This window comes from Anser anser, assembly GCF_964211835.1.
Source record: "Anser anser genome assembly, chromosome: 3".
NCBI lineage: Eukaryota > Metazoa > Chordata > Aves > Anseriformes > Anatidae > Anser > Anser anser.
In genome coordinates, this window is record NC_139722.1 from 61,353,887 (window position 1) to 61,462,777 (window position 108,891).

Consider the following 108,891-nt stretch of genomic DNA (forward strand, 5'->3'; position numbering starts at 1 on the left):
AGTGGTTAGAGTGATAGGACTATATCTGTGTCCCAAATGTGAGAGTACAGTTTTTACTGCTCTCTTCACTTGGATGAGGTTTAGACCTTTTCACCTAGCTGCCTGCTGAGTTATACCGGTGGGTTGGCCCCAGTGTAGCTGGTTTATCTTCATGGAAGTGTCAGCATGAACCACCTACAGGCCAGGTTCTCCCCCTCTCTGTCTGGGCTGATCTTAAATAGCTACTGAGAATTCATCACCTGCAAAGGAAAACTCCTAGTTGGCATCAACCCAGCTTTGCTCGTTCATAGGCAGGCTATTCTCCCTTGCTCTGTGTGGGAGAGGGCACATGGCAAAGGGATTTTCTAATACCTTGCCATATCTTCACTGGTCTGTGATATAATCCACTGGGGAAAACTTAACTGATCCAACACACAGTCTGTCCTGGCTTCCTGATCTAGCAGAACTAAGCAATGCATGAGAGCAATGTGGAAAGCATACCTTAGCACATGCAGGAGGATGAAGATGTCTAAATGCTACTGCTGCATATGTTATGAACCTTCCTATCCACCCTGCTCACTGGGTCCCCCGAGGTCTACCAGCCAAGGTAATCTCTGATGGCATTTGTGTCCATGCTGTGGCCCTCACAAGGTCATGACTTTCATAAATTAGGAAAACAGATCAGGAGAAGAGGTATGCCGTAAACAGTTATGGAGTTTTATTTCACTGTTTATGTGATCTTCTCGTTATCGCTGGTCTTCCACTAAGTCTTTTGAATACTCGTCTTGGATTTCCAGATCTTCTCCCTGTAGAAGATGCACCAGTGCCAATAGCAGAAACTGGTTCAGAAATCAAGCACACATGATTTGAAACTGTGGTTCTGTTATCCTCTCTCCTGGTCTTTGAACTTTTATTTCCTCTTTCTTCTCATTCATCAAGATCTTCCCATCCAAAACCTCCTAAAGAAATAAATCTCAAGAAATATTCAGGAAACTGATTCCAGTGCACATTCAGCTTCTGCTATAAGAATGACACATGCCAGGCTCAAAACCTTCTGGTCTTCCCTTCACCTGAGCTGAGGACAGAATGAAAGAAGCCAAAGAGGACATTCGCCAATTTAGTCATCAGGCAATGGAGGGCTAGATTGCCCACATTACAGGAAAAAAAAAAAAAAAAGTGTATTTAAGGTCAAAGGAAACAAGGCTCGGGATAGAGCGTCGAATAGGTGCTGACAGTAGCCAAACCCATAGCTGAGGAGCAGATGCCATGGAGCATAACAGTAACTAGGTAATGAAAATACTGTATGTGATCAGATGAAACAGAAAGCATTATCTGAAGTTAATGTGGTTCAATACTGGTGGATGTTCCCCTAGAAAGGGTCAAGTTACATAATACTGTCAGAGAGAGCAAGAAAAAAGGTAGACTACAGATACTTGTCTGTGCTTATCACTCCAATTCAGTGCTGCCATCTTTTCATGCTTCCCTGAACCTGGACAGAGTGTTTGATAGAGCATCCTCAGGAAAGTAGTCATCACGTCAAAGAGACATCTTGTAATATCATAAAAACCTTCTCAAGCCCCTTTATCTACTGCAATTTGTAAATTAGTAACACCTCAAATGATACCTCAAAACATCTTTCACCTCTCATACTTGCTGAATTCTCTTTACAAATAAAGTATTTTGGTTTAATTCAGATGGCATCAATGGTAAATATGGGCCCTTTGCACTTCTGGGTAACAAGACATTTCTTATATATATATCTTCAGTGATCCTTAAAACCAGGAGTTATATTTCAACAGGTGTTGGAAAATCATATGCCTGCAATTCAAATGATAGCAAATGTAAACAGTTGTGTTTGGAATGATAGCATGCTATCATTTCTCAAAAACAAACAAACAAAAACATTTCTGCTCAGGAGGCAAGCTGACTGAAAACATCTCTAAGTGATATATATGTGCCTAATTACAGCCACATTCTCTGATGTGAATCTTGATGGAAATCTAGGGTTACAAAGGTGCAACAAAGACAAGAGTCAATGTCTGGGAACTGAAACTCAGCAAATCTATACTAAAGGATGATGGAATTTTTTTAACTGATGGGGTAACTGACCATAAGAACAGTTCATAGAGAGTTGTGATGAATTCTCTTCATGACTCGCAATTCTTAAATCAAGACTGGATGTTTTTCCAGTAGACAGACCAAACAAGAATTAAGTCAGAGAAAGCTAATGGCCTGGGTTGTAGCAGAGGTCAGACAAAATGATACCAAAGGCCTCTCTCAGCCTTATAGTCTTTGAGTCTCCTAAATAAAAAGTTCAGGGCTTGCAGATTGTAGCATAAATCCTATTCTATTTCAGGCTGCTTTCAAACTTGGGCAATTGAAGAAGAGGGAAAATAAACAGATGCTGCAAGACAAAATCATCTGAGTGATGAACAAAAAGCCCCATCCATGCATCAAGTGTGTCAGAAAGTCTTCCCAGGGGTCTGTCTTATCAGCGATCTGGTTTACTTTGGCCTATTTGTCAGTGGCAGAAAAAGAAAACAGCCCCAAATCCTGATAACTATATAGGGCTGATTGTATCATGCAGTGATAATGAATTTGAATAGGTCTATTAGAATAGCAGTGTGGCCTGAAATATCCCTCCCCTTTTCGTGGATGGTGGCTTTTCTCTGCTGCCCCTTATCTAACAGGAGGGTGTTTTTCCAGGGAATGAATTCTTTAAAAGCAGAGAAGTGTTAAGGGATTCCTTCCTTGCTTGACAGGTCTTACCTCCCGTCAGACATGCCAATTCAATGGTTTGGATGGCTGAACTCCAAACCAGATCTGGGGAACGATCTGACTTAAAGAAAAAAAAAAAAAAAAAAAAAAAGGCATGAAAAGAGAAATCTTTCCTCATTGTTTTGAAAGCAGTCACTATGACAAATCTGGTTCGGAGCACAGCCACCCAAACAGTTGAATCATCGAGCAGACAGTGAACTCTGGCACTGCAGGGAGGAGCGGGGGAAGGAGATGGGAAGGCAAAGAGGGTGGTGATGATCTCTTCAAGTGGGTCCACCACCACAGGGCTTGTCACATGGAACCACATCCGGGGTTGCAAAATGCGGTCCTTTATAAAAGTTCCCTCAGAGAAGGACTCAGTTTGGATTTTTGCAGAACCTTTAAAGCTGATTGCTCATGGCCTGTATAATTTGTTGATATTTTCCTGTCATAAATTCCCTAACATGCATTTTTGAATGAGAAGGACTTGCTCACAAACATTAGAAAAGCTGGGAGAAGATGTGAATGTTTCATTTAGCTCCCAGACAACCCCTGTTATTCTGTCCTTCACGTCTCCATCTCCAGACCACCAGCATGCACAGTGAGGAACTTGCAGAAAGAAGTGTTTTTTAACCACCTTTCCACCCCTCCCAGCCTGAAGCAGGGGCATGCCCTGCACCTCTCGGGGGGGGGGGGGGGGGGGGGGGGGGCTGGTGTGAGAAGTGCTAGCACCTCTGGAGATGAAGTCCTGCCTCAGACCTCCACCCAGCTTTCTGCTTTTCATTCAAGGCCTGGTGGGACAATTATGGGGGTGTTTGGGAGGAAAACCCTTGGAAGACCCTTTGATTTCTGAATGTCTCTTAAGTACCTGCTAGAAGATAAGAGGGAGAAGGAAGAAAGATAGAATTTTACACCCCTCAGAACCACAGCTTCAGGATCATTTTCACTATTTTGACCTCCAAGTGGAGCATCTTCCCTGATCAGTGGAGACATTTGGTAGATTGGTGCCAAAATCTAACTGGCTGGTCCTACATTTCAAAGTCTTGTACAGATCAAAATTAAATCTGTGATTGCAACAGTTTTGCATGAGCAAACCCCAAAGAAATTCAGGATGTAAGCTATGTCTTTTTGTCAGAAATAAAAATATTATGACAGTCTTCACCTAGACAAGCTAAGATGGAATAGACAGGACAGAAAGACACCAGATCAAAGAAAACATACTTTTATACTCATTTTGCAATGAGAAGCTTATGTGTAGTGCAGCTGTGCATGATTTACTCCTGATCACATTGCAAATGTCTAGGTATTAGGATTTTAACCTATATTCCTTCAGTGCCAAGCCATTGCCAGAACCATATCACATACTCAGAAAATTTTCCTGGAATAGTAGATTGACTTCATTACATTTTTATTACAAAAATAACAAATTATGGTCCACTATTGACACCAAACCTTCAAACATCTCCTCATGAAGTTCCAGTTCACATCAAACCCTTGAAATATTGCCACAGTCTTTGGTGGGAGTAGATACAAGCAAATAGTCTGGTACCCTGTGTCTAATGGTGCCCTGTCTCTCAGGTGTCAGAAGAAGGATTAAAAACACCCATCAGATAACTAGTCAATTATCCAGTGCACAAAGTCTTTCCTGTGTCCCAAAGAGGCTTTATCCTATGCTGCAAAATATGAGGTTGGATTACCATTATCATGGTCTTCCTTTGCATAGTTACAGATGTTGCTGATGGTCATAAAATTATGTAGCTCTTTTAAGAGTCCAGCCACAATATATTATCTTGATGACTGTTCATAGCAGTGAACTCCACAGATTAGCTAAATGCTGGGAAAAGTGGGGATTTCCTTTTATACGGACAAAATTTACTACCTTTTAATTTTATTGGGCAGGGGTATACCTGTCACGGTTTAGATTACATGACAAGGTATGTCTCAGTTCTCTGCTAGATCAAAAATAGTTTCAGAAACCATAAATGCAGTTTGATATTTATCAGACCAAAAACTGCACTCATTTGCCAGAGTACAAACCAGAACGAGACTTACAGCTCCTCACGTGCCGGTGGCCTTCTGGAATGGATTTTCATCTCCAACACTGCAACCCCCCTTCCCTCTCGCCTTCACTGCTGTTCTCCCCACCCCCAACCTTTTGCTTGTCAGCACTAAGCTCTGTCCAATTATTCACCTTTTCAAAAGTGATTTATTTTCAGGATAACCTAATAATGTCAAAACCAACACTGTTATGCTCTATCACCACCAGGATGGGCCAGAGAAGATAGGGGTCGATTGTATTGATTCCCTTTGCCTTGCACATTTTACCTGATGAGCTGATTAACTGTATGAACAACAACTTAAGAATCATTTGGTCATGTTATCATAAACAACTCCCTTCTACTCCTTCACACTTCCTAATAACATTGCTATACAGCTGTTGCAGCAGTGTTCCCTACCTCCTGTTTCAGAGGTAATTATTTTTTTCATGCAACTCCATGTCTGCTGGTAAGACATTCTACAAGCTAGCTAACATTTTGTGCCACTGAAGCAATTAGGTGGAGTTTATCACATTGTTTGTTTGTCATCCAAAAGTTTTGTTAACAAAAACGAGAACTCTCTTGGCACATTCTTTTTTTCATCTCACAACGGGTTGGTTGAATCTGAGGTCTGAAACGTGGCAAACTGGGAGCCGTACTTCCCTAAAATATATTTTGGGAAAATCAAGGAGTTGCCAAGACATGGTGTTTTTTCTTCTCCTGCTTAATTCCTTGAAAGGAATAATTTCCACCACTGTCACAATCTATGTCTGTCTACATGTGTTACTTGGCTGGTGATGGTGGAATCTAGCTCAAGGGTGCTAATCTCTTTTATGTTGTTTGTTTGTTTGTTTGTTTGTCCAGGGCCAAGCCACTTGTTGATTTTCTAGTTCATATATGGCTATGAGACATGGAGGAAAACCTTCTTCTCCCACCAGTTCATGGCTAATACACCTCTTGCTTGGTTCACAAAACCAGGCAAGACTGCCCCAAGGTACTTGTTGTATTGCTTTTTTTTTTTTAATTGTAATTGGAGCTGAAAGAAGGGTGAAGGAACTTACTAACATTACATTAATTCTCATATTCAAGCAAAATCTCATGATCTCTTGATCTATGAGTGTGTTAATTCCTCTTTTGTGTAACAGCCAGTTCACACAGTGGCAAAAGTGTCCTCAAGTCTGCATGGATTTACGGGCTTGCAGCTCCTGAAGAACATGGAGAGATCCCCATGGTCTGTTTTAAGTAGGAGTCAGCAGATGACTTGGGATAATCTGATTTGTGCAAAGAAAATATTTCATTTACATTTTGCTCTCAGAAAAAGCGAGAGCACAGTAAACAACATCTTATCTATACCCATATATTCAGCTCAATTCCATGGAGTTTTGCCATTGACTCAACTGGAACAAGATCAGTCCCTAATCATTAAAAAAACACATTTTTACTCTTGTTCTCCTGCACTTTATGCAATATATTATGTCAGAATGGAAGAGACTTTTTTAAGAAGTGAACAATCATTCTGGCATATTCTGCAGGATTTTGGATAACAAATTTCTACTGCAATAAATTTCAAGCTCCATAACAAAGTCTTACTTGCAGCCATTTTGTAAAAATTTCTTTCATGGGTTCCTTTTTTTTTAGTCCTTGACAAGAGAATATTTGCTTCTTGACATTCTCAGTACATTATTTTTTATTTAAGGGTATAAATGGAGAAAAAAGTCAGTAATTCTATTTGTTTCCTTCATGAGGAAGATTTAAAAAGACAAAGTTTCTTAAATATAATTTGGTTGTAATCTAATTACAGGCCCCTGAAATGAGTTCTTATTATGCTATTCTTGCACTTAGCTTTGTTAAATTTAAATAAATGGCAGGATTTTATACTGTTTTATGTAAGTGAAATATATTTACTGTTTTATATAAGTGAATAATCTTAACTTTTCAATTATCATGCTGAACATTTGGCCCATGTTATGCATTTTAAGGCAACATGAAGAAATAAACACCTAAAAATAACACTTACATAAAAAAAATGATTATTTGCAGTCTGTTCTTAAGAATTCCTTTTAACGTATCCCATACAACCATTAACAAAGTTAATTGTATTGCAGTACAATATTACAAAACAATTGGTGTATTATTATGGCAAGCGTATGAACAGCCAGAGAGCCCAAATCAAAATAAAAGGTAATAAGGGGTAAAGCATTTAATCAAGAAGTTCGTGGCCAAATTTCAAGCACTGATTCACTTCTTATTGTGAACATGATTCCCTAAACAAGCAACGAGACACCAACACAAATGAAATGTTTCTGCCTTTCTGTCTGCACATGCTTTTTAAGTAATCGTTTTACCTGGGAATGGATCCTGTCCCACTGAGTCACACCTTACTACTGAAAGAGGGTTCATAACTTTATATTACACACTAGCCTTTCTGAAGAGGTATCACCAACCTGATCATCACAAGCACTTTGGGTCTGGTTATATGGCTGTCATTCTCTCTCTTTACTGAACTATGAGTAGAGGTATCTGCCCAGCAGCCTGTTAACCTGACATAAATTATTGGATGAGGCTACCACAAAGGGAGGAGGAAGCTGAGGAAATGTGTGGGTTAGCAATCACCAAGCCTATTAAACTGTTCTGAAATCTCACCCTTCAGATTCACAATTTCTCATGTTTTGGCTTGACCAAGAGGCAGGTTGGTGAAGCAAGAGGATCTGTGGGGGTGTGAAAGGGATGACCCTGGAAACAAAATATTGGTTTTACATCGCAGGGTATCCATTACAGGAGAATTTCCTCTGGCGCCAGCAGGTATTTGAGTAGGCATCTGGATGGATCCCAAAGGGGGGAAGGAAATGGAGAGGGAAGTTTTTAGAGGGGATCAAGATGTTAAGCCTTAAAACTGTTTGAATGACCCACAATGACTACCCTGCAAGGTTTTATCTGTGGGATGACTCTTGGTGCTGGTGGATTTTAGGGTTGTTTTCTCTCTCTGTCTCTTCCTCTCGCGTGCACGTGTCTCTGTGTGTGTGAGTGTGTGTGTGTTGGCAAGGAGTTCCAGCCAAAAGTGCAGAAGGGCACTAATAAAGGAATGTAAACTCCATCCCCAATCACTGATGAGGAAAATTATCTGATCCATAGCAGCCTCCTTTCATCTGTACTGGGCACACAGATCATACTGCTGATCCTGAGAGCTGTTTGCTGCATTCCCAGTGCTCTTGAAAATACTGTTAGTGGTAACTGCAATCACAAAATATCACAGGCTGGATTGATAGTTTTACTCTGAAAGAAAATTTTGACATGTATTTGTTCCCCTTAGGCTTGGGAAAGAAAATCTTCCTTGGGGGTCTGAAGGCTGATTCATTAAATCTGAGCTGTCTGCTGAAGTGCTCAGTAAAAGTGACTCTGATTTATTTGGATTTGTCACTATAAAGGTCTCTGGAGACAGCTATTTATCCTACGGGGTTCTTGACAAATTGGCCGACTGGTCTGGTCAGTCCAGAGGGAGGATGGTCTTCTTTGACCCTTCACATGGCCAGAGAACAGGTAATCACTCCCCCTGATCAAAAACATGCACAGAAATCACATTGTTGCCAAGACTTCTCTACCCACCCAGAAGCTCATCTAGTCACCCGTGGCTTAGACGAGGACTTAAATCTACTCTTGATCTGAAAGTATAGTCAATAGCTATAGGAATAAGCAGGTAATGGAGAACTCATGGGATAGATTTATGCTGCTGAGGGTACGTCCCGCTGAACTGGAGCCTGACAAAGTTTTTTGTTCCACTGCTGTCAGAATGTGTAAAATACTTGAATACAATGCTGTAGGATCATTTGGACCCTAATATTATCAGTATATTCTAACTCACTTCCAGCAATGCAGAGCAGACAGGCATCCCTGTAATTGCAAATGAGAAGAGACTGAGCATGGCAAAACGAGGAGGAGGGAATCTGCTGCTTTTTTCTTACTGTACCCCTCATGTGACTTTCCCCATGCTACAGTGTATAAGGTGGAGCAGTGTCTAGTGTCAGTTCTTCCCTTTAATTATCCGCTAGCCGGACTGAGAGCTGTATAAACACATTACGGTCACTTGTAAGTAACAGATACTGCAAGTACATCCATCTTTCCCTTTTAACTCTTTATGTCTATCACGCCTTTTGTGCTTCTCTGAATTTTATCAAACTGTTCAATAATGTGCACTTTGGCCCAGTTTCATTGCCGCTGACTTCAGCTTCTGGTCCATTCATAGCTGTCACGGAGAAACACGCACTTTCAGAGTGTGATTAAGGCCAGTTAAGATCTATGTTGCCTCACAGATTTAGATGGAATAAATTCAGGATGCTATGTCCAGAAGAATTGCCCCAAATGACTGGATGGAGGTGATGAGAAAAATACTACGGAAGGTAAATGCAGGAAAAACCTGGGATGATGACAGCCTACCTTGGACTTAGCTTGCAGTTACTCGGGATTTTTATCCTCTTGGCACATTATTCTCTTCCCTGCTTACATCCGTGCAGCAAATGATGCTAGCAGCTCAGGCCGGAAATTTTCAAAGTAGGCAAAACCAAGTTCAAAGACAGATGAAAGAAAGTACAAGGGGGGGTAAAACAAAGAGCATGGGGACTTCCTTGCCAGTGACTTTGCAAGGGATCCATGGGGATGGGCTGCTCTCAGCTTGTCTAGCGGCAGAGGATTCAGGCCCCAAATGAATTATTCCAGGTTGTGTTCAGCATAAAAACGGTGTGAAAGAGCTAAAGTTCATGTTGCAACCTCAGAAAGGAACACCATAGACTTCTGAAATGCATTGAGGGTGGGGGTGAGTCCCGGCAGGGTAACAACACTGGTCTCTCTGCCCTACTTGGTGGTTGGATGACTTCAACCTGGGGGTTTCGCCTGCCAATCTGTCTTGCTAAAAGTCAGGGTAAGATAAACTGTACTCTGTCTCTGATTTCTGCAAGAAAGAAAACAATTGAACGACTGGTCATTCATCACTGAACCACCCTCCCCCTCTCTAACACCTTGTATAGGGCTGTATATCCTGGAGCTGTTTGGCTTTCCTCAACCATTTCTTAAAAGGAAAGCAAAGTTTCAAGTAGCCAGATATGTATTTTACAATTTTTCTGTAAAAAGAGATTGTTCAGAATTGGAAGGGACAGATCTACAGAGAATCTACTTGGCTGTTGTTAGAATTGATATATTCAGCACATAAATCATCGCATGCCACTTATGTTAAAGGAAGTTTAATAACAAAGGACCTCCTTTTTTTAGCCTCATCTCAACAATTGTGCTCATACATACATTTACCTACTCACAAAAATTTGCATTCATTTTTGTGTACTGAGGAGCTCAAGCTCAGATAAGATGCTGCTTATGGATTTACAAATGTGTGTTTTTACCATTTGGTTGGGGAAAAAGGAGAATATTATTGAGAAACTTCTTTGACAACTTGAGTTAAATCCAGTATTTAAATCACTGAGAAAAAAAATCCACACGGAACAAACTGCAAAAATTGCAAATCTGCTAAGAGACAAGCAGACTCAAAGGGGGAAGGGTGGCATGCAAAGGTGGAAAGCAAAAGTAGTTGGGATATATTTCTGTAGGAAAAAGAAGCACCTTGGGTAAAAAGAAGAAGCTAGGCTTCTCTGATGGGTCAAGGGTAGTAACCATGTATATTCTGCTACTGGAAAGTATGGAGGGAGCCTTCAGAAAATGATGAAGTGGGGCAGAACCCAAAAAGAGGATGCTGGAAGAAGATGGGCCCAAAAGCTGACTTCTTTGGAGCCCCCTTTCACCGTGAGAGCTGTGTTAGCTATTTGTTCAAGGAAGTAAGACCTTTCATAGAGGAGACAATTAGAGTTACAAAAAGGCATAAAGAAACCTTGTAATGGATTTTAACTCTCCTAAGGGAATCCTGTGTTTTTACTGAGGAAGGATTACAGGAAACTGAAGTAACACTTTATTTTTCTTCACAGAGAGCTTGGGGACTTCAGAATAATTTAGTCAATGGTGATTTGCTACTTGTGCTATAGTGTTACCAATGATGGTACTCTTGGTCTGTTTATTAAACTTTCAGCTTGTCACTCATCACTAGCACAATTGAAATTCACTGTTTTTGTTCCTATAAAAGCAACTTTTCTATCTTTCAAAATTAATACAAGATTGAGGAACGAGTGCTTTCATCTAAAATCAAAGTCAGGCGAGTATCCATTTTGTAAGACACGTGAGCATAAAAATGCGCCAATGTAAACATCAGGTATCTGAGTGAAAAATGTTAATTGGCATTTCAAGAAATGGGGAGACATCACAAAGATATTTTAGGCTTTCAACATATTTGTAGTATTCTAACATCAATCATTTTCTTGCAACTAACTATCAGGTTATTTATCTTAGCTACCCTCAGTATCCATTACCATAGTGTCTAAGCCCCTCATAATGTTTCTGTAGGGTGGGGAAGTGTTCTCATCCCTTTTTACCACTGAGGAACTGGAGCACAAAGGATTCCCCTTTTGGGGTCACCTAGGAAGCCTGTAATATAGCAGATAATCAACCTACATACCCCAGGACTCTGGCTAGAACCTTAATCAAAGAAAAGTCTATAAATTAGCCCAATTTGCACTTCACCTCATTAATTTGCACCAAAAACTGTAGCAGGGTGGCCATGTTACAACTATTGCTGAGCCGCTAGCTACCTGACTAATTCCACTGACACCTGCAAACAGGAATTCCCTAGGGCTTGCCTCCCTAAAAGAGTTCTGGCTACAGGTTGGTGAGAAGAGGTGGAAGAATACGGTGAGTCAGGACATGGGGAGAAGAGAAAAAGAAAGGTGATGTTGTACATTGCTATGGATGCTGCACCAGGGAGTCCACAGAAGCTTCATCTGGAAGTGCTTGTTCTTCAGGATAGAGCGTGGCTTTGGTACCGGGAAGACCAAACAGGACCCAGACACCCAGTGTACATCGGCAGCCTCTGGAAATTTGTATCGTGACTCCCCCTGGAGTCCTCGGGCTCAAACAGATCAGCTGAGAAGTTCTGCAGGGAGAGTTTTGCCTATGTGCAAAGCCTTTCTGAGGAGTTCATCCACAATGTTGAGAGAAAACTTGTGGGTGCTATGTCAGGTATTTACGTCATCTTTTACACTTTGTGGAAATTTCAGTCAACACGGCTCAGAGGGATCACAACTACACCTTTGTTCAGTCCTTGCAGAGAACAGACCACAATATTTTTGCCACCTAATTTAGGCGTATGGTAAATGGTATGGTATATGGTGTTTGGGAAATTTGCTGTGCAACCCAAATAGCCTGCATGACAAAGAAAGATCTTTTTTTGGTGCAACATGCAAAGGTTGGCTAGTAACAATCTACTGTACAGAGTAGAACAAGCTGAAATGATATGGAGATTAAAATTAGGCATCAAAAATGAAACTCCTTCAACAGTTTTAAATCAGGAAGCTCTGGAAAACAACCCTCTTCTCTCACTACCCTCAGACATCGTATCATCTGATCTTAAAACGTAAGCAGGTACATACCTGGGTCCCATACCATACTTTCTAAAAAGAGGCCACTTTAATGGCTGGTCACTTGGAGCAGAGATCTTATCTTGCCAGCAGTTTTGAAAAACTTGGCTTTTCTGCTTGTGTCATCTTTGGATGGACTCAGGGCAGCTACTATATGATGTTTTCTATTTTCCCTCACTGAACTGCATAAGCATGCAGGGCCTGCTGGCACTGGCTAGCAGAAGATCTGATGACCATCTCTCTGTTCAGTTTTCCTCTGGGCTAGCCATAACCCCTGGCTAGGAACCAAACACCAAGCAGTCTGATCATCACACCAGATCTACTCGTACAGGGATAAAGAGAGAAGGGAGGGAAAAAGAGAGCCAGACTGCATTCACCATCTGTGCTTAGGCCCTTTTTCTCCCCTCACTTCTGCAATTTCAGTTCTTTGGTCCTTTCTCATGAAACTCTACTGCAACCCACATTTATGGTCTTCTTTTTATGCTCTTCCTGTGGTTCATTTTTAAAGCTATTTATTTCCTCCAAATTACTTAAATAGACTTTTATTATGTGCTTTTGCAATACCACTTTCTAAAACAACACCATTTCTATATGTGTTATATAGCTCTTCGTCTACAATACGCACCATAAAACCAAAGGACTGCACTGTGGCAAAATGCCATGACCCCACTTTGGGGATGTTCCAGGAGCTTTGAGAGTCACAGTGCGTGAGGCATGTATAAGGCCTGTCAGAGTCAAAAGAAATGCACAGTGACTGTGGTCTTTCTGTGTCACTTGACTAGGATGTATAATCTGCTTTCTTGTTTGCCTTGCCAGCTAATGTTCCCATTTAAGACTCAGCCACAACACGTTGTCTTCATCTAACTACTGTGTTGGGTGAAGCCATAGATGCAATCATACATGTGGGCAATTACATATTACTAGGTTGCTGTTTTATTATATCAGTATTTTTGGCCCAAATATTTTTCCAGCTATGTATGGCCACTCCTTTTGATGTTACTGCAGTCAGGCATGTGTATTTGAAGGTTAATGTGGCCCCCTATCAGAGGTGGTAAAAAAACAAACTCCCCATGACAGATGGAGTGCAGGGAGTCCAACAGCACAAATTGCGGCCAACTGCAGTAGCGTAAAGCAGCCCACAAAGAGCCAGGGTCCCAGCATGTGATGTTTCATTTGGATGGAAATGGAGGGCATAGGCTGACCTACTGCATTTAATGATGGATTCTGTGGGTACCTGACTTCCAGGAGCTGCGAGCACTTTAAGTGGACAGGAATTTCAGAAACTCTGTGTCCACATGCAAGCCTAATTGTGCCACAAACCATATGAGTAATAAAAGCTCACCAGAATAGTTGACATTCTTCCTGCCACTCCCCTACAAAGTGTTCTTCTTTTCCAAATTTTCTTCTGAAGAAAAAAATCTTTTATTTTCCAAAACTTGCTCTAATGTGCTAATAATTGGAGGGCAAAAGGGAACTCATTTCCTATCGACAAATTTCATCATGTTTTAAAACCACAAAAATGCAAAGGATTAGCCAATAAAGAAACAGCATAGAAAGAAATATTCAAAATAAAACAGTTATGTCTGCACTTTAATCCTACAACGATAATTTTGCATAAGATATATTGGCTTTTTTGCATATTTCTCTTTTGACCACTTCATAAAAGAGTCTGCAGTTTACAATGTCAACTATCTAGTAATATTTCAGAGATGCATCCTGGAAGCAGTGAATACTGATAGTCCCTGCAGGAGAGATGGAAGAGTCTGTGATTTTCCTTTTGTATATGAATAAACGTGCATCATAAAACAAATATGACAGCCTTTTAGGTTTACTTTCTACAAGCATGCACAAAAAGGAGGTTCACTTACATGTCTGTGAAAAGTTAATTGAAAGTTTGGGCTCAGTGCTCATCTTGGGGATTTGCTGTCTTGTTTCTGCTTTGGTAACTTGTACATGTTACATGCTTCTGATTTCTGTGATTCTCAGCTTTGAACTGATAGGTGGTTGGCAGGACATTGGTAACACAGCTACAGTACCAGAAACACTCACCAGAGAGCTGGCATAGAAGCGGGAAGTGAGTCCCACGGGGATTCGATGCATCCTTCATAGTTAGGACAACGGCCTTTCTGTCATCATCTCTCTTAGGCATTAGAACATCTAAACATGACTTGGTTTCTATGATGGCAGCTGCCATTCTTTCCATACAGTCTGCTTTGCTCTGTGAGTATGCCCTGCTGATTTTAACAAAGCTACTCAAAGGAAGAGGTACTATGTGGCGTAAGTCAGGGTGGTAGAAATCATGCATTTGCTACGTGTACAGGTATTCCCTGCTGTAGACAAGAGTACTTGTTAAATACATCAGAGATTTTGTCATCAATCTGCCAGAAAGGATTGCAACGTAAAATATAGGATTATGTATTTTGAGTTTCATAACGTATGTTTTGAATATTCACAAAAACAAACAAAACAAACAAACAAAAGCTCAACTTCCCAGAGCTTCAATCTTTTTGTTTTTGTGACATTTCAAGATTTAAGAAAACACATGAAATGGAAATATGTTTCCTGCATACCTTTCTACATAAATCTTCTTGATACTGAAGTTATTTCCTTTTAAATTTTATAACGTGTAATCAGTCAGACTGAGATTTTCTATTGTAGGTATCAGCAAAATCTTCAGATATTTCTAATTGGAAATAGAAGGAAATACTTGGCTTTGATTTGGAGTTTGGGTTGTCTTTCTTGGTTTGGTTTGGTTTGGTTTGGTTTGGTTTGGTTTGGTTTGGTTTTTCCCCCCATGGTAAACCTTTCTAGGAAAGAGTTTCTCAAAGAGCTCTGACTTCTCTGAGCTTTGGAGCAAGAAACTGGAATTTCTTAGGGAGGCGTAGTCACACTGGTATCAGATACATGCCTCTTGGGACAGTTCTCCAGGACAGCCTTTTCACCGTCTTGAAAGTGGCATTATTTATTCTCTTTGTGTATTGCTTTATGTTATTTATCACAACGTATTTTACCTGTCAAACCAAAACTGTGACCAGAAACAGATACAGAACACTAAGAAGGAACTGTGGGAGGATTTCATTGCCCTGAGCCTTCTGATAAAGCCACCCCATTTCTACAAACAACCTTTATTCATTTTCCCAGCATTGTCTATCCTCTACAGTGGGGAAGACAGAATCCTATAGAAAAAATACCACATGCTTGTGTCTTAGGATAATTAAAGTAGCTTTAAATCTGTTCCTTTATGACTTTCAGTCATAAAGTGTTCCAGCTTCAGTGTTTTGTTTTGTTTTGTTATTGTTTCTTTAATCTCATACACACATATTGTTTCACTTAAGGTATGTAAAAGTGTGTTTCTGATTGCTCTCCACCTTTTTACCTAGTTTCCAGGTGAGACCAAGAGAGGGTGGGAGAAATCTGAGTGCAACTGCATTTTTGTAAAAATTTAAACGTTACATCTGTTTCCATGTAGCTTCCTGACTATTCTCAAACCTAACTGAACAAGATTCATAGAATGATAGAATCATGGAATCATGGAATCATTTGGGTTGGAAGGGACCTTAAAGACCATCTAATTCCAACACCCAGGCCATGGGCAGGGACACCCTCCAAGAGATCAGGTTGCCCAAAGCCCCATCCAACCTGGCCTTGAACACTTCCAGCTTCATACCAAGCATCCTAAATCTCTGCCCCCAGCCAGCCTGATCCTAATGGCTTTGTTGGTCTCAATTACAAGTAAACAAGAGATGTAATTTTCAGCATATCTAGAGAAATGCAGATGATAGTAATTTACAAGGGAAAATCACAGATTTGTACTGATGTTCCCTGTGACAGTATTTCAACTTTTTTCTTAAAACATGACTGAAGAAGTGAATGTATCGGAAGGGCCAAAAGGCCTTCAGCTGCTCCCAGCTTTCACAGCCAGTCCCCTTAATGCCGTGGCAGGTCTGTGGTCCCAGTCACATAACTGGAGATGTGGCCACACCATTGTTAGGGTGGTTGCAGCCATCACAACTTTATCCTCTGCATAGTATTCAGTTGGTCTCTCCTCCAAACTCGGCCTACAATTCAGAGCAAGAGCCAGGAAGACTAGGTAGGGCATGTAAAGTGAGGGGAAAGAGATAAAAGCGAGGAGCCAGATTTGGGGTACAAGCCCTGGGTTGGCCAAGAGAGACATAAGGAGGAGGAAGGTTGAAAAAGGAAAGGTATAATTCATGTAATGAGTTAGGAAAGAAGAGTTACCTGGAGATTAGAGGATACAGTTCTGTCTTTGAGGTCTGCCCATAGCTATCTCCATTGGAGGGGGAAAAGGGGACAACCATGTTGTTAAAAGAACTGTAATAGCCTGCATGCGTAAAGGAATCAAAGTACAATATACTGTTTGCATGTGCGTATATATCCCAGGCACATTATAATCTCCAGAAAAAAAAAAAAAAGAAAAAAAAGAAAAAAAGAAAAAAAAGAAAAACAAAAGAAAAAAAACCATTGTTTTGTGTCTTCACAAAAATGTGTGGTCTGTATCAGATTAATTTTACCAGCACGAATGACTCAAAATGTATGTAAATCAGTAAAAGCTACAAATGTGTGCCACCTATAGAGGCTTGTAACAGACATGTATGCATACATTTTTTTTCAGAATGTATATGAAGCTGCATACTAAAGACATTTTAAAAAGACAGGTAATCCCTTCTGCTTTCCATAGCAAATAAATAAATAAATAAAATCAGAAATTACTAAATTAAAGTTAAAAATAAATTATAGAAATTATATGCATATATACATTTTTTTGTTTTCTTTTGTTGTTCTGCAAGCTTCTGATGCTGAAATTTTAAGGGGGTTTTGTGCTCCCTGATTATTTGTGTTCTGGTCATTCATGCTTAAAGACACAGGCAACTTCAACTTGGTTTTCAGTCATCCTTGTTCCAATAAGAGTTCTCTAGCTCATTTCTAACATCAGTCACTTGGACTATAAATCTCTGCAGTGGATGCAGCCATTTAAATCTCCACCTGCACAAACAACAATCAGGCATAGAAAATAAGGAGACTCATAAATCTCCACACTGGTGATTAGTAATATATTGGATCTGAAACAAGGACATTGTAAAGGAAAAAGAAACAAAAAAAAGGAAAAAAAAAAAAAACTAATTCATTAATTAGGACTGATATGCTGACAATCTGTTTAGGTTATACACAGAGAAAACACAAACAGGGCACAGTTAGCATAACATGATGTTAGAGGTTAGTGAATTCCCAAAGGCCCAGGACTCAGAGATATGGTATCTTAATGTACTTATCCTATCGCGAGTGGGAAGGTGTTATCTTCCAGCCAAATGGTAAAGAACTGGTTCAAAGTTTAGATCCGTTCTTTTCCTTCTGGCTTACTTGAGCCAAAGAACCAAGATGGAAAAATAGATAGAAAAGACTTGCTTTCTAGTTACCAAACACAACTCTCCGCCTCCTAACGAAACTTTAATCTGAGGAGAACATAGCACTTAACAGCCAGACTACTTTGGCCCTCAACAATTTTTGTTGGCTTGGTTGTTTTTTTTTAGTGCCTGCAGAAAAACCAACCCAATGTTCCCACAGATTAGTAAGGAACCTTCCTGCGGCCTTGGTGACCTTGGATTAACTCCAGAGCCACTGTGTGCCACCGTGACATCACGGGCTGTACATTTTTGTCCAGACCTTTGTGAATCCTCAGGTCAGCAGCTGAATAATTGGGGTTCTCCCTGCAGTGAGATTGGTCATGGTGGACATTTGTCCAGAAAGGTCCCATGTGCGGGTCCAGACCAGCTCTGCAGCCCCCTGCATTGAAAGTCCCGGCTGCTGCAGGATCTGGGAGTCCTTGGGAGGTACATGAAGAAGGGAGGAGAGATAGGAGAAGGTTCACAAATCACTGGCCCCTTTGGGCTCCATGGGCGGGTTGGGGAAAATTTTACCAAGGTGCACATGGAGTGGAAGAAGAGTTAGGCCATGCCTAAATGCTTTAGAAAGCTTGCTCTGCAGTGGCTGCACATGCATGTACATAGTGAACATGACTGCAGCATACAGCTGGCTATTCATTCAAGCTGCACAGTGACGTGCTCATTCACACTCGTGGTAAAACTCCTCTTCAACTTCCGTGGACGCAGAAGAAGGCCTAACGCACTCACTGGCGCAGTCCCCACAGCCAGGGCCTTATCTCGCCTGTTTACTCAGGCAAAACTCCCTGATGTTTAAGGATGCACTGAGCAGCAGATAAAACCCTCCCCGCACATAACAGAGAGAGATTCCGGCATCTGCTCTGCAACAAAACTCTGAGGAAAAGTGGGTGTTGGACACAACCGCTACCCTCCAGGAGCCCTCCTCCACCTCCTCCCTCCCCTACAGTGCCTATGGCCCTGCTGGCCTCGGCACCCTCACAGTGCTCATCCCATCTTGGAGGGATTTGGGGTCTCCAGCAACTGGCTCACCCGAGGAGCTCAGGTGGCAAGGGGGGACCAGGGTGCCCCAGAGACCATGCAGGAATCCTGGAAGGAAGCAGCTCCTCCTGCCTCCAGAGCCCGGGCTGCGATGGCGAGGTCCGAGCGCTCCTTTCCTGGAATACACTAGTAGCTGGACAGGATGCACTCTCCAATGTAATCATCCACAAATCTCCCTCAGATTAGGTTACAGGACAGCGTTTAGACAGCACGCATTGCAAAGCTCCCTGGAAGGCTTTCGCTGGTGGATCTGCTGCTCTCTCAGCTCATGACCCATTTTGGCTTTCGTCAAGAACCGTGACACCAGCCGCCTGGGTCATCAAGGAGGCAGGGAGGGGGAGAGCAGCCCTGGCTGGAGAGGGAAGTGGGGAAGGAGAAGAGGAGGAGGAAGGGGGAGGATAGAAAGACAGGGAGGGGAGAGAGAGAGAGTTGCTTTGCTCCAGTGGTGAAGCTTTGAATCCCAGTCCCGAGCTCTCAGCAAGCGCTTGCTGGGATACCTCACTCCCTGTCCTGTGCTAAGGTCTGTGATTGGGGATGTGGTGTGCTCAGCGGGCAGGGCCCCTCCCCTGGGCTGGATCCGCCTCTCCTATCCCCCAGATAAATTACTAGTGTCCTCACTAAATTCCTCGGCTTTCTCTCTCTCTCTCTCTCTCTCTCTGCCTCTCACACACGCTCCCTCCCTCCCTCAAACACGGGCGAAGCGGGGTTGGGGGGTGGGAGGGCGGGGATCCTCTCTGGACCGATATTGCGCCTCGGTGCTGGGGGGGAGAGAAGGGGAGGAAAGCACGGGCGCCCCTTCTCTCCTCCACCGCCTCCAAGTAGCTTTGAGGAGCTGCCCTTCCTGCTTCCCACCCCCTTTCCCACCGGTCCTTTGGCACCTTCCAGACCATGTCCACTGGGTCCCTCAGTGATGTGGAAGATCTTCAGGAGGTGGAGATGCTGGAGTGCGATGGCCTGAAAATGGATACTAACAAAGAGTTCGGGGCGTCCAACGAGAGCAACGAGGAAGGATCCAATGGCGAGAATGGCTCCCCTCAGAAGGGGAGAGGGGCCTCGGGCAAGAGGAAAAAAGCTCCCCCCAAGAAGAGCCCTTTAAATGGAGTGAGCCAGGAGGGAAAGCAGGTCCAGAGAAATGCTGCCAACGCCAGGGAGAGGGCGAGGATGAGGGTCCTTAGCAAAGCCTTCTCCAGGCTTAAGACCACCCTGCCCTGGGTGCCCCCAGACACCAAGCTTTCCAAACTGGACACCTTGAGGTTGGCCTCCAGCTACATCGCTCACCTGAGACAGATCCTGGCCAATGACAAGTACGAAAATGGCTACATCCACCCGGTCAACCTGGTAAGTCACGGCCCGCCGAGGCCAGCCACTTGTGTGTGTGTGTGTGTGGATGGGGAGAGGCGGGCGAGGAGCTGGGATGGGGCACGTGCGGGGAGAAAACTCCACATACTCCTTCCTCACAGAGGGTCTGGTGCCAGCCCGCGGGGTGACAAAGGCTTCCGGAGCGAGGAGACAGGCTCCCAGCTGCCCCCCCTCCCGGCGCCCCGGGAGCTGAGCCTCCTGGGCCCCAGCCGCTGCTCCGTGCAGTCCCCTCCAGGGGCGGCCACAGATATTGGGGGCAGCTTTGCTGCGCCAGGAATGCCCAAGAGAACTCAGTAGGTTGACAGAAGCTCCCTACCTTCAGGTGGGAGGGTGTGAGAATTTGGGTAGAGAAAGGTACGTGTTCGGAAGGGCCCAAGCCAAGGAAGAACCCCGGATTTATTCTCAACCTCTCCTCTCTATTACGATATTTCCTGCCATAGTAATCCTCAAGCCCTGTTTTTTTAAAGACAGAACTCTTGGGGCTTTGTACCCGACCGCTCAGATTCGCTGGGTCCAGGACATTGTTCCTATTCATGTAAACTCACAGAGGAGAAATCAGAAACAGCGCAGACCCCCGGCGTTGGGGGCTGTGTGTCCATCCTTCCTGTGGCTCCCACCAGCAGCAGAAAGCCTTCCCGAGCAGCCCAGGGTCTCCCCACCAGAAACACCCAGTTTCCAGCTGTAAAAATATGTGCATCGGGTGCAAACCAGGGGTGGGTTTGATCCCGTACAGCGTTTGCATTGCCTGTGCCTAATGATAAGAGGATCACGTAGGGGATCTGGGGACGTTTCCCCGAGATCTGGCTCTGCCTTTTGAGCTCTGGTCTCGGGGCAGGGGAAGCAAATTACCGGCGGTGTCATCTTGATAAGGGCTCGGGAGATTATTTTGTAGCTAAAAGCAAAAATCGCAGAACAACAGGAGCACAACATAAACCAGACACCCAACCCAGATATTCGCCCCCTCCACACGCAGGCACACAAAACCTTGCCTCTGCGGCCGTGGGAGGACAGAGAGGGCCGGCGGGATAGGAGGGGGGCTGCTCGGGGTGCCGGCTTTTCCCACGGGAGAAAAGTGCACGGGGCGTCTCTCGTGGGAAAAGGCGGCACCCCGAGGGCCCTCCCCCGCCGGCCCCGACCGGAGCACGGCGCTGCCCTTCCCCAGGCCGGCCAGGGGGCCGCGGGCGGGCGTTTGCAGCCCCCCGCAGCGGCTGCGATCCCGCGGGGAGAGCCGGCCGGGCAGCTGCGGGAGGAGGAGGAAGGGGTCGCGGCTGAAGCCGTCGGGAAGGGCGCCCTGCAGAGCCGCCCGCGAGGCGAACGGAGCGCGGCGACGTGCGTGTAACCCCCTTGCCACCCGTGTCTTTTCCTGGCTACAGACCTGGCCTTTTATGGTAGCCGGCAAACCCGAGAGTGACCTGAAAGAAGTGGTGAACACAAACCGCTTGTGCGGCCCGACGGCATCCTGAGCCCCGGCAGCACCGGCCCGGCGCGGGCAGGGCCCCGCCGCCGCCCCCGGCCCCGGGCAGAGCCCCGGGGAGAGCCGCTCGCCCCCCCCGGCGCGGCGCCGGCCACCACGGGCGCCCTAGCAGAGACTCCGTCCGCCCCGAGAGAGAGATCCCGACTCTATTTAACTTTATTGAATGCGTGTACAGTCGAGTGTCCCGCACCGAGAGCCTTGCTGGTTCAAGCGCTACTAGAGAAAAGACAGAGATCAAACAAAACCTACCACGCGCGTATCTTTTGTCTGAGACCTGTGAAATATGTAGATGCCTAGGAAAAAAAAAAAAAGAAAAAAAGAAAAAAAAAACTGACTTTGACAGTCATCTCTATGGAGTAATTCACCCTAAAGATATATAGATATATTTTCTCCAAGCAGGTTTTTGCTCTGTTTCCGTGAATAAACCTTCCTTTCCATTGAACGCGGAGCGCTGTAATTTTCGTTTCCGACTCCGGTCGCAGCGGGGCGAGCGGCGCTGGCTGGGGGCGACGCGGGGGGAGCCACCCCCGGGCTTGGGGGGGGGTGGGGGGGAGAGGGGGGCAAGGAGCGGATTGGGGGGGGGGGGGCGTTTTCTTACTGCGAGAGACTTGGACCCAATCCCCCGGGGAGGGGGCGGCTCCGGGCTCAGCGGAAGAGGGAGAGCAGCGACGGGAGCGGGGGGCACGGAGGGGTCCCCCCCTTCCCCAGCTTTGTGGCCGCGGAGCCGCCCGTTTCAGCCGGCCCGGGGCGATGTCGCTATCGCGGGGCGTTATCGCTATCGCGGGGCGTTATCGCGGGGCGGGAGCGGCAGCGGCGGCCGGGGCCCGGCTGTGCCGCGGTGGCCCGGCGGGGACGGAGCTGCCGGAGCCCCGCGGGGCGGAGGTTTGGGCCCCGGCCGAGGGCTCCGGGAATTTGTACTTTAAACATCTCCCCCCGATCGATCGGGGCGCCTGCGGGAGATTAGGCTGAGATAAACAGGAGCGCCCGGCGCTCCCCCTGCACCGGCAGCGGCCGTCGGCAGCTGATGCGCCAGATCCCACCGAGCTGTTTAATGTTTCAGGGTTATGACCGCACTGTTTACAAGATGTCTTCGGTTATTTATACTGTTATTATTAGCAGAGGGGCTTTAAATTTCCGCTTCACTTGCTCTTTCAGCGGCGGCCCTCGGTTCCGTTTGATACCCGGCTGCTCGCGGGCGGAGGGACCGCGGGGTTCGGGCGGCCCTGTCGCGACATCGCTCACCCCCCGCGATAGTGGGGCCGGGCAGAGCATCCTTCGGGCGCCCCGAAATCAGCGGCGGGGTCCCCCGGTGGGCTGGGTGCGAGCGGGGCCGGGAGCGGGTGAGCATCGCGGCCCTGGCCTCCGGCCGGGGGGCAGGAGGGTGGGCAGCGTCTTTTCCCTTTCTCCCAGCTCCTCGCACGGCCACGGCTCTTGCTGAAGGGACCAGCAACGGCAAGCAGAGCTGAAAGGGCCCGTCTCTTTGCCACAAACATGGGCAGATTCCGGGGGAACTGCTGTTCTCCTGCAGGGAGATAGAGCGGAGCCCTCTGACCTTAAGCTAAGGGCAAATGAGTGATGCAGCAAATGCCCGAATGCTGTTTTCACCACCGAGGTTAACCACTGAATTGAAATTACCATTACATGTAACCATTCAAAATCTCGACTTAAATCCGTACTAACTATAGCCTGCTCCAGACTCATAGCAAGGTGCTGTTTACCTCGTAGAAAGTGGCAGTTGAGAGGGATCTGGGACATGCATAAAATTAGGAGTTAAACTGTAAATTTTCTCGCACACTGCTTTGCCACCCTGCTTTGCTATGCACTAACCACTAACTGCACTCGGCATCCTCCCCACCCCTTTGATCTAGCCACGTTCACTTCGCATTTGCCACCTAAAACGCAGCATGGAGAGAGAGAAGGGAGAAATGCAATAGTCCCCGGTGCAATGTGAGGAACACAGCTGTAACCACGTACCAAAAGCTGCAGTGCAAGTGGAACGGTAAGAGAAGGTTGCAGACACAGTTATTTCTCTTGCCACTATTCACTTTATCTAGCATTCTGGGTTTAGTCCCTGTTGGGGACTAAAATATTCCTCAAGCATCCTCCACCTTCCTCAGTCCTTGCCTCTGAACAGCAGTGCAGCAACAACCAAAAAGGCAGCAAACAACAAACAAAAGCGACCGACAACACGCAGAAAGGTAAATAATGTTTTTACTCCAACTGTAAAACACTTAATGGCTTTACATCCATTTTCAGGACAACAAGCATATTTTTCAGAGGCATGCATGTGGATGGTAGCCTTTGGTTCACTGACCTTCTCTAGCATTTGTGTTAGGACACAGCCGTGTATATCGGTAGTTGGCTTCATTCAGCCTCCATTTCTTAGCTGAGTTAAGAGTCCTACCCTGCAGCTCAGGAGAGCGATGAGTGATACCATTCTTCCCTGCTGCTGAGTGCGATTTTACAGAAAAAAAATATTTGCAAACAAAAAGAAAAGAAAAAAAAAGAAAAAAATACACATTTAGTTTGACTGAAGCACTTGATGATTTTGAAGGGAACCCACAAACGTGTTACAGGAAGAAAGAGAATGGGTTTAAATATTGATGTTAACGATTTAAAAAATATGTATTTTGTTTGCTTACTTTTCTGTACAATGTGATGCATTTTATTATTTACTGAAATATTATTTATGCCCTTTTTCCATGTGGAAACAAAGCTGACTTGATTTATCTTTCCGTATCGACATGGATGTACACGCAGCTGCGTGAGTGTCTGTATACATTCCCTCCTAATAATGTTTGAACTCATTGCCTGAATTCAACTGAATTTGACAGAGGTCTCAAAGATAACTGAATTGCTACTTTTTTTTTTTTTTGGGAAAATGGGCAGCCAAGTAGAGAAGAGAAAAAATCTTTAAATTCTGCAACTAAAGGAAAAGTTTTAACATGAACTCAACTGCTGTCAGGTAGCAGAGCACCCACAACACAGAGGCAACTGTAAGAGTTGAGTCCTGCTTCCATCACCCAATAGAAGTGCACAGATGATCAGACTGTACTGCTTATGCACCCATGTGTTTTAAGATAAGAATTGTTTAAAAATAGTTTAGTCCTGTCTGATTTTTAATACTATTATTCTTTTCTCTTTTTTCTTTTTTTTTCTTTTTTTTTTCTTTTTTAAGGAAAACCAGTTCCACCCAACATCTTCACACCAATTTTTCAGTTCAGTGAGAAATTAGAAAAATCATTTATTCATGCAGCTGCACCCAGTGCTCAGAATCCTGGGCTGGGTGCTCACGTTGTACTGCCTACCAGAAGTTTCCACAATCTACACGGTCTTTAAGAACAAGTATTTTTCCATCCCTTGCAGAAAATAGTTTTTTTTTTCCCATCCCTTGCAGAAATATACATTTTAGGCTTATCTGATCCTCTCACTGTGATGGAAATCTGACAGTCTAAAACACTAGCATGGTGAGAAAGCCACTCTTCATCCCCTTGTGCCACACCTTGTTGTCCAGGGCAGGTGAGCAAGACCACGGTGATGGTCATGCCCCGAGCTGCAAGGTCCACAAAGAGCATATGCTAGAGAGCCTACTCCTCGTGGTGCCTCCTAGGAAGCAGGTCCAAATTCCAAGCACACCTCAGAAGCTAAAAGACATAGAAAATCTGTGTGGTTTCTTCAAGAGGAAAGTTGTTTTTAATCCTGGATATAACATTGTATTGGTAATTCCACATCTGTGTCTTCTGTGTCTGCCTGGAAAAATATGCTTCCCTGTAAATTAATCTTTTTTTTTTTTTTCTTTCCGAAAAGGCAATCTTTCCTGAAATACCATTGTCATTGTTATTCATTACTATATGTATTAAAAATATGCAACAGACATTAGTTAATTGCAGGTAATAAGCAGGGTACAGAACAAAACTCACATTTTTTCTCGTGTACAAGAGGAAGGTATAATGTGATAAAAAGGAAGGGTATTTCTAATTTCTGTCTGGATATCTGAATGTAGATCATCATGCATAGCCTCCCAAAAGGGACAGGTTTTCAAAAGACATTTCAGAGAATCTGAAATTTGTGCCAGCAAAGAGCAGAGCATTCTGTAGTTTCTACATATATACACTCACAGAAAGGTCCACATGCAGTATTTCTCCAAACAACCAGTGATCCAGTGTCCCTGTCCACTGCTGGCATGGGTGGCATTGACTATTCTTGTCTTGCGGCTGTGCTGCCCAGTCAAGACCCTTGATAAACACGACTTGATGCTCACTATTTGGCCATGGATTGCTTTGCACTGTACACCCAGCCTGCCTTACGGATGGGAAGTGGCACGACCAGTGATATTGGCTTTTATGTACCTCCTGCGGCAAAGCTACTGCTGTGCTATAGCTTGGTGACTTCCTGTAACTGTAAGATGTCATAGGTCTGACTCGAAAGTATGTTTCAGAACGGATGGAGGAAAAAAAAATACATTGGTGAGGACTGCTGTCAGCAGATGTACTGGGTCTTGCTGGGATGAAGTTAACTCTCCACCACATCAAGGTTCCAGGACAGAAGTTCCCCTGCGGCCTGTGGAGAGGCCCCTGGTGGAGCAGGCTGTCCCCCTGCAGCCCATGGGTCCCACACGGAGCAGATCTCCACGCTGCAGCCCGTGGAGGAGCCCCCGGTGGAGCAGGTGGATGTGGCCTGGAGGAGGCTGCGGCCCATGGAGAGCCCCCGCAGGAGCAGGCCCCGGGCCGGAGCTGCAGCCCGTGGAGAGGAGCCCACGCAGGAGCAGGGGGCCTGGGGGGAGCTGCCGCCCGTGGGGGACCCGTGCTGGAGCAGTTTGCTCCTGGGGGATGGATGGACCCCGTGGTACGGAGCCGTGTGGGAGCAGTTCTTGAAGAGCTGCTGCCTGTGGGCAGCCCCCGCGGGCTCAGTTCGGGAAGGACGGCATCCCGTGGGAGGGACCCCGCGGGGAGCAGGGGCAGGGAGTGACCGAGAAGAAGCGGCGGAGACGAAGCGTCAGGGACTGACCGCAGCCCCCATTCCCTTTTCCCCTGCGTCGCTCAAGGGGGGGAACATAGAAGAGGGTGGTCGGGGGGGGGGAAGGTGTTTTTAGTTTGCTTTTAGTTTCTCACTGCTCTAGTCTGTTAGTAATAGGCAATAAATTATATTAATCTTCCTATGCTGAGTCTGTTTCGTCCGTGACAGTAATTGGTGAGCGATCTCCCTGTTCTTATCTCAACCCGTGAGCCCTTTTCCATCGTATTTTCTCCCCCTCTTCCATAGAGGAGGGGGAGTAAGAGACCGGTTGTGGTGGAGTTCAGTTGCCTAGCAGGTTAAACCACCACAGCAGACTCCCAAACCAGCAAAGTTCTGTAAGGAACTGATTTTTCTTCAGTTCACTTTGGACACTGGTGTATCTGATCTAGATATATAAAAACGACTTTGAGTAGGCCTAGGCATGCAGTCATCGCATTTCCCAACTGTGGCGTGGACATACCCTAGGGTCACAAGAGTCCTGAAATGACGCATTTTCTTGCCTCAGGGTTTTGCCCTTAAACTAAAACTTGTAAACAGACAAAATGCGTTTCCAAGCCTATGCACATGTGTGTACAAAGCTGCACAGTCCTCACACAGGGAGTGGAGAGATCTGAACCTCCTTGCAAGGAAAACAAATATCGTAACAAAAGTAGGCGAATAAAAAACAATGCAAACCATTCCTTCCCTTTATAGTCTAAGAGGCCATTTTCCTTAAGCACTGAGAAAAAAAAACAACCCTTATTTACATCCCCGGCTGCTATGTAAACAGAAAGACCATATCTGACTGTAAATATGGATTATCTGCACACTCAAGTTTTCTCTCAGTTGTTTACACACTGTTTGAGAAACAGGGATAAGAAACACTAGGGAAAGAAAGGGAAGGGCACGGATTGCTGCAGGAGAAACCTCTAATAACTGTGCGGCCAGGAGATGGGGCGGAAAAGGCACAGAATAACCCCTCTTCCTCTGACTGCTGCTCAGTCCTTGGAAGAGGAAGGGCCTGGGAGGGGAGGAACTATCAGCAGCTCCATCACGGCCGGGTGGGGCCAGACCACCGGGGAGATGGAAACAGGGAGTCTGAGAACTGCAGCTGCCTGCCCTGGGAGGAACATCTGCGAAATCCCGTGCTGCAGCAGGCGGGGAGGAGGAGTGGGCACAGGACACGAGCGTTCCCAGGGATGCATGCACAGATAGCTGTCCCACTGGATGGCTTCCCGGACTGCTGCTGCGGCACAGCCCTCCCCCGCCAGAGATGAGGCAAAGACCATCGTGTGTGACAAGCAACCCAAGTGAGAGAGTGGCCTCTTGCTTCAGCATCCTGTTTCACGTGACGCTTTTTGATGGCCAAGCTGACCAGAAAGGGAATAGTTTTTCCTCACTGATAACATGTTCTTTTCTTCTTACGCAGGGACTTTTATACCTCTGGCATATCAGAGTCAATGCAGAAATTAAATAGTAAACGACAGCTACCTTGGAGTATTTGCCACCACCTCATGACCATGCTTGTTGTTTTTGTTTGTTTGTTTGTTTGTTTGTTCTGTAGAAGGTCAACATTGTTTTACAGATGGGGGAAAAACAAGAGGCATGGAGGAGACGAGGCTGGCTGAAGGTGACACGTAAGCTTGGTATAGGCTTAGGACCAGCTCTTTTGGTGTACAAACTTATGAGCTATTCTCTTAGGCACTCTGAAGTCACCAGGTATCTTTGTTCTTTGAAATCAACATAAAGATAGGATTGGGAAAGGCTTATGGAAGGAGCCTCTCTCTTAAGTTATACTATCCATGCATACTGGGGATCTATACTAGCAAGTAAAACAGACTATGAGCCATTCTCCAACTCTGAAAACCAGTGGTGTAGCAGCGGTCACATCCACACATACCAAAGTTTTATTCCACTCTCAGCAAAAGGTGAGAACAGCCCCTGTTGGACTAGCACATGCTATTCCCAAACGATATTTGGACACTTTCTGGGAGAAAGTTAGAAGGCCAAAAGCATGCCGAGGACCATGCTAACAATGAAGCACTATTAAAAAAAAAAAAAGAAAAAGCCACATGCCTTGACCCTTATTAATCCATGTCGTTGTACCCTTAAAAGCTAGAGCAATAAAGGTCCTTGATGCCTTTGTCTCACCCCAGCCCCATACTCTTCTCATTTGTTTTCTAGATCAACCTTCTACCTTCTTCTATGGGCCAGAAATTCTTAGTGAGGACCCTCCTTGCTATTTATGTCTGGTACCTGATATATTAAGACTGCAGGTTACCAGAAGAAAGAGGCCAAGTTCAAGAAAGGACGAAGCATAAGCTTTAAGCAAAATTATATCCAAAATTATGACATTGAAACCCCTTGTTCATTTGTTATTCAACTCTACTAAGCTCTCCAGTATCCTTTCCACCTGAGTCATATGTTACCTGGTGCCAAAATATGACATATGCCCTCAGAACACCTCTTCTTGCCATTGCCAAGCAGCTCCATTTTTACCTCATGCCAGTGTCTAAAACTGTGACATTCCCCAATTTTCAAGCCAAAAGGCTTGAAACAGTCAGCAGGTGTGCTTTGAGATTGCTTAACATCCTTCCGCTGGGGTAGGAAGCAAGCGGCAGGGCTTGTGGAGACCAATACTCCCAGATTGCTTGGCTCTAGATACACATGTTGGGGCAGTGAGGCTGCTGAGGAGCCAACCTTCCCATCTTCCTGTAAACTTTGCTCCATGCTCTCCCTCACACCCACCAAGAGCTATAGTACCTTGTTCATCCCCAAGTTCTGCATCTGGAGCTTAAGAACATTTTGGTAAACAACACAGAGAAGGATGCTTTAAGCACTGTCAATACAAATTAATGCTCCAGGTTGAGTGGAAAATGCGTGACAGTCCTTTGCATTTGGTCTCCGAGCATTGCCAGCCCTCACAAAGGAGAAATCACATTCTCGGTGAAGTATCTGTGTTTTCTGTGAGCCTGACTCCTGGGGGCTGCACGTTGCCATCTGCTTGCAAAGAAAATTCATCGTCATTCCTGATAATCCCAATTAACCAACAGTAGAAACAGATGCTGAGGAATACAAAAAGAAACTTTGTGTAACGGCTCAGAGGAGCGTTCACACTCATACAACAGCAGGAAGGAGCACATGCTCTTGCTCCTAAGAGGCGTTCACAGTCTCACAGGACCTAAATATGGGCAACACTGAGCTGTTCTTCTAATCCTACTACTTTCACCGTGTCTCTCTATTATTGCCAACATGGGTTGGTAAGCATACACTGTAAATACCCTTCAGCTGTAGAGGCTGAAAGGATATGTATTTTATTATTGTGAAGTTTACTAAAGAAAAGCTTCATTGCGATCACTTCACTTTTATTTTGGACTACTTCACTGCCATTTTCTTCATATTCTTGTATTATATAGTATAACTATGTTACGCTATATATACAAACATTATATATTTTTCATATAAAATAAATATGAACATGAAATAAACATGAAATAAATATGAACATGAAAATATTTTATGTGTTTGTACATATATATGTAAGCATATGTATTATAAAATTAAAGAGAACATTTGAATATTGTGAAGTTGGTTTCAGTGCCACTTATGCCAGGGAAGTAACAGTTTAACAAAGTACACTACTAGCATGAGTTGTGTTATTGTGCATGGGCCACATCACCAGAGAAGTGTGAGAAAGCACACTTGAGTTTATAATTTCATCTGATAAATTAGGCCCTGGAGCAAAGGATTCCCTCTCTGACTGATCTCTTGCCACAGGTTTAAGCCTGTTCCCTGCTGGCCGCCAACTTGGCAGATTTCTCATAATTAACCAGTAATATCACATGCGTGTAGATGATGGTCTTTCCACAAAATGTCATTACTGTGTATGCAAGATACCTATTGCTCCTAGATTTCTCCTCTTCAAACACAAGCGCTTGAATACAGTCTTCTGCACAGAGCTCACAGTCCTGAATGCTCAGCTGTATAACACTCTCAGTTCACCGTGGGATGCCTCCAGGGGCCATCCAGCTTTCTTTTTCCACCCTACACTTTCCCACAGTCTGCCTTGCACTCCACCTTACCTGACTGCAAACGGATCCTGCAAAATACAAAAATCCAGATAACCAAGCATTTGCTTCAGTTTTCTGAGTTATTTTTTTTTCTGACAGAAACCTGTAGTTAGATCTAACAACAATATGAAATTGCATCTTTGTTCACTTCCAGTGCTGTAATTACAGAAGAAAAGTATGTGCAGTATTCTAAAGTTTGGTTATCTTTACTTTAACTGTGTCAGTATCAATACTCCAAACAGCTCACAATTCCACACCACAGAACGTTCAAGCAGAATAAACAGCCTCCTTACACCTCCGTTTCCTCTCTGCTTTCCAGATAATGGATTGAGAGACCAAAGACACAGAAAAATGAAAAATCACATAGTAAGGAGGAGGCAGAAATGGCCTCTGTGCCTTCCCTGTGCAATGTCAGTGAAGTTAGAGTATGCAGTAGAAAGATAAGGACACAGATTCTGTTGGAAGGAAGTTCTTATCATCTCATTCACACTTGGGGAGAATGCTAAAAGTTAGAGAGCTACATCGAGCGACAGAGACCAGGAGGGGGACAACTTACATGCACAAGGTAACGGTGAAATGGACTGGGATAACACTTACTGCGAGTGGGACAGCTAAAGACAACCAGCTTCATAACTGCATAGGTGTGGAATAAAATTGCAACACAACTGATGAACTGACATGCAAAATTAGGTGGGTGGCTAACCACCTTATTTGCATTCCATGTTAATACGGTCACAACTATTTGCATAAGTTTGCGTATTTTCCAAATAAATATTTGGAGATGCAATCTTAAGCATGTCCTTGTGCAAACTGGGAAAGCTCAGGCTGAAAAAGCAACTGAAAGTGTGACACGGCAAGGGTTCGTTTCTTCATCAGTAAAAAAATTTCCCAATGTCCAGTGGTGACTATATTTCTGCAGAACGCGTGCTAGAAATGTTACATCCTGAAAAGGGCAGCTTTGCAGAGGTATATAATGGATGTGTGTTTGCTAGAATACATCTTGCGTTGAACTTATGTGGACAGTTATGCTAAAAAAAAAAACAGCTGTCCAGTGAGGATTCAAGAAAAATGCTGAAGTGTCGCTCCAAAGCGAGAACTCCTCGTTTTCCCTTCAGCCAGCTGAAACCGTGACCAGCCACAGGGTGGCAGCGCTGCCGCACGGCGGCTCGGCCCAGCCTGCTAGCTGGAACGCGAAAGCTGGGTCAGCAGCGAAATCTGCCTCTAATGTGCTCTGAGCCGATCCGGGGTGAAAATGTGGAGTAATTACTCGTGACGGGCGAACTAACTAAGGCGTTACAAGGCTTAAATGTAGGGTGGCAGAGGAGAACACACGTTCCATAAAGACTGCAAAATTCAAGTTTGTTGCTGTTCCCTCTATCCTAATTCAGGTTAGTTCCTCTATCCTCATTAAGGTTATTCTGCCATCACTCTGCACACGGGAAGTAAATAATGACGGACCGTGTGTCGGGACAGCGCCAACCCTTACACCCACACCCCCAACCTCTCACACACAGAGACCGACGCCTTTATAAAACCACACGACTTTATTTCGTTATTCACCCCCGCTGCGCCACAGGACCTCGTAGCCCCCCCCCAGGCCCCGCCACACGGCTGCTATCGCGACAGCCCCGACAGGCGCCAAGGCGACGCCCCCCCCCCCCCCCAGCGCGTAAAGCGGAAGTGCGGCGCGGCGCGGCCCCCTTCCTCCCCTCCCCTCCCGCCACTTCCGGCGGCCGCTCTAGCCGGCGGCGCGTCTATGCCCGCGGCGCCGGGGGATGGTGGTCGCGGCGGGGGCTCGGCCCAGCACCCGGAACGCCGCCGGGCGCCAGCGGCGGGTCGCCTAGCAACCGCGCCTCCGCACCGCCGCCCGCCCGCCGCGCGCACGGTAACGGCCGCTCCGGTACAGCCCCCCCGCCCCGCCCCGCCGCTGGGGGGGGGGGCTGCGGCCTTCCTCCTCCTCCTCCTCGGGGGAGAGGGGGGGCCCGAGCGCCCCCCGAGAGGCCCAGGGTCCCCCCCCCTGCCGCCGCCGGGCCGCGGGGCCTGCGCGGGGGCCGGGTCGCGGCGGGGCCTTGTGGCCGCGCTTTGTCTCCGCCGGCCCGGCCCGGTTGGGGTGGGATGGGGTCGGGTCGTGAGGCACCGGGCTGCCGCCCCTAGGGCTCCGGGGAGAGGGGGGCGCTCGGCTCGGGGTGGGGGGGGGGGTCCCGATGGAGGCAGGCGTGGGGCACACCTGCTGCTGAACAGCACGCTGTGTAACGGCCGGGTTTTAATTTTTCTTGCCTTTTGTTTTTTTTTTTAGCGAGTTGGCCGCCTGGCCTCTTGGTTCGGGCTTCCAGCCGACCTAACGGCGATTTTCCGCTTATCGTGGGTAGCTAAAGGATTGTTTTCAGTGGTTGGCTTCAGGTTGTGGCTTGGTATTACAAGGGAGGGATGGTGCTAAACTGCGTGCTGCTGATTCTCGCTTTGGTCATGAACAGATATTTTTGATGAGAGCAGTCTGGGGGAAACGGCCTGTTTTGAATTGCCATCTGAAAACGGGCTTCCTGCGCTTGTTCTGTTAGCTCTTTGGCTTTATTCCTGCAGCTGGGTTTGTGCTGGAAGAGTCCAAGTCTATGGGGACACTTTAGCCTTAGCCAAGAGGCTGGACAGCAGCGTTGGGCATTTGTGCCCAATTTAGTACAGGAGGAGCCGATACAATCGTTCTTTTCATTGTTCTACTTGGATAAGTGTCCTCTCTAACCGTTTTTACACATATTTGAAAATTTTCTCCAAACTGTATTTGTCACAGTTCTGTCGGATGCAGTCATATGACCTCAGAAGGTGAGCACGTTGACTTCCAGCTAGCCTCTTGCTTTTGATACTGTTTATCTTGCCACTGGAAACAATAAGAATGAAAGCGTACGCCTCTAGTCCAGTGTCTAAAACTTAGAAAGCTGTTCGAGTCGGAGGATATCCTAGACAGGCAACAGTAGCAATGTTACCCTTACTTCTCAGGAGTCATCAGCCTACCACTGTGACTGTGTCCTGTCCAGGAATTCAAGCAGAATACACCTCCAGGGACCTGTTTGCAATGACCTGAACACTTTTTTTTTTTTTTAACGCATTCAGTAGGAGGATGGAATTAACCCTCTCCTGGTTCCCAGTGGGATTTATTTTTTTTTTGTCTCAGTTCTCATCTGCAGGTTTCTGTTAACCTCACCAGAAATGCTTTGTGGGCGCATAGTTTGGTGAATGCCAACCGTTGCAGTAGTACAGTTCTCCCGACAGTTGGGCTGTTGGAACAGTTTGTGGAGTCAGTTGGCAAACTGCTTGGGAGCAGGGTTAAAAATATCCAGTACAAGTTGCTTATACTTGTGCTGATGGCGAAAAAGGTGTTTATTAAGCTGTTCTGACATTAGCATAACCATTATTAGATACCCGCCATCTACCTTCATAGCTCTGGGTTTCTCAGCTCAAAAGTAGCCAAAAGCTTAAAATAATTCTTTGTTTATATACCCCATCCTAGGTGACTTTCCTCTCTCCTTGATGATGATGGTGTTCATGGGTTGGTTTGCATTTTTTTTAGGACAGAGCAAGCTGGCTTTTTTTTTTAGATTGTAAGATTTCAGCGCGGGGTGTGTTTCTTTATTTGTTTATGTAGTTTTGAAAATAGTATGGCCTTGGTCCTAACTGGGGATGTATGGGTAATGCTTTGTTTAAGAACTGCAGTGCACACTCCTTCGCCTACTCCTTCCGTGGGTATACTTCTTACTCTGAAGTGGGAAGTCTCTCTTGTTTCGGTGTAGAATGCGCTACTTTTCAAATATCCTTGAGGTTGGCTTTAGGTTTTGTTCTTATTTTTATGTTCATTACCATGCTTTACCTATTTGCTTCTTTTCTTCCTCTTTTGTTTCTTAGTGGCAATATGCCACGGGTATCCCTGGCATCTACATATAAAAGAGAGAACAAGCGTTTTAATTTTCTTTGGTGAAATAGAATATTAAAAACTTCTACAAAGATGCCTTTTCCTTTTTTTTCTCTCTTGGGATAGATTGTGTTATATTGGTTCAAGAGAACTTGAAATCAAAATTAGCTAGTTTCTTGCTCTGGAGAAAGTTGAATGAAATGCACAATATAAAAGAAGAGCTGCAAGTGTAGAAAAATAAATGATTTTATTATTTGTTTTAGCTTGTTACTAAATTATCAGTAACTGGCAAAACATACTTTCAGAAATGAGGTTTAGGCTGCCAAAATTCTAAGGTTCAAATGAGAGAACTTTGGGCAAAATTAATCAACACAACATAAGTTGGGCTCAGTAAAATCAGCTTAGGAATTTGCAAATCCGGAACGGGAATGAACCAGATGTTTGGTTTCTGCTCAGTCCCCCGGTTCTGCAAGTGTAACTGCATAAATATGGAACAGTAACAGGCACGTATGTCATGCTGTTCCTTGGTATCAAAGCGTCTGTGTAAAAGCATGGGAATGTTATTTTCCCCGTTTTGCAGATAAGGAAACAGAGGTGTAGGAATTCAGATTTTGGGAAATAACAGAATGGGTCAGGGCTACCCATGAGGGATACAGTAGGGAAGGATGGGAGGGAGGAGCATCAGGGCGTCACGTAGGGCTGCCCTGTTCCACCGGGGCATGCTACTGGAGGGAAATAAAGAACAAAGCTGCTGTTTGCAATGAACGTTGCTACACTATTATTTTTTTTATAAACACGTTCCTTGGATGTTTTTATATGGTACAAGTATTTCTATTTTTCAATCAACTAATTTTTGTTGAAGTGGCTTCTATGAATTTTGGTTTCTTTGAGACTTCCTGAAGAGAAGTAGCAGCGCATCTCTTCCGTAGAATTTCTTCTTTGTTGTCAGTACAGCGTGAGACATCAAAATGAACACCAAAGGCAGAGCTCATAGCAGGTTATACTCAGTGTTGGGCAGAAGCATCCAAGTCTAGAACCATTTTGTTTTGCACAACAGTTCCAAACCATGCCTTGGAAGAAGTTAGCATTGTATTTTTGTGCTAAATGAGAATGGGCATATTGGATCCAAAACTTTGGGTGCTCGAGTTCTCAAAGAACATGGGTCGTATTTAGCAGCAGTAAATAAGGAGTCTTCTCAATACAAATGAGAAAAACTTAATAATGAATACTTGAAATGTTCAGTATTTGAAATGTGTAACAGAAAAATGCTCTCGTTAGATCAAATGACATTGCAGTAGAATAAAGGCAGAATTCTTAATTTTTACACTGTACTCAGATACTGCTTCTATGACAAATTATGTCACTTTTTAGCTGAATGTTGTGAACCACAGTCTAGGATATTAGGTACGGCTCAAGTTAAATATGAAGAGCTCCTCCTTATGTATCTGCTGTTTAGAACTTTCAGAACATGGCTGATGAAAATGGGGGGTCATTACTGTAGTACTGTGTAACTTTTCTCCCATTAAAATCCACACGTGTAAATTGTACTGCTAACCGAGATACGCTGTAATTGCTGAAAACATCCTTCCAGACAGCTCCGTAGCATTTTAACGTTCTGGGATTTTCTTCTATAAATTCCCTTTGATGTTTGATCTTTTCCTTTTAAATTGTAATTTTCATCTCAATGGCTTTTCCTTTTGTCCTGAATGAGCAAGTGAGTTTTCTCCCTGGATCTATTTAAGGTGAGCTATTGATAGTTTATGGGGATATTCTCAGACAGTATTAGAGTTTCCTTAGCAGCTGGGAACCTTTCAAGGGTCTTACGCATGATGGCATTACTCTTTCACAATGTCGAGACTGCGTGTGGCAGCAGAAGCTTGGTGCAGTGAGGGAGAGGCAGCCCACTGGAGGTGTCCTCTTCTCTTGCACGCCGCTAGTTCCCGGGTTCCAGTAAGTGAACTCGGCGAGAGCCAGGGTGGAAGACAAATGCCTCGCTCAGGATGCCGTGGGTTCCAGCTCCGTGCTCCACGCTGGCCCTGCCTGCGTGCCATTCAAAATCTGCAAATGTGCTATCTTTGGAGCCGGTGCCGTAAATTGCTAACCCAATCTGGAGTAGTCCATCAAAACCAGATGGAACGAGTCATTTGTAGCTTCATAGGATTCATATAATTTTGAATTAAAAAGAGAGATCTGGGAATGCTAATTAGTTACTGTTTGTTCTCTTCTCTGCCTGCTCTCCCCCGACACCTCCCCACATTGCCTTTGGCTTTCCAGTTTTCTCTTGATATTTCTTCGTCTCTTTTCTGTGTTGTCACCTGCTTTTCCTTTTCTTATATTGGACAAGCCAGCAATTACAGAATAATTCTTTTAGCCGGGAGCCAGCTGCGCGGTAGAATAGGCAGCCGTCACAGCAGTTGATCAAGTACAATATGTACATCTGCACTGTAGTTTATTACTTCCCTAGTGACAGTCAGTTGTAGTCAAAGACGCACCTTGAGTGCGTTCTTGATGAGAAACTATGGCGTGATGTTTAGGAAGTCGTAGTCAGATGTAAATATTGATAATAACATTGTTAATTTTGTGTCTTGCAGATTTCTGATACGTAAGACCAAAATATTTATAACACTGTAAATATGTCATGTGTTCTTGATGCTTAGTCTCCTGCATCTGCCATGGCAATGACCATGTAGAGCATTTCATATATCTGACTCTTTTTCTTCAGTTTTGGTCTTTGCTTTCTGTTGGGATTCATTTGGGAGGAAATATTGCTAAAATTTTAGATGAATGGATCAAAAGCAGTCTGAGATATTATTGCCTCTGTCTCTTAGGCTATTCTCTGCTTAAATTAATTCTCCTGGAAGAGAGCTACGATTTTTATGTCCTTGTAGAAAGAAAAACTCCCCAATAAATTGCAGTATTTTGATTCAAGTTGTTTTCTCTCTATACCAATGTTTTTGTTCTTTTTTTTTTTTTCCCCTCCTTTCCACAAATACCTCATCTGGGATTCATTTGCAGTGTCAGGTGTCTTGGCTTTGGTGTGCGTGCAGAACGGCTACCAGCCAGTCAGGGGGTGGGCTGCGGGCAGTAGCCCAGCTCCCTGGCTCACTGCCCTGCTCCCCCGGGCGCGGTGTTGGTGGGGACGTCACCCTTAGCGTGCACAGGCAGGCAGAACGGCTCCTTAGCTTTGCTGGGTGCACATGGGGTGGCCGTCCTGTGCCTTTGTAGGAACTCAAGCTGTTCCTCGGGAAGGTGTGATTTTATTTTGTATGTGAAGTACACGCGTTCTGCATGGTTCCTAGGCGCAGGGCGGAAGGGGGTGAGCTGCTGGGGGTCGGCGCAGGCTGCTGCTGCCCACAGGACATTTTGTATCGTTCGCATTGCGGTGCTCTGGTCGGAGAGATAGGCCACGAATGCTGGGGGAAGATGGGTACGCTGTGGTGGCAGGCTGTCTACAGGCTGCAGTTTATGTAGCCTCCTGGTTTCTGAGTTATTCAGCAGGCTCATCCGCTTCAACACAAATTACTGTATTTCAGAATTATCGATTTAAGCAGTGAGAGAAATGCATTTTCCTGAGGTGTCTGATGACATCCTCAAACGAGCTGAGGAAAGGTTAGCCTTTGGAGCTATGGAAAAAGTCTTAGTAAACTTCACAGCGTCCTAATATAGTTGGTAAGAGCTGTAACATATTTAACCAGCAGGCTTAAAAATAATATATACATATACACTTTATGTCTGTTAAGTCTGGCAACATGGCTTCAAACAAGTAGCCTCCTATTTTATAGCATACAGGATGTAGACACCGCCCCCCCTCCACGCACGCAGTTAACTTAAATGAGTCAGAGTATAGTCACTTCTGCTTCTTGTCTCATTTAAGGGACGGATGTATACAAGAGCAGTGTTAATAGGCAGTTTTCTACTGGAATGTTTAACTTTATCATTTTTGTTCTCAGGATGTGATCTTCATGGTGAGCTGGTGGGAGAATTGAGTTGTAAATCACCCCAATGGATGCGGACAGTGATGTTGCATTGGACATTTTAATCACAAACGTAGTGTGTGTTTTTAGAACAAGATGTCATTTAAACTTGAGGAAGATTGCATTAGAGGGAGCAAATGTGATATACAAGCGTGATGTTGGGGTAAGAGATTTAACATACCTCAATTACCTGTTTTTACGTCTTGATATCCATGTGTGGTGGATAGCAAAGTTTTATTTCTGTCTTGATAGGCATTGAGTCTGTCATATACTAAGCCTACAGTAAGGGGAGGAGGACTAAATACTGTCTCAAAAGACTTCAGGGAGCCATTAGACTAGGGTCTGTTCAACTAGTGAGGTGAATATTAAGTGTAAGGTATGCAATGAGACCTCTTACACCTCAGGGTCTGTTTTGCCCCGCTAAAATTTCATGGTTTTTTTTTTTTTTCAGAAAAATATATCAATTGAGGAGTCAACAGGGGAGAGTTATAATAAATACAAAAAAAAAATCAGCATGATGCTGTGACTTTCAGCTTTTTATTCAAGGGAAAATATCTTCATTTAATTTGTTATGTGAACACTGAATCACTGGCTAAGATAGTCCACTTTTGTTTAGCTCTTCTCAGGAGCTGATTTTATAGTTGCTGAAAGAGGTGAAGAAACATTTCAAGACTTATCAAAAGTAAAGAAATATTATTTGTGTAATACTTAATTTTTTTTTCAATTTTGAAATTGAACTAACACCAATTCCCAATTCTTCCACTTTCATTTTCCTTTGTAGAAAGTATTAATGAAGCTTAGGAAACCTAGGATTACGGCCACAATTTGGTCCTCAGGAAAAGTTATTTGCACAGGAGCCACAAGGTAAGTCCATAAAGATCTTTTCTCTGGACGAAATTCATGTTTATATTAAAATATAATGTTATAAATGAGGAAGGTAGCAAGAGGCAGTGCTTGCCACTCTTAAGATTCCTTCATGTTATATCACACTTAGATCCTTGCCAAGCTAAGTATTTGAGTGGAATTTTTCCCTGCAAAGTGTCTGCCTTTGACTGAATTGAAATCTTGAGCAACATCGTTTCAGCATTCTGGGAGAACAGCAGGAAAAACTAATTTATGAAGAAAATCCAAGAGATTTCATTTCTGAAATACACGAGTACAGGCTGGGGGCTGACCTGCTGGAAAGCAGCTCTGCAGAGAAGGACCTGGGAGTCCTGGTGGACAGCAGGTTAACCATGAACCACCAATGTGCCCTTGTGGCCAAGAAGGCCAACAGTATCCTGGGGTGTGGTAGAAATATCATTGCCAGAATTTTGAGGGAGGTGATCCTCCGCCTCTACTGAGCCCTGGTAAGGCCTCACCTGGAGTACTGTGTCCAGTTCTGGGCTCCCCAGTACAAGAGGGTCATGGAGCTATCGGTGCGAGTCCAGAGGGGGGCTACTGAGGTGATGGGGATACTGGAGCACCTGTCATACGAGGACAGGCTGAGAGAGCTGGGCTGCAGAAGAGAAGGCTGAGAGGGGAATCTCATCAATGTCTATAAATATCTGAAGGGAGGGTGTCAAGAGGACGGGCCCCGATTCTTCAGTGATGCCCAGTGACAGGACAAGAGGCAACAGGTACAAACTGAGATACAGGAAGCTCAGCTGAATATGAGGAAACTTTTCTTTACTGGGAGGGTGACAGAGCACTGGCATAGGTTGCCCAGAGAGGCTGTGGAGTTTCCTTCTCTGGAGATATTCAAAACCCACCTGGATGTCATCCTGTGCAACGTGCGCTAGGTGACCCTGCTTGGCAGGGGGGTTGGACTAGATGGTCTCCAGACGTCCCTTCCAACCACAACCACCCTTGTGATTTGAAAACTCTGTAAGAATTACACTTTTTTTTTTTTTTAGCCAGAACTTAAAACTTGGGAAGGGATGACCTTTTTTGAGGGATGTCTCTCTTATTACTACATGAAAACTCACCTAAATTTAATCAAGTTATACACTGTTGAGGGAATGGAAAGAGCAAATTCTTAGTTCAGATACACATGAATTTGCTAAACTGCTAATGGCTGAATTCCTGTAAGTTATGTCCACATTGTGGAGTAAGGGTAAGGCACAGTGGTAAATTTGCATGCTTTCTGTATGTGATATCTGTCTCAAAATAGAAGGTGATTTGTCAGTGCTGACATTTAAATGATAGATTTTTTTTTTTTCCTGAGGCCCTGCGCATAATTTAACTGTACACTGAGCTTTTTCCCTAAACTTTATTTGGTGCTTCATACTAGTATGAATGTTCATAAACATATCTTTCTTCTCTAAACCTTCAGGGAAGCTAACAAGCCCATTGCAAAGGAGAACAGGATGAAAAGTAATCACCAGTTCAGGATGGCCAACTTCAGACTACCATATTTGTCTCTTAAGAGTATTTAATATCATATATGATCAAAATATGGCTCCCACTGCAGCTCCTACTGTCTTAAGCTAGAGCTGAGTGCCAAAATATTCTTCAAATAGGGTATAAAAGACTCTATTTGAATATCTAGACAGTGAAGATAGAATGTAATATGTACAGCTGGGTAAAATTAAGGCTGTCTATGTGGTCACAGTTCATGTGTTACATAGTGCTCAGGCTACAAAATGAACCATTTACTATAGTATGTGTGCACACAAGCATATGCTGTATTTTTGTTAATGCTAGATTCTTGTCTTTACAGTGAAGAAGAAGCTAAATTTGGTGCCAGACGATTAGCTCGTAGTCTACAGAAACTAGGTTTTCAGGTAATTCTAATGAAAAAGGACTTGTGTTGCTTAAGCAATGATGGTACTCAATTTTTTAGAAAGAATAAAAAATGAGGAAGTGTAACTATTTAGCAATCATCATGTTTTCATTCAGATGCCCGTTTTGTAGCAGCATACGTTTTCCAGATGCTGGTCAAAGAAATGTCTTATTTTGTGGATTTGAGTTTCATTTGGTGGCTCAGAGTTGTGCTTTTTCCCTCCCTAATAAACAACAAAACTTACTAAATGAGCCACCCACAAATGTTTCTTGGGTAGAAAAATACCTTGAAAGATTTATTTGGAAGAAGTGCTGAAGGGTGTAAACCAAACTGTCATTTAAACACAATTTTCCCTCATTTATGGCGGAATAACAAACACATGTCCCTCTCGTTTAGGGCAAGTTTGAACCTTGTTAATTGAGGGGGGGAAGTGCTGCTGTGCTGTGAGGTTGCACAGCTGGAAATAAGTTTTAAAAAGAAATAGGGTATGAAACGCCTCTTTTTGTGGGTTTGGGTCAACATTACCAGTCAGAAACACCACTTGAACTTTATAGTAACAGTTTTGAATGGGAGTGCTAAAGTGTGTAATTTTAAAACTTTCTGACAGTCAGTTGTGCTGTTTACCCACAATTTAAATTTACCAGCAGACAATTACCAACAGGCACAGTTGCTGTCCTTTGGCAGGAAGAATCTAAATTTGATTATACTGCATAAAGGCAGCTGTGACAGGCTATCCCAGTAATGTTGCGTTAGACCCAAACAAAAGTTAGGGAATTTTATTGCTAAGAATGTATACATTAGACCCAGGCTCTTAAAGCTGGATTGAAGCATTGAATCACTGGGAGATGAACAGTGCCTCCAGGGTAGATGCGCCAAGTTTTATTATGAAGTGAGCAATTTAAGTGGAATATGTTTTGAGGATTAAAATAATAGTTGACCTCTTATAAGGATTTGTTGCTTCCACTTGTATACTTTCCCAAAATGTTTTGGCTGAGAAATTTTCAGTTCTGGCTGTTTCAGAAAATGAACAAAATTTTCTTCAGTGACTTTGCACTTCTTAACAGTGCACTTGTTTGTTTTGGAGTTGCCTGTTGGCTCTTTTAATGTCATGTAAAATGGCTGTGGTCTGAGAATAACTGAAAGCCAATATTTTGAGGTAAGATTCAGAAAGTAAAAGACTGGAAAAATAGCTTGCCGTACTGGACATTTGAAACAAAACAGTTTTTGACTTTTATCTTATTCTTAGCTTTGATAAAAATGGTGTATAGCAGCAAGGCATTAAAGACACTTTTCCAAATTGCATAGGATTCATGTAAGAATTAAATTTTTTCTTTGTTAATTTTGATGTCCCATGAGCTACTTAATTTATTTTGTTTTCAATTTGGTTGTGTTTTAGTATAACAATGAGTTATTCCTGTGTCTCATTCTCAAAGAAAATTGTACGATAACCACATAGTACAAATGTGAAATAATCTAGTTCAACGGCTACTGTACCATGGAAGGATAAAATAAGTGATTTGAGTCTATTAAGTACCTTTAGACTATTACAAATGCATCAATCACAAGGTTTTAGTTGTGAAATAACATTAAAATACTCAACTAGTATTCTTCTAATTTTTTTTTCAACACATACATCTCTGCTTCTCTGAGCTGAATTTCTAATGACATTCTTTTCTTCTCTTTTGAAAAGGTAATTTTCACAGATTTTAAAGTTGTGAATGTTTTAGCAGTGTGCAACATGCCCTTTGAGATAAGATTGCCAGAATTTACGAAGAACAACAGACCTCATGCGAGGTATGGTAGAATTTTAAAGAATTGTAGTCTTGGTATATTTCTTAAGCTTTTCTGTTTCAGTTCCAGACCTCTAACCTGTTATTTTGTCTTCTAGTTATGAACCAGAACTTCATCCTGCCGTGTGCTACAGAATAAAAACTCTCAGAGCTACCTTACAAATTTTTTCAACAGGCAGTATCACAGTTACAGGTATTTTGATGTCATAAATAAATATTTAACTTGCTGGGAATATTTAACTTTAGGGCTAGTCAGTTTAGGAAAAGAAGATATTCAAAACAGTCAAAAGATATGCCAAAGGGATCTTGTATCCCAGTGCTTGTACCTAGTTTACTTTTGAGTGAAATGGCCAGACAAGTTAGAGGAAGAGTTATTACTGGTAGACTTAAAAATTACTTTTAGTGGACATGGTCAGTTTTTTGTTGTTTGTTTTTTTTTTTAATAAAACAGAAGTGAGATAGAATTTGAGAATGCAGGTATTGTTATTTAAATGTTTTACTTTTTCCCCTTTTTTTAATCTTCATAATGGTGTAGACTGCACTGCATGTAGCATCAACAGCACTTTCATAAATGCATATTTCCAAGCTTGAGATCTATGGAAACATGTGAGATGGCATAGTATTTTGTCATAACTGAAATTGACCAATATTTGCAATTCTTCAGACTTATGCTCGCTTCTGTTAAAGCTCATCTGGGGGGAGAACCACTACTTGGGTTATAGGAATTAGTGACCTTTCTCAAGTAATCAGAGGCATGATTGTTTTGGGTCTTAGAGATGCTACTGCCATTTTTTCTTCCTTCTCTCTCTAATTTTCATTTTCCATTCTTTGCTGTATTTACTTGTGCAGTGTACACCACAGATGTGAAAAGGCAGATGTGAGGAATACCTATTATATTTCCTGGTTCTGTACTATTATCATTTGTTATCACGTCAGCTGGTCTTGTGGTTGGTAGAGCTCAACTACTGGTATTATATATCCCTACACTGCTCACGTGTAGGGGTATTTATTTTTACATCTTATTTTTTTTTAACAAATACCTAAGCTTTATGGGGAATACTTACGTCAGGATTTTCCATTTTTAAGAAGACAAACTGTATTAGACTTAGTAATCTGAAAACGTGGGGCTAGACATCAAGGTGCTGGAGTGTCTCCAGGGAAGGGCAGCAAAGCTGTTGCAGGGTCTAGAAAACAAGTTTTATGAGGAGTGGTTGAGGGAATTTGCGTTGTTTAGCCTAGAGAAAAGGAGGTTCAGGGGAGACCTTATTGCACCCTATGATTACCTTAAAGGAAGCTATAGCGAGATGGGGATCGGGCTCTTCTCCCAAGCACTAAGTGATAAGACAAGGGGAAATAGCCTGAAATTGTGCTAGGGGAGGTTTAGGTTGCATATTAGGAGAAATTTATTTACTGAAAGAGTTGTGAGGCATTAAAATAGGCTGCCCAGGGAAGTGGTTGAAGCCCTCCAGGGATGGTGACTCAAGAAATGTGTAGGTGTAGAACTTAGCAGCATGGTTTAGTGGTGGATTTTAGTACTAGGTTAAAGGTTGGACTAGATGATCTTAGAGGTTTTTTCCAAACTGGATGATTCTATGATTCTATGACTGATAAAATAAAAGAACTGATAGTTAATAGGGAAAAAAAGTTCTATTAATTTTTCTTCCTCCAAAATGAGCAGTGAGGAGGATTATTATTATTACTTCTTATTTTATATTCCCTGTAATGATATTCCAGTCTTTACATATCTTCAACACTACTCTTCAACATTACTTTTACAAGCTTTGTCTACTCATACTCCTGCTTTCTGAAGGCTTCCTCTTGAACTTGCATTTCTACAATAGTAGACAAATTGAAGGAAGGCAAAGAAATTGCCTAGAAAGCAAAGAACGTTCTAGGCAGAGTATCTTCCACTAGGCTTGTTTGAGTGAGTGATTAACTCAGCTCGCTAAGTTGGAAAATGCAAGAATAATCCTATTCCATTTTCATTCTGACTAAGCTTGTAAATTAATATGTGTAGAATTACATGCATAGATAAGACATAGGTTATTTATAAGTAGGTTATTTATGATTTTGGGGAGCCATTTTGAACAGTTCTCTGTACTTGAAAGGAATTTTTGAAGTCCAAAGTGAGTTTAAAAAAAATGAGTTTGTAGGCAGTTGTAGCATGTGAGAAATTACCGGCTTCGTTTTATCTACATCACCACACTTGTATCCAGGATAGTTTCTTCTGGCATAGTATTGCTTATTCATTTGAAAGCTCAGTTGTTCATTGCAGAAAATGGTCTAGTACCATTAGAAAGCATTGCTAGGTCATTCTTCCTTTTCCCAAATGTTCATAAATTACGTTAGATAACCTTCAGCTGCCTCATTCTGAGACAATAACCATTCCCTGGCTTGCAGGTGCTGTCCTGAGATCAATGGCTGGAGCTATTTGCAAAATCCAGACTGAAAAGTAACAGTCTATAATTTTCAAATATAAAATTTGCTTGAAACATACTTAGGCTAAATCCAGCATTATTTAGCAATAGTTTTTGTGGTGGCTATTTAAAAGAAGAGATAAATGTTGCCAGGTAGTACAAATTCCTAGAAGAGAATCATAAGTAAAAATACTTCTTCTATCTCTGCCTCTTAGCTTCTGTGATCTTCTCTGGGCTGACTGTTTAAACCAGTAAATTGCAAAGTATGCAAATTGTTAGGAAATGATAGTATTTATTTGTAGTTTAGCCATTAACCAGTGTAGAATATCTTGCAGATTCCATGCTAGAGTCGTCTTTTTGTAAGTTATAGTGGTAAGAGGAACACTTTCTTCAGTTGGGAGAAATGGGGAGAAGTTATTCTTGTCTACAGAATAAAGTTACAGTAGCCATAAATATTAAGGTTGTTTTGAAGATACTGTTGTTTTAATTTCTGATGGCCTGATTTTTCTCTTCCTATTGTTTTTTCCTGTTTTTTTCCTCTTTTTAATATTTCGCAGGGCCAAACGTAAAGGCAGTTGCCAGCGCTGTGGAGCAGATTTACCCATTCGTGTTTGAAAGCAGGAAATAAATTTTATAATTCGCCACTTGATGGTTAGGTTTCCTAACCAAGCACCTTTAAAGACTGCTGCACATTGGACTAAAAGCAAAAAGGAAAACTGGACCAACTATAGCAGAGGAATACAGACTCTTTTACTTGTTCATGGCCACAGTATAAACTCCAGTCCTTTTGGATTTTACTCTTAACAGTGCTGTATTGTAAAAACAGAAGTTTACAAGATATGAAATTGCTGCTTTTAAAAAGACATTCTATTTATTTTTGCAGTAATTTCTGTGTATTCATAAGCAAAGCTGTCACGATGTGCACTACCTTTAAAACATTTTTTTTTTTAGTATGAGCTTGTGTTTTATTTGTGAATAGTCTTTTACATTTTTGTATGCTGAATATTGGGCACCAAAGAAGCTGTAAAAGTTATCTTTTTCACCTGATGAATGTGCACAAATAAAAGTTTGGAAAATATTTCTCTTCATACCTGTTCTGTTATATTCCTTTCCCTTTTTCTATTACATTAAAATTGTATAGTTGCAAATTAATTTGAAACAATGTAGGAATAGTCTTTTGCTGATTACCTTCTGTTTCTATTTGTAGTATGTGTAAAATTTTGTGCGTGGGTTAGATTGAAATCTATAGTAGTTACGTATGTTTATCCAAGAATGAAATTTGGTTTGTTCCCAGTTCTCTTAACTACATGCCAGATTTCAAGTATTTTCTTGCTGTTTAAAGAAGACATTTCTAAATATAAAGGTATACAACGACTGTTTTCGTGTAGATGATGAGAAAATCCTACCAACTAAAGAAGCTACTGTAGAAAAATTAACTGCCTTGTCCACCTGCTGGATGCAAAAGGAAACAAATTACTATGTGAGCTTCGGTATTCGGGAAGGTGTTGTTACGCTTCAACTCCGGAAAATGGTATGGTCACGCTAATCCAGTCCCAGCCTATTGCTGAATGATTAACACAGGCCTTTTCTACACTCTTGTTACTGTATAATGTTTTCATGACAGGAGCTGCCGACAAGCAATGAAGCTTGATTCTGGCATGTATGATTATTGGTATTAATCTTGGACTTGAAAGCCAGTAGATGTTTCTCTCAGTAAGTGCACATTTGAAGCAGAAGAGAGGTGAATGCTTAAAAGTAACTGCAAATGCTACTTTTAAAAAGTTACAATAAATATATGTATAAATGTATGTATGTCTTTTTTCCCTGACTGAAGACAAATGTGACGCTATTGTGTGCTGTAGGTAACATACAGTCTTGGTGGGTCCTAAAACTGAACCGTGAGCTGTTTCTATACGAGAAGTCACCGGTTGTGGAAGAGAAGTGGAGGAATATCCTGCAAATACCTAGCATAATGTATATGAGCCATCTGAGGGATGGTGTAGAAGTTGGGGCCATCTGCAGTGTCTCCATGCAGAAATTATGGAAAGGAAGGAATAGTATGGGAAATGCTCAATCAAACCCTTCAGAACAAAAGGAAAGAAAAACCTGCTGCAAGCAGTGATACATTAATAAAACCCTTTCTTAGATGTGTGAAGGTAGGAAAAGAATATTTGTAACTATGAAATAAGTAGAATTTGACAGTCATGAAACTTATGATAAAGAGCACATAAAGGCACCACAGCACTCCTGACAGTAATGAAGGTTTTGTGAAACATCATACCAGTGGACCAATTCCCATTAAATGGACAAATCCCCATTAGGGAGTGCTAATATTGTATTATTACAGTTTGAGAAAGAAGAAGGTATTTGAAAAATGAACAAAATTGTAATGGGTTTTCCAGTGATGAAGTATGTTCCTAAAGTGATATATGAGAATTTGGCCATTATAACTGCAGTAGGTATAGTAGGTAAGGCTTTGCTCCTTTTCTTTTGGATCAAATCACAAAATGCTTGAGTGCTACCAGTGAGATTTTATGAAGCATGTGTGTCTCCTAAATTTATATGAAGAAAGAAGAACATTTTGTTCTCTTATTAGCACAATCATGTGGTGTGAAATCTGTCTCATTTAAAAAAGAAAAAGTAATAAACCAATGTATTAACAGTCAAAAAGGCTGGTTAGCTCAGTTGGTTAGAGCATGGTGCTAATACTGCCAAGGTTATAGTTCAAACCCTCTGTGGCCCGTGTATGATGTTCTACACCTGGACCAGAACAATACTAGACACATGCACAGACTGGGAGTGGCTGGGCAGCAGCTCAGCAGAAAGGGACCTGGGGGTGTTGGTTGATAGAGGGCTCAACATGAGCCAGCAGCATGCCCTGGCAGCCAAATGGCATTTTGGGGTGCGTTACGCACAGCACAGCCAGACAGTCAAAAGAGGTGATTCAACCACTATATTCAGCAGTGGTGCAGCCTCACCTGCAATATAGTGAGCAGTTCTGGGCTCCACAATATAAAAAAAGGCTGTCAAGGTCCTTGAAAGCATCCAGGGGAGGGCAACAAAGCTGGTTACAGGGCTGGAAGGCATGTCCTGTGAGGAGAGGCTGAGGGCACTGGGTTTGCCTGCTCTGGAGAAGAGGAGGCCAAGAGGTGACTTTGCAGCTCTCTGCAGCTTCCCAAGGAGGGGAGGCACAGGGGGAGGTGCTGGTCTCTGCTCCCTGGTCACCGATGTCAGGATATGTGGGGATGGCACAGTACTGCACTGGGGGTCAGACTGGGCATTAGGGAAAATGTCTTTACCGTGAGGTGGTCGCACACTGGAACAGGCTTCCTGGGGAGGTGGTTGATGCCCCGTGCCTGTCAATGTTCAAGAGGCATTTGGAATTACGGCCTTGATAATATGCTTTAGCTTCTGGTTAGCCCAGAAGTGGTCAGGCAGTTGGACGTGAAAGTCTTTTTAGGTGGTCTTCCAGCTGAACTATTCTATTCTGAGCTGTTTCTTTTGAAGTGTTTTCTTAGATCAATGCTAACTTTAGTTCTGTTTGAGACCTTCATAACAATTAATAAGGGAGCGAAAAAGCATGCTACTGAACTTGCAGACAGGTACTATTGAGAAAAATAATAATATCATATAAAAGATTTCTCAAAATGTATGTTCCTATCTCCAAGGGATCCTCAAACTATTTTTGACAAATAAGCTTTAAAACCTCTGATGATGAGCTTGGTGGTGTACGCTTTACACTTATACTCAGGGATATCGCCGTATTCCCATCGCTGCTGTAAAACAGTAGGTCCCAGGCTCGAGCTGCAACAAGCCCTGCTGCTGCTGATTTCTGTACACACGCACCCCCAGTGCCTCTCCTCACACTCAAACATACCTGTCAATCAACCAGCTCTTCCTCAATGGTGTTGTTTTCCAGAGCTCTGCCCCATTTGCTCCTGGGTTCTCCACTTGGATCACATGCAGATCTCGGCACGGTGCTCAGCTGTGGCACTAGCAGTGCCATAAGAAGTCGATTTCACATTCCTTCGAGAGAACAGCCCGTTCTATTTATACAACCTACTGAGGACTCGTTTTTGCAGTAGAATGAGAACTGACTCATTGCTGGCTTGTGAGTTGTCATAGCCACTAGATCTTTTTTTTTTTCCGCAGTTTCTAGGTCCCTTTTATCATCCTCTGACTTACAATTAGGCAGCATAACCGGAGAAATTTGCATTTACCCTTCCAGAATTATATTCTGCTTTTTTCAGACCCTTCTCAGTAATTTACTAAGCTCTGAATTCTAAGTCAGTCTCTCTCCCTTTAATATTGCCTGCAAATTGAAGAAGTATGTTCTGTTCTCCAATCCAGTCCATTATTGAAGATAGAGATTAATTTTAGATCTGGGACAATTTTGGGAGGAATGCTTCAGAGATCCAGGGGTGTGATTTGTAAGACATCTCTTTTTTCCCTTGTATTTTAACAGTCAATGGGATTGTGACTGCTAGCTCTGCGCCATCAGATGGGCAGGCTCTGTTATAAAAGACCAGTACAATTAGGGCCACGTTGTCTATAGGACTATAATTAAGACTAAAGCCATAACAAATAAAAAAGCCCTTGACTTCAGCATCATTGCCTTTTGGAGGTACCTGAAGCTGTTAGGGTCTCTGCAGTTAAACCAGTCTTGGAACTACGCCTTCTTCAGAAAGACGAGTTTTACTTATTTATTTCTGGACTAAGTAGTTGTGCATGGGGAAAGTCCAGAAAAGCTCACTATGAGCCCAAAGAGACAATTTCTGAGTTATTTTTGTGAGAACACTTACAGAATTTATTACAGCAGAGATTTATTTTGGGTGCTGTGGTGCTGAGCAAGATTTTACAGACGCCCATTTCCCTCGGTGTGATGTAGTAGAAAATATAAACCAGCATGGGCTTGGATTACATATGCAAAAGTATGCTATCTAGAGACAGCTGTCAGAAAACAGCACCAACCAGAGCAAATGAGGTGCTGTTGGAAATGCTGGCAATCAGGGTAAATCTACAGACCAGGAAATGAATGAATTTCCTGCAATATGCTGTCACTAAAAATACATTTTATTTCTTGATTTGATCTCGGGCACTTGTTAGTATGGGAATGATGTTGATAAATGACCAGCTTATTTGAAAGACCCGCAGTAACCTGAAGATTTCTTGTGAAGCTGATTTAGTGTGTGATACTGAAAAGCATCTACCAGCAGATAGAGAGGTTTCGGTAGACAGCAGTGCTAAAGAACTGAGAAAGGTGCTAACACACAGAACTCAGAAAATGGTGGGTTCATACTTCGTTTTTTTTGACAATATAACTTGCTAAGTGTTTAGGGCTTATAGTGGAACTTGTAGAATTTATAAAAAGAAAATGTCGGTGTTGATCTAAGAAAAAAGTTTTACGACATTAGCAGGTCCAACCTGCAGCTGCCCTTTGCCGGTGCTTGAGAACATCTTTTAGATCTTTTGCTTTTTGCTAGTGCTTACTAGGCTTGACACATTCATTTGGCATTGCATAGCACCAACAGCGTATCCCATATTTTATTATTCTTTCTATTTCAGTAATAGAATGTATTGGCTTTGGTTTTATTTTGTAGCAATAAGGCATTGATATTTTTCAAAACTATTCTTCACTTAGTCCTGAAAAAGAAATTCAGGTTGAGTATCACATTGTGAGCTGATCCCCAAAGTGTGAGCATTCCAAAAACAATGACAAAAAAAAACTGTGTATGTTTTGGCCACTTTCTGATTCTTGAATTTGTCATGCCTCCAAGACGTGTGAAATTTTCATGTTAAAAATAATAATCAGCCTTCGGTGCATAACACATCTACACGTAAAATCTTCTGCTGCCCCATTCCCTCCACTGCCAGAGTCCATTTTTGACTTCACCTCTCCTGCATTTCCAAAGCCCTCCCATCTTCTGGGAGCCATGCCTTCCTCACCCATGGCTCCAAACCCAGCTCTCCCTGCACTGCTATGAGATTCTTCCATGGGGTCTGGAAAGAAGGTCTTCTTACGGGGTCTTCAGTCTGAGTCACCTGCAGCTCAGGTGCACAGCCCCACTGTCCGAGTGGCCTGGGTGTGCTTGGGCTCTTGTTGCTTCTTACAGACTGTGTCAACAGGACCTACAGATCCCCTTATCAGAAGATTTTACTTAATTTTTGATATGTTGTATATGCCCTGATCTATATCTTGCTGAGCCTTATGTATTATTGTACGCATTCCCGAAAGCAGCCTGGTCTTGTGGCACCCATGATGATATTGTGAGGACTGGTGGCTCTTGGATCGTGACAGAAAAAATAATGCATCCATAATCCAACCAGCTAGCCAGTCACCTAGCAATATGGCGGAAGAACTTCTTCAAGAGTTTTGCTTGCTTTAGATGGCATGGGATCTGCTTAGTTAAAAATCCTGCCTTGTGATGACCATTTGCCTGACCTTTACACTGAAACTACCAGAAGGTTGATACTGGTTCCCTAAAAGCTTATGATGCAGGAAATTTGTGGCACAGGTTCAGCCAGGAGGTAGCTAAAGGTGCCTACCAAGGCACTTTTAGTACATTTAGCACCAAGGTAGCTACATTTCCCATGATTTCTAGTAAATCTTGTCCTTGACTTCAATAATTTCTTTCCAGATTTTGAACACATGCTCATTGTACGAATAGATGTGCTCCCCTAAATTTACGAAGTCAGTGTCTAGAAGGGTGACAATGTTAGGAGATAATCCAGTCTGTTCAGTAGTAAAACTTTACCTAGATCAGTAAGTTCCTTTGGTGCAGGACACAGTCAGGTGGTTTTAATGCTATGAGACAGCAAATAAAGTGGGATCATGTGCTCAGTCCAAAGTAGTATCTGCGCTCCAGCTGACTGTGTCAGTCTTGATTCCTCTATTAAACGCTGGAAGAAATGCTGCTGTGTGGCTACAGAGACAGTCAGCATGCTTTCAAAGTTTCTGCAGGTTCTTGGGCCATTTATTTATCCGCTAATAAATATTTATATACTGGTCATTCTGCCACAATTTATTAACCTTTTAGGAAAAAACATACAAGTTGTTGATGGTTGTGTAATTCAGGGTACATTTGCTGAGCAATAACCAAGAAATAAAGTGATGTAAGTTATGATTCGCAGCAATGACAGTTTCAGAAATCCCTTTGTGCTGCTCTGAACCACGCAATTCTCGCTTTATGAACCGAAAAGTCAAAGTCTAGTGTACCCTGTGTTGATAAATAAAAAACTTTTGGCATCAACTCTGGTGTCTCCAGCTTCCAGTTTTCCTGGGGCTGGAAGCCAAAGAAATCCCATCTCAGCTTCTGTAGGGCCACCCTCAATCTAGAATAACTGATGATGCAAGTTCCCCCACATTTAAACAGTTTGACTGTTTGATTTCTGAGGAGTATTCCTGAGGTCACTAAATCCTGGCCGTAAACATCCCAAGAAACTCTGTAAAATTCCTCTTCTATGCTGTATTGTCACTGGTTTCTGATGAATAAGATTCTTTTTCAAGTACTGCTAAACTCAAGCCTAAATTCATTCATAAACAGTCCATACCCAGTTGTTTTGCACTGCTATCACCCTTTACACTTCACAGCTGTCCATTTTTGCTCCACGGTGTTAACTTCCTTCATGTATGGACAGAGAGTTGTTAACCTTTTTCAGCCCCTTTTTCACTAGGCTAAACTGACCAGTCTTTGGAAGCCTCCTCCTCAAAGACAGACAGGCTCTTCCTTCTCCGTGGCACCCCAGCAGCTCTTTGCACCTCTGAGCTTTTGCTGAGTACGGACAACAAGAACTGTGCACAACACTCTGGTTTCTGTTCACCTGCCATGTGCTGGGGCAGAGGAACCTCGGGGAGGGAAGGGATTCTGGTTCGAAACAGACAGAGCCTGACATTCTGGTGTGTTATTAAACTACAACAATCTTTAATGTTGGCCGTAAATTGCCACCGACAGAAGCTTTATTAAGAAATGAAAGAGATTATCCCGCGTATAGAGAAGATACCATGTACCCCATCGTAGTGTCAGCATTTATTATTATTTTTTTGTCTGGGATCAGTCTTTTGGTGAAGGCCACCCTGGCTGCCCCAGTCTAGTAGAACTGCTCTTTCTCTCCCTTAGGAAGTTCCACCGGCACCAGCTTCTCCCTGCGCTGGCCCACCCAGCACAGCGGGGTCTTTGCGTATTTCCTGGAGAAGAAAAGGAAAAATCGAGACAAATTAAAAATTTCCACTTAGTGCAGGGGGCAGAGCGCTCGCCCACCACCTCGGGCTCGGCTGTCGGTCAGGACAGCTGCCCACAGAAGCCTACAACCGCCCACCACAGCCCACAACAGCCGCGGCCCCCAGGCCTTTGCTCCGGGCCGCCCGCCCACCAGGCGGCGCTGCCGACCTCGCTCCGGCCCCGGGGCGCCGCCGCCGGGAGGCCCGGCCAGGAAAGGCCCCGGCTTCGGGCCTGCGCCGGGGGGGCGGCCCGGGAGTGGGGGGGGGGCCACTTCTCGCCAATGTTGATTCCCTTGTGGTTTCTTTAGCCTTTTATGCTGGAGACTTCTGAGGCTAGTCCAAAAAAAGCAGGGCACATAGGAGAATGCTGCGTTTTAAACAACAGGGCTGCGTCGTCTTGTCTTTATATATTTTTAATGGCTAAAAACAACTGAAAAGGATGGGCGCAGCATCACGCTGATAATAAAAATCCCTGGTTAATTTAGGGTTGATGACACCTGCATTTGGAGGTGGTGAGTGCACAGCACGTGATTCAGCAGCGGACCATTTAATTCTGTTCTCCAAGTGGCTGTGCTGCTGCTGTTGAACAGAAACGAGTGGAGTCAAGTCACACAAAAATAGCCAGAGTGGGTCATGTGGAGTGGCACTTGGCACCCATCGCCACCACCCTCTCACTGCTGGTACCCTTTTCATTTGGAGAGGTGGGGACACAAAACACGCTGGAAGGACCTTTGGGGAGGTTCAAGCTGTTACTGTCCACAGAGCCACAGGACTCAGTAAACACACAAAAAATCCCCCATCTAAAACAGCTATCAAAACTCACATAGAGTCTTGAAGTGCTGGAGGTAGGGTCTCTCTCCTTCCCTTTTCCTGCCCACAAGCTGAGACACACAGCCCAAAAGGACACCGTTCCCTCCCATCTAGGAACACCAGCAAACATGCTGTGCAGTCATGCATGCAGTAGCAATGCTGGAAACCACCATCACTTTTGGGCTGGTCCTTCAGTAACAGTAAAATGTTTGGCCACGGAGATGAGTGTGTGCAAGCTCGAGCCTTGAGAGAACCTGATTTCCCCCAAAATACCAACTTGGTTTCCTTTAATGTCAGTGCACAGCACTGAAAGGCTTTGTCTCTCTGGCACAGCAGGGACACAGACATGCTTGGTACTTACTCTTTAGCCAGTTCCATGGATATTTGCTCCAAAGAGCATCCTTTCGTCTCTGGTATAAACACAATAACAAAAGCCAGGGATGCGAGGCTCATTACTGTGTAAATGAAGCACACCCAGGACAAGCCAATAAGCTCTATAAAGGAAAAAAACATTTTTATTTAATTTTCAATTTTTTTTTCCTGCTGCCATATTTTTATAGGATACAGCCACTAACACACAGGGGAAGTTAGAAAGAAGTTAGGCCCTCTCTTGGCCCTTTTATTTTTGCCTGTGTATAATTTGAAAAAGAATAATGCTTTTGCTTTTTCTAATAGTCCTTATGAAAGAAAACTGAGGAGCCCACACTGACCCATTTAGCATAAAACCATTGATTTATTTTGTTTGCTGCCACTGGATGAAAACTGAGCAGCCATTGTTGCTGTTTCATGTGAGGGCACCAGGGGTCACAAGCGCCTTGAAATTCCACCCATGTCTGGTTTTGTTGCAAATTCTTTCATGGAGCAAAAAGAGCATTTTTTCACACTGCGGCAGTTGTCTCCAGTTAATCCTCCCAGCCTGTCAGTTCCCAGGATTTCCACTGCAAGCTGTGGGTTCTGCATCAGAAAGTGTCCAAAGACTTAACTCCTAATGGGGCCAGCCAAGGACCCGTGGGTTTTTGAGTCTATGCGGGCAGACAGGTCCTCAGCCCCAAGGGATGGACTCTGCTGCCACTGTCATGTACTTGGACAGTCCAACATGCATACGCTGCTGCAGCTCCCTTAGTTTTCTCCCCTGCTAAAACTAAGCCAGAAAGTTGAGACATTCGTCAGTTGTGCCATGAGCTAAAAAATGCAGCTGAAGCTGCTGTTCTAGTCAGTGTCTTCCACATCTGGTCCCTGCTGGCCACAATAACTACCACATAAATTTGCCTGAAGACAGAATTTCCAATTCTGCCTTTCTGCTATAGGCTAGGTACTTATATTAGCTTGAAGTTACACTTTCATAAACCCAGATTAGATCCAGCTAAGCCAGTGGAGTTACTGGGGATTTGCATTCATTGTAACTGAGACCAGAACAACAGCTAGGCGTACATTAACAAGCAATGCTGCATGACAGGAGGGGACCTTCAGGTCAAACAGCTGATGCTGAGGACACCAGGTATGCACTGTCTTTTTCTGAGGACGTTTCCTTAGCTCTGGTCTGTCCCAAGGACTGAACAAGTGCTGGCAACTGGAGAGCATTCACGGTTCATTTTCCATCTTGGTTTTGTCCAAAAGCAGTTCAGGGCTGCTCTGCGGTGCAAACCAAAGTGTGGTGAGTGGGGACAGCTGGAAGATTTGCTTCTGAGGGGGACCCTGGATCTAGCTAAAGTGCTAGAGTAGACACAGTGAGCTTGGCCTGGCATATTTTGTCCTAATTTTTATCAAGAAAGAACTGATCTTTCTCTATCTCTCAAAAAAAAAATGCCAATATGAAACCTATTTTAGTCATAGATCACAGTATTAAATAATCCTACTTCAAAATATACATATCAGGGCGAAATCACCTGAACTCTTTGTGGGTCTGATAACAATTGGTTGTCTGCCTCTGCCTCTGTTGCTGAGTAACACAGAGCTAAAGAAAACCTGGAAATTCAGTGCCGTTATATATTTTGACTTTCATCACATATTTTCTTCAGAATTACATTGAAAACCAAAATTTGCAAAACTAGAAAACATTATTTGCCAGTCAATGAATTTCAAAGCTGGCGTTTAACCTTTTCCCCTGTTTATCTTTAGATTATAAATTATTCCATGGTAGTCTGCTTTCTCAAATTAAAACACAAAACATTTTTACTTTCCAAAAACACATTTTTCTAAATAAAAATCTTTCAAAGACAGGACAATCCTCCAAAATGGATTGATCGCTATGGGATAGTTCATCTTTCTGAGGAAAAAAAAAGTCTGATCTGGAAGAGCTGTGATCTGATCTAAAGCAGAACTTCAGAAGGAGCAGAACTAAATCCTAAATACTGTGTATTTTCAACTTAGTAAGGAAATGTTGTTTTTAAAACTTGGGGTTCCCAGCCCACAGGGCTGATCCTCCAGGTGCTCTGATAGCATGAGTCCCTGCCACGATCCCTTCCTCTCCCTGCACCCTTAGGAGCCCTGGCACAGATGCACGGGAAGGACACAGGGTATAAAGAAGCCGTGGACAGAGCAGTTTTTCTCCAGAGCTGGTTGCCAGTCTGGACACGCAAAACACACTCAGGTGAAGAGGAGAAGGAGCTCCCACTAGTTACGGGTGCATTGCTGTAGGGTCCATGGGAATAGCAGAATTGGTTGCACAGACTCGGTAAGGTGTGGAGGAGGCAGTGAAGTGACACCAACAAATGGCACCTGAGTGGGTCTCTGAATTTAGCCCCTGGGACACTGGCTGCAATTTTAGCAGTGATGTTTGCATAGGAGAGGTTTGTCATGGACATGAAGGGAATATCAGCTCAGGAGGACACAGAGAAATCTTACCGGTGACAGTCAAAAACGTCAAGGAGATGAGGAGGTTTATTCCCCAGTTCATGCTGGATGTCAAAGCCATGGCCCGTCCTCTGATCCCGCCAGGGAAAATTTCACTCAGGACCAGCCAAGACACTGAAGTGGAAGAAAAAATATAAAATATCTTTGAAAGGATGGCTTTCCTTGCTGTGCATTCAGGTGGGTTCAGATGGATCCACCTGGCAGGATAAGGCAGTTTTGGGGAGGTATGTGTGGGCCCAGCCCCCCGAGGCCCACCCCGAGCAGTGCCAGCACCAGGACATCGATTGTCCCCTTCTAGCACGGACCTAACCCAGGAAATGTGAAAGGCCTGGGGGAGGTGAGCCTTGACAGCACGTCTGCAGATGAAAGGGAGTGCCAGCTGAATAACTCTCCAGTGACATAATGCTGATGGGGCCGGGGCAGCAAACCAAAGTACTCCTGGGCCTCAGAGCAGTGCTGGGTGTTTTTGCCACCTTATAAATCAACCCGCCATGCTGAGGCACGTCTGCTGTACCAGCTCCCTGCTACATATTAATGGGATCACTGAGGGATAAATGAAGACAGAGGTCCTGAGTTTTGGCTCCTTCGTGTCACACCACACCGCAGGTGATTTCAGTGCTGGTGTTCCTAGTCCACAAAAGCGAATTTGGTCATGTAGATCTGGCTGGGTAGCCACCTTGATAACGAGCAAGAAAAAGAAAAAAAAAAAGACTCCACATTTCTACACCATTCCTGGTTATTAGGACAAAGAAACCAACCAACACGTCTCCTCTAATTCATAAACACAATTAATTAGCAAGAAGTTGCTCTGTGGAGAGGTCGTGGGCTAGCAGACAACCAGCACAATAGCAAAGGGCATGTGGATGAACTGCATCTTCAGGCCCTTGGACATTATAGATCAGTCCTGTGTGATATTGTTTCAGCAAGATAAGTGTTTCTGCAAGATAACAGATGGGTGTTTCCTCAGGACATGTGCACTGGGCAGTCAAGTTACATTGTAAAACTGGACCCTGTATGGCCTCTGTCACCTTGCATTACCCGTTTCGGGGGCTTTTAGGGTTCCTGTGTGACTGTACTGGTGAGAGTAAGAAAGAAAAAGTCCTGTGGAAGGAGACTATAAAGGACTAACTGAAAGAGAAAAAATAATAACAACCTGAGCCTTGAGTCAACAGAGCAGATTCAAGCAATCTCAGCTCTAGATCTCTTTGTACCACAGATTCAAATTCAACAATAGTTTTTGGAGTTGACCCAGGGTTTTTGTTTATTTGTTTGTTTCTTTGCTGTTTGTTTGTTTGTTTTTTAAAGAATTATAATGAGTTTCCCTCCCACACTGGGAGACCTGGCAATGTGGTGATGTTAGTCCATAAGCAGGAGTGAGAATCAAGACTGCAGTGTGTACCAGCCTGATGCTGTTGCACATAGCCCAGTGGCACGCAGTCAACACATAGCAATAGTTGTAGAGAGGTCTTTTTTTATCTGGCTTGGATCGCAGCAAATTTAAAGCACTCACTGCTAATAAGGCAGACTTTCCACTAAATAAATGCTTTAGGCATGTTCTATGTTGTCTCTACACAGGATGGAGGGAAAAGAAGAAAGTAAAGCTGGCTTCAGAAGGAGGTATTCCTCAGTGTCAGGCCAGCTAGTCCTGCTCCTGGGGACAGCATGTGGCTGAAATGTATGACGCTGCAGCAGCTACAATACCACGCACTTTTGCAAGGACAGACTGGCCCTTTCAGGATAAATCTGATTTGTCTAGGTTTGAAACACAGTGTTTTCCTGTTAATAAACCCAAATACTTGAGCATCTGCATCAGCCAGAGTAGTGTTTAGCTGCTATTATTTCAACCAGCTTACGCAGTCCAGACAGACCTCGCCAACGTACCAGGTCTGTTCTTCATGTCTGCTAATGGTATCTGCTTCCTCTGGCATGCCCCTGACCTCTGCTTGGCTAGCTAGGAGTGGAAAGGATTTTTCCCCCAAAGAAATAGCAGTTGTAGAAATCTGACACTTATTACATTCTGTTTATCCCTTTTCCCAAGCTGAGGCAGCGATTACGATCGATTCTTTGCTTTTAGCACCTCTCTGGGATTGTTTTTATTATCTGGACCATGGCCAAAAAGGAGCAGCTGCTGTAGGTACAGAGGGTATGTGGCTTTCTCTTGGGGAGCCAGGAACTAGGCTCAGGCTCCCATTCACAATGACTGCTGCTACCCTGTGCACGCGGTCCTGTGGAAATTTAACCTGCACGCTCCCAAAGTCACTGCAAAGAAAACTAGGTGCTGCACCTCCACCAACCTAAGCAGCTACATTTTACAGGGGAAATCAACCCAACCTTGAAAACAGTGTCCAAATAATGCCCTGCAACCACTGCAATCGCCTCTGTCTGCTACGTAATCTAATAGTATTGCAAAAGGACGCTGCAGGAGCAACCGCACTGCACACACACGATACTTTACGGGGTCTGCTTTGGCAGCCCTTGGCTGCTGTTCATGGAATGGGTAGGGAAGAGCTGGTGCCTTCCAGTTTAGGTGGGGGTAAGAAATGAGGCTAAGGGCTCAGCATGAGACTCTGTGCTAATTTCAACAGCCACGGGATTTGTTCAGGCAGTGGCTGCAGGTAGCACTCACCCTTACTGACATGTAGGGAATTGTATGTTGACAGTAGTCAAGAGAAATTGTACAGTTGAACTGTCTTTTATTATGGCAAAATCTGGAGAAGAAAAACAACCCATTGCATATGCAGATGTAGTTAATTCAAAGAAAATATTGCTCTGGATCAGGAAGCTGTCAACCGTTTGAGTAAGTATTACAGAAACTCGATGCACTGAAATACCTTGCCCAGATAAGGAAGAGCAGAAGATTCAGGTATACCAACAAACACTTGACCAGGAGGGTGACATTCACCTCTAAACAAAGTCAGAGAGACTCTAAAGGAATAATAATGATGATGATGGTGGAAGATTTCAACTACACCCATTCAGGCTGAAAAAATTGCATGACAGAGCACAGTGTTGGGACTACATAGATGATGCTTGTTTGTTTTAGCAATTAGCCTGATAAATAATGAGAGAATAAAAGCAAATCATGCTATAATGCTGAGCAGAAGTAGTTCAAGATGTAACCGTCATAAAGATACTCTGTAATATTGCTATTCAATACTTAAAGGGGGCCTACAGGAAAACTGGGGAGGGATTCTTTTTAAGGAGTGTGGTGATAGGACAAGGAGTAATGGCTTTAAATTAAAAGAGGGTAGGTTTAGATTAAATATAAGGCAGAAATTCTTAACTCTGAGGGTGGTGAGTCACAGGAACAGGTTGCCCGGAGAAGCTGTGGATGCCCCATCCCTGGAGGTGCTCAAGGCCAGGCTGGATGGGGCTTTGGGCAACCTGGGCTGGTGGGAGGTGTCCCTGGAACTGGATGGTCTTTAAGGTCCCTTACAGCCCAAACCATTCTGTGATTCTATGATTCTATGAATATTGACTATAGCATTTCAAATCCAGTATTGTTGTAGGAATTGAAGATCAAAGACCCTACCATATTTTGTTTCAAAAAGGGAACGGTATTAGACTCAGCATGATTTCTATAAGTAAATTAACAGGACAGTCAGGGTAAGTACTTTAGTGGCAGTATGGAGAATGCTTAAATTACCTGATTAGAAGCTTAATCTATATATACAACCAAATAAAAGAAATAGCTCAGCACAATTAAAAAAATGAGTGAAGAAAGCTGTTAGAAATAGAAGAGTGCCTTCCATAAATGTGTATGTTGTTAGAAATAGAAATGTACCTTCTATAAATGTGTACTCTGTGCACGAATAAAGCAAATACAGGATAAATGCTGAAAAGTTACTTTCAATGCCACAACAGGCAGACAAGTATTTTAAAAATCTGCTGGCTAAGAGGACAACAGGCCAGAAACAGGAGCATCTACCAGCTTGTGTGGGGGGCAGAGCTTCAGTATCTTACTAGATCTTTCAGGAAAGGGAGGTGAATGGGCATGCAAATCTTACTGGTGGTACAAAATTAGGGTAATTCGGGGTAATAAAAATGAAGGACTGTAAAGAATTGCAAAAGGATATGGATATTTTGATGAAGCAAGACATAAAATTCCCCACATCTATCAACACATACTCCCACAAAATATCACCACAAGCAAGGTAAGAGCTATGGAGAGGAGCAGGCACCAGCAGCACACCAGCACAACACCAGCCCTGCCCGGGGGAGACGTGCTGGAGCCCTGGGGCTGGCTCAGGGACATTAGCTCCTGTGAGGGAGATGTCATGGGTGCAAAGAGGGGCTTAGCAATTACCGGGGAGGGAACACAGAATACTACAGAAAGTATTACCGTGCTGCTGTGCGTGCGTGTCGTACCCCTGTGTTTGACACACTGCAGGCAGGTTTGGTCAGCTCAGAGGTAGATGAGCCACAAAGAAGGGTGTGAAATGGGCCCTGCAAAGGGCAATTAGACAGCTGAGGCCTTCAGCTTAGAAAACATACAGTGAAGGGAAACAGAGTTGGCATTTATAATGTTGTGAATGTGAACAGAAGAGAGGTTTTCGCTGCATTTAACAACACACAAACCAAGAGAAGCTAAGTGGTTTGAGCAGGGACAGCTGTTAGAAGAGACAGGAGGATGTTCTTCAGACAATGCATATTTCAACTCTAGAGCTCACCTTCACAGGATGCTTCAGATGTGAAAAGCAGTAATGAGATAAAAGGATGAAAAGTTGGATGTTAAAACCTTACTTCTCTGTATGTGTGGAAAAGGATCCATCAAGGACTATTAAACAACAGTAGAAAAAAATCTCCAACATTTTTCTTGGAGTCCCTTAACTAGCCAGAAGGACACACTGTGCATGCTACATGTGCCTTCCCTCATGTGTTTTCTCTCAACATCTGCTACTGGCTGCTGTTGGAGACAGGGTAACAGATTGGGTGGCCTTTTCCTTTGAGCCAAAATGGGCAATTTAATGAGCTTTATATTTGGGTCTTAAGTGAAGAGGTACCTCAAACCCTCATGTGATCTCTTCTTTATTCTACCTATGCAGTAAATAAAATAATAATAATAATAATAATAATAATAATAATAATAATAATAGTAATAATAATAATAATAATAAATCACAGACATATCAGAGAAGCAGAAACATCTGAGAACATCTGAGAAATACTATGAGCTTGAGGGTACCCAACATTCAAGTAAGGTACATGAATGAAAAATGTCCTTGTTTTGACCTCATTCCTGCCAGGAGACAGAAGCAAATTGGAAGCTGCTCAGCAGCTCTCATTAATGAAATATTAGATTCCCTTGCTATTCATTTGCTGCTTAGCATTTTTTTCCTTTCCTGTACCTGTATTGTGCGAGAGCAAGTTCCTTGTGGTGAGATTTAGAAGCAGCTGTTGGAATAGTTGAAAGAATTCACGTTGCTGAGGTACAAACTCTGGAAAGAGATTAAGTGGGTTTATGGTTTAGGAAAGAAGTAGGTAAAAGTACGTAAGTCTTTGAAAGGAGGAATGGGTTGTTAGCAACAAGAGGTCCAAGGGAAGACAAGGAAGGGATTATCCCACCAGCAATGCAGGCAGACCCTCTAAGAACACATAACAAATTAATAAACTTGAGAAAGGATGCAAACAAGCAACTGCAAAGCTGCCACAAGAAGAAGGAATGCAAAGGACATGGCTTCACTGAGGCCACATTTTTTTTCAGTCTTATCACACACACACACACCCCGGATTTTTCAAGTACCTGGTTTCTGGACTGAAATTCTGCCCACAGTTTTTTGCCAGAGGCCAAAGCAAACAATCCTGACCAGCCTTAAAAATGCCTCCACTTAATAAAAGCCATTTCTCTCTCTGGCACTGCCCCATGACATGAGCGTGAAGTGGCTGCTCAAAGTTAATAACTGGTGAATATGGAGCAAATGCAAGCCTGCATTACTTCGGAGAGCAGGTGAGTGGCCAGCGGAGTGCTTGCCTGCCAAGGGTTAAGTCAGATCTCAGGTCGTGTGTGTGCACATGAAAAGGAGCTGAATACTTCTACTGCTAAGAGATAGGGGAGTCAGGAGAAGCCTCAGTTGACCTCATGCCTCTGGCTCTATCTGACAACAAGTACCTCATCCTATGGCTTTTGAGGTGCTTGAAAGTTTGATTATTGCTTCTCTCTGAGCAGCTTTACGACTCTGGTTGCAAGATGCCTGACACCACAGATGATCCAAAAGGAGCTGGTGTGCTGTGGCAAAGTTTAAGTTTATTTTCTTCAGGTATATTACATTTCTATTTCTAATGGTTAACCCTTTGGGCTGACTCCCTGAAGTAACACATGTTAAGACAAGTGGGATTTCATCCTTTTATCTCCAAGGATGTAGTAAAGTACATAAAAACAGTTATTCACAGTTCAGACTATTTGCATCACTAACAGACAGGCCGAACACTTGCATGTGCCTTTTTTAAGAAGCCTCACGGCAGAACAGGGAATTCACCCTTCACTTACGACTCCTCCAGTTCATGTTCAAGCCACAGGAAGGTTTTGGGGGAAGGGACCTCATTTGTGAGACCAACACACTGCCTCCTTCCCCTCTTGTCTGGGTCATTTGAGGAGGAGGGCAATGAGATGTGCATTATTTCTGATTTTCCCCAGGCATCCTTCCCCCAAAACCTCTTTTTCAATAGTTCAATATATTCTTAAGTCTATTTTCAGCAACCTTCAATTACTGTCCACCTACTTTCATTTTGAAAGAATGGACACAAACAACAAGTTTTCTTGTATCGGTGATTCCCACCTGAATGATTGCTGGGCAAGAACTGAGAGAAGTATAAAGATGTAGAGTAATAGAATTGTCTCAGTTAAGGTGATTTGGGGTCCATCTTGCCCAACAACAGCACTCAGCAGCAAATATATCAGAAGCATGCATCATCAGTGTAGATAGATAATAATATATTAATCTTCACCTCTTTTCAGGTCCCCTAACAGAAGCTGATTTAAACTGATACACAAATGGTAATTCTGTTTGCAAATGGATTTCACACCCACTGTCTCTGTCTCTCATCTGCTGTTGTGTAAGCACTCATACTTACCCATCAAGACAGAACAACTTTCAGGGCAAGCAGAAGGGAAAGAAGAGAGAGAAAAAGGAAAAACGAAAACAGGTCCTCAAGGGAGAACATGCTTGACTACATAAATCAAATACTGTCATTCAAAATGGCCTTTTAATTAAAACCCGCAATGTGTATTGCTGTTTGTAGGTGTTTATTTGTTCAGAATATTGAATCCAGGATAATCCTCTCAGGCATTTGCAGAGGAATGACTGCGGAAGCCAGAGGCTCTAATCCACAAGGAAACTGTGCATGAATTAGTTCTGATTATCACATATTTCACTTCTAAAAAGTATGGAGATGAGAAACTACTCATTTGGGGTGGGGTAAATGAACCTGTTTTTCCAGTATCCAAGGGCCTATGTTGGGCCTTGAGGGGGTGCACCAGAGAAAAGAGCTGTTGGGACACTGCAACTAGGGGCAATTTAAGCCTTTGCTCTTGCAAAATAGAGATTTGTGCACATACTTCAGAAAGTTGCAACTGGAAAGGGTAAATAGCCTTCTAAAACAGTGATTTGTTTAGTGAGAGGACTGCCGTGATCCATTTTTTAAGTCCCTCACTTCACTGCTGCTCAGGCTTTGCTTTGGTTTGTGCTGGAGGGAGGCAGCAAGGAGGATGTTTCACCCACCACAAGGTGTCTTTCAGTTCAACTTCATTCATAAGAGTACAATTTTCTATGCTTGGAGTTGATTTTCAAAGGCAACAGAAACTGGGTACCTCCTTGCGTCCCCCTTCCCTTTGAGAAAATCTTCCCGGTTTTCCTCCCAGAGCTCAGTGTGACACAAGACTCAAATGCCTAAGCAAAAAAACGTCACCTAACTCCATGCAATGACTTTCTTACCCAGCCATCCCCTCTGCACTTTGGCTGCCAATCTCCACCTTCCCCAGCAGTGCCAGTAAGCTACATGATTGCATATTTTTACCATTCCGATAAAATTTTTTCATACTTTAGAAAGCTTGTTTTAGTTTGATGATCTCTGCAAGTGAAATGAAATGCTGTCTTTGCACTTGAAGTCCTCTAACAGCTCTAGTTTTTGCGTGAAGCTGGCCCAAGATCGGGTTGCCTCTAAAAATTTCCTCCAAGCCCTCTCTCCAAAAGGAAACTGGTATTATGAAACTTGACATATGCCCTATAAACTTTTTCACGGATTGTCACAGTACTCTTCCCTGCAAGAACATGCTCAAGGAAAAATACTGTAAAATCCTTCATTATCTGTGATATGATTATCAGAGGCCACTATTATTTACTGAATGCTTAAATGTAACACTTGACCTACAACATGAGAAGGGCAAATTTTGCTCATGATAGGCAGCCTTGATTAGCATATGAAAGCTCATACAAGATGCTATGTGAGATCCACTTGACAGTGAACCACTTTGCTGAAGATAATGCCCCTGTGGAACAAACAGGGATTGTTAGGTTCAATTACTGGTTAGCATCACAACAATACTCATTATGTGATTTTTTAAAGTGGGTCTTCTGGAGGCAAAGCACGTCATTTTAGCCAGCAGCTACTAACAAATCTGAATAGAAAAGGTATTTCATAAGTATAGCTAATTTTAAGCACTGAAGCCATTCCTCTTAAGTCAAGTAGTTCCTTTGTGTGAATAGATTTATTAACATACAGCCACTAGCAGAGATATATCTATATCATCAGAGCACCGAGATCAGAGTATTGACTCCAATCACTGTTTAAATGCAGCAGAGTATGCTGAAAACCAGGGAGCCATCCACCCTTCCACATAGTTCTCCCAGGGCCAGATTTTGTGCTCAGCAAGGGCAGGTTGAAGCCCTGTCATTAAGGAGGCACAGGAATATAGGCTGGGTTGTGGTGTTGTCACCTTCTCTTTTCACAGTGCTAAGGGCTCTGTTGTTCAGAAGGCAACGTCCTTGGCCTGATCTGCTAAGACATTCCTCATTTGTAGACTTGAAAGTACAGTTATGAACAGGAACATGGAAGTCGGTGAGAATGAATTCCAAGATTTTAGTTGTGTACCACAATGTGCAGCTGAAATTCGGTCTCGGCGTTGAACACGGCTACTCTGCTCCTTGCAAAACGGAGCTCTGAAATAATTAAGGAGAAAACTCTTGCTGGCATTTCCATGTCTCACCACTGCAAAAACATCCTTGCCTTATTATGACATTTTTTACACTTAAAAAAGTCTCCCAAACCTGTAGATCCTGTGAAGTTAGATAAGATTAACCTATCTGGCTGATACTTTAGAGGACATTTCCTACAAGTTGAAATCCTACAACTCAGCATCCAACTATCCAAAAATATCTTACACATATTTCACATTTCACTTCTACTAATCATACCATAAAAACACAAACTGTTTCCTGAGTGACTTGCTATCAAGGGGCTACAGATAAACCTGGTGCAGGACAAGGCAACAGGACTAGTGGGCAATTCACAATGCTTTCTTTATTTTTCATTTTGTCATGCCTTTTCTTTCTGCTGCAGCTTAGTGCAGACACAGTGTGAAATAAAGGCCACACAAGGCACCATTTGAATAGCTTGGGAATAATGAGCCAGATGAATGCTAGAAGTGTCATATTGAAACCACACGTATGCATGCATTCAGTGATGATTCAGCACAAATGCAGAGTGCTAGGACTCTTGTCTTAAAATAAAGAATCCAAGATCATTTTTAATTAACAAAAAAAAGACTTTCTGTAGTGATTTGCAGTGAAACATGCCCATTTCCCAGGCTTGTTTTTCTGGTTCAGATCCAAGAAAGCATTTAAGTACTTGTGTATTTTGAGCACTTGATTTAATCCCCGCCACTATCTCCTTTTCCAGAGTAAACCACAAAACAGTGTAAAATTGATGCTGCTCATTTATGTGAAATTTAAGGCCAGGCCAGAGCTGCTCTGCAAAATGTAGAAGCTCGAAAATAAAGCATTGCAAACAAATGTCATGCAAGGCAATGCCAAGCATGAATGCCTGTTAACATTAAATTTATGTGCACTATAAACTAATACAATAACCACATGTCTTGTAGAAGTCTGAAATATTGTTCTAACACCAGAAATATTGATGTGAATTCTAGTCGCCCCTACCTTTTACCAGTGTTTTCCAAGTTAGTGTAAGGCCATACGGCTTAGAAAGCAGAGGGACAAACAACTAAATCCCCTGACAGTTAGAATTTCCATACTGACAGTTCTTTCCCGTAAAGTTTTCCAGTTTCTGGTAGGGCATTTGATGACCAAGAGTAGGTCCAGGAGCATTTTGTTGCAGAGAAAAAACAGTCCTATGCGGTCTGGCTCAAATGGGTGACAGGAGATACAACCTCTGTGATCAAGTCCCTGGCCTGCTCAGTGTCATATGTGAAACCAGCTTTTTCTGGGTTTCTTACAGATGCATTTAGTGACTGAAGAGAAAGACACAGAAAAGGTTCTGCGTTTAACCATGCTAATGAATCTTTCTTTACCTCAGGTAGCCAATTAATCTATGAATCACAGTGACAAAGTCCAGCGGACTACATTTGCTTCCAGTATGATTCTCTGGGCTTTCAGAAAATGTTCCAGGTCTGCGTTTTGGCTTGCTTAATCCGATAAAATGCATAAAGAAAGACTGACACATAAGATTGCATAAGGAGTGATAGGTTGAAAGAGGGACTTGGTTTCTTCATCACCTCCACAGATTTCACTTTTCTTGTGAACCCCTGAATTTTCATCATTCTTCCACCTTCCCTACTGTCCCCAACACAGGTATAAAACTGCATTTGGATGATGTCAACAACTCACAACAAAATGTAGACACAACAGGTGGGTTTCACATGGGAAAGCCATCACAAATTCTAATTTAGCTTCCTGATCACCCTAAACCCCCTCAGTAGCCACTGAGGAAAGAAGGCCTGCTCCAAATGGCAGGTCAGAGAGCAGGGCTCTGAAAGGCCCCCATAGGTGGGGAGAATATTTCCTTCTGTTGATTTTCTGAGGAATCTGGCTCTCACATCAGTTAAATGGCTAAGCGTGCTGAAACATATGTTCCATTTTAGGTAAAAATTAGCTCAGTTTTAAAGCATCCATTCAGGCTGATATAAATTTAACTCTGACATACTCAGTATGGCAAATCTGCCCAGATTTAAACTAGGAACAGGCATCTGTCAATCCGAATTAGGATTTCATCAGTAAATATTTGCTCCTACGATTTGTCCTCAACAGAGATCTGTCTTCGCTAATGTCCCCATGTGGGGTTTGTTCCTCACGGGGCTGACAGCCCCACACAGAGAGCTGCCACTGCAATGAGATGGTGCATCTCAGCAGGGCTTGCCAGAAAGCGTGGTCATAGCTCCCTCTTAGTGAGGGGCACACGCCAGGAGACATGAAATCACAGTCCCTCCTATGGGAGGAATTTCATCAGTGTGAAACTAGGAACCCAAGGGCATCTTGGTGGCTTGCCATCTTTCCCCGCCCTAGGATCAGATGGGTGCTCAAACTTAGGTCCCACACATCTCAGATTTAACTTATTCCACTCTTTAACAAGTCTTACCACTCTTTAACAGGTCTTAATCAATACCAAATATTGCTAGTCTTACAAGCACCTACTTACAGGAGCTGTGCTTTGATGGGACTACGAGAGCTATGCAGAAAAGCAAGGTTTGCCATAAGTTCTAAATCCTCCCCTATGGCCCCATTATGCATTTTATTTGTCCATCATTAAACTGAAATTTTATTATTTATTTATTTATTTATTAGATTTTATATCTATCTGGATGGATATATGTGGTTTTTTTTCATGCGAAGCCCCGAGATCCATTCCTCCAGATGCCGGCACTGATCCCTGCTGGGAGTGTGGCATCCACAGCTGCCTGTGTGCTGGGTGGACTTTGAGTGCTCAGGGTCAGGGCATCCCAGCAGCTCTGAGAAGTCTCCCAGAAGAGGGTCCTGTGATGACCTCCAAGAGAACTGCTCTGAGAGGTCAATCTTTGGCTCTGGAGAGCCACTCAAAGCTGCCTGCAGCTCAGGGACATGCAGTAACAGAACATTTTCTGCCCTGGGTCCACAAAGAGATAAATACCTATGGAGTTTATGCATCTAAATGGTTTTGAGGATGGCTTCTGTCAAAAAAAAAAAAGCCCCTCAGTCCTACGTGTAAAGTACTTTCACTGATTTCCACACTCTCAGCATGAACTTCAGGGATGTCAGTGGAGCTGATGCAATTTGCACCAGCAGATTATCCTGATGTTCGTTGGCCAACTGCCTAAATAACTTTGCAGTTGTACAGAAATCTGTTCGAAGGACTGGTAGAGGAGGAAGAAAAAGCTCTTTTGAACAAGGCACCAATGCTGTAGACTCAATGCAAATGCATGCATTCAGCATCCCTCTCAATAAAAGTGTTCCCCATTCCATGGCAAAAAAAAATCCCTGTGATCTGCATGGATCTCCTCTCTTGAACTGCATGCAGGACTCCCGTGTTAAATGTGAAGAGATACCTGAGATGTGTAAAGAGACCACTGGCAGGTCCTATTTTGCTCTTATATTTTTTCTGCTAGAACAAATTCAAGCCTGAGAAACAGATGCCCTTTGGGCCCAGACTGTGTTAGTGTTGAGTGAGTTGCTTCTGGGCCCTGGACTTGTTGGAGCCCCTCTGATTTTTGTTGGATGGAGAGGATTAATTCCAGAGCACACTGCACTCCTGTATTAATGCGCTACATCTCTCTTTCACCAGCTTATTGGTGAGGTCAGCCAGTGCCAAAAACCTGGGCTTATGCTTGCAAAGACCTCGGTGGATATATAGGAAAACATGGAAGCAAGTTGTCCATGCATGAGTGATATTTAGCTTTTGATCCTAAATGATGCAAAAGGAGCAGATCATCTGACACACAAATCTGAATTTTCATTGAGTTAGTGAGGGAAGCATCAGGGTTCTGGCCACCTGCTCCATTTCAGGAAGGCTGAAGGTGCCCTACAGTTCTTAAGCAAGAAAACTCTCCTGCATATGTTCCATCTGACTCCAAGAATCCCACGTTTACAGCCTTATTTTGGAAAATAAGTCTGATACTCCAGGAGTTTGGCTTTCCTGGCTTCTGCATCTTGGTATGTACCACCATACAGTGGTGACCAGTGAAGGAGGTGACACTTCTTTATGAGAAAGGATCACTATTTTTGCCCTCCCCCCAAGTGTTTTGAACAGAGCACCTGCAAATGAGATGCTCTGCAACTATTTCAGTTAACTCTGTGCCATTTAGTGAGTGGTCATATGTGGGCCTGGCCCTGACTAGAAGAATTTCTCTGTGTTTTCTTTATGTTAAACTCTTTTTCAGGGCCACACCTAGCTTCGGTGACTAATTGGTGATCTACCTCCACACTGCACTCATCTCGTTCGCCTGCACTCACAGTTTCTGTGAGGCTGAGACTTCTTGTGGCCCCAGCAGCCTGCCCCCTTTGCAAACACTGACTGGATGCAGTGCAGAGCCCCCATCGTGTTCCTCGCCCTTCACGTAGCAGCCAGATTGAGATTTCTCGTGGGCTCCACAGATATCTTTCCCTGCTGGGAACAATTCATTCTCATGTCACTTTTCTGATATAAAGCAAAGGTAACTCAAGACAAAGATGTGTGTCAAGTAAGTCCCCTTTGTAGTAGCTGCCTGGAGGTGCTTCTGCAAACAACGCTGGAGAAACAGCATGTGCTGTTCTGCGGCATGATGCAATACTCATTTGTTGCACCTACAAAACGTCCTTACGATGGTGTGAAATTGAGTGTGAACAAGCAGTTGGATCACATTTCATCAAACATAATTAATCCAAAACAGAGCAACAGAAATGCCCCTTTTATCTTGCCTAGGGGTTGATGATATAAACACACAGCACCCCTGAATCAAAAAAGTGACTAAGCAGATGCTCACCTGTCTGTGAATTCTTTTGTAATGCAAAAATGGCTTTTATCTTCACTGTGTGTTTATGAGCACTCATCAGCATGCTGCCTGAGGGCTTCGATAAATGGCAATAAATATATTTAGCGTGTGTTTGGTTCATTAAAAAATCTATCTACTTCATGGAATTCGGAGACAAAGGAGGAATCATGGAAAAATGCAATATTTACAAATGCCTGCTGTGCAAATATGGGTTGTAACTAGCTCTTTGACTAGAATCCCCCAAAAAAGGAAAGAAAAGAACAGGAAAAAATAATTTATAAAAAGATGATAGAGCTCAGATTGCAAGCTCTGCCCTATGAAGAGTGTTCTTTTTACCTAATGGTGCTACATAGGCTCTCCTTTATCTCTGCAAAACATCAGGCAGGAAGGACTCAAAATAAAGTGGCTGAATTTGTTCCAGAAGTGGCCCAGTGGAGAGGAGGGGAAGAACAAGAACCTCTCTGTAGTTTGTCCAGAAGACCCTGATGGGATCTTTAGATCACAAACAGACACATCCCCAGCACCGCCGCCACCTCAGCCAGCAGAACGGGCAGATGTAGCACAGAGCAGGAGACATGAGCACTGAAAATACAGTGGTGTGGGGTGTCAGTGCTTCTGTCCCCAGGCATCACCTGGCCGTGGCGGGCGGTAAGCACTGGAAGCAGCGCTGTAACCCTGATGCCTCCTCTCTCTACAGAGCAGACAATGGCGGCTGGTCTGGTCCAGACCACAGACCAGATTTAGAGATGAATAACATAAACATGTTAAAACTGTTTACTTTATATAGGCGAAGGGGCCCACTTATCCTTTACTCTAAGAAAGGCACACTGAGGATAAGAAATCTAGGCTTTTAAAACACATTCAAGGATTCGGACTCCAAGCAGCAGATGTTGAAGGCTGAATATGAGAAACAAACCAAAACCTCCTTCCCAACCCCGACTATCCAACCACAAGAGATCCTTTGCAGATTCCAACAACTTCTTGATTTTCTTACCCTTGCATTTTCTTTTGCATTGCCAGTTTTAAATGAATGCTGTATTTTTAAATTCAGGGAATTGTCTTGCAAGTGTGTGTTTGTGTTTTGAAATACCCGTATTTCTCCTGGACCCAGCCTTCACTTGCTATGCAGATGCACCATGACTTAATTGCACATGATTTTAACAAGCTGCAGCTGAGATGGTGCCTGTTTTTCCCCATGTGCTGTTTGAGACTTTCTTGACTTGTGTTCTCAGTCAAGAAAGAGGTCAGAAAACAAACACGGGCCTCAAAGACTTCTCAGATTAGCCTGGCACACACCTTGGTTTCCACAGCCCCGAAGGAAGCAGGCATTGTTATCACCAGCGTCACATCGGGCCAGCCCAAATGACCAAGAGCACATTTACAGCCAGGTCAACAGGAAAGCAGCTTTCAGCAAGAGTCCAAAACTTCAGTCCAAATCTGAAGCTGTGCCCCTGCCCTGAGGGTCATTAACTGTGCCTTTGAAACACCCAAGGAAAAGCTCAAGTAACATATTCTTTTCAGGGCTGCACCTGTGGTTTTGGACTTGTGTCACTGAAAGCAGAATCTAGCCTCAAGATGGTCTGCAAGGGAGGGAACAATGCTGCAATAACACAGCCAAGCTTGCTGCCCTGGCAATGAATGTTTATCTCATGCAGCTCTCCCAGTGAGCAATATTTAAAATAAATAAATACTGCAGGGGAGTTGCTGTTAGTGCAATTGTTGGGCTTTATTCTTGTGGAAGCTTTTTATCATAATAGTGCAGCAGGCGTACAGTGTGTTTGCAAGTCAAGTTTGAGCCAGGGCACAAGAACACATAAAGTCAGTTAATAAATAATGGACTCTGTGCATGTGCTTTTTGCAATGTGGCTTAAAAAATCAACCCCTTCAAAGTACAGTAATATGCAAGTGCTATTAAAACAAAACAAAACAAAACAAAAATATGAAGGGATTTAGTTCCTAGTGCCTGGGAATGGCAGAAATGTTCTCCTCAGGAGAAGTGTTTCCTCAGCACGTATGACAGCAGCTGCAACAGTGCCTCCGTTGCACAGCGACTCTCCTTCATGTTCTTCCATTTCATAGAACCATGGGTAGTGATGATGATGACGCTTAAGTTTGCTCATGAACTATGATGCCTTATATTTCTTATCTGTATCTAAAGGCTGTTATACAGTCAGGGGTCCAGGTCCTCAACTGGACTCAGGCATGCTGACATTTCGTGGATTTAATGTTGTCTTACCGTGCAGAGGTCGAGAGCTCATCCTTATCTTGGGTTTATGGGATAACAGCAGCAAATGCATACATCTTCACCTTCCCCGTGTAACAACACAACAGAACACGAAGAGGAAAAATAGGCAGGAGCCCTGTAACTTTGCTGTACAAAGCTCATACCAGTTTCTAACTTTACTGTAGGTGAACAGTTAATTTCACTGAACTTAAGGGAGATAAGACCATTGACCTTAAGTGGGCAGGACTTCTTCCCAAAAAGTACACATCAGGCCCACCAGGACGGTCTGTGATAATACCAATGTGTATTAGCAGAAAACACTGTCATCCCAGCACTTAATTCACTTATAAGTAAATCATTACATAGAATTAGAAAAAAATGAAATACTTACTTGGTCCAAGACCTATGGAAAAGGCAGCAACATAAACAAGCAGGCTGGCCAGCGAGAGCCATTTCAGGACAACGGGAACCTCCCCACTTTCTGTGTGAGACCCCATCATGCTTTTGCCTTCTGCCAGGGTAGTCCTGTTCAGTTCTCCTGTCCTGGCGACATAAGGGTTTCTGTGTGTGTCGAAGGAGAGTCTTTCTGGTGAAGCCATACCAGCAAAGAGGTCCTTGAGACTCCCATTGGTGACACCAGTGAGGTTTCCTGGTCTCTGGAGATAGGAATCCTCCAGAGACTGGCTTCTACAGACATTCGTGAAGTTCACGTGTATGTTATGGTTCACTAAGCCCATAGTGACCAGTGATACTGCCATAACAGAAGAGCCAATACACAGAAAAGTTTTACTTCCCACTTGATCCACAAAAAACGTAGCTGGGACTGTGCTGACCACTTTAACCACTCCAACTCCAGTAGAAGCCAAACTGGCAGCTTCATTGCTCTGGAACCCAACTGACTTCAAAACAGTTGATGCATAAAATAAAATGTTGGGTTGCCCAGTTGTTTGCACAAAAAAGACTAATGTGAGCCCCACCAACATTCGGGCCCTCATGTTGTTCTTTGAACGAAACAGGTCCAAGAAACTATACTGATGTTCGTCTTTCAGGGAAGACTTGATCAAAGTGAGTTCTTTAGTAGCATCTGAAGTTTCTCGTAGTCTCTCCAGTATTTTCCTTGCAGCTTCATCATTATTTTTCATGACAAGAAACCGAGGACTTGGTGGAAGAAAATACATGGCAATAGCCTGCAAGGCACCTAGTGGAATCACAAGGCCAAACATATACTTCCAGCCGTGAGATACGCTGGCAAATGCGTAGTTTGAAATATAGGCAAAGAGAATGCCTATCACAATCATGAGTTCATTCAATGATACGAGAAGGCCTCTTCTGTGCTGTGGGGCAATCTCAGCAATATATACACATGTCGCGATTGATGATAATGATATGGAAATACCTATGGCAATCCGTCCCACAATAAGTATCCCATATGATTCATAGGGCAGTAAAATCAGACTTCCCAACACAAGTAAAGAAGATGCAATAATTATTGCAAACCTCCTTCCAAATCGGTCAATCAGGAATCCACCAGTAAGGGATGCAAATAAGGCACCAAAAAGAAGGGAACTTACAACAATTTCCTGCTCTTTGCAAGAGAGTGCTAATATGCTGCTCATCTGAAGAAGTGCTCCAGAGATAAGGCCTAACTCATAACCCATCAGAAGTCCACTTACAGCAGCAATGGCAGAAGATAGAAATGTAAATGTTCCACAGCCTGAAATAAGAGAGAAAAAGAAATTAATAGTGTGATTTCTGCAACATTCTGACAACCAGTAAGAAGTTTTTTTGGTATACCAGTCCTAAAAATGTTTCATTACTTTTAGGCAGAAGTTAGGTACGTACAAACCCAGCAGCAGTGGCTATATACAATGCTGTTTTTGAAAAGAATATATATATATATATAATTAGTAGTATTAGTATTATTAATAACTATTATAATTATTAGTATGTATATATGTAAATTATATATATATATAATATTTAGTTCATGTAATTACATGTCATAATAATTAATGCTTTTAGGTTCCTCATCTTCCTAAACAAAAGTCAATAAGATTTTGGTTGGGCCCTAAATGATCAAATCTTCTGCTTCAGAACATTATTGCAAAAGGCAACATTGACAGTGTAACCTTCTGGTAAGAAAGCAATTTTTGCCTTGAGGCATTCTCAGGGTTTTTCATGTAATGAGTTGAGGGACTCTTGTCCACCCAACCAGTCTACTATGGGCAATGAAAGCAATAATTTTCCAGCCAAATTTCTTCTACCTTGATTTCAATCAGTAGTATGATAACCCCTCACCACTTACTAATTCCTTTGCTTCATCTGAAGATGCCATGATGGCTGCTGTTACCAGTGATTTATTTTTCTTTGCCATATGAAAACCTATGCACTGACAAACAGGCTGATCCAGACAGCCAAGATATTTGAGGGAAACAAATCTTTGAGGTACAAATTTCTGAACTATCTGGGCTTTGCTCATCACTAATCTCAGATTTTTTGGAATATCAGGATCAGATATTTTGCATAGTTTAGGTCAGCCACAATGTCAGGAATAAAAAACAGATGGTGAAAACCTAAACCAAATGGAGATTATATGTCTTTGAACGTCCACTTTAAAATAAACTCATTTTATGCAACTATGATTCATTGTTTATTGTTACAAGATAGATTTAACTGATCCTGCTCTACTAACTGTGAAGCCTTTTGCACCCTAAACTTTGAGGAATATTTTAGTTTGTTATTGTTGGTCTTGTTCATTCTCCCAGTGTGATTTTCCTCTCACCATGATGTTGGCTGCGGCACAGCTAGGAAAAGAGTAAACTGACTTCTGATTTCCTGCTTAGCTGGAGAGATAGCATGTGTCTGAGGAGAGGTAGCTTTTGCAGCATAACAGAGTCCATATTTCAGTCAATTCTCCTGCAGCAAGTACTTTCCAGCTTGGCTGGAAAGTGGTATACGGCCCAATAGAAAATTAGGCAGAGACTGTTTATTTTTAGCTTATTTTTCTAAGGCATTAAGGCTCTCTGATCACGCTGACTGCCTGAAAGTACCTTGTCAGTAACTTTTGAGCACATTGGCGAGGATCGGTCCCATTTAAGAGAGGATATTACATTTCTGAAGAAAATCAGGCGAGGGGAGGCGGAGAGCGGCCTAGCAGGATATCTGTAGTACTACAACAAACAATGCCAGAGCCCAGGCCCCGACCCTGGAAGGGGGCCATGTATCCAGCTGCATTGTTGGCATGGTCTCTGGCATGATTTTGCCCCATGCCACCTCAAGCTCTGCTGACAATTCCCGGACACAGCCTGGCTGGTGGCACGAGGCCACCATCGCACCCCGCAGCCAGCCCACAGGAGGCCAGGTTATTTCAGAGGGTAGCAGAGCTTAGCTGTGTGGGCATAAGCCGTGCCTCCAGGGCCAGGGGATATATGTAAGCCCATTAAAGATGGGTATTGCCTATCAGCTCTCCTGCTTGGTCCTCGGTTTGCTCTCTTTTAGTCAGGCAGCAGCCCTGTGTTATTGAGCACCCTCAGTATGCCTCAGCCCTCACTGCCCCTGCGCTAGGCTGGTGGGCAAGCCGCAGATGGCAAGAAAGCTGTGAAAGACACAGGGTTGTGTATGTGCATGAACATGGTACTTGTTTTAAACAGAGGTTAGTACGTGGGTTATGGCAAGGTACGCATGCAATATTTGTTTTATCATTGCAAAAACTAATTCTCCCTCCCCTTTCTATTTTTGACATGCCTGCTTGCTGTGTATCACTAGCTCTGGAAAATGTACCCTTCCAATAAACCCTGACCAAAAATCAAGGCTGATGATACAACACTGTCATATTACTTTTATTACAGTTCTCTGCCCAGACTACTGTTCTGTGTTGATACCAGTGCTTGCTTAGATAGCCCCGTACTTTCATCATTGACCCATTTAACCTAAGATTTTGGATTAATCTGTATATTATGAAGCCAAAAGAGACCATTGTAGTCATCTGGTCTGATACTCATGAACAGCACAACATAACCCTTTGGACACATTTAAATGTCTTTTTATTTGAAATAGGTCATTAAAAATATTAAGCTCTGATTTAGAAAATGCTAGTGGTTGAAAACCAATGACTTTAAATCGTACATTGTCCCAATGGCTAATTGCTTTTATTTCAAATTATCTATAATTTATTTCTAGACCTAATTTCTGCATCTTTGACTTCCAGCCATCAGATCTCACTCTCCATTTTCCTGCATGTAGCTTTGTTCACTGAGTACAAAATTATAGCCTGTCATCAAGTCATCGCACAGATGTCTCCTGGTTAAGCTACTTAGCCTGTGAGTCTTTACAAGTTTACCAGTCCCTTAAGTATTCAAAGCTCTGTTCTCTGAACTCTCTCCAGATTATCAATTTTAATAAATTGGGAACTGGACTCAGTGCTGCTGTAGTGGTTGCACAGTGCCAAATGGGAGTTTCCAATTCTTGTCCTGCTCCTGGTGGAGATTTTGCTCTGTACCGATCAAATGATTGTCAGAGCAGTGTACAGGAGCTACAAGTTACTCTCCAGGACAACCCATTTCTTCTATGACCAAGTTCTTTCCAAGGCACTCAGTGTGTTTTCTTTGGGTATGGCCTAACCTTTTACATCCTAACCAGGAATGAAAATTACTTTTCATTTGGCTGTGTTAAAACACATAGGCGTGTTCAAGTTCCCTAACTGAGAGAAAGGCAGCATCTCTAGATTTTTTCTGTAACCATTTGCAAAAAAAAGGCACTTCTAGGTATTTGAAATGGGTCAGATGCCTATTTCTCTCCATTGACTATAAAAGGAGTCTGTGTTGCTTGCTCAGATGCAGATGTCTAAAGTTAGCTGAGAGGAACCCCAGACATGACATTCGCTTGCAGTCAACAGGCCAAGCCATCCTAAGTTCATTCAACCAGTAATATATCTCATTTATTAATCACATTTATTAATCACCCTTACCACCCACAAATCTTTTAGGTAACTGAGAAAAATGTTAAGTAACAGAGGGACGAAAACTGAGTTTAAGGATCTCCAGCAGAAACACAGCAGCCTGGGCAGTGTCTCCTATTTATACTCTGAGCTCTGTGTCCTGCACAGCTTTTAATTCTTTAAATGTGCAACCGCCAGTTTGGTATGGTTCCAGTTTCTTACTCAAAATGACAGTGCCAATTCAAATATCTTAAAGTAGTCTGCCACCAGCACTGTTCTTTACAACCCAGACTCTCCTCTCTCCAACCCATGGTCCTCAGAGCAATGCAACGGAGGTGATTATTTATTTGTAATCAGAGAGGCTGTGCAAGCTGGAGATGGAGTTGGATACCTGGAATTTGCTAGGGAAGCACTCAAGGACATATACACTTTTTGCATCTCCAAGTGCAGCAGCTTGACAAATGTCTTCATGTTTTTTACTGGATCAGCTGATACCCATGTTGATCTGCTGGTGGCACATGCCCACAGTGGTATAGAAGTAGCTGCGGGCTGTATCTAAAGTGGACCCCTGAGTGGAAAGCAGGTTCTGATGTAATACAGAGGGAGACAGATTTTCTTCCTGCAATGGTGGCAACAGACTCAGCAGCTAACTTGTCATTCCCAGGCATTATTCTGCTGAGAAACACTCTTATATCATTAGGAGGTTTTGCTGTAACTGATGTACCTGGGACCTGCCAGCTCAAAACTGCCTGCTAAGATAAGCCTTGAGAACTCTGCTCAGTTTTACTTTGTGGTCTTCCTCCAGACAAAGTTCTCTTTGACTTCAGCATATGTTTTGCTTTACAATTCAAGATAAAGCATGCTGCAGTAGTTGTACTCAGAGTCCTTTTAAGTGTCATTTTTAATGATGTTGCTGGCAGTTCTTATGCATTAAAAAAAAAAAAAGAAAGTTTCCTAAAATGTATATTCCTCTTATTTTTATGAGATGCCTGCAAAATACATGGCAGTGTGCAGCCCAGGGGAACAAACTATTTTAATGATGGCTTCCAGAGAAATTTCTCCTTCTGCCTGCAACAAACCCCATGGCTAACGAGTGCATGGCTGGTATGTGACAAGTGATTGGAAAGTCTATTATTTAGTTTCTCCATGTAAACAAAATGGTTTTTCATAACTGTTACTCAGGTCAAAAGCAGCACGACTTGGCAAACAAACTTATCTTCAAGAACATTTGCTGGAAATGTTTATTCTTTGTTCCTGAAAAGGAGAGCAAGAGCAGTTGCAGTATAGCAGTGTACTGCTGATGGGACTGGATGGGGCCAAGCTAGTAAGGGTATGCTCCTTTCTACTTATTTTCAAGAATGTATTTGGGAAAATGCAGCCTTTCTGAAGGTGAAATACTTGGTCTGCACATAAGCTTCATGGGCATTACGGATAAATGATCTGCGCCAGGAAAATTTGCAAGCAGTTCAAGCTGGGAAACAATGCTCTTTCCCCCTTTCATGGGCAGAAGAGCTGTGAGAGGTGTCTGCTCTTTTCAAATCCTCATGACAGCACGGTGCTCCACATCAGTCCAGATACTAGGGTTTCTTTGGTGCAGTTTTCCCTTCCCTTCTTTCAAGAGAACGTGAAATATGTATATAGAAAAACGTACTGGATTGGAGCAGGGGGATATTACTTCTTTATGTAATCTGTGCAAATGCATCTATTTTACTAGGAGGGGAATTCACAATCTCTTCCTACATGGTGCCTTCTTCTGTTGACTTCAATGTAATTTGAGGTGAGAAATTTCTCAAGTTAGGATGGAAGGACATTGTCTTTCAGGAAGAGAGATTATGATTTTTTAGTCCTTGGAGATTCTTTGATATATTTAGATATTTGGAAGGTGAAATCAAGCTCTGTCAATCCTTGGTTAATAAGCACAGGTGAGAAAATAATGATGAGTTGGGTTCATTGCATAGATTTGAATCTACAACATAGATGATTATCCCATTTTCAAAATAGCTCTTTGACAAACATGACTCCTGCCATCCAAGTATGAAAGGCCAACTCAAAGCAAATATTTTGTAAATTGAGTTAAAAAAAGGCAGAAAGAAACTAATGCATCACACATTCTCATGCATCTAAATTCCTGCAATGTGGGAGGTATTGTGTACTTTATGTACCATAAGTCTGATTAATGTATTGTGTAATATTGAGATTTCATGAATAAAAATGTCCTGGAATTGATGGAAAGATAGGGCAATGCAGAGCCTGGGCAGACCCAGCCAGGCCATCTCTCCACCTCTCAGCGCTCTGCCGTGCATTTTCATTATGTCAACAGGCAGCCTGGCCCGTCATTATATTAAATGGTTTCTAGGCTTTGTTTTGTTATTTTGCAGTAAGAATCAACAACTTCTTTTAATTCCTAGCAATGTGATTATGAATTTCTCAGGTTACGCTTATTTCTGAGGGTAAGGCCAAGTGTGTAACTTGCACATACTCTTCTAATCTTAGCTCTCGCACTGCAGTCGCTTTGCTGCCTATTTATTGTAACTGCCGTGCTTCCCTTTGATAACGCCATCCTGTAGCAATCTGCATTGCTCCCCCATACCCTTAGGTAACGTTAAATGCGTCTGCACACCAACTGCTTTTCTGTTCTTCATTAACCTCTGCTTCCTCTGCTCCCAGGTGTCAGCAGATGTTTCTGGACTGATCATTACTGCACTCGGACAAAGGATTTGTGCCTGTGCTATCTGAGCATGCACTGGTTAGTCAGTTCATTCATTTTTACGTGAACAAAACTTGCTCAGGACATCATAGTCATTTCTGGCTTGCAACAGTGCTTTCCTGTTTGGGCACAGCTATCTTGTGGGTGAGAAACGTCACATTTGTGTGTCATTTTCATTTCATCTTATTGCCAGTAGAAAGGACGCGAGATGCAAAACCACACTGTAAATTAAAAATGCTGGCTGGGGGTGACAGCAAAGGTGAAGAGATATGAAATCTAGCTTCAGCACTCAAAAATCATTTCAGAAGAAATTCAGCAGTTGATTTCTCTGTGTGTCAGCACAGAAACCCTGCTCCCTCATGAAATGCTAGAGTAGAAGAGACAGCAGGGAGTCCCTGTCCCCCCACCCCAAAAATTGCCCCAGCATGAGCAGGTGTCCTGCTCACGTGGCTTCCTTGGATTTCAGTCCCTAGGGCTGAATCGAGCACACAAGGGTTGGAGGACCTCTCTTATCCCAGGTGTGGTGGGTTCTCTGTTCAGGTGACTGATCCGCATGAAGGAAAGGATTTACACCGCGGACAACCCGTGTACGAAAGGTGGGCCTTGAGGGAAGGGTATCACATCTGCCTTGACGCAAGACTAAAGCTGACGTTCCCCTCCTCGCTCACGCTTTCCCCTCTCGCTCTGTGGGAAACCGAGGCAGTGCATATGCCCGGAGTCCCCGGGTAGCGCTGCGTGGTTTTCCCACATCCCCGCCAGCTGCTCCCTGCTGTTCGGCAGCAGCCAGCCCCTGGCCCCACCACCTTACCTGCTGCAGCTGGCAGCTGGCGGAGGTGCCCGCTACCTCTGCCACCCTCCTCATCCTCCCCTGCTCCCATCTTCTGGCACTGCTGGCCCAGGTCCTCCACGCTCTGCCCGGGTACCATCGCCGCTCCCGTGCCCTGCTTCGCACCTTGGCCACGGGTCCCTCAGAGCGCAGCCCTCTTGCCCCGGCCGGCCAGGGCAGCCCGGCTTATATTCCTCATGGCAACAAGTTGCTGAAGCTGGCTGAAACCAAATGCGAACCGCAAAGTGGTTTGTGAACAACTTTGTTGCTATTTCAGAAGGCTTTGCCCTTTCCAGTGACACAGGCTGTTGCTATTCTTGGGAGCCTATTGCAGGCGAGGGGAGGGCCGTCTGTCGGAAGTATTGCCCTTGCCTTTAACAAATAGTTGGAGACATCAGACGTTCAGGCACAGCTCGGTGCACATTCCTTACCCACGAGCTTCAGGGATCTCCCTCTAGCTCCTCTCCCTAATGCTCACGCACACGTTTTTTTAATAGGGAAGGCACACGGGGTGGGGGGCTTTGGAGCGTTTGCTGTGACAGCTAAAGTTCGGGCACTGAACGCACACACGCGGTGTCACTTCATTCTCGTGAGTCACGAGCAAGTTGTGCTGAGACTTAGCAGTGAGGAATGAAAGCCGTGTCGGTCCTCTGCACTCTGGGAAGGTAGGAGTCAGGACGTTTTCATGGCATAGATGTGCATGCTATTTTATAAGCAAACAAAAAGGCAAGCCACCCTCTCTCCTGTAACAATCATCTGCGGAAAAACTGAGATGGTCTCAGTTATATAGAGTCGAAGGCTTGGTTTTGAGAGCTGCTGGAGGCTGCTCCGTCCCTAACAGCTTAAGTGGAAGCAGTGGCCAGGGGTGGACCACACCAGCAGAGAAGGCAACAGCACGGGCCAGAGAGCTGCCTACGGGGCTGCCTGCCCCATCCTGCTCCTGCCCCTGCTCCCACTCCTGCTCCTGCAGCCGGTGCAGGAGCCTCTGGGTGCTCTCAGCAGACTCACTGGCCTCAGTGAGGCGAGTTGTCCAAGTCAACGCAGGTGGGAATCACTGTTGTATAATTTGGCAGCACTGCAGGCTCCTTATTTGTTCTCTTTCTTTCACGTTTTGCTGTTTGGTTTGGTTGTTTTGTTTTAATACACTAATGCCTGCTGATAGCATGGGAGGTGGGAAGTTGGTAGCTTTCGCAATATTTCCAGGAAGTCCTAAACATTTTTTCCTGAAGTAGAGCAGACATGATATGCAATTTATCAGTGTTTGCTTAACAAGAAAATGTGACAAAAGATGCTGTTACTTCCCCATCTGACAGCTACGTTCCTGTCAGCTTCAGACACTGGAGCAGTGGGGACGCTGCAGGAATACCAGTCCCAGCGGGTTTGGTTTTGGCAGCACCTTTGGTTTAGGGATAAGTGAGTCAGGCTAGCTCTGCTCTCATGTGTGACATATTTTCCATGTAGAATACCTACCCGTCAGATGGTACGGGATGCTTTCCAGGCTAGTAACAATTTCTTGCCGCTTCCGGAGAGATGTTGCTTCATCATCTGCTACATGCAAACAATCATTGTCAACTTTAAAGAAAGCATTATGATGTCTGGGAGTAAATGAGGGGCTGTCTAGGCTGGGGAAGGAGAGGAAGTATTTCCAAAGATTAAACCCACCTGTGACAAGAGTCCTCTGTTACAAAGCGACGTGTAACCAACCTCCTCATATAACCCACAGTTCTGCTTAAGCACCCCCTCTCTGGAAACTCAGTTAACTCCAGATCTACACAGTTGTTCCCACTTCCCAAATATCTTTATGTGCAATGGTCCTGGAGAGGTCAGAGAACTGCCATGTCCAGGCACTTGCCCTCGGAGAATGCTCTCCAAGGAGGATGCCTACTGGTCCCGTGCGTGATTCCCACTGCCTACTGAGGACTCAGGAGAAGAGAGGTCAGCTGAGTGTTGAGTTTAACGGCAGGTTCAGCTTCACAGAGCAGGGATGAGAGGCTCGCTGGCTCTCAGGGAGGTCTGGCAGAACGAAGGGAGGAATGCCTGGTGGGATGTGAGGCATCCTGAACAGCCTGAACTGATGACAGACTTTCCCCACCTCATGCTGTCTTAACGCAGGGGTTACTCAGGTATTCTCAAATGTTAAGTTTGTGCTTGTGAACTTACACAAGCTTCCATGTAAACAATATGTTCCATCCTTAGGTAATCAGATATCTGAGAATTGACTCCTTAGTTTTGCTATTATTTTTTGCCATCTACTTAACGGTGGGCTGCTTTGCTGGAAATTGGGACTGCTGTGTGAAATTATTAAGACGAGCTTGCAGCACGGCATCTGTAGGACTAGAAGTATCTATCACTCCTTCTCACATCTGTGAAGGACTACAGCCTCTCTGTCCTCTCACTCCCCCCTCATTCCACCCAGAAATGGTCCTGCAAACCCGTATCAAGACTGCCTGTGCGTGTGTCTCCACTCCCTTCACAGTTGTAGAGTGTCCTTCAGCTGTGAGCTGAATCAGTTTCAACAGCTAGAAGCTATTACTAATTTTGACAGAAGTGAGAGGTGTAATGTGACTGCAGCCTTCTAAATGTTCAAAACCTCCCCTCTAAATGTAGTCCTCCAGCTAAATATACTGGTTATGTACGGCTGCTAGCACCTATATACTTTGGAAGAACTTAAAAGCTTGTCAAGAGCTTTTAAGAGCATCAAGAGCTGCATCTTTCCTGTCACCAAGAAGCATACTTGTCATCCTGAGCTGAGGAAACTTTAAGTAGTGAACATTAACTAAATACACCAGTGAATTCCAATATATTTTTTTTAATGCCATGGGGAAAATAAAAACTAAAAACATGTTTTAGACAAACAGTGAGATTCCTTTCAACTCTGTTTCAGCCTGGAGTTCGGTGCTATTTACATCCCCCTCAGAAGCTAGAGCCTTGCCCATTTCCCCTGCCTAGCTTTCCCTTTATTTCACGGTGCTTGTGCCAGCTGCTGCACAGCAATGGTAGAGCTTCGCCCCAGTGGTAACTTCAGGAGGCAGCCAGCTCCCACGCGTGGTCAAGAAGACAGTACAGGGCATGGGCCATAATGGCCAGACAAAAAAGAAGGAAGGCACTGAGGGGGTTGGCAGCACTGAAAGGGTGGAGGACTCTGCAGGCAGCTTGAGCCTGGCTGCCCAAGGCAGTGCTGAGCTGCCCCTACACCAAGGAGCCTCCTGGGCTTTGACCTGCTCCCTCAGCTGCACCTGGTGCCAAACACACTGTGTTAGGAACATAAATGCTTCCCCACATAAGGGAAAAACTTACCCAGTGAGAGGAAATGTGAAGTATTTTATGCTAAGATCTGCTGGTTGGCGTGGAATTGACAGGAGGGATTTTTTTGCGGTGTTATTGGTAGCCAGCTGATAGTGGAGAGCCACAGCTCAGCAGGTGCCGGCATCTGGTTTCACGGTTGTGGCTGGAAAGCTGAGGCGTTAATGTTTTTGATGTTTACTGGCGTCCAAGAAAAGGGACTGTAAAAAGGCTGGTTGAGGCCAGTGAAAGCAGACGGAGGGAAAGCAAATAGCTTGTGCTAGTCCTGAAGCCAAGGCAATTGCACAGGGATTTCATTGGACACAGCAAAGGTGAAACACTCACAGGTAGTCCCCAGTGTCCTCGACCCAAAGCCCTGTGCTCCTCTGTTTTCTAGCAGAAATGAACAAGCTAACAACCAAACAGAAGTCCAGTACAACAGCCACAGAAACAGAGTAAGGCAGCAGGGGTGCTGCCAGAGGATTTGCAAAGTGGGAAAGCGTTGACACCACTCTCCCTCTCCCTGCTGCGTGGGCAAGGAGACCTGCTGACATCAGGAGCGGGGAACGCTCCAGAAAAAAATGCCAGACACCAGGAGAGGCGGACAACAACACTCCAAGCAGTATAAGCAGCTGTTCCACAACTGTGCAATTTGAGGCTAGGCAGAGGGTCATGCCGTTCAGGAGAAAGAAGAGTGGAAAAGATAAAACAGCCAAAAACAGGAGAGGGTCAGGAGAGGAGCCAGTATTGTAACAGTGACATGAGATTCCTCTGTTTTGTCCAAGTGCAGTTGGCAAGAAATCATCTTTTCTGACATTTTCCCAATTCCTTGCTTTCAAAACTGACTGAAGAGTTTATAAGTAGAAGCATGATAAGGCTGGGAAAAAAAAGATAACATTCCCATTTAAATTGCTGAATAATCTGCCTGGAAAATCTGTGAGGCTGGGGTGTGCATTTTTTTCTAAATTCTTTGGTACTGATTTGTATTTGTCTGTGTTTCCAGTGATTTAATACCTCAAATTTGGGATGGTGGAGAGACGGGAAAGTCAGCATTATGCCAATAGGAATGCATCAGGATCTGAAGGGCTTTCTGAATCAGTTTTCTCGGGCCATTTTTATGCAAGGTTGAAGAAGATAATGAAATTCTCCCAATTCATTTCTTCTAAAATGTGGAAATAAAGATTTGGAGTGAAACTATGGACGGCATTGCTTGATACATCAGCTGAAGTTAAGTTTCCTGAATCTGTTTGCAAATGAGGTTCATAAGGTAGCCAGCATGCGACAACATGAGGGAGGCTGAGAGGAAGACAGGAGGAAAAAGGCATGGACAGAAAAGCAGGAAACAGAGAAAAAAAAAATATATATATATATATAATTTATTCCAGAATAATAGTACCAAACTAAAAAAGCACTAGTGGCCTTTCCCATTAGCGTTGACGCATTGACACCCACACGCAAGGGGGAAAAAGTGCCAAAATTCCAGTCACAGAGAAACAGAAAATAGATTAAAAAGACAGAGAAAGCTATCTTCAGAAAATGAAATTAACCAATCCTTAAGGAGCTGTGAATATAGAAACTGTTGTTACTGTTACATGGTAAATGAATTGCAATTCAGAGTTGGCTGTGCAAAAACCTTTTGATAAATATAAGATGAATTTCATAAATGCAGTACTTAGGTTATGTAATTTGCCTCATTTTGCAAATGAATAACTCTAAATATATCAATAAATAGATAGTGCCAAGTAAATAAATGAATTAAATAGTCTGATGATGTACAACAAATTCATGTCAGAACTGAGAACGCAAGTTTTCTTCATTTCGAGTCCTGTTTTACTTACCAAGTCATTCTCTTTGTGTTTAGTTCTTACTCTTTGAGAGGCAGTGATTTATACCAATGTATTTTTATCTGACTTTAGAAAAGTCTTTCAGAAAAGTTCTTGACCCTTTTTGATAGCACAAATAATAGACAGAGTCCAGAGCTTACTTCACTTCACAGCTCCCTCCAGTGCCTGAAGAACACCTGACTCACTGCACAACTATTTATTCCTGCTGCTCTTCTGTTAGCATTGTCTTTAAAAAGGCTCTTTAAAAGTGCAACATGGCCAGGGCCAGCAACTTTTAGAATTATGTTTTGGCAAAAAATTAGACTGAAATTATGAGTGGGAGGTTGGAAAGTACAATACAAAATGAAATGAGCTGAGAAAATGAAATAAAAATTGTATTTTACTTCATATTTTTACTTTCATGTCAGTGTAGCCTTTCCACCAGACAAAAGGAAAGGTCTGGTAACTTCTGGGTAACCTGAAGAGCCACATGTAGTAGTTGCTGAATAACATCTGCGGTTTGCAATCACACCCTGTTCTTTCCTATATGCTTCAAATATTTCACATGTACCAATTTTTTAATAAAGCATAGAAACATCAGCTCCACACATTTGAAAGAAAGTGGCCCATCTGAAATAACCTCAAGATAAATGAATGTCAGAAAGTTTTGAAAAAAATGCCCCTACAAATGTGATCCAGTTCATTACCTTGTGGGAAATGGCAAAGCAGTTTCTCTACCTGAACTGAAAATTTTAACGTCTTGATTCCTTTCTTGCCTGCTTTTGATATAATCTTCTGGAATCAGCATAGGAAAAAAAAATAGGCAGTATGAAACAGCAAGAGATGTATCAGAGTTACCTTTCAAATGTCTTTATGAACACCCAGCACAATGCTTCGTGTGCTCAGGGTGCTTTCAGCCAGCTACCTCTTTGGCAGAGGCTGAACTCCAGATTGGCCTCAGGGGACGCATTTCAGAAATAGTACAGGGGAAGGTCAGAGCCAGGGCCAGGACCAGGGCCAGGACCAGGACCAGGACCAGGACCAGGACCAGGACTAGGGCCAGGACCAGGGCCAGGACCAGGACCAGGACTAGGGCCAGGACCAGGGAGAGGGCCAGGACCAGGGCCGGGACCCACCTGGTGCAGCGCCTGCCTGTCTGCAGCCCCATGGCAAGGATTGGGCCTGTGTGGGAAAGATAACATCTCCTGACTGAAGTCAGGCGGCTTTTAGGAATTTCAAAGCAAGGTACCCCAGAATGGAAGCCCTTTACATCACTGCTCTGTGGGAAAAGGGTGTTGCTGCTTCCTCATGTGATGAATTGTTAAAAATGTGTAACATGTTGTTCCCTTTGCCTGTTGTTCTGGTTAAGGAAAGGGATGCGGAGTGCTAAGAAAAATGTGAGCCACTACAAGGTATTTTTGGTTGCTGGGAAACATTTTCTCCCGCATGGAATATGTCAGTCACACAGGAAATGCAGTCATTTTCATGGTTTTAATTATTTCCACTGAGAAAGTGTTGTATTTTCTCCTGAAAATCTTGTTGTTGCAAAAATAAACAACTAAATGTCATTAACGCTGTGCTTCAACGTCTTGCTGTTTTTTAACCACAATTGGCAACCTGGAAGGAGCTTTACAGGCGCTCATTAATACCAAATGTCAGGGTAAAGCTTTCCAAAGCCCATTGAAATGCTCAGACCATCGTAGGCAGATGGGGAATAAGACCAGCCTCCAACACGCTTTGCCAGGAGGTGTCAGTGCTTTGGAGGAGGCAAGTTATCTCCCTACCCTCCAGGGTATCTCCCTTACCACACAAAAAGAAAAAATAGCTTTGCCAGCTCTTATGGACACGTCGCTGCTGAAGGAGGTTGCTGTGGGGTTTGCTCTCAGCATCCCCACCCACAGCAGGAGAAATTGAGAGCTCCACAGATGGGGCAACAGCTCTGGTATCTGCCCAGACGACAAACCAGGGGCCGCTGAGAAGGACCTGAAGGTTTCTGCCTCAGGATCCACCTCTGCATTTGCACCCACCAAAATCCAGTATTTCAGTGCCGGTGGGAGAAACAACCGCCTGGCAGGGCTTTGGCAGGGTGGCACCAGGGAGGTTTCCTGCCCCGGCTGTCCAGCCCCTCTGCCTGGTACGCACTTGGCTGGCGGAGGGGTCAGGGAGGAGCGGAGATACTGTGTGCTCGCTTCTCACTTGGAAGAAGAAAAAGAAGATTTATCTCAGTCACTGTGAGGAGGATCAAGGGCCAGCTGCCCAGCTCCGTGACCCTCTCGGACACCCGCAGGCCCAGTGAGCAGGTGCCTGCCGCCCACCTTCCCGCAGCACCGGGCTGGTTGCGGCCTGCTGCGGCTGGGAGCCAGCGGCAACTGCTCAGGAGCTCGTGCTTTATTTGCTTTTCTAAAAGCCACAGATAGGTATTGCCTCTGGGGCAGCTGATTTAGTGTTCTCCAGAGTAGGTGCAAGATCTCTCCAGAGAATATCACAGTAATTGTCCCTTTGCTTTACCAGCGTGACTTTTACAAATGTCCCTTCATCCCAGGCACTGGGGCTGGCTCCCTCCCCGCCACGAGCCTGGCAGCAGGCACCATAGCCGCTGGGCCAAAGGGCCTGTGTGAAACGAGACGTCAGCACCACAACCTCTCCACAGGCTGAAGAAGTCCTGTTGCAACCATTTGGCTTCTCCTTGGCTTGGGCTGCTGGCCTGTGAGCAACCTCATCCAAAAGGCACCCCTCTCCCTTCCTTCTCATTCAGATTCAGACTCCGTGCTGCTAAATTTGGCTTAAAGCTCCCTGTTTCAGATCAGTCACTGGGATTCATTGTTTAAAATCCCATGGAAAAAATACACATTGGCAAAGACCAGCATGCTGTCAGCAGTACAGCATGTGCCCTGCACAAAATGCATGGTGCCTTCAGGAGCCACGCGAGGCACAAGAAAGCTTTTGTGCGTGCAGAGTCAATAGGTGGGGTTACCTGACTCAGCTGAAGGTTATTTTCTCATCACAAAAAGCAATCAGAAAACAGCACAGCACCAGGGTGGCTGCTAACTTGCAGCTGCCTCTATAAAAGCAAGGGAATCTGCAAGGGTATTCCTGACTTTTTTTTTTTATTATTATTTTTATTTTTAGGAAAGCCAAGGGTTCCATTTCCTTCTCCAGCCTCATCACAGAGCAATCACACCAATCTCACTGACATTTGTGGAAGCTGGTGAGAAGTTTTGGCATTCTTCTCTTCACATTTTCCCCTGCCAGGCAAGTAGCTTTGAGCATTTCCCTCATGCTCTACTTCATTCTCTAAAACCTTTCCTTTCCTAGGTAAATGCACTGCCCAAAATAAAAGTTTCTTCTTCCACATCTGTGACTCTCCTGAATTGCACCTGGTCTTTCTGCATGAGGTGTCTGTTCTCTCCTGATGAACAGCTCTGAAATTTCAGTTGTGCTTCAGTGAACACCCCTTCACACCCCCCACATACGCACACTCAAGCTTTCTGCCTCTCAGTTCTCTCTGCCTTCTCTCTCAGCCCACTCAAGAGGCAAAGCAGCTACAGAAGGGAGGAGGGAAACTTAGACCTTCATTTTACTCCTGAAGAAAGTCCCTACTCAGCTGCAGGACATCTGACTTTTAAACATCACTCTCTGTGGTTTAGGGTTTTTGGTGACTAACAACATATTGAGAGGTGTATATCTATAGTTATAATTGTTGTTTTGGACTCCTTGCAAGCTCTAAAAGGGGCCTGGTCTAAAACTGTTGGACACATGCCACTGAAATCAGAAGCAACATGTTAAAGCACCTAATTCCTCAAGTCTTATAATTATCACATCTATGCAACCCACCCTTTCAGTGGTAAAATCTTGAGAGCCTGAGTTTGTTCAGCTTCATTCATAGAAACTCAAAAATTAAGAATATGAACATAAAGAACTCAGCATTTTTTTTATTTTTTATAAGCCATGTTCTCTAGGTCAGCCTTTTGATTTTAACTTTCAAAAAGGTGTAAGAAGTGTTTAACATTTTATCTTCAGTTTGACTATACATGACACTAAAATTGAGGATAAGCAAACTTATAGCTAGAAGAGATTTAATCCTTCAGGATTATGGTTGCAGGGTACTCAGAACTGTTCAGACCTTGCACCACTGATGTGGCCGGGACAGAGTTGGGCATGTGCCCCAGAGACAGTGCTCAGGCATCACACCTTTGTAACACTCTCATGACAGTCCACTTATCAATTTGCCAGTAAGAAAGGAGGGCCTGAGCATGGCCTGAAACCACTTCACTCAGTCAAAATCCTCCCTGCCAAGTGACATGCATGCTAGTGTTACAGCTGCAGCAGTGCACAGAGCTGCAGCAGTGTCACCCTGAGCTGATCTCCAACATGTATCTCTTAAGCTGCTAAGAGGCATTGGGAGCTCAGGACAAGAGCTACCTTCACCATCAAAGTCTTTGTCAGATCTGGCTTTGTCTCAGATAGCTGGTGAGAAAAAGCGAGTGGTATTTGGAGGCAGTTTCCTGGAGAAAAAGCAGTTGAGCTACACTGTACTGTTTTGCACTGCATGGTAACTGCAGCTGGCCAGGTGCAATGCATGAGCTTGCAGGTGGTATTAACCGGGCTCTACTTTAGCTGAAGAGACTGCACAGGCTCTCAGATTTGCCATGGCTGCTTTCAGAGACCTCCTGCATCATTCCATCCCTCCGCTTCATCCCTGAGTGACTATGGGTCAAACAGAGGTTTGATAGCTGTAGGCTGCTGTGAGGTTCTGAAAGGAGACATCTCTGGGTGGCCCCAGACACAGATGTGGCTCCTGCCCAGGCTGCACAGCCCTGTGCACCCTGTCTCCTGCCCTGGGAGATGGGGAACATGGAAAGCAATCTTACGGCCGCCTCAGCAACAGTTGTGTTGTGCCCCTCTTTGACCCCCTTCAACTGTGCAGGAGAAGGAAGCAAATATCTGTTGAGGCTGAGTCTCCTGATGTCAAGACAGGTCCCTCTCAATGAATCTTATATTTGTGTTCTTTACATTTAAGTACTGCGTAGGTTTATTTCATGCACAAGGACACCTAGAAAGACTGTTATAAAAGGCGGTTATGCAGAAGTGGGGAAAACCCAAGGACAGAGACTATTCATGCCTCTGTAACTCAGCTCTTTTGTGTATATGTACAATACATTGTTTAATACCATTATTGCATACAGTTTCTTTCACACGCCCTCACCTTTTTCAGTACATAGAGCAGATAACATTTAGCTAATAATCATTTGGTGGTCTGTGTTACATCAGAGCTCAGACTGCAAAACCACTGAGCTTGCTGCTGCCCTTATAACGTACAGTGTTATTCAGTATTTTGATTTTGTTTTGTTCCAGTCTGTGGTTCAAAGCTTGTAAATGGAGATAAGCCATCACGATGATATGGTTAACTTCTTCCCTATAAAATCCTAGATGGTACTGTAATATATGTAAAAAATTCAAAAGCCTGAATTAACCTATCTTCAAAGCATGCTAATAAGATGAGTAGATAGCATTATCTCTGTGTTGGGGAACTGAGATATATTATTCAGAGTTCAAAAATATCTCTTAAATTCAAGTGCCCAGTCTGAGAAACCTAAGATCTACCCTTGTCATTTAGCATTAAACAAGTCTTAATACACACAAAGGCAGTTTCCACTGACTTTGTTTGCACCTGGGAGTCTTGAACAAAGCTGAAAATAAAGTTTCAGGATCCCAGCTCATGAAAAGTGAAAAGATAAGTCTGACAGCATCCTCTGTAGGCCATCTAGTCCATCTTCCTGCCTTAAGAAAAGGTCAGCTATATCAGTCTTCCCTGGATATCTCTCTAGTTAAATTGTTCCTGTCTAACCTGTTCTTAAAAATCCCTAAAAACAGAGATTTCACGGTCTACTCAGGCAGGTCATTTCCAGTGCCTAATTATGCTCCTTGTTAGGCTGATGTTTAGATTGTGCTATAGCTAGTCCATCTTTTATCTTTATGTCCACAGGGGACACGAAGAACTGCATGTTCCTCTGCTCTTCGAAGACACTATCTGCTGCTGGCCCCTGGAGTCCTTGCTGGCTCACACTTCTCTTTGGGGAACGCTGCCCAGAGCTGGACACAAAACGCCAGCTGGGGCCTCAGGGGTGCTGAGTAAGGCAGAAAGATTTCTTCACGCCTCTTATGTGTTGCTTTTCTGTTTATATGTCCCAGATGTGATCCTCACATTTCTTTCAACAGTGCCAGTGTTACTGCTCATGAATAACTTGGGGTACACTACTACCCCTCATTCCTTATCTGCAGAACTATTATCCAGCCCATCAAGTCCCATTTTGTAAATTTGTAATCAGTTATTCTTACTTAAATGTAAACTTTTGCAGTCCTCCTAACTGAATTATTTCCCACTTTCTTTTCAACTCACTACACTAACTTTACTCCTGCCCTTCCACATGCCTGCAGCTACTCTCCCAGCCGTGTTGTTTGTCGTCTCCCACACAAATTTAATATGCACATCCCTAATGACATAAGTGGTGGAACAGAAAGCAGAAAAGAGAAGCAGATTCAGGAAAGACCATTTTGGAAGCAACAGCAGATTTTTGTCCATTCTGACAATGTTTTGTTGGTATTTCTTCAAATAGAGTTCCTACTGTAATTATTATCTGTGCATTTAAGAAAGAGACATCTACAAACATGCAAACTCCCTCAGAAAGCCTGGCATAAATGACTTCGCCAGCATCGCATTGCAACTCCGTGCTGCAGGCTGGGGCTGGAGGTTGCCTTTTATCTACCTCCAGGCTGCGACATTTCTTTGGCCCTGTCTGTGGGGCAGCAGGACGGGGGCAGCTCTCCCCTCCTAACAGGGACAAGGGCAAGGTCCAGCCTCCAAACACCAGGAGCTGAGAAGGGAGGATGCATGCATTTGCTGAGGACAGCACCTTGAAAGACTTCAGCTTTTAAGCTCTAGCATGCCTGTACACGTCTGAAGTCCTTATTTAAACAAACCTAGGCAGGTTTTTGCAGGAACAGGAAAACATACATTCTTGATACAAAGGTTACCCTTGCTAATTTTCAAGCCATTGGTAGGAGGCAGAATGGGGGAGGAGGACGTGCCAGTAATGCTTTTGCAAGTAAATATATTTTCTATCATTGGCAAAATCAGATTATTTTTTTCCTAGCATTGTTTGTGGAGAGAACACTGTTTACACTGAGATTTGCCGCAAGCAGATCTTAAATGCAGTGGACCTACTGCTCACAAGGCTGTGGCTGAGCAGGGTTTTCAAAGCCACGACAAAGAGAGGCCAGGGGCTGCAGAGGTCGGGTGCTGCACCAGGCTGCCGCTCTGTCCGGGAAACATCAAAAAGACCCGGGCAGGCTACCAGGGAGCCTAGGACAGGATGCTCAGCCAGAGAAGGAAAGAGCAGGAACTGACAGTCAGTGCTCAAAAGGCCTCAAAAAAACAAGGCATAGCTGTAGAGTTACAGCCCAATTACATTTGTTATAGCCATGGGCAGCTACTGAGATTGCCTCGTGTACTTATGAATGGAGGGAAAAAGGCAGTCCCTAATCCCTGTCTCTCCTGCTAAGTATGTTAACCAGGTTGTCATGTATTTAGTCATCAGAAACCCTGCCCACAGCCAGCTGCAGAGTGGGTACTTGCAGCAGCTGTCCCCACAGGACATTTTTTTTTTTTCTCCAACCAAATCTGTTTAAATTTAGTAAACTGGCAAGATCCAGGAAGCAAAGCACCTAGCACCAAAAATTGGGCAGCTGTATTAATACAAAGTGCCACTTGATGTGCCTCAGCTGAAGGTCTGTCTGAGAGAAACCCCGAGTTCTCCACCCTCTGGCCATAGGGAAGAACAACAACGGCAAACACGGGGATTCAGATGTTTTGAAGGAATCATCCACTACGGGTTCCTTTCTTTTATCCACACTTCACGGTTAGATGTGCTATATAAATGTCGCGTACCTCCGTTGTCTTAATAATGAGATTATAATTTTCATGCTAACATGCATCCACAGGGACCGTGAGCTCCCAGAAGCAGGTTTCACAGTGTTGGTTTGTGTTTCTTGAGTACAGTCAAGCAAAATAAGTTTCCATTTTATGGGATTCAGATTAATACAGCTTGAAAGAAAAAAAAAATCCATTGCTTTTAATGGGGATTTTTTGGATCTGTCTTAAAAGAACAAAAGATGTCCATTTTTATTCCACTAGATGTCACCAGCACAATATTTTTATAAAGACGACTGTGGGAAAGCAGAACTATTCCAGTTCAAGAAGTTCACTTAAGACTTACCGGAATGATGACTTTGGTCAACTAATCATTCTGGAATAACTGGTCATACCAAACCGCTTTGGAAAAAAAAATTCACACTGATTTCTATTTTGGAAGATGAGTATTTTTTCTGGGGGAAAGAATAAAAGTCAAAAACAAAACCTTTAAAGTCATCACTTTAAGGCTGAGAAAGTTGGAGTTATTTAGCCTGGAGAAGAGAAGGCTCCTGGGAGACCTTATAGCAGCCTTCTAGTACCTAAAGGGGGCCTAGAGGAAAGCTGGTGAGAGACTGTCAGGGAGTGTTGTGATAAGGCAAGGGGTAACTAAAAGAGAGGAGATCTAGATTAGATACTGTAGGGTGGTGAGGCCCTGGCACAGGTTGCCCAGAAAAGCCGTGGATGCCCCATCCCTGGAGGTGTTCAAGGCCAGGCTGGATGGGGCTTTTGGCAACCTGGTCTGGTGGGAGGTGTCCCTGCCCGTGGCATGGGGGTTGGAACTGAATGGTCTTTAAGGTCCCTTCCAACCCAAACCATTCTGTGGTTCTAATTCTGTAACAGTGTTCATATCATAAAGGATAACTTAGAAAGCTGGATCACACCAAAAAAAAAAAAAAAAGTACACACTGAGCATTTATTTTGAAGTAGCTAGGCCACAATTAAAAAGTGAAATATCCACTAATAAGAAAGCAAATCAAAATAAGGATTTGAATTTAGATTCTTCATCCCTTTTTCCCTGCTGTCAGCTTAGTAAATGAGGACCAGAGAGGATGTTTTGTGGCAAGATCCATTAACACAGATTTGGGATTAGCTCTATAGCCACTTTGAAGTCTGTAACAGTTTTTGGTAGGCTGGCAGATGCCCCTGCCTGCAGTGCCTCTGCTATATCCTAAGGGCAGCAGTGTGGGGATGCAGGCTGTGACTGCAGCAACAGCTTAAACCCTTAGGGACACGCTCAGTCAGGCACCGCTTTCCCTGTAGTGCCCTTTCACTGGGGCTTGGAGGCTGTGCTCAGCTAGTCACATCCTAATTGCTGGTGGCATTGCAGGTGGCTAACATCAAATTTACTGTGGTACGCTATGCAACACACAGGCAATCAGAGCCAGGGGTGGCAGCAGCGGTTGCTAAATCAGCTCCATGTCCCCAGCACATCTAGTGACAGGAGCATCCCAAAGGGAGCACCGAAACTGCCTTTCCCCTACAGCAGTCTGAGGCCTCCCCCAGCTCCCTTCCTGCAGCACCACAGCGATGTTACAGCCCACTTTTCTTCCCCTGGGGCTGCACTGTGCAGTTATCTCTCTCTGTGTCGCAACAGTGTCAGGTTCAAGCCTTATTAAACCCTTTATCTCAAGGTCTTAGCACGGCCTTGCCTTGACATCTCATCCTATAATAGGACTAGGCCATTACTCAGAGCCAAAGGCTATGTATATTGGTTCAGTTGCTCGAAGGCTGTATTTTTCCATGAATAATGAAATTTCAGGCCTCTGCGTGCTTTTCCAGAGGGGAGCAAGGCCACCGCACATCCTGCTGCTCCAGGAGATAAGGGCACACAATAGCCCGCAGCCCTGCTGCATGGCCCCGGGCACACCACGGGGAGCTCCACCTTTGCTGCCGGACCAGGTCAGGGGCCAGGCAACAGGAAACAAAACGAGTCTCTTCCCAGAAAGTCATCCATTGCTCGTGAATCACCTGATATCAATGGTAAATGCAGCTGCCAAACTTTGTACAGCTCCAAGCTTTGCACATGAGGAGTGGCTTGCATAAACCGTTTAATTTCACACGCATCTTTGCAGATATTTCCCTCCTCCGTGTTCTGCCCCCAACTCTTTGAAAACCCTAACCCCATTTTTCTTTCTATTCTTTAGTCCGTTTTGGGGTCTACCCACTTTCCCAACTTCATCTACCCTATGGCTGTGCTCCACCAAGGAGGTCAGGAGACAAGGGGCCATCTGCTTGCCTGAATCTAGGGCCCACTACAGCCCCTGTAGCTACTGAGCAATTCAGTTTCTGCCTGGAAGAGAGCAGCGAGAGGTGTCAGGTAGCAAGTGAGTCATGATGCCACACCAAATGTGCTGACTACATTGCCTCTGAGTAAGCTGTTTGCCAAAAAGTAACAAATCTCACTCCTTGCAATGTCCAACTGTGAGGAGAACGTGGCAGCGAGCTAGAGAAGGTGGCTACAAGACTTCCAAACATTTCTGGTAGCAAGCAATGGGTTCAGTCATCAGGGACAGCAAAATCCCCCACATGCTTAGCTGGGCCAGTCACATTTGGGATGGCTCAAACAGAAATTGAAGCAGACTCTTCCCAGTGCTCCGCTATGCACCACATTTTCAGAAGGAACAGCTAAGCCACTGTATATGTGAATAATTTTATTCTTCACAGCAGTTGACAGGTATCAGTTACCTTCGCTCTGTGGCAGCTAGCACCTCTCAGCAGCGGTATCACTGCAATGAAGTCTATGTAGTTTAGGAAGAACCTGATAACGAGCACGATGCTCCTCCAGTTCTCCTCTCAGTCCTTGCCAGCATCATTTTTGCTCTTGTTCAGAGGCCAAAAAAACAGTGTATGTGGCTTAAGTAAGACTCTGGGATGGAGAAAAATTGGCCTTTCCCTAAACTGTGTATGTTCACCCTCTTGGTAATTGTTTTTGCTCACCTTTAGCTGCTTGCCTATAAATCACAAGTGGCATGGAGAGGGTGAGCAGGGAGCAATCACTCACTGTTGCCTTGATACAGTAATTTTAAGGTCATCAACAGGAGAGACAGAAGGGAGATCCGGGCACAGACAGAGTCTGTGGCCGTAGCCAAGCACCCATGCCATCCTCCCATGGCAAGAAGACATAGCCTGTGGTGTGTGACCTGACACCCATTTTCCTTGTGAATCGGCAAAGAAGGTGAGAAGTCTGTTGCAGGCAGAAGGTATGATGACAGGCCAGGGAAATGTACTTGGTCAATACTTCATCTAGTGAGCCGGAATATAAACAGTAGTGAAGAACACTGTTCACGCGTGTTGTTTCTGCATAGGCTCACTACTGAAGTGAGCACCCCATGTCCCCTGTGGGTTTGCTGAGCCTAGACTGAAAGCCAGGCTGTCACGCCTTGCTTGCTGCTGCAGTCAGAGTTAACTAGGATAAGCACTGATCAAGCTAGTGATGATCCTGCAGCGAAATTTAATGTAGATTGCCAAACCCAGCTCAGAAACAGAACACGTATTTGACCAGCCATGCAGCCTGGCAGCAGCCCCCTGCGAAGAGCTGGGGATGTTCCCATCAGCTTTTTCAGGGAGAGCAGCCTGCAGGTACCTTAAATCTAGCTCAAGGATGCCTGTGCACTCATGCAGTCACGTCAGCTGCAGAGCACACATCCTCCCAGGGTCAGGCTCAAATTAGGGGTTAGGAAATAGGATTTTTTACTTCTAAAACGTAACACCACGCCTCCTCCTAAATTAATAGCTGGTAGTTTTGTCACGTGGCTTTGCATGAATCCACAAGGTAAGAGCTTCTTATATCAATTACCTGGAGTGGAGAAAAGCTGTCCAGTTTTGCAGCTCTGAGCATGGTTGAGGTAAAAAGGCTGAAGACAAAAGTACTATGCTCAGAGTGAGAAAATATCAGAGTACACCTCTGCTAATTTCAAAATGCACCTGCAATCAGTGTTTGGTGTTCATTTGATGTTTTTTTTTTTTGTTTACTTGTTGGGTGTTTTTGTTTGGTTTGGTTTGGTTTGGTTTTGTGTCTACAAAATCTCTTTTATTCTACTATGAGCATAAATTAATTTATCACATAAATCATTACGGAGATGTCATTAATGGGCTTAGATTTGGGAAAATCAGTATTTATTTAATATAATTCAATAGTTTATATAATCTATTTAATAATTTAATAATTTATTTAATCATAAAATGTGTGTTTAAAAGAAATGGATTTAAAATTATTTTCTGATGAAGAATTTATAGTGTGAAAAAAACTATAATCCTCACTCTGAAATATATTTGCAAGCTGAAACTATACGCAAAGCAAGGATGGAGCAAGCTTTGCATTTGATGTAATCAGGTAGCTTCTGAAGTGACTCTTCAGTTTAGGAACTGTCCTTTTCCAGCTGCCTTTTCAGAGTGCAGTTTACAGTAATAAATCAAAAACAAGGCACACTGTACACAGCTAAGCTTCTTGGAAATACCACTTTTGCACTCACAAGATTCTTAACGTCCTTTTTATATCCTGATCATGTAATCCATGTATTTTTGTCTTTAGCCACTGAGTAATTTAGCATTAGCGCCTCACTGTATTTAGGGCTGTTGCAAAAGACTCCCGATCTATGGCAAACGTAAGAGGAGACTCTGAACCTGTAAAGACAGATATTCTAAATTTAGGAAGGATAATGGAAAGCATTGTGCTTAAAGCTAAAAACAAAAACAGACAGCATCGTGGGAAGAGATTACTGTCAATCTAGTTTGCTCTTTAGCGGGGCTTGCCTATTAAGTAGTAATAAACATGATGACCAAATTTTGCTTTCAGTTTTAACTATGTGAACCCAGGTAAGCTCTGATGACTCATTGGAGTCACTGTAATTTATGTGAGTGTAAATAACTGAAGATTTTTTCCCTTTTTTTTTTTTTGGCCAATCTTACCCTTTTTGAAAAATGGCTATTTTAACAATGACTGAAAAAAAGTTTGCAGTCTTTCAAATAGGAATAAATTCCTGTTTTGATTTAGAGTCTCCAGGACAAATGTGGAACATAATGATTCTGCAGTGTGTATCTTCTGAGTCTGTAAAATCCAAATTTCAGATAGGATAAAAGCTTTCCTATAAATAAAAAGTAGAAGACGGATGTAGGAAAGCTAATGTGGGATGTATGGGTCCCCACTTTTTACATCTGATAGCGTATTGTTAGAGATGTTGTCTGCAATTTAAAAAAAAAAAATGGGGCAGGCTGTTAGGGCTTGCTACGCCATGATCAGTGCAGGACCTGAATCAAAAGATCCAGAAATAAAGCTGCCTACAATACACTTCAGTGCCTTGTATAATACACTAAGGCACTGTACATGGTAGGAAAAGAGAAGACATGAGATTTCCCGGCACCACAGAAAATACTCTTGTCTGAATCTGAGAGGGACACAGGGACAGGGATGTGACAAACAGCAGATTCTATAGAGAGGGTCACGGGCAACTGGGACAATGGGTTTGTAGTTGTAATCTTTGTGAAACCAAATTGCAGTTGCAATCTCATAGAATCATAGAATTGTATGCTGCTCAGTGATGGATAAATAGAGAGGTAAAACAGGTCCTATTTTTATTATGTGATTACATAGATTGCTGTTGGATTTTAAACTATATGCAACGTGTATTTTATCTCCACGTGTAATGGCTATGGGTACTGCATGTGCCCGGGTGACTAATATAGTATATATAAGTGTCATCCATCAGCAATGAGCACTGTGCCAGCAGTACAAGAGCATGGAAAATTGAGTTCTTGAAGTCTCATCCAGGGTAAGGTATTGATCTCTATTTTTAAATGGCCTCTTCAGAAAGGCAATTCTGGGACCTATGCAGACTTTTTTTTTTTTTTTTTAACCTGAAGAGAACTTACAAGATGACATGATAATATAAAGGTGTATTTGCTGCAAGAGATGAAAGAGCTTAAGTGAAATGAAGAAATGGATAGAGAATATATACTTGGCTACACGTGAGAAAAATATCTACTGCTTGGTTCATATGCACTCATAAAATATCAGGGGATAGACACAAATACTTCGTTTGCAATTCCTCACAATTTGTAGATGTTCAGGTTTTGTCTCGTTTAAAACTATCATTAGTCACATAAAACTATCCCCAGCAGAAAAAGGTAAGCATATATTGTCAAAAATTATTCTCACTGTAACAACTGGCATGTAATTTTAAAAGAGTTGCAGGCCTAATTTTTTTTTTTTAATTGCACAGCAGAATCTCAGATTAGTTTCAGTACAGTCAACCTTGCTGTGCCAGAATCAAACTGTCAGAGAGGGGAGAATCAAGCTCACTCTCTTTTTTTTTTTTTTTTTTTTTTCCCTTGCTTCAAAATCAATGATATTCACAAAATAATCTTAGCAAATTAAATTTATCAAATTAAAATGCACGAGGTGCATTCAAACACTTATTTTGAGCATTCCTAGATTTCTGAAGTGACTTCAGACTCGACTACGTAATGGGAAGAAGAAAAACCCTTATGCATGAACATACTTCAGATTATCTAGATTCAATTTCTGCTTATTTGGAAGATCACACTGTTTCCCTCAAAACCTTCATGTGAGCACTATACCTCAAACACTGGAACCCTTTAGAAATGTAGCAGAGTTTGTGAACATCACAAGAATGTTCTGCAACACTGCTATTCTGGTCCACAACCCTCGGCCCCAGTACGTGGGGTTATACACAGGCAAATCAAGGATGGGCCAGTTGTCCACAGCTAACAGCCACCTGCAGCCTCTGGTCACCAGTTATAATCTTCAGTTACAGTCATTTAGCTCAAAGGGATCAATTTTCTATAGCACAACTGAGTGACCATCAGTGGCTCTGGCACGTACATGAGAATGGTGACCCTCCCATTTTAGTTAAATGAACTGCTAACGAACCCTGTAAGTTTTACCGTGCAACTTCTGGCAAGGATAGAGGGTAGTCACCACTACTGAGCTGATGGGCAATGGCTTATTAAGGCAAAGTAATTGCAAGCTCTGTCACCAGTTTCTTATTAGGCAGCTCCAGCCAAGGTGACATATGAAAACCAACAGTTGTCTGGCCTATCCATTGCCACGCATCTTGCATAGCTGAAGCAGAACGAAGGAGAACAGTGAATCATTAAAAAAAATGCTCATCTGAATGCATCAGCAAGAGCTATCACAATTATTGTATCGGAGTGACTACTGTGTGTGTGTGGTATATTGGAAGCCTCTATAGTCTGGCTCACAGTGATTAACCAAAACATTCTATTATGAACAGTTGGTGAATTATTTTTTACCCAGATGGTAACACGCCGTCATCAAATGTTTGGTTTGATTTGTGTTAGCTGTATGGCTTTACTAACAGTGCTCTCACATTGTATGAAAAAAATGCCAGAATCATTGAATCATTCAACCATACAGTCATTAAGGTTGGAAAAGACCTCCAAGATCATCTGGTCCAACTATCCCCCTACCACCAATATTACCCACTAAATCATGTCCTTGAGTACCATGTCCAACCTTTTCTTAAACACCCGCAGCAGCGGTGACTCCACCACCTCCCTGGGCAACCCACTCCAATGTCTGACTGCTCTTTCTGAGAAGAAGTTTCTCCTATCTCCAACCTAGACCTCTCCCGGCACAACTTGAGGCCATTCCCTCTAGTCCTGCCACTAGTTACCTGTGAGAAGAGGCCAACCCCCAGCTCCCCACACCTTCCTTTCAGGCAGTTGTAGAGAGCAATGAGGTCTCCCCTGAGCCCCCTCTTCTCCAGACTAAACAACCCCAGTTCCCTCAGCTGCTCCTCACAGGACTTGTGTTCCAGGCCCTTCACCAGCTTCGTAGCCCTTCTCTGGACACGCTCCAGGGCCTCGATGTCTTTCTTGTAGTGAGGGGCCCAAAACTGAACACAGCACTCAAGGTGTGGCCTCACCGGAGCTGAGTAAAGAGGGAAGATCACCTCCCTGGTCCTGCAGACTATACTATTCCTGATACAAGCCAGGATGCCATTGGCCTTCTTGGTCACCTGGGGCATACTGCCGGCTCATGTTCAGGTGAGCATCGATCAACACTCCCAGATCCTTTTCCTCTGCACAGCTTTCCAGCCACTCTGCCCCAAGCCTGTAGCCCTGCGTGGGCTTGTTGTGACCAAAGTGCAGGACCTGGCACTTAGCCATGTTGAACCTCATCCCATTGACCTCTGCCCAACGACCCAACCTGTCCAGGTCCCTCTGCAGGGCCTTCCTACCCTCTGGCAGATCGACACTTCCCCCCAACTTGGTGTCATCTGCAGACTTACTGAGGGTGCACTCAATTCCCTCATCCCAATCATCAATGAAGATATTAAAGAGGATGGGCCCCAACACTGACCCCTGGTGAACACCACTGGTGACCGGTCGCCAGCTGGATTTCACTCTTTTCACCACCACTCTCTGGACCCGGCCATCCAGCCAGTTTTTAACCCAGCAAAGAGTGTGCCTGTCCAAGCCATGGGCTGCCAGCTTCTCCAGGAGAATACTGTGGGAGACAGTGTCAAAGGCCTTGCTGAAATCTAGGTAGACTATATCAACAGCCTTTCCCTCATCCACCAGGCAGGTCACCCAGTCATAGAAGGAGATAAGGTTGGTCAGGCAGGACTTGCCTTTCATGAACCCATGCTGGCTGGGCCTGATCCCCTGGTTGTCTTGCACACGCTGTGTGATTGCACATGAGATGATCTGTTCCATAATCTCCCCCAGCACCGAGGTCAGGCTGACAGGCCTGTAGTTCCCCGGATCCTCCTTATGACCCTTCTTATAGTTGGGCATCTATAAGATAGCGTATCTATAGATTGGTGCCAGGAAGAGGTTTAAAAATTTACATGATTTAGTACAACTCTATGCAGATTTTGACATTATTTCATACAAGAATTACTCCTCTGTGGAAAGTTCTGCAAATGATTTTCTAACGTAGTTAGCATCTTATTTATTTCCAGCATCTTATTTACTTCCAGCACCTTATCTAGTTCCAGGTCTCCACCATTACCTGTCACAATATTTTGCACGATGGCAATGTGCCAAGAGATGCAATGTCATGTTATTAATTTTTAGTATATCACGTACATTTCAAGGCAGGCAGCCAAGGTTATAGGTGCTTTAGAAATTTAAAATTTATATATTTTCCTCCCTTTTTTTTTTCATATTTCTTGTTCTCCAGCATTTTTCATTTTATAGGAGGCTTGTTCTTGTTTTCTCCTTTTTCTCAATTACTGATATTTCTTTTTAGTGACCACAAAATAAGGAGTAATATATCACTAGTTATCTCTAAATGATAATTTTGAAATCCATGCTTTGGAAGTATATTAATAGTCACATCTGATAAGCCTTCTACTGGCTTGCAGTGACAGTTGAAACAAATACAGATTATATTTATTTATTTTATTTTATTTTATTTTATTTTATTTTATTTTATTTTATTTAAGTTTTAATTGATTGCAAGATATATCTGCATCTGCAAAGGTGAAATACTTCAACCCTCTAGTGAGCTGCATGATTTCCAGTTAGTTCTACATCCTTTTATATCAATCCCATGTGCCTAAGATGTGACTCGCTAAATACACATGTATGTTGAACAAAATATGTACATACTGAATGATCATTTGGGGAGGTGGGAGTGGTTATCTGTTTTCACTGACTGCATTTAACACTCAGAGAACAGTTGATCTCCCTGGTTGCCTGTTTCTCTCTGTAAACTGTAAAGGGAGACTGGGCAACTGGTTCAGGTCTGACTCACAAAGTGATATGATTTAATTAATTTAGCCATACGCTGTTAACTGAAGTGTGGCTCAATGCCTCAGTGAGATAATATTCTGTATTCAGGGTTGAATAAAATAGTAGTTGGATAATTACTTATTAAACAGAAACGTTTCTTATAAGGTTTTGTCCAAGTCTACACATATATTTTTAAAATACATCAGTAAATTATAACTTTACAACCAAACTATGAATATACATCAATAAATTATAACTTTATAAACAGCTTGATGGACGAATTGCTTGTACCTACACCACCATCCCCTGGTTCTTGAGTTTAAGAATGGCATCTAGCCCAAGATATGTAGTGTGATCCCAACCCTGAAGCCAAGTGACCTGGAGCACTGAGAAACTTTGGACCCAAATCTGGAAATAAAAGTCACATCTGAGAACCCCTTTACCATTATCCAATGAAGTCTTGCCCATAGGTTGTTGTGTGGTTGTCACTTAAAAGAAATCAATGCATTATTTTGTGCCTTCGGAAAAGCTAGGTCCCTGTACACACATCATCTCTATTCCTTATTTTGGTGTACCTCAGCTCAGTCAATCATTAACTACAGTTGTATGGCATCTATTCTATTCAAATCCACATAAAGGCTATTTTGAGCATATATAGCTGAATCGATAAAGCACAGTTCTTAGCAGGAAACTTCACTGAATGGCATATACTTTGTATTTGGAGAGAGGCTAGCTGCACAGCTGTCTTCAGAGTGGTGTGTTGATTTACCTGAATTAATGAAATGATTTCCCTGGGAACAGCAAAAAATGATAACTGACTTACAATATATTTTTGAAACTGTTTGGTCTTTGTACTATATTTCTACTTCAGTATACTAAAATGAAGTTTGTTTTCTAACTTAAAAACATACCACCATAGAAAATCTCAGTATCAAGCCACCTGAGAACAGTCATTAGGACAGACTCTAAAGAATGGGAGAGATGTTTACAAGTACTGAAAAAGAGGGATGAAGTCTAAGAAGGCTTAGGCCTTATCCTATAAACCACTTATTTGTGTGCTTCACATGCTACATTCATAAGAGATGGCCTGAACTGTGGGATATCTTTTCTGCATAAATGAGAGACCTTTCACAAAGCACTGCATTCCTCACATCCTTGTGCATCGTGGAGAGAGCTGATTCAGTGAACAGACCCTGACTGAACAAATTGGCCTAGGCTGTGGCCCATTTTCTAAACTGTTTGATCGTCCAAAATCAGGAGCTATAGAAGGAGCCCACGGGCATGCTGCATGTTGCTCTTGCCCGTTGCAGCTTAGGCCTATTCGCTAGAGGACAGGGAAGGAGTCTGCAGGTGAACACTGGTTTTGTAGCAGTTGGCAGTCTGTGCACCAAAACACTAAAATGTAGGGAAATCTTGTGTTTAATGAAATGAATGAAACTCTTGGGTCAGCTGGGTGCATCTCAAAGTCTGGTGGATTCAGAGAGAGTGATCTTTCAGAGGAGACTGCGCCTGACCGAAGCAAGGGTTTGTCAAGGCTGGCTGAGGCCTACACAGCTTGGGGAAAGAAAACCACCTGTCACCAGGAGGCGAAGCCTGTGAGGAACAGGAACGAGAGTTATGAGATCACTCTTGTGCCTTACTTAATAATATGTTAAAGCAATTGATAGCCCAGGTGTAGAAAGACACCATTTCCCAGCTCCACAAGCGACAGGCCCTTTTTGCTACTGAGCGTTCATGGCCGCTCAGGCGTCCTTGTCCTCGGGAGCGGTGCACGGCCGTGACCACACGGTGTCACTGTTGGTCCAGGTGGACTTCCAGAGCCAGGGCACCTGCTGCCATGGGACCCGAACGGGGGTAAAGCCGGGGAGCAGAGGGCTCCAGCTGGGCACCGTGGCTGATGGGGGCCTTCAGCTGTGGGCAGCTATCGTTTGAGGATCTCTCATAACCAAATATTGGCACAAGCGGTGAAAAAGGTTCAAGGGATTTCCCGTCCAGGCCCAGGCGAGCTGCACAGAAAAGTGCCACTGCAATCGGTCAGTGGTACCATGTTCAAAGACCAGGGACCCCAAGGACATGGACATTGGCAGCCTTCAGCCCTGGCTATGGCCCTGACATCAGATTGGCAGCACAGCACCAGGCGAGCTCGCAGTCGGGCTCTTTATGCTATACTAAATCTGCAGAGAAGCACAGAGGTCCACTTTCCCCCACGACTACACTTTTTTTTTTTTATTATTATTATTATTATTCAGGCACATGGGAGTAGGAGGAAACTCCTGAATAAACAATAGACCCCTGAGGTCTTCAGGGCTTCCAAACACTGAAAGTTGTAAAACTTCTGTCACGACTGCAGGTAACCAAATGGAAATATGTAGTGGTTATACAACATTATTGTAGTACCCATACCTTTACATAAAATAGGCGAACTGCTGAACTTCAGTCTCCCAAAGAAGAAAATTTTCATCTAGTGCCTTACCTGACAATAAAGCAATCTGCTGGTCAGATTGTCTCTGATTCAAAAAGTAAATGCAGCAGCGCATATCTGCGCTATCTGTTTAAAGTTTTCTTTTTCAAAGGACAAACCTTTTTTTTTTTTTTTTCTTTGTTTACTCTCATTTTTTGGAAAGCAGTTTTGGAAGCATTTTTACAGAAACTTTCCAGAGACAGTTCCAGCCTGCATGGAAAATTTTATCTCAGTCTTTATATGTTGGTCTTGACATCAGAAACAGTAAATGTGGGGAGTGTCAGAAACCATCATTACTATAAACCATTTTGCTAGATCTACCAGGGATAACTATAGCCATATGGTATCACATGAACATCTGTAGAGCTGGTGCTACAGTAAAATAGGACAGTAATGTTGTTGAACATTTGATTTCACTTCTTAGAAGAGTGCAGATGGGCCAGGATTCATCTCCCTCATTTTAGGTACCCTAGGTAAGATGCCTAATTAGGACTGCCACACAAACTCTTTTCTGAGCCATGTCCCTCATTTTTTTGTTCTGGTATCTGTCAGAGGAAATTTTTCACTTTAGTTGCAAAGCATTACAAGAGTCTTGTTTTTCTTAGTTAATTTCTGCAGATTCTTTATGAGAAGTGTATGGAAAATGGTCATAGAATACGTTGAGAAAACCTTTTGGGGGAGAAAAAGGCATCTCCTGCTTAACTCTCTTAAGATACGCACCACCCTCCAGAAAGTACCTGCCACTTTGTTGATTATACATGGAGCATAAGAAGAATACCATCATCACCAAGGAAGCTTCAATTAACTCGCTAAGGTTCATGAAATGATACATGACTTCTGGTGCATAAAGATAAGCGATACAGAATGAACCATGTGAAATGTCTGAATTTGTGTATGTTTGTATACACCATCAATACACTGTCCAAGGAATGTAAGAGGGCCCTATGGTACTTACCGGACAGGATACAATATAATGTTTGATTTAAGGTTCATTGAGTAAACTGTTCTGCTACCTAAAGCTACCCAAGCCGGTGGCAGTTATAGCACAGCTGACTACCACAGACTGTCTCCCTTTGGGCATGCCTATAGTATGTTAAATCCAGGCAGATTAAAAACACAGGCAAATTATTCACCTTTGCTACACTGAAAATGGAGGCATTGTGTTGAATATGCATTGCTAACAGTTGCAGACTTTGCACAAAGCAGCAGCAACATAATGAGCCTATGCACAGTAAAACAGTTAAAATTACAATCAGACTGGTTGTTTTTTTAAAAGTAACCCATTAAAATTTTACTATGTACTTGGTAAAGATGAAATGCACCAAGGGTACAGCTCTGAGTCACTGAAGTTCCACATTTCTTCATTATTAATGCCTCCAGTGTTTTTTTATTGAAATTGGTAGAAAGTATTTAATGTTTTTTTACGTTAAGGCTGCACTTTTCTGTTTGCATATCTACATGCAGCACCTTGCTAATGAGTGGGAAATGTAAGGCAAAGATAATGCATATCACAAAACTGTGTGGCATAGCAAGCGCAGTTTCATTTTCTATAGGAGCAAATTAGTTCTTTATATTTTAATACCTCTAGCCTAGAAGGCATCAACACAAAAGATGTTTCAGGCA

The 108,891-nt window shown here is 43.5% G+C and overlaps 3 protein-coding genes across 4 annotated transcripts; 2 read left to right on the forward strand and 1 right to left on the reverse strand.

Annotated features, from left to right (window-relative positions):
• The first annotated feature begins 19,392 nt into the window (after window positions 1-19,392).
• Window positions 19,393-22,010, forward strand: TCF21 (transcription factor 21). Its single transcript, XM_083830227.1, has 2 exons — window positions 19,393-20,073; window positions 21,468-22,010. Exons 1-2 carry the CDS (start codon window positions 19,624-19,626, stop codon window positions 21,555-21,557), a joined length of 540 nt encoding a protein of 179 aa, XP_083686353.1. The 5' UTR covers window positions 19,393-19,623; the 3' UTR covers window positions 21,558-22,010.
• Window positions 22,011-32,333: 10,323 nt separating this feature from the next.
• On the forward strand, window positions 32,334-47,287 carry TBPL1 (TATA-box binding protein like 1). 2 transcript variants are annotated; one of them, XM_083829345.1, is made up of 7 exons: window positions 32,334-32,518; window positions 38,485-38,671; window positions 39,290-39,372; window positions 41,210-41,273; window positions 42,963-43,066; window positions 43,161-43,255; window positions 46,037-47,287. In XM_083829345.1, the coding sequence occupies exons 2-7, from the start codon at window positions 38,537-38,539 to the stop codon at window positions 46,105-46,107; spliced, it is 552 nt and encodes a 183-aa protein (XP_083685471.1). In that variant the 5' UTR covers window positions 32,334-32,518; window positions 38,485-38,536; the 3' UTR covers window positions 46,108-47,287. The 2 variants fall into 2 exon arrangements, with proteins under 2 accessions (XP_083685471.1, XP_083685472.1); XM_083829346.1 differs by lacking the exon at window positions 32,334-32,518 and adding an exon at window positions 32,878-33,450.
• A 6,092-nt stretch (window positions 47,288-53,379) lies between these two features.
• Window positions 53,380-82,346, reverse strand: SLC2A12 (solute carrier family 2 member 12). The gene is made up of 5 exons (XM_083827735.1): window positions 81,990-82,346; window positions 73,930-75,252; window positions 57,352-57,474; window positions 54,869-55,001; window positions 53,380-53,664 (listed from the first exon to the last, which is right to left on the reverse strand). The coding sequence occupies exons 1-5, from the start codon at window positions 82,105-82,107 to the stop codon at window positions 53,568-53,570; spliced, it is 1,794 nt and encodes a 597-aa protein (XP_083683861.1). The 5' UTR covers window positions 82,108-82,346; the 3' UTR covers window positions 53,380-53,567.
• Between the last annotated feature and the right edge of the window lie 26,545 nt (window positions 82,347-108,891).

Coding starts and splice junctions, on each gene's coding strand:
- SLC2A12 (XM_083827735.1), bottom strand. CDS start 82,107: ATGGTACCCGGGCAGAGCGTGGAGGACCTGGGCCAGCAGTGCCAGAAG. Junction 57,475..73,929: donor TTCCATAGGTCTTGGACCAA/GTAAGTATTTCA, acceptor CTTCCACTTCAG/TGTCTTGGCTGGTCCTGAGT. Junction 53,665..54,868: donor TCCATGGAACTGGCTAAAGA/GTAAGTACCAAG, acceptor TTTCTTCTCCAG/GAAATACGCAAAGACCCCGC.
- TCF21 (XM_083830227.1), top strand. CDS start 19,624: ATGTCCACTGGGTCCCTCAGTGATGTGGAAGATCTTCAGGAGGTGGAG. Junction 20,074..21,467: donor ACATCCACCCGGTCAACCTG/GTAAGTCACGGC, acceptor TCCTGGCTACAG/ACCTGGCCTTTTATGGTAGC.
- TBPL1 (XM_083829345.1), top strand. CDS start 38,537: ATGGATGCGGACAGTGATGTTGCATTGGACATTTTAATCACAAACGTA. Junction 38,672..39,289: donor TATACAAGCGTGATGTTGGG/GTAAGAGATTTA, acceptor TTTCCTTTGTAG/AAAGTATTAATGAAGCTTAG. Junction 41,274..42,962: donor TACAGAAACTAGGTTTTCAG/GTAATTCTAATG, acceptor TCTTTTGAAAAG/GTAATTTTCACAGATTTTAA.